The 139,236-nt window shown below is 50.5% G+C and overlaps 2 protein-coding genes across 2 annotated transcripts; one reads left to right on the plus strand and one right to left on the minus strand.

Moving 5' to 3' along the window:
* Positions 1-20,089: 20,089 nt before the first annotated feature.
* eif4ebp2 (eukaryotic translation initiation factor 4E binding protein 2) lies at positions 20,090-37,856 on the minus strand. The gene is made up of 3 exons (XM_038783017.1): positions 37,462-37,856; positions 23,108-23,296; positions 20,090-20,719 (listed from the first exon to the last, which is right to left on the minus strand). Exons 1-3 carry the CDS (start codon positions 37,592-37,594, stop codon positions 20,688-20,690), a joined length of 354 nt encoding a protein of 117 aa, XP_038638945.1. The 5' UTR covers positions 37,595-37,856; the 3' UTR covers positions 20,090-20,687.
* Positions 20,885-117,222, plus strand: LOC119956125. The gene is made up of 20 exons (XM_038783016.1): positions 20,885-20,926; positions 47,244-47,368; positions 51,579-51,719; positions 54,275-54,335; positions 54,627-54,786; positions 59,632-59,829; positions 61,931-62,062; positions 72,307-72,442; positions 73,771-73,844; positions 75,951-76,070; positions 77,432-77,597; positions 86,686-86,864; positions 88,162-88,360; positions 89,308-89,512; positions 97,831-98,004; positions 99,494-99,602; positions 102,865-103,013; positions 104,954-105,059; positions 108,835-108,933; positions 116,756-117,222. Exons 2-20 carry the CDS (start codon positions 47,248-47,250, stop codon positions 117,005-117,007), a joined length of 2,781 nt encoding a protein of 926 aa, XP_038638944.1. The 5' UTR covers positions 20,885-20,926; positions 47,244-47,247; the 3' UTR covers positions 117,008-117,222.
* The last annotated feature ends 22,014 nt before the right edge of the window (positions 117,223-139,236 follow it).

Below are 139,236 nucleotides of genomic sequence, written 5' to 3' on the forward strand. Positions count from 1 at the left end.
GAAACCTTGGAGGCAATAGCACCTCGGCAAGAGCCATAGTGATGGGTGATTGGATAGTTTGTGAAATCGATGGGCATTACTGTGGTCGCATATATGAATCCAGAATATTGCCAGGCTCAAGGATCTCCCTGAGTGATTGGAGAGCGCCCTGAGGGGCGAGGGTGAACAGCCAGCAGGCGTAGTCCACACCGATACCAGCGTCAGAGGGACAAGAGGGATGTGGTCCTTGCAGGTGGAACTCAGGGAGCTCGGCAGATTAGCAAACAGCACATCAAAAGGAGTAATCTCTGGAGTACTCCCAGTGCCAAGCACAAGTCAGTACAGAAATAGAAGCAGAAGACGGATTAATGCATGGCTGTGCAGGAAGGAGGTTTTTAGATTCTTCAGACATTGGGACAAGCTCGTGGGGAGATGCACAAACCAGAAGGGTTGCATCTGAACAGAGCTGCGACTGTGTCCCTTGCATAGATTTGCTGCCGATGTTGTGGAAGTTTTAAACTAACTCGACAGGGGGTTGGGAACAACGGGATAATATCAGAGAGGAATACCAGGGTGCATATAATACTTGGAGAGATAGGTAGCACTAGAACAGGAAATAGTTAAAATATTAACTATTAACTATTAACAAATATTCAAACATGAAACATTCAGAACTTATGTTGCACATTCACGATTGACAGTTAACCATTGAATCAAATGTATTTGATTCTAACCAAACCAATTAGAACGACATAGAGGTGTAGATAGATGCCTAAGAAAGTATCAGGAATACTGTGTATGACTACAAACGCAGAGTGTGATAAATAATAATAAGAAGAATCTTTATTAGTGTCACAAGTAGGCTTACATTAACACTGTACTGAAGTTACTGTGAAAAACCCCTAGTCGCCACACTCTGGCGCCTGGTCGGTACACAGAGGGAGAATTCAGAATGTCCAAATTACCTAACAAGCACATCTTTCGAGACTTGTTGGAGGAAACCGGAGCACCTGGAGGAAACCCACACAGACACAGGGAGAAAGTGCAAACTCCGCAGACAGTAACCCAATCTGGGAATCGAACCCGAGACCCTGGCGCTGTGAAGCAACAGTGCTAACCAAATAAGATTGGGGAGTTACAGGCTTGAATCACATTGGAAATATGATGCTGTGGCGATGAGAGACCTGGCTCAAGGAAGGGCAGGACTGGGTGTTAAATATCCCTGGGCACAAGGTGCTTAGACAAAACAGGCTAGGGGGAGAGGTGACGGTATTGATTAAGGAGAACATTTCAGCGATAGAGCGAATGTCCCAGAGGGGTCAAGGGCAGAATCTATTTAGCTAGAGCTTAAGGAAAAGAAATTTGCAATTACATTGCTTAGTCAGTGCAGTATATAGAGCACCAACTAGTGGGAGGGATGTAGTGGAACAAATTTGCAAGGAAATGGCAGAGAAGGGTAAAAGCTGAGTACTTACATTGGGGGACTTGTATCATATGGTTTAGGCTGACTATGGAAAAGGTCAATTGAACAATCCAGATTAAGAATAGTTATCTTGGGGGGGAAAGCCAACTTCAATGGGTCTACCATGCGGAATTAGTGAAATCTTGCGACACTAAAACTCATTAGAAATTGGAGTTAAACTTCTCGGATGCAAACAGAATCTTTATTGCCTCTATTTGATTACAATTGAGAAAAACTTAAATCTATTCTCAATACAGTCCGGCTAGCAAAAGGACAGAGTGGAAAAGTGAAAATATGAAAATAAGGATAGCGAGTAGTTAGATCAAAGTATAGAATGATCCAGGATAAAGATGGCCGTATGGACCATCATGTTTAAGGAGAACCGTATCAGAATTCAGGCATCTATCTACACCTCTATGTCGTCCGAATTGGTTTGGGTTAGAATCAAATATATTTGATTCGATGGTGAGCTGTCAATCCTTGATGTGCAACATAAGTTCTGAATGTTTAATGTTTGAATATTTCTGTATGTTATTTTTTTGAAATAATTTTTATTCAAATTTTTACAAAATAGTAATAACACCAAATTACATATTAACAACTGAGAAAAACCAAAGAGAACAACCCCCCCCCCCCCCCCCCGTAAATACAACACAGAAAAAATTGGTTAACGCTCGTCGTAAACAAAGAACATATGTACACATCCCTTCCACCCTAACCACCGAGACGACCCCCCCCCCCCCCCCCCCCCCCCCGGCTGCTGCTGGCCTCTTTCCCTATCGTTCTGCAAGGAAATCTAGAAAAGGGCAGCACAGTGGCACAGTGGTTAGCATTGCTGCCTATGGCGCTGAGGACCCGGGTTCGAATCCCGGCCCTGGGTCACTGTCCGTGTGGAGTTTTCACATTCTCCCCGTGTCTGCGTGGGTTTCACCCCCACAACCCAAAAGATGTGCAGGATAGGTGGATTGGCCGCCCTAAATTGCCCCTTAACTGGAAAAAATTGGGCACTCTAAATTTATTTTTTTTAAAAAGGAAATCTAGAAAAGGCTCCCACTGCCTGAAAAACCCCTGAACTGATCCCCTAAGGGCAAATTTCATCCTTTCCAATTTGATAAACCCCACCATATCATTGATTCAGGCCTCCACGCTTGGGGGCCTCACATCCTTCCACTGAAGAAGAATCCTCCGCCAGGCTACTAGGGACGCAAAGGCCAGAACACCGGCCTCTTTCGCCTCCTGCACTCCCGGCCCCTCTGCAACGCCGAATATCGCGAGCCATATTTGTGTATGTTTTGGAATGCGATTGCGTGCTTTTATCAAGACTGGTTTGTACTGATTTTCTGCTGACTTTGCTTTATCCACATTATGAACAATGGTGCTTTCATGTTGCTATGGTGCCTGCTTCAACCTTGATCTGATTACTGGTACAGCTCATTTCTTAATGTCAAACTGTCTTTGAAAATATGTTTATTAGAACATTAGCTTTTTCATCTTGCTTAGTGAACATGTTGTTTTAATCTCCAATTACTTTATGCATGTGTCAGGCTTTGTGTGTCTGTTGAAGCTGTGTGTTTTGTCGTGACCTGAGGTTATGTGTGCTGAAATCCCCATTTTAAAATGGGTATTAAAACTGGGGCTTAATAGTTACATTAAAATAGCCTTTTTACCTATCAGATCTATCAGGAAATAGTTGATTCTATCAATGGGGTGAGGACGGATCTGGGACGAATAACTTGGAACTAAAGGTTGGGGAGGAGAAAAGGTGGATCAACAACTGGCCGCCTTCAAAGAGGAGATGATTGGGACACAGTCGATGTATATTCCCTCGACAGAGCGCCCTGGATGGCAAAGAGATAGGAATTAAGATAAAGAAGAAAGTGTGTGCTTATGATAGATGTCAGGTAGAAAATAGGCTGAATCTAGAAAGTTAAGGGGGCGGTAAAGGAGCAAATAAGAGAAGCAAACAGCGAGTATAAGTAGAGACTGGCAGCTAACTTAAAAGGGTATCCCAAAGTCTTCCATGGGTATATAAATGGAGATGTCGGGCTGATAAGGACCAAAAAAGGGGATTTAAACCTGGAAGCTGGGAGCATGGCTGAGGCATTAAATTGATACTTTTCATCTGTCATTACCAAGGAGGATGCCTCCCAGGTCATGGTAAAAGAGCTGATTCAGATACGAGAAGGGCTTAAAATTGAAAAGGAAGGGACATTGTACAGATTCCCTGTAACAAAAGTTGTAGATGGATGAGATGCAGCCAAGGATAATGAGGGAAGAGAGGGTGGAAATTGCGGAGGCACTGACTACAATTTTCCAGTCTTCCTCAGACTTGGGGAGGTGCCAGAGGACTGGAGAATTAATTACAAATGTTGCCCATGTATTTGACAAAAAAGGAGCAAAAGGGCAGCACGGTGGCACAGTGGTTAGCACTACTGTCTCACGGCACTGTGGTCGCAGGTTCGATCCAGGTCACTGTCCGTGTAGAGTTTGCACATTCTCTCTGTGTTTGCACCCCTTCAACCCAAAGATGTGCAGGGTCGGTGGATTGGCCACGCTAAACTACCCCTTAATTGGAAAAAAATAATTCGGTACTCTAAATTTAAAAAAAAAGGAGTAAAGATAAGTCCAGCAACTACAGGCCAGTCAATTTAACTTTAGATTTGGGGAAACGTCTAGGAAATATAACTCAGGACAAAGTTAACAGGCATATGCGGGTTCGTTAAGGAAAACGTTAAGGCACGGATTGAACTAACTTGCTGGAGTTTGTTTGAAGAGGTGGCAGAGAGGGTTGATGAGGGTAATGCTGTAGATGTGGCATACACGGACTTGATATAGGACTTGAACAAGGCTTTCGATATAATGCCTCACAACAGACTGGTGAGCAAGTTAGAGGCCATGGAATATGAGGGAAAGTAACAACGTGGGCATGAAATTGGCTGAATGACAGGAAACAAGTGAGTAGTATGGTTTTTTGGGCTGGAGAAAGGTTGGTAATAGATGTCTCCCAGGGGTCAGCGTTGGCACCCTAGCCTTTTCTGAAATGTATTCATTTAAAAAAAATGTTTTCAACATTTTGTTCCAGTTAAGGGGCAATTTAACAGTGGCCATTCCACCTACCCTGCGCATCAGGTTGTGCGGGGGAGACCCACGCAGACATGGGGAGAATGTGCAAACTCCACACCGACAGTGACCCGGGGCCGGGATTGAACCTGGGCGCCGTGAGGCAGCAGTGCTAACCACTGCGCCACCCCTCTGATATATACTAATGATCCAGACCTTAATATATGCGACCCAATTTCAAAGCTTGCAGATGGTACAAAACTTGGAAGCATTGTGAGGAGGATTTTCCTCTTTTTTTTTGAAAATCTTTTTTATTGGCTTTTCTCATATTTATAAACAGTTGGTACTTATATACATGACATTTTTCTTGCCCGCGCTAATTTGCTTTATTTTTATGGAGAGGTTTGTTTTGTCCTTCAGTTGACCAACTGTACGTATATTTTGCTGCCCTCTGGATCCGTCTATGATACCCCCCTTACTCCTCCCCCCCCCCTCCCCCCATTGGTTTCAGCACCCCTCCTCTTCTTTACAAAAGGATGTAGACACGTCGATGGAATGGGCAGACAGGTGGCCGATGAAGTTCAATGTGCAGAACAGTGAAGTGACTCATTTTGGCCGAAAAAACATGACGAGACAATATAAAACAATTCTAAAGGGGCAGAGGGACCAGGGTGTATATGTGTACAAGTCACTAAAGGTGGGAGGAAAGTTTGAGAGACTAACTTATAAAACATAGAGTATTCGAGGCTTTATTAATAGGGGCATAGAGTACAAGGGCAGGAGGTTGTGTTGAAATTGTGTAAGAGGCTAAATCAGCCCCAGCTGCATTGTACCCAGTTCTGGAGGCCGCACTTTCGGAAGGATGTGAAGTCATTGGAGAGGATACAGAAAAAAACTGGTTGAGTAACGTCAGTTATGAAGGTCCATCGGAAAAGTTGGGACTGTTTTCCTTGGCGAGAAGGTGGCTAAGAGGAGATTTGATAGTGATGTTCAAAATCATGAGGGGTCTGGGCAGAGCAGACAGTAAGAAACTGTTCCCATTTGTGAACGGACAGAGAACCCGAGGGTACAGATTGAACGTATCTGGCAAAAGAGGCAAAAGTGATGTGAGGGAAAAACTCTTCCACGCAGCGAGTGGTTGGGGTCTGGAATGCGTTGCCTGAGAGTGACGTGGAGGCAGATTCAGTTGGAGCATTCAAAATGGAATTGGATTGTTATCTGAAAAGGAAGAATGTGCAGGGTTAGAGGGTGGGACGGCAGAGCTGTACTAAGTGAGTTGCTCCTTTCAAGGGCCAGTGCAGATACAATGGGCCAAATGGCCTTCTTCTGCACCAAACCAATTCATCTAATCAAAACCACCAAATCCCAGAATGACCAAATCCCAGAATGACCAAATCCCAGAATGACCAAATCCAGAGTCACCAAATCCCAGAATTACCAAATCCCAGAATGACCAAATCCCAGAATGACCAAATCCAGAGTCACCAAATCCCAGAATGACCAAATCCCAGAATGACCAAATCCCAGAATGACCAAATCCCAGGACCACCAAATCCAGAATCACCAAATCCAGAATCACCAAATCCCAGAATCACCAAATCCCAGAAGCAGCAATTTCCCGAAACAGTAAATATCTGATTCAGAAAATGAAAATATCACCATACTCCTGAATTCACAAATCCCACAATCAACAAACTTCAGAATCCAGATGATATTCAATGGAATTACCGTTGCTGAATCCTGGGCGTTCCCATTGACCAGAAGCTGAAATACTGTGGCTATAAGAGCAGAGGCTAGAAATCCTACAGCAAGTAACTCACCTCCTGACTCCCCAAAGCCTGTCCACCATCTACAAGGCACACGTCATCCACTTGCCTGGATGAGTGCAACTCCTACAATACTCAAGAAGCAGCCCACTTGATTGGCACCCCTTCCACAAACAATTCACACCCTCCACCTCTGACACACAGCGGCAGCCGTGTGTACCATCTGCAAGATGCACTGCAGGAACTCACCAAGGTTCCTTAGGCAGCACCTTCCAAACCCATGACCCCTACGTTCCAGGAGAACGAGGGCAGCAGATACACGGGGAGTTTCCCTCTGAGCCACTCACCATCCCAAGTTGGAAATATATCGGCCGTTCCTTCACTGTCGCTGGGTTAAAATCCTGGAACTCCCTAACAGCATAGCGGGTGTACCTACACCCACCTGCAGCGGTTCGAGAAGGCGGCTCCCCACTACCTTCTCAAGGGAAAATAGGGATGGGCAATAAATGCTAGGCTTGAGCCCACATCCCATCAACGAATACGTTTCAAAAAGTCAGTAAAATGGCTTCCACTTGATCCTGGTTGGATTGACTGGTACCTTCAGACTCAGTCAAGACCAGTGGGGTGGGGTTGGCACAGGTCCTGGTGATGGGTAACAACACTCAGGGTGCAACAACTGGCAAGGCAATCACATGTCACAAAGGACCCCAGTGATGCCATTGGCTGATGTGAGACAATCGCTGACATTCTGTAATGGGAAAAGCAGCTTATGAAGAGAGATGAGTTCATTGGCCCGTGCCTAGTCAATAAATAGGAAACAGCCCCCTGTGAACCACAACCCCTTGTTTCCATTGCCCACATCTTGAAGGTCCTGGAGACCTCGGGCCCAGCTTCCCATCCAGCCACCAACGCAAATAACCAGGTCGAGGATTCCCACCTACAAGCAGTCCCAACCTGACAGTCACAGCTGTAGCAGGTAGCAGCTGAGAGGAGAGGTGAGGGGTCAATTGGCAAGGCTGGTGTTCACTACCCGGCAGGGCTGGGAAGACGGGCACGCAGACTGGGATGAAAATGAAGAGTTCTACGAGGTGAGAGAGGACAGGTAAAACAGTAGGGACTCATCATTTTTCAACAGCTTCATAGCCAATAATGACTTTCATTTCCATCGCAGCCTTGATTGACCAGGTGAAAATTTCCGTACGCATTTTACTGAAGTGTGTGTTCAACAAGGAGCCACTTGAGGAGGTGTTTGGACTATGGCGCAAAGAGTGAGGTTTTCTGGAGCAGCTTAAAGGAAGAGGCAGACAGAGAGGTTGAGGGAGGAAAGTGGAGAGCTTGGAGCCTGCAACAACTAACAACGGCCAAACAATTAAAACCAGCAGAGGTCACCATCGGAGAAACACAGATTTTGCAATGGGTTGGAGGAGGTTACAGAGAGAAATGAATAGATATTAGACGGATGGACAGACAGATAGATAAATAGATAGCAAGAGAGATAGATAGAGAGAGAGAGAGAGAGAGCGATAGATAGATAGACGGAGAGATAGAGAAATAGATAGATAGATAGCAAGAGAGAGATAGATCGAGAGAGTTAGAGGGAGATAGAGAGAGAGAGATAGATGGATAGATAGGAAGAGAGATAGATAGAAAGAGATAGATAGATAGAGATATAGATAGAGATAGATAGAGAGCGAGATATAGATAGAGATAAAGAGAGAGAGAGAGAGATAGATAGATAGAAGAGATAAAGAGAGAGAGAGAGAGCGATAGATAGATAGATAGAGAGATAGAGATACAGAGATAGATAGAGATAGATAGAAAGAGAGAGATAGAGATACAGAGATAGAGATACAGAGATAGAGATACAGAGATAGAGATACAGAGATAGAGATACAGAGATAGATAGAAAGAGAGAGATAGAGATACAGAGATAGAGATACAGAGATAGAGATACAGAGATAGAGATACAGAGAGAGATAGAGATACAGAGATAGATAGAAAGAGAGAGATAGAGATACAGAGATAGAGATACAGAGATAGATAGAGATAGATAGAAAGAGAGAGACAGAGATAGATAGAGATACAGAGTTGGAGATACAGAGAAAGATAGAGATAGATAGAAAGAGAGAGATAGAGATACAGAGTTGGAGATACAGAGAAAGATAGAGATAGATAGAAAGAGAGATAGAGATACAGAGATAGAGATACAGAGAAAGATAGAGATAAATAGAGATACAGAGATAGATAGAAAGAGATAGAGATACAGAGAAAGATAGAGATAGATAGAAAGAGAGAGATAGAGGTACAGAGATAGATAGAGATAAATAGAAAGAGAGAGATAGAGATACAGAGATAGAGATACAGGGATAGAGATACAGAGATAGAGAGATAGAGATACAGAGATAGAGATACAGAGATAGAGATACAGAGATAGAGATACAGAGATAGAGATACAGAGATAGAGATACAGAGATACAGAGAGAGCGCGAGAGATACAGAGAGAGATCACGAGAGATACAGAGAGAGAGCGCGAGAGATACAGAGAGAGAGCGCAAGAGATACAGAGAGAGAGAGCGCGAGAGATAGAGAGAGAGCGCGAGATACAGAGAGAGAGCGCGAGAGATACAGAGAGAGAGCGCGAGAGATAGAGAGAGAGCGCGAGAGATACAGAGAGAGAGCACGAGAGATACAGAGCGCGAGAGATTCAGAGAGAGAGCGCGAGAGATACAGAGAGAGAGCGCAAGAGATACAGAGAGAGAGCGCGAGAGATACAGAGAGAGAGCGTGAGAGATACAGAGAGAGAGTGCGAGAGATAGAGAGAGAGCGAGAGATACAGAAAGAGAGCGCGAGAGATACAGAGCGAGAGAGATATAGAGCGAGAGCTATATAGAGAGAGAGAGAGAGATAGAGAGATAGATAGATAGATAAAAAGGATGGACAGACAGATAGATTTGAAAACCAGGATGAGAAGTTGAAGGTTCAGTGATAGTTTGAGCAGGATGTAGGCTGATGAGCACAGGGATAAAGCGGGCCGATGTGTGATTGGGATGCAGTCTGTAGAGTTTTGGATAAGGTGAAGTTCCCACAGAGGATTCGAGCTACACCAAAGCTCCTTCAGTCATTTGATTTGGGACCAGTGCCAGTGAGAACTCACAAGAGGGAGATGAGAGAAAGCATCTCTGTTGTACCGAACAGCAGCCGCCCACGTGTGACAGGCAAACCGTGTTGGCATCAATGGGAACTGTACTTGGTGCACACTCTATTGTTCCTGAGCTCAACGTACCTTTAAATGGATTGGTAATATTTACAAAACGTGTTCAGTGTTTGTCGGGCCTTAAACATGGCTAATGTTCCAGGTTTGACCCTGGTCAGATTCCATTAACCAGAATCAATATTTGGCAACTTCATGGCCTCCATTCAACTCAGGCGGGCAGGGCACCCTGGTAAAGGGTTGGGTGGGTCACTTTAGATCCACTGGTGGCGTCCAATGCTGCAAGTTTGTTCCCTGTAAAAACTACACGGAAGTTTCCACTGCAGCTTTAGAGTGTTTAGGGAAAAGAAGCAAAACGACAGGAGGTGGCACAGTGGTTAGCACTGCTGCCTCCCAGGGTTTGATTCCAGCCTCGGGTGACTGTGCAGAGTCTGCATGTTCTCCCCGTGTCTGCGTGGGATTCCTCCGGGTGCTCCGGTTTCCTTCAACGGTCCAAACATGTGCAGGTTAGGTAGGGCTAAGGGGATTGGGCGGGGGAGTGGGCCTAGATGGGGTACTCTTTCACAGAGTCAGTGCAGACTCGATGGACCAAATGGCCTCCTCCTGCACTGTCGGGATTCAATGATAACGAACATCTTCCATGTCCTCAAGATGTATTGTTGTTCTTTAGGGTTTTTGCCAAGGATGGTATCATGACCGGTACAGGCTTGGAGGGCCGAAGGGCCTGTTCCTTTGCTGCTTTGTGCTTTGTTCTTTGATCTCACAGCCAATGAAGTACTTTCCCAGCGTGGGCAGATTTGAATTTAGTGCTTGAAGCCCTGAATATTCCCCATAAATCCCTGTGCCTCATGTCCTTGAAGCCTACCCCTGAGCCCAAGCGATCAATCACCTTCTTCCTTATGTGACAGATAGCACGGTGTCACAGGAATGGTCTTCAAAGGTTAATAGCTACTGGTCTTCACAATAGATACTGGCAACATGGGGTGGCATCTAGGCTGCAATGCCAGCGAGAGGAGGCTCGGGCCGGAGGGGGGGCTGTTGCGGGGGCGGGGGGGGGGGGGGGGGGGGGGTCGGGGGCGCGGGACGCCCAGGTTAAGAGCCCCAGGTTGCTATCTTAGGGAGTTCTGCTCGGCTGTACGTGTGAGGATGAGTGAAGAGGATCAACAGTAAGCTTTTGTTTAACATTGCATTTTGAGGGGCAGCACGGTGGCGCAGTGGGTTAGCACTGCTGCCTCACGGCGCCGAGGTCCCAGGTTCGATCCCGGCTCTGGGTCACTGTCCGTGTGGAGTTCGCACATTCTCCCCGTGTTTGCGTGGGTTTCGCCTCCACAACACAAAGATGTGCAGGGTAGGTGGATTGGCCACGCTAAATTGCCCCTTAATTGGAAAAAATGAATTGGGTACTCTAAATTAATTTTGGAAAACATTGCATTTTGTTGCTGCCATGTTTAAAAAGACAAGCAACTGTTGTCACCTTGCTGAGTTCCTCACAGATTGTTTTGATTCCATTTTTATAATGTAGAGGGTGGGGGGATTGAACTCTGGTAACCACTATTCAACACTGGCCAGCCCCATCGGCAGTGGTCGTTGACACAAGCGGTGGGCATTGACACAGGCAGTGGGCATCGTCACAGGTGGGGGGCATTGACACAGGCGGGGGGCATTGACACAGGCAGGGCCATCGACACAGGCAGGGCCATCGACACAGGCAGGGCCATCGTCACAGGCAGGGGGCATTGACACAGGCAGTGGGCATTGACACAGGCAATGGGCATCATCACAGGCAGGGGGCATTGACACAGGCAGGGGGGCTTTGACACAGGCAGGGGGGCATTGACACAGGCGGGGGGCATCGACACAGGCAGGGCCATCGTCACAGGCAGGGGGCATTGACAGGCAATGGGCATCATCACAGGCAGGGGGCATTGACACAGGCAGGGGGCATTGACACAGGCAATGGGCATCATCACAGGCAGGGGCATCGACACAGGCAGTGGGCATCGTCACAAGCGGGGGCATCGACACAGGCAGTGGGCATCGTCACAAGCGGGGGCATCGACACAGGCGGGGGGCATTGACACAGGCAGTGGGCATCGACACAGGCGGGGGCATCATCACAGGCAGTGGGCATCGTCACAAGCGGGGGCATCGACACAGGCAGTGGGTATCATCACAAGCGGGGGGCATTGACACAGACGAGGGGGCATTGACACAGGTGGTGGGCATTGACACAGGCGAGGGAGCATTAACACAGGCAGTGGGCATCGTCACAGGTTGGGGGGGGGACATTGACACAGACAGTGGGCATTGACACAGACAGTGGGCATTGACACAGACAGTGGACGGGAACATGTGGACAGTGGATGAATTTTGGCAACAATGCCCTCTGCTGGTGGAGCCAGAAAATCTCGCCCACTTGTTTTCATCTAACAGCCTATTCGGCAGCAGAATGCTGGGAGACTATCCTTGCTCGTTCTCGAATCATGCCCGGGGATCGTTGGCACAGGGCAGACAGCGGCAGAGGGCGGCACAGTGGTTAGCACTGCTGCCTCACAGCAGCCAGGACCCGGGCTCGATCCCGGCCACGAGTCACTGTCCGTGTGGAGTTTGCACATTCTCCCCGTGTCTGCGTGGGATACACCCCCACAACCCAAAAGATGTGCAGAGTAGGTCGATTGGCCACGCTAAATTGCCCCTGAATTGGAAAAAAAAAAGAATCGAGTACTCTTAAAATTTATTTCTTTAAAATTTAGAGTATCCAATAATTTTTTCCACCGCCCGGGATTCACAGCACAGTAGGCAGCAATGCTAACCACGGCGCCATTTTTGAAAAAAGGGCAGATGGGACCTTACCTCCGACAGTGCAGCACGCCCTCAGCGTAGGCTTGAATATTGAGCCAGGTGCTGTGGAGTCTTGCGTCGAGGCCTTTCGTGCCTATTGGGTACCCACAGGGATGAGAACAGGTAATCTATCTCTCCAATTGCATTTTGTTTTGAGGTTTTAAGTTTCCTTCGAGATTCCGTCCACTTTGATGCAATATCTCTTGAAGCACTGCATTTCAAATTATCCCCCAGTTTGTTGGTTTAGTTTATTTGGTTCACGCAAAGCAGCACCACGAGAGGCCAGAGGACATCTCTTGCCTCTTTAAGAGCAGCACAGTAGCATGGTGGTTAGCATAAATGCTTCACAGCTCCAGGGTCCCAGGTTCGATTCCCGGCTGGGTCACTGTCTGTGTGGAGTCTGCACGTCCTCCCCGTGTGTGCGTGGGTTTCCTCCGGGTGCTCCGGTTTCCTCCCACAGTCCAAAGATGTGCGGGTTAGGTGGATTGGTCATGCTAAATTGCCCGTAGTGTCCTAAAAAGTAAGGCTAAGGGGGGGGTTGTTGGGTTATGGGTATAGGGTGGATACGTGGGTTTGAGTACGTGTTATGCTCGGCATAACATCGAGGGCCGAAGGGCCTGTTCTGTGCTGTACTGTTCTATCTCCAAGAATCCATCCTGCGGGAGTTGGTAAGCCAAGGCTTTACACTCCCGAGCCACAAACAGGAGTCAGGCAAACACTACTCCTTCCTGCAGCATCTGTGTCGACGTGGAGGAATCCATTGACACAAAAATAGGTGGGAATGCAAGTAGTGAGGATGACACAGGTTTGCAGGGCCTGTTCCTGTGCTGTACTGTTCTTTATTCGATGAGTCTAGAGGGATTTAGGCAGGTTAGGCGAGTGGGGGGAAACGTGGCAGGTGGAATCTCACGTGAAATTGTGAAGTGATGCACTTTAGTAGGAAGAATAAAGAAGCTGAATATTATTAAAATGGAGAAAGCTGCACCACAGAGAGATTTAGGGGTCTTCGGTCACAAAATGCTAGCATGCAAATTCAGCAGGTAACTGGAAGGCAAATGGAATGTTCACCTTTATTGCAAAGGGAGTGAAATATATAGTCCTAATAAAACTATACACTAGAGACACCACGGTTGGAATACTGTGAACAGTTTGGTCCCCCTATCGAAGGAAAGATATACAGACATGAAATGAAAATGGCTTGTTGTCACAAGTAGGCTTCAAATGAAGTTACTGCGAAAAGCCTCTAGTCGCCACATTCTGGCGCCTGTTCGGGGAGGCTGGTACGGGAATTGAACCGTGCTGCTGGCCTGCCTTGGTCTGCTTTAAAAGCCAGCGATTTAGCCCTGTGCTAAACAGCCCCAGTTGGAGGCAGTCGAGAGAAGGTTGATCCCGGGTGTGGAGGGATTTTCTTATGAGAGGTTGAGTAGGTTGGGCCGGTGCTCATTGGAGTTTAGAAGAATGAGAGGCGACCTTATTGAGACATATCGGATTCTCAGGGGGTTTGACAGGGTCGATGCTGAGAGGTTGTTTCCCCTTGTGGGAGAGTAGAGGACCAGAGGGCATCATCTCAGAGTGAGGGAGTCACCCATTTCAGACAGAGATGAGGGGGAATTTCTTCTCTCAGAGGGGAGTGAATCTGTGGAATTCTTTACCGCAGAGAGCTGTAGAGGCCGGGACGTTAAGTATGTTCAAGGCTGAGAGAGACAGATTGTTAATCAGTGAGGGAATCGGCGGTTATGGAGATAAGGCGGGAAAGTGCAGTCGAGGATTATCCCATGTTGAATAGCAGAGCAGACCCGATGGGCCAACTGCTGCTCCTTTGTCTGGTGGTCTTATATAGAACATAACAGTACAGACGGAGGCCATTCGGCCCATCGAGTCTGCACAAACCCATTTAAGCCCTCACCACCCTATCCCCTTAACCCAATCTAACCTTTTTGGTCACTAAGGGCAATTTATCATGGCCAATCCACCTAACCCACACGTCTTTGGACTGTGGGAGGGAACCGGAGCACCAGGAGGAAACCCACGCAGACACGGGGAGAACGTGAGACTCCACACAGACAGTGACCCAGCAAGGCGATCAGAAACTGTAATGGGGTGGGGGCAAAGGACGTCAGCAGTAACCGAGGCCCTCTAGCTGGAGGAAGCAAGCGGACTGACTTACCAGGCACTCCCCCACATTGCGACTGAAGTGTCTTTACCCCATCGCCCCTCATTCCGCCCATATCAGAACGAGTGATAATGTTAAAGCTGAGAGCTCATACTGACGGCTCAGTCCACACATTTTTCGCAGCACTGTGGACTGCTTTCGCCGGGCATTGCCCGCTGATCCATGCCGTGCCACCTCAGTTTTGTCCCCCCTAAAGACCCCCTCTTACGATAATCTTACCCAAGTTTCAAACATCCTCTATCATCTAGCTGTCTGCCCAAGGGGGCGTCAGGGCACATGGCATTCTATCCACTTATCCTACACACCAACCACGTCATCCAGCCCGAGGACATCGATAGCAGCTCCATGGATACTCTCGCCGAGGACAGATAACACCCCAGCGATGAGCGACCGAATTTGACTGGCGCAGGAACCTCCATTTTAAAAGCTGCCCTGATGGATCATTGGACGGTCGGGCAGTGCAGGATTCATAGGGAGGAGTTCCAGAGGCATCGTGCTGGGTGGGTCCATTACTGCTGGGAGAGGAGAACTGGGACACTATAACTGGCATCACTTGAGCTGTAATGTGCACACAAAATTAATCATTTAATGTCCTTGCAACTCGCCAAACGGCAAAGGAAACCTTTGCAGTGTGTAGTGGAGGGTCAGGATTGGCTGGCGCTAGCCTGCAGTCATGTAGCTTCTGAGTGGGGTTGTTCTCGAGTCACAATGCAGCACTGGTCCACATTTTCATAGAATTTACAGTGCAGAGAGGCCGTTCGGCCCATCAGGTCTGCACCGACCCTTGGAAAGAGTCCATGCCTCCATCCTAACCCAAGTAAGGGACACTAAGGGGGAAATTCATCATGGCCAATCCACCATAACTGCCACTGCTTTAGCACACTGGGCTAAATCGCTGGCTTTTAAAGCAGACCAAGGCAGGCCAGCAGCACGGTTCAATTCCCAAACCAGTCTCCCCGAACAGGCACCAGAATATGGAGACTAGGGGGCTGTTCACAGTAACTTCATTTGAAGCCTACTTGTGACAATAAGCGATTTTCATTTAATTTCATTTTTGGACTGAAAATGAAAACGAAATGAAAATTGCTTATTGTCACGAGGTACTGTGGGAGGCACAAGGTACTGTGGGAGGAAACCGGAGCACCCAGAGGAAACCCACGCAGACACGGGGAGAAAGTGTAAACTCCACACTGTCACCCGAGGCCGGAATTGAACCCCGGTTCCTGGTGCAGTGGGGCAGCAGTGCTAACCACTGTGCCGCTTCAAACAGGAAACAGTGAACGCTGTGGGAAGGTGGGGGAATGACAAACGTCCTTCCCCTTCACACCTTGGCAGAGTTACAAAGGGAACAATGGTGAGCATTGATTTACCCATGGCATTAAGTAACGGAGATTTGGGGGGAGGGAGGGGGGGGCAAAGAGAAGGCAATGTAATGAATGCCAGCCCACATTTACCCCACGGCGAGTTTACCAGAAAGGGGGGGGGAGCAGATACAGAATCTGGGAGGGGCACTTTGACTGCAAATTGGAATAGATTAAAATCTATTCAGTTGGAATAAAGGACAATGTGATCTGTGCAGACAAACATCCGTATGCTCGTGTGTACGGTCTGTGCAGGGGAGGGAGACAGCCCTGTGGCACTTCACAAACTGCACCGCTCAGGAACTCAGGAAGGCCCCAGGCCTGATACCATGTTCATCGGCAAGAGTTGGCCAACGTTGGCTTGATGTCCAAGGCAGCAGCAGGAGTCATGGGGCGGGATCTTCCGTCCCACCAGCCCCTTTTCCAGGCGCGCCCTCGCCGGCAGCGAGATCCCCCACTCTGGCAGCCGGTCAATGGGATTTCCCCATTGTGGCCATCTCACACCGTCGGGAAACCGGCGGAGCAGAGGATCCGCCGACGGAGAATCCATTGGCAGATGTTTTGGAGATGCGTGTGTTCTGTGCATACGTGCGATTGTCATCGACCCAGTCTTGAGGTGATGACATTGTTCAAACAGGTCGAAAAGGGGTGGGGATAGGCCTAACCCCAGGAAAGGGCTCCCTGCAAAATAAACATGAGGCGAGCACCATTTCTGTGTTTGGACCCAATTCTCAGACATTCAGAAAAGTCACGGAGCCAGGGGTCCTTCGTTGGCGCAAAATTCAAATGATCCACCAGCTATACTTGTGAACAAAAAAAAAAAATCATAGTTTGCCACACAATTTTTTTTGTTGGCCATTCGAGTTGAACTCCACCAGCCTCAAATCCCCCAAGCAGCTCACTTCATTAATTTGATCGGTGTATTGGTGACTTTTCGTACCAACGGTGCTTCACCACCACTCCCCCACCTCTCCCATCAAACTAAAAACGTCAACTTACTGGAGCACAGACAGAAGGGAAAATGATAGAAATACAGAGCTCGTCAATCAGTGTCTGCGAGAGAGAGAGAGGATAGGACGAACCTTCAGGTGCCAAAGTGGCATTTTCTCCCAGAGCGTGTAAATCCATCTGAGAAAGGAAGGCTTAAAACAAAAAGGTGTGTTGAATTGCACCGGGCTGAAACAGAGGCTGCAGGAGGGAAATCTCTGGTGGAGGATTAGCACTGGAACCTTCTACAATCAGAGTTCTAAAGCAGAGTTTCCTCACTTCAAGTGCTAGCTGCTCCCCGATAGATCTGCTGTGTTTCAGCCTGTTCCTTTCAAAAAAAAATCAAATGAAAATTGATGTTAAATGAGGGGAGTGACGACCAGCAACCCCCTACATGGATCATAGAATTTACAGCGCAAAAGGAGGCCATTCGGCCCATCGAGTCTGCAGCAGCCCTTCACCCCACACCTCCACCCTAACCCCAGGATAAATCCCCTGGGCCGGATGGGATTTATCCTAGGATTCTCTGGGAAGCTAGGGAGGAGATTGCTGAGCCTCTGGCTTTGATCTTTATGTCGTCATTGTCTACAGGAATAGTGCCAGAAGACTGGAGGATAACAAATGTTGTCCCCTTGTTCAAGAAGGGGAGTAGAGACAACCCCGGTAACTATAGATGAGTGAGCCTTACTTCTGTTGTGGGCAAAGTCTTGGAAAGGATTATAAGAGATAAGACTTGTAATCATCTAGAAAGGAATAATTTGATTTGCGATAGTCAACACGGTTTTGTGAAGGGTAGGTCATGCCTCACAAACCTTATTGAGTTCTTTGAGAAGGTGACCAAACAGGTGGATGAGGGTAAAGCGGTTGATGTGGTGTATATGGATTTCAGTAAAGCGTTTGATAAGGTTCCCCACGATAGGCTATTGCAGAAAATATGGAGGCATGGGATTGAGGGCGATTTAGCAGTTTGGATCAGAAATTGGCTAGCTGAAAGAAGGCAGAGGGTGGTGGTTGATGGGAAATGTTCAGCCTGGAGTTCAGTTACTAGTGGTGTACCGCAAAGATCTGTTTTGGGGCCACTGCTGTTTGTCATTTTTATAAATGATCTGGAGGAGGGCGTAGAAGGATAGTTGAGTAAATTTGCGGATTACATTAAAGTCGGTGGAGTTGTGGACAGTGCGGAAGGATGTTGCAGGTTACAGAGGGACATAGATAAACTGCAGAGCTGGGCTGAGAAGTGGCAAATGGAGTTTAATGCAGAAAAGTGTGAGGTGATTCATTTTGGAAGGAGTAACAGGAATACAGAGTACTCGGCTAATGGTAAGATTCATGGTAGTGTGGATGAGCAGAGAGATCTCGGTGTCCATGTCCATAGATCCCTGAAAGTTGCCACCCAGGTTGATAGGGTGGTGAAGAAGGCCTATGGTGTGATGGCCTTTATTGGTAGAGGGATTGAGTTTCGGAGCCATGAGGTCATATTGCAGCTGTACAAAACTCTGGTACGGCCGCATTTGGAGTATTGTGCGCAGTTCTGGTTACCACATTATAGGAAGGATGTGGAAGCATTGGAAAGGATACAGAGGAGATTTACCAAGATGTTGCCTGGTATGGAGGGAAGATCATATGAGGAAAGGCTGAGGGACTTGAGGCTGTTTTTGTTAGAGAGAAGAAGGTTAAGAGGTGACTTAATAGAGGCATACAAGATGATCAGAGGATTAGATAGGTTGGACAGTGAGAGCCTTTTTCCTCGGATGGTGATGGCTAGAACGAGGGGACATAGCTTTAAATTGAGGGAAGATAGATATAGGACAGATGTCAGAGGTAGATTCTTTACTCAGAGTAGTAGGGGTGTGGAATGCCCTGCCTGCAACAGTAGTGGACTCGCCAACATTAAGGGCATTTAAATGGTCATTGGATAGACATATGGACGATAAGGGAATAGTGTAGATGGGCTTTAGAGGGGTTTCACAGGTCGGCGCAACATCGAGGGCCGAAGGGCCTGTAATGTTCTAATGTAACCCCACCTAACCTTTTTGGACACTAAAGGGCAATTTAGCCTGGCCAATCCATCTAACCTACACATCTTTGAATGTGGGAGGAAACCGGAGCACCCGGAGGAAACCCACGCAGACTTAGGGGCAGCAGGGTAGCATGGTGGTTAGCATAAATGCTTCACAGCTCCAGGGTCTCAGGCTGGGTCACTGTCTGTGTGGAGTCTGCACATCCTCCCCGTGTGCGTGGGTTTCCTCCGGGTGCTCCGGTTTCCTCCCACAGTCCAAAGATGTGCGGGTTAGGTGGATTGGCCATGCTAAATTGCCCGTAGTGTCCTAATAAAAGTAAGGGGGGGGGGGGGGGTGTTGGGTTACGGGTACAGGGTGGATACGTGAGTTTGAGTAGGGTGATCATGGCTCGGCACAACATTGAGGGCCGAAGGGCCTGTTCTGTGCTGTACTGTTCTATGTTCTATGACTCCGCACAGACAGTGAGCCAAGCCGGGAATCGAACCTGGGACCCTGGAGCTGTGAAGCGACCATGCCAGCCCCTGTGCTAGCGTGCCGCCTGTACAGGCAACGTGAACGGGGAACGGCACCTTCCCAAGGGGGAGTTTCCGAGCCTCGGATACTGCTACCCGGGGCCAGGTTCCGGGTCGCTGGCCTGACTCGAAGAAGAATAATGAAACACTAAAAAAAAACTCACCAACCCAAACGCTGACCATGCAGGGAAAATGGTCGGCCAAATGGTTTGCGGAGAAGGGATATATCGCAATTTCCACACACTCTTCGGATCGGACCCGAGGCCGGGCAAGAGCGTGCAACCAACCCCAGTTCGAATAACTATGTATCTTATTATGCCCAGTAAATAAACAATAAGATGCGTCCCTGCCTTTCCATCGCTATCTGCAAGTCGTTAACAGTCAGCTGACCACGACGTGAAGGCAATATCACACAGCCCCTAACGCGATTGGCTATCGACCGTGGACTCTGCCAAGCACGTCCACCCAAAGCTCTGCCTACTCAGACGCGAGACACCTCAACCTGGACCTCACCAGGACCCGCACGGTTTCCTATTCACAGAAATAAAGCTCGTGGGACGCGCGTTCCCATCCTGCAGGTGAAGAGGACCGAGCGACGGAAGAGTCCAAGGCGATGTGGCACGTTCATTAGCAGGGCGCTAAATAAAACTTGGAAAAATAAAACTCACGGAACGTTTGCTTTCAAAACGAAATTTAAAAAACAAAACACCGGCAGCTTGGGAGTTCAATGGATTATAATTAAAAGAGTCAAGCAAGAAGCTTACAAACGGGGCTTTTGCAGGAATCAAAAACAGCTCTCCCAAAAAATTCTCCCCCAAAAATAAACAAGAGTACAATACCGCTCTGTGCCAAAAAACCCTTTCCAAAGCTCAATTTAAACATCATTCTCAGCTGTTATAATAACTGGGTTGGGTTTTGGGAACTGCTTCAATATTGCTTTGCGTACAAACAGATTAAAAAAGAATTTCCTTTCGTTCTTTAACAAAACTTTCACTTTCAAAAGAAAAAGGGCATTTCTCTCCACCCCTCCCCTCCCCAACCATTATTTTCAAGGATTTGGTGAAAAACTATGACCAACTTATTTTGTTACAAAAACATGATTTTAACGTCGTGCGACCAGAGTATGTGGCTTTGTTGCAGGGTTGATCTCTGGCCACAGGCACAACTTGTTGGCGTTTAACTCCCTCTTTTCTTCCATTTTTGATTTGCAGATTTCCGCGGGAGTTTGGGAACCGCTGCAAAGGCCCAGGGGGATTTGTCGAACCGCAAGCCAGGTCGTCGGGAAGTGGAGGCGGCAGCCAGCACACGGCGAGATTAGATGTCCATCTCAAACTGAGCATCCTCCCCTGGAAGAACAAAGAGAAGAAAGAGGCACCCGTCAATATCTCAGGGCACCGACTATCGCAAGTGAGATCCTCGGAGGCGGGTAGTCGAGTCGAGGTAGGCAGGAAGGGGAACTGGAGCTTAAGCAACGGATACAAATCGCACAGCCGGGTTGCACGCGTCACCGAGGGAAGGCAGCACAGTCAGGGGTGCGAGGCGTTGAAAGCGAGGTACTGCCAAGCCTCTCAGCTCCGCGGCCACTCTCCCAAACGGATTGCCCTCCCTGCCGCCAGCTTTACGAAAACAGATTCATTCGCGGCTGTTCTCTGGAGCTTCCCGTTCCCAAATTGGTCATAGATCATAGAACAGTACAGCACAGAACAGGCCCTTCGGCCCTCGATGTTGTGCCGAGCAATGATCACCCTACTTAAACCCACGTAACCCGTATACCCGTAACCCAACAATCCCCCCATTAACCTTACACTACTGGCAATTTATCATGGCCAATCCACCTAACCCGCACATCTTTGGACTGTGGGAGGAAACCGGAGCACCCGGAGGAAACCCACGCACACACGGGGAGGACGTGCAGACTCCGCACAGACAGTGACCCAGCCGGGAATCGAACCTGGGACCCTGGAGCTGTGAAGCATTGATGCTAACCACCATGCTACCGTGAGGCGTGTAACGTCAGGAAATGAGGCAGCCATTACACTTAAATTTAAAAAAAAGGTAGTTCATTGGTGTGCAGCAGATTGGGATGTCCTCTGGCCATGAAAGGTGCTACATAAATGCAAGTTTTTGTTTCAGCCCAGCAGTGCCATGTGACAGGGCTGACCTCACCCAATTTAGACTTAAGTTGGAAAAATTCGTAAAGGTTTGCATTTATTTATTTTTTTAAAAATATAAATTTAGAGTACCCAATTCATTTTTTCCAATTAAGGGGCAATTTAGCATGGCCAATCCACCTACCCTGCACATCTTTGGGTTGTGGGGGAAACCCACGCAGACACGGGGAGAATGTGCAAACTCCACACGGACAGTGACCCAGAGCCGGGGTCATCGGCGCCGTGATTTTTTAAAATATAAATTTGGAGTACCCAATTATATTTTTCCAATTAAGGGGCAATTCAGCATGGCCAATCCACCCAACCTGCACATCTTTGGGTTCTCAGCGGCGTAGGCAGCGATGCTAAAGTTTGCATTTATGTAGCAACTTGCACCTCCTCAGGACGCTTCGCAGCCAATTAAATACGAACGGCGGAGCCACAGGTGCCGGACTCCAGCCCAGAGGTGGTCAGGGTTGTAGTCTCACTTCAGAGATCCATGCACAGATTCTGGGCGGGCACTTTTCCAGGCGGCCCCACTGCCTATGTTCGCATCCACGTCGCAGCAGATGCGACAAATGCAGCCAGTTCCTCTCATTCCATCAGGAACGCACTTGGGAATGGCGAGATTATCGAACATCCAGCCTCTGGAATTCCCTCATCAAACGTCCCCGCATCTTGGGACTGCTCATCACTCACCTTCCAAATGGTTCAATCTCTCACCCGGCGACGGCGCTCCGGAGGATTCACAAACCTGCACACCTGCCTCTAATTATCGGCACACTGTCACCTATTTGGCAGATCGCTCAGCTTTATTAAAGCTGCCCCCCCCCCCCCAGGTTTCTCCAATCCCCATCCTCCCAGCTGCACCCAGCAATAATTGGTTCCCAGGGCTTCTCTGAGCCCTAGCTGACTGGGAGCTGCAAACTGATAAATTAAAACCAGAGAACCTTCTTAACGCTCCGCCCATCTCCACGACGATGTAACCTTTCAGGGTTCATTTTCAAACTAATCCAGCTCTAACTCCCTAAACAAAACATCTCAACCTGGACCGCACCTCTTGCCAGCAGCGTAGACATCACAGGCCGGATTCTCTGACCCTGAGGCTAAGTGTTGACGGCGTCGTAAACGGAGTCACGTTTTACGTCGGCGCCAACAGGGCCCCCCCCCCCCAGGAGGCCAGTACGGCACTGGAACGACCCGCGCCGCTGATACCGGCGTCAAATGGGCACCGCGGGTCGGCGCACGCGCACTGCGACAGTTGCGTTTGCACGCATGTGCGGTGGCTTCTCTGCGCCGGCCCCGACGCAACATGGCGTAGGGGCCCCCAGCCCAAGAGGCCAGGCCACAGTGGAGGACCCCCCCACGGGGGTCGGACCCCTCCCCCCCCGGCGGAGAATTCACCCGTACAAGCAGGGCGCAGGTGGTACGACTACACTAACCAGACCTGGGAACATGCCAACTGCACTGAACCTGGTCTGCTGTTATCACCCGCCTACTTCAACAGATAGGACTCCTCAGGAGTGAATTTCTTTTGCCGAAACTTCAATCCCTCGCAAAGGTTTAAATATCGCCAAATCTCACCGGTGGCCGACTTCCCCTCTCGATTGTTTTCGGCACAGTGGCCAGCGTCGTTCACCACTGCCTTGGGGTCATCTGCAGCGGCAGGCGTGGTTACGCCCGGGATGTGCGGGAGGTACCGAGGTGGGGTCTTGGCAATCGGGGAATGGCGGCACTCCATCAGGAACTTCCGATCGTAAATAATCCGGGTCCCTGAAAAACAAATGCAATAAACGTCACTCGGCTTCTCAAACCAAGCGTACAGACTGCTGTTTGAAGTCAGCACACACACAAATACTGCAAAGCCTCTTGATGCGCAATCAATAACTGCTGAAACGAGGATGTCGTCCGAATTGAAGGCTTTAATCCGACAAGATGTTTCCCCAGCAGCTCCGAGTACAGAAAAGGCAGGCTGCTGGGAAACACGGGCTCTTATACTCCGCCTCGCTGGGCAGAGCTACCTTACACTCTGACCAATGAAATACAAACCATTGGGCCAATGAGCAGCGAGCCTTCTCCACCAATGGTGGCTCAGCACTCCCAGGTACCGTACTACCTCTAGTCATACTACCACAGCCTCAATGACATCAGAACTTATTTGTTTATACTTTTTTAGAAGGAACGTTAAGATCTTGGTGGGGGGGGGGGGGGGGGAGGGGGGGGGGGGGGGGGGGGGGCACACGAGAATGGTACCAGCGATGATGGATTTATTTATTTATTTTTAAAATTTAGATTATCCAATTATTTTTTCCAATTAGGGGGGCAATTTAGAGTGGCCAATCCACCTACTCTGCACATTTTTGAGTTGTGGGGGCGAAACCACGCAGACACGGGGAGAATGTGCAAACTCCACACGGACAGTGACCCAGAGCCGGGATCGAACCTGGGATCTCAGCGCAGTGAGGCAGCTGTGCTAACCATTAGGCCACCGTGCTGCCCCGATGAGGGATATATAATAATAAAATAATCTTTATTAGTGTCACAAGTAGGCTTACATTAACACTGCAGTGAAGTTACTGTGGGCAGCATGGTAGCATTGTGGATAGCACAATCGCTTTACAGCTCCAGGGTCCCAGGTTCGATTCCGGCTTGGGTCACTATCTGTGCGGAGTCTGCACATCCTCCCCGTGTGTGCGTGGGTTTCCTCCGGGTGCTCCTGTTTCCTCCCACAGTCCAAAGATGTGCAGGTTAGGTGGATTGGCCATGATAAATTGCCCTTAGTGTTCAAAAATTGCCCTTAGTGTTGGGTGGGGTTGCTGGGTTATGGAGATGGGGTGGAGGTGTTGACCTTGGGTAGGGTGCTCTTTCCAGGAGCCGGTGCAGACTCGATGGGCCGAGTGGCCTCCTTCTGCACTGTAATTTTTTTTTAAAAAAGCAAGCCCCGAGTCGCCACATTCCGGCGCCTGTTCAGGTACACTGAGGGAGAATTCAGAATGTCCGACCCATCTAACAGCACGTCTTTCGGGACTTGGAGGAAACCGGAGCACCCGGAGGAAACCCACACAGACGCGGGGAGAACGTGCAGACTCCGCACAGACAGTGACCCAAGCCGGGAATCGAACCTGGGACCCTGGTGCTGTGAAGCAACTGTGCTATCCTGCCGCCCATTTAGTTCTGTCGAGCCACCTCAGGGATTACTCTCCTTGGGCCAGTGGAGATGACGGGAGAGGGTGGGCTGCAGAGTTATTGAAGCTTTTGGACAGGGTAGTCAGGCAGAAGGTTATTTTCGCTGGCGGGAATTTTGGAAGCACAGATTTGAGGCAATAAAAAGAGGATTATCGAATTGTTTCATGTGCCGATTTGATGGGATCTGGAATGCTGCAAGGATGGAGCAAGAAATTCACGAGGAATTTGGAGCCACAGCTGGAGTACTGTGTATCGTTCCCGTCGCCACACAATAGGAAGGATGTGATTGCATTTCACCAGAATGTTGCCTGGGCTGGAGTGTTTCAGTTATGGAGAGAGAGGCTGGTTAGGCCGGGGTTGTTTTCCTGAAAGCAGAGAAGGTCGAGGGGGACCTGAATGAGATGCGCAAAATTATGGGGTACATGGGTAGGCAGGAAGCGACATTTCCCCTTAGTAGAGGGGTCAATGACCGGGGAGCATAGCTTTAAGTTTAAAGGGCAGGAGATTAAGGGGATTGGAGTAAAATCGTTTTTCATCCAGAGGGTGGTGGGAGTCTGGAACTCGCTGCCTGAAAGGGTGGGAGAGGCGGGAACCCTCACAACATTTAAGAAGCATTTAGATGAGCACTTGAGGCGACAGAGCGTACAAGGCTATGGACCAAGAGCTGGGAAATGGGACTAGGATAGATTGGTGCTCGATGGTCGACACAGACAAGATGGGCCGAAGGGTCTCTTTCGGTGATACAAACCTCCATGACTAAACACTGGAGGGAAAAAAACAGCCAGGATATTGTGGGTGGGGCAAGAGCCAGAAGACTGGGACTAATTAGCGAAGACGTAACTGACCGAACGGCCTCTCCTGGGGTGCGTGATCCTACGATTCAATCCTTTCAGCAGGACACACCCAGTGACCTGTTTATTGTTCCTCCTCCTCAGCCCAAGGCCGAATATCAATGGTTTATGACAGCAGCACTGTTCAATGGAACCATTCTCACGGGTGGAGCTATGGTGACACTCGTCAGAAACATGCAAGAATCTTTGTTTTTAAAAAAACAAAATGTTTGCACAACTCAGGAAACTGTGCTTGCTTCACAGCTAACAAACATTTACCATCATTCAGTCACCCAGGAAATAAAACACCCACATTTGACCAAAACACACACTGCTTTCCGTTTCACCCATGTTATTTTTTTTTTAAGTGAGCTTAGAGCACCCAATTCTTAATTAAGGGGCAATTTAGCATGGTCAATCCACCTACCCTGCACATCTTTGGGTTGTGGGGGCGAGACCCACACACAGACGGGGAGAATGTGCAAACTCCACACGGGCAGCGACACGGGGCCAGGATCGAACCCGGGACCTCGGCACCGTGAGGCAGCAGGGCTAACCACTGCGCCACCCTTTCATCTACATTTTAAGCGTTCACAGGCACGCACCTGTTTTATTAGTCAGAAGTACAATTAGCCACATTGGGGTTTCCAAGTTGGCACAGGCGGCTGGTGACTAACACATCGGACGGCCCTGCTCTGTGGCCGCTTCAAACTAGGGATGACCCCTGCCTGGGCCCTTCCGCATGGCTCTGCATCACACTGGTACTAGAACGCAAGAAACAGGGACAGGAGTAGGCCATTCAGCCATTCGAGCCTGCTCCACCATTTAATAAGATCATGACCGATCTAACACTCGCTGAAGATCACTTTCCTGTTCTTAGCCCCTGTTTCCGCACCATCCAATCAGATCATGGCTCTGACCTAACTCCGTCGACCTGCATTCGTCCCATATCCCACGATAGCTTTGACTAACAAAAATATATCAATCCCAGGTTTAAAATTAACACCCGATTATCCAGGGCCCTTTGGATACCCAACCCCCTAATCTCCTCAGTCCCTCGATGCAGAAACATGACCTACAGTCCTTCCAGTTAGAGAGGTGGGCTTTAAGGAGCTCCTCCGCTGCAGAAACCCTCATTCAGGTCATTGTTACCTCAGGATTTGACTGTCCCAACACACCCCGGGCAGGTCTCCCGCTTTCTATCTTCCAGAGGTTTGAATATTTTTAAGGCAGAGGTAGATAGATTCTTGACGGGGGGGGGGGGGGGGGGGGGGGGGGGGTGAAAGGTTATCGGAGGTCGGCAGGAATGTGTGGTTGAGGTTACAATCAGATCGGCTGTCATCTTATTGAATGGCGGAGCTAGGCTGGACGGGGCCTGCTCCTGAATCGTATGTTCGGATGACATTTTGTCCTTGCTAAGTCTTCGCGCGATGATAAATTAGGAATGTTGGCCACATCACAGTGAGAGGTCACTCGGGAGGCTAATGCAATAGGAGTCAGCCTCCGATTGGACAAAATAATTGGCTTAAGGACAGAAAGCACGAGTCCATGTTCTGGCGATGAGCAGCCGGACCTGAAGCATTAACTCCCCGAGTGTGGAGTTTGCACATTCTCCCCCCCGTCTGCTTGGGTGTCACAACCCAAAGATGTGCAGGGGAGGTGGATTGGCCACGCTAAATTGCCCTGAATTGGAAAAAAAAGAATTGGGTACACTAAATTTAAAAAAACAAGTCTCTGCTTTCTCTCTCCTTACAGATCTCGCCACATTCAGCATCCTCAAGAGTTTTGCTTATTTTTTGAGTCCCAGTATATGCTTATTTTTCACACTAGAGGGCAGTAGACAGCGATGTTTCCCAGGAGTTCAGTGCTGGGATCGCTGCACTTTTGATCTTTGGAAGGCGGCAGGCTATATTGCGAGTGGTTAGCAAAGCAGACAAGCAGATTGAGTGACGATTTGATGGGGGGTGTAGAGGATTAAATGGGGGTCGACTACGGCAGCACAGTGGCTAGCACTGCTGCATCACGGTGCCGAGGACCCGGGTTCGATCCCGGCCCTGCGTCACTGTCCGTGTGGAGTTTGCACATTCTTCCTGTGTCTGCGTGGGTCTCACCCCCACAACCCAAAAATGTGCTGGTTAGGTGGATTGGCCACGCTAAATGGCCCCTTAATTGGGGAAAAAAAATAATAAATCCTGGAATTTCTCAGTGACCATGAAACTGTAGAAACCCATCTGGTTCACTAATGGTCCTTCAGGGAACGAAATCTGTCATCCTTACCCTGTCGGTAATGGGGTTGACTTTTTAAAACTGCCCTCCGAAATGGTCCCAGCAATCCACTCGGTTCAAGGGCAAACAGGGATGGGCTACCAGTGCTGGGCCCTGACAGCCACGCCCCCACATCCCCTGAAAGAATAAAATTAGCCAATTGCACAAAGGCTCAAGAACACAGATTGAAGTTCTGGCCAAGAGATGGATGGGGAATGTGGGAAAGACGCAGTGGGCGGTAACGACTTGCAACTCGCAACCCAGGAGGATGGTGGAAGCGGAAACGACCGATGATTTTATAAAAAATTGATGAGCCCTTGAGGGAAACTTTGGGGATTGGACTAAATGGCACGATAGTGAGATAGCATGGGCTTGAGGGGCCGAGCAGTCTCCTGCTGTGCTCCCCGAATGATTCCTCGACTCTACTGGGACCACAGCTGTCACTTTGAACTTCCTGTCGTCGTATGAAGCAAACCATTGGTTCTGGCTACTCACGTTCCGCGCAAGTGACGGCGCTCAATCGGCAAAGAGTTTGGAGCCGTTTCAGCCCAAAGAAGGTTCCAGAACCTCACGTCGAGACATAGGCACAACCCCCCCCCCAAACGCCCCACCCAATCGCCCACCTCAGCGCTGCCTGTTGCTGCGCTGGTAGAAAACGCTATGACTGGGAGAAATCCCTCCGGACTCGCCAGGGTCAAACCCTAAAACACATCAAAGGCAGACACACACACACACACTGCGTTGTTCAGACAGAAACTCCATTCTCCAACTACAACAAAGAGCTCTTGTCACACAGAACGGTCCCCGGGGCAAAGCTGAACACATCTAACGTCCTGCTATTTTTGTTAACTTCGACAATCTTATAAAGCAATCCAATTATTCTGGAAATAAAGACAGGATCAAACCGCGGGCCCAGCAGATTCGAATTTCCTTCTCTTTCCAACGTCGCGGCTCTCGTTTCTGGCTCTCAACCCCTCAGGTCTCCAATCACCCACCCACCCACTTGACAGTCGCATGATGATCAAAGCCCCCCACCCATCCCCACCCAGTTCGGTTTTCTCTGTCAACACTGGGCACAGTCAGTGTTTTACAACTCACAGTGTTTCTATTTGTAAAGAATAGAAATCTGGGCCTTCACAGATGGGCCCGCTCCCTATTCCTTGCGGAGCGCCCAGAATGAGGTTCATATCCTGGCAAATCCCAAAAGATGAGGCAGCGTTAATGCTGCCCAACACTTTATTTTTAAAAAAATTGTTAATGAACTTCTGCGTTGCTGAAATGGGCTCACGGGACCAATCAATCATTGACGGAGAGGCATTTATATAAACCCAAAAGGTCCGAGGTGGTTAAGCCAAAAGGAAAAGGCCGCAAAGCAGCATCAAGCACAAAGGTCGCAACCGGGACTCCCGATCACGCCAGTCCCAACGTGGGCCGGCTTTGAGGAGGCGATTTCTACAAGCTCCAACTGATGGGCCTCCGCCCATTAATCGGGGGAATCGTGTATTCAATGAGCTGCACGGGGAGACCAATCAGGCCGTCGCCGTGGGTTGCGTGAGGGTTACGGCAGTATCGAACAGGAGCCCCAACACCTGCTATCCATCTCCATTACTCCGCTTCACGTCAACTCCTCGCAGTTAGAACTTGGTTACAAATTCTACCTGACAGCAAAGGCCACAAGGAATATTCCTCAGTGGTGATGGGCCAGTGGCTCAGTTAGAGAAGGCAGTTGTGGAGATTGGTTCAGTAACAATCCTGCCGATCGAGGCGTTCCAGCCTTGGGGCATCTGAATATCTTGGGAAGAAATTTAGTCCCGGATTTCCCTGCTGACGTTCCAGCACCAACATCCGTTCTCGGAATAACGGGACACCTTACAGACTTGCTGTACCTGTGGTGTACAGGGAGAGTGGAGATATCTATTACAGCGAGTGTTTGACAGCAATTTCCACTCTTGCCTCATGACTCCCCAAAGATTGTCCACCATCGACAAGGCACAAGTCAGGAGTGTGATGGAATGCTCTCCACTTGCCTGGATGAGTGCAGCTCCAACAACACTCAAGAAGCTCCACACCATGCAGGACAAAGCAGCCCCGCTTGATTGGCACCCCATCCACAAACGTTCAAACCCTCCACCACTGACGCACAGTAGCAGCCGTGTACACCATCTGGAAGATGCACTGCAGGAACTCACCAAGGCTCCTTCGGCAGCTCCTTCCAAACCTGCGACCTCGAGGACAAGGGCAGCAGATACACGAGAACACCACCACCTGCAAGTTCCCCTCCCAGTCACTCGCCATCCTGACTTGGAAATACTTCGACCGTTCCTTCACTGTCACTGGGTGAAAACCCTGGATCTCCCTCCCTAACAGCACAGTGGGCCACTCAACACCACCTCAATAAGGGCAATTATGGATGGGCAATAAATGCTGGCCCAGCCAGCGACACCCACTCCCATGGAAGAATGAAGAACAACAGCTCTGGTACTAAAAATACATGCATCCCATCCATTGACTCCATCTACACCTCCCGCTGCCTGGGGAAAGCGGGCAGTATAATCAAAGACCCCCTCCCACCCGGCTTACTCACTCTCCCAACTTCTTCCATCGGGCAGGATATACAGAAGTCTGAGAACACGCACGAACAGACTCAAAAACAGCTTCTTCCCCACTGTTACCAGACTCCTAAACGACCCGCTTATGCACCGACCTCATTAACAATACACCCATGTATGCTTCATCCGATGCCAGTGCTTATGTAGTTACATTGTGTACCTTGTGTTGCCCTATTATGTATTTTCTTTTATTTCCTTTTCTTTTCATGTACTTAATGATCTGTTTGAGCTGCTCGCAGAAAAATACTTTTCACTGTACCTCGGTACACGTGACAGTCAATGAAACGAAATGAAATTCGCCTATTGTCACGAGTAGGCTTCAATGAAGTTACTGTGAAAAGCCCCTAGTTGCCACATTCCGGCGCCTGTTCGGGGAGGCTGGTACGGGAATTGAACCGTGCTGCTGGCCTGCCTTGGTCTGCTTTAAAAGCCAGCGATTTAGTCCTGTGCTAAACCATCCAATCCAATCAACGGCAGTCTTCAACGACTGACAAACAGCGATTTGCAAGAAAAACGTTTTGGTGGAATCGAATACTTTTGGAGGGCGGGGCGGAGCTGCACAAACCAATGGTATTTTTTTAAATTATAAATTTAGAGTATCCAATTCATTTTTTCCAATTAAGGGCCAATTTAGCGTGGGCAATCCACCTAGCCTGCACATTTTTGGGTTGTGGGGGCGAAACCCACGCAGACACGGGGAGAATGTGCAAACTCCACACGGACAGTGACCCAGAGCCGGATCGAACCCGAGACTACAGCGCCGCGAGGCAGCAGCGCTAACCACTGCGCTGCCCCACAAACCAATGATATCGGCAGGCTGCACCCAATCAAAACTAGTTGAAGAATAGGACTCGAGTCCATCAGAAACATTCTTGCAAACCAACGCTAAAGATTAAAATGAGGATTTTATAATTTGCGACAGTCCCTGTCCTAGGCAGTGAATTTATACCCAACCTGGGTTTGGGTTGACTTCACAATAAGACGCGGTTTAAAAAGCAAGACTCAAAAGGAGAAGGTGCCCGTAGATCAGAGAAATAGACAAAGGTGAGACTCGACTTTAAGGGTGAGTGACAGACAGGTTTGGGGTGGTGATGGGGGGGCGGGGGCAAGGCGATATTGTTTTTCAGCCAAGTTTCCATCAAAGCCTTGTTGTTGATCATACAAATGGCTCCAAATTAATGAAAATAACATCACGGGCAGCACGGTCGCATAGCGTTTAGCTGCCTCAGTACCAGGGACCCGGGAACAATTCCGGCCTGTCTGTGGAGTTTGCACTCCCCCCCCCCCCACCGTGTCTGCGTGGGTTTCCTCCGGGTGCTCCGGTTTCCTCCCACAGTCCAAAGATGTGCAGGTTAGTTGGATCGGCCGTGCTAAATTGCCCCTTAGTTTCCAGGGATATGTGGGTTAGGTGGGGTTTTTGGGGGAGGGGGGAGTAGACTTGGTTGGGGTGCTCTTTCGGAGGGTTGGTGCAGACTCGATGGGCCGAATGGCTCCTTTTACACTGTAGGGATTCTATGGATGATCAGGATATATATATATACACATAAACATTTTAGAGTCATACAGTTTTACAGCACAGAAAAAGGTCCCTCTGCCATCATATCTACGCCGGTCATCAAACACTGATCTATTCTAATTCTATTTTCCAGCACTTGCTCCGTATCCTTGTTTGCTTCTTAAATGTTGCAAGGGTTCCCGCCTCTACCGCCCTTCCAAGCATTTTCTGGGGCTTGACCAGCTTATTTTCACCACCATTGCTTGCAGATTTTTCTTCTTTGCCCGAGGGCGGAGGCTCGGCGGTGTGTACACATCAACTGGCTTCTCCAGAACTGAACAGCGGGGCGCTTTAGAGACTCGCCAAGGTTCGGAGGTTAAAGGCGTGGGCGGGGCCCTAGGATCGGCACAGGGGTGAAACGAGATTGTCAATCGTTAGGAGGCACTCGGCCAGGTTAGGAGGCACTCGGCCAGGTTAGGAGGCACTCGGCCAGGTTAGGAGGCACTCGGCCAGGTTAGGAGGCACTCGGCCAGGTTAGGAGGCACTCGGCCAGGTTAGGGTCGACAGCTCGGACAGTGGCTGCCACCCTCTGCCGTGATTCCCGCTCTGCAAAGGCAGCACGGGGCCCCCACATCGGGCACTGGAGGGCAGAGTGTGGCAGATCACTAGCCCCTGAGACAGCTCCCAGTGACAGTTCCTGCACACCATGTTTTTAAGCACTTTCTCTCATTATTGAGTCACACCAAAATTCCAATGTTCCCCGGGTTACTTTTAGCTGCAGCACTCCCTGGTATGAATGGAGGGTGGAATGTCATAGGAAGCCCCGCCCCCTCACAGGCAGAGCAGGAGGCCCCGCCCCCTCACAGGCAGAGCAGGAGGCCCTGCCCCCTCACAGGCAGAGCAGGAGGCCCTGCCCCCTCACAGGCAGAGCAGGAGGCCCTGCCCCCTCACAGGCAGAGCAGGAGGCCCCGCCCCCTCACAGGCAGAGCAGGAGGCCCTGCCCCCTCACAGGCAGAGCAGGAGGTGGCCCCGCCCCCTCACAGGCAGAGCAGGAGGTGGCCCCGCCCCCTCACAGGCAGAGCAGGTGGCCCCGCCCCCTCACAGGCAGAGCAGGTGGCCCCGCCCCCTCACAGGCAGAGCAGGTGGCCCCGCCCCCTCACAGGCAGAGCAGGTGGCCCCGCCCCCTCACAGGCAGAGCAGGTGGCCCCGCCCCCTCACAGGAAGAACAGGAGGAGGCCCCACCCCCCTCACAGGCAGAGCAGGAGGAGACCCCACCCCCCTCACAGGCAGAACAGGAGGAGGCCCCACCCCCCTCACAGGCAGAACAGGAGGAGGCCATTCCCCTCTCGACTGTTCGGCCATATCACTAATTGCGGCAGCACGGTGGCCTAGTGGTTAGCACAACTGCCTCACGGCGCTGAGGTCCCAGGTTCGATCCCGGCTCTGGGTCACTGTCCGTGTGGAGTTTGCACATTCTCCCCGTGTCTGCGTGGGTTTCGCCCCCACAACCCAAAAATGTGCAGAGCAGGTGGATTGGCCACGCTAAATTGCCCCTTAATTGGAAAAAATAATTGGGTAATCTAAATTTAAAAAAAAAAGACATATCGCTAATCTCATACCACAGCTCCACACCCCTTAATTCTCTTATCCGAGAAAAACCTCTTGGTCCTGATCAACAGTTCTTTGGGAGGTGGGGGCAGGGGGTTATACACTTGAAGCTTTCATGCTGTCTTCTTATTTTAAGGATTTGGAAACAGAAAATGGTAGAAATCTACAGCAAGATGATCGAAACCGAAAAGAAAAGAAAGTCAGATCAATGTTTGGGTGGGGGTGGTCCTTCATCTCATTAACCTTTCACCTCATTAACCTTTCACGTTGGCGGCACTCACTCTTTATTTGCAAGAAAGTAGAATTTACTTAAAACACCCAAATCGCCATTCGCAATTCAAGGTATCCCTGCGTTCCAGTGGACAGGGTTAGCTGTGATTGTGAGCTTCAAGGGGCCAGTTGGGTGACACACACCCTGCCAACACAATCATACCGCACTCTTCACAATCAGACCTCCCGAAGCGCTTTACCAAACTTTTTGAGGTCTAGTCACGGCTGTAACGTACGGCAGCCATTTTGTGAACAGGAAGTTCTCAGAACCAGGAGTGTGATGGTGACCGGATGATCTGTTTCTGCGATGTTGGCTGAGGCCAGGACACTGGAGGGAGGGAGTTTGGGGGGGGGGGGGGGGGTGTCTATTCCTTGTTGGAATCGTACCACGGAATCCACCACCGAAGACAGATGGGGCCTGATCTCCTCAGAAAACAAAAACCTGGAATTCCAACAGCACAGGAGCAGCCGGAGGGGAACCTGAACCCGGAACCTGGTCACTCAGAGACGGGGTTGTTATCCATGGCCACCAGGGGGGGGACAATTCCAGAACTCTCCCGTTTACAGGGTTCGGCACCCCTTACATTCCACTTTAAATAGATGAAAAGCGCAAAACATTTCGGAGTATAGGTCAGGGATGGCTCACTTAGAGACATGGGCCTATCGTAAGTTTGAACTGCAGCTATATCCAAAATTCCGCCAACGCCGAAAGATTGGGGCAGATATGGTGGGAACTTTAATCTCGAGACACCCTGTGGATGCAATTATTTTAACAGCTTGGCCCATTTCGCGAACAGATTCACATTCTTCTCCTCCCCCCCCCCCCCACCCGTCTTTTCACTAATACGCTCCGTTAAGCCACCCCCCCCCCCCCGCCCCATCAGGTCCCACACAAGGAATCTACCCACCCCCCCCCCCCCCCCCTCCCACCGATTCACAGAATCACATGTCTGATTTTCTCCCTCTCCCATGTACTGTGGGGGAGAATTCTCAATCCTGAGTATGGCTGCCCGTTCCGGACTAGGCAGTGTCAGGTAGGGAACGTCCGACGGGGGGGACGGGGGGGGGGGGGGGGGGGGGTGCAGTGCTTAATTCCAGCAGCCGAACCCAAATCCAACCTTCCCACACCAATGGTGCGCTAAGACAGACTTGTGTCTGTTTCCATAGCTAGTAATTCGCGGAACAGGTCGCAAGTCTGTTCCGGGCTGGTTTAGCACAGTGGGTTAAACAGCTGGCTTGTAATGCAGAACAAGGCCAGCAGCACGGTTCAATTCCTGTACCGGCCTCCCCGAACAGGCGCCGGAATGTGGCGACTAGGGGCTTTTCACAGTAACAATAAGCGATTATTATTACTAGTCTGTTGCCGGGGTCTTATAGCTGGAGGGGTCCCACTCCACCACGAGCGTGGCCAACCAGGAGTCTGACCACCGCTCTTACCACCAGCCACTGGCGTGTTTGGAAGGATTTTGTAGGTTGATACTCAACCCGTTTGGCCACGTTGTGAACGCACCTTCCTTGGCCGTCAAGTCCTGGGGTGGGACTCGAAGCTGGAGCTTCCGGCTCAGAGGCAGGGATGCTAGCCCACCTCCCCCACAGGGCCTCCCGAGCATTTGGAATTCATCACAAGTGGAACATTCCCACATGCTGCCGAATCCCCATCCGAGCCAAATCCTCCGCATCAGGGTGGCTTTGTAGCGGGAACGCGCAGTATACACTTCAAACCTGTGGGATTCGCTACCACAGAAAGTAGCTGAGGCCAAAACATTGTCTGTCTTCAAGGAGTGAAGTATAGCTCTTTGGGTGAAGGGGATCAAGGGATGTTGCGGTGGGGGAGGGAGGCGGGGGGGGGGGGGGGAAGGAGAGAGAGAAGCAGGAACAGGTTAATGAATTGGATGGTCAGCCATCATCATAATCAATGGCAGAGCAGGCTCGAGGGGCCGAATGGCCTCCTCCTGCTCCCAACCTTTCACAAGCAAGACTCACACGAGGACAAAGAGCGTCTCCTAGACACTGATAACACAGGGATCAGCCAAAGCTCTTAACCATTGGGTGCCCACTGGTCCCTAGGATGCCAGGATTGTCTACGAGGAGACTGGGTCTGTATTCATGTAATTTAGCAAAACTACATGAGGAGGGGGATCAAATTGGAACATATAAAATGGTGACAGGGCTGGACAAGACTGGATGCAGAGATGGTCTTTCCTCGGGGGGGGGGGGGGGGGGGGGGGGGGGGTGGATGATCTAGAGCAAGAGGTCACAGTCTCAGGATACGGGGCAAAACATTTAGGACTGAGAGGAGGAGAAACCTCTTCTAACCTGCACATCTTTGGACTGTGGGAAGAAACCGGAGCACCTGGAGCATACCTACGCACACACGGGGGGGCGGGACGTGCAAACTGCCACATAGTTACCCGAGGCCGGAATCGACCCGGGGTTCCCGACGCTGCGAGGAAGCAGTGCTAGCCGCTGCGCCACCCGTCCCTAACTGCCCCTGGCTTGCCAGGGCCATTTTAAGAGCCCAGTTAAGAGTCACCACATTGCTATGGATCCGGAGATACATGTAGGCCAGACTGGGGCAAGGATGGCAGATTTCCTGCCACCCCCCCCCCCCCCAGAACCCCCCCCCCCCCTTTAGGAGCCTTAATTCACTCGCTCATATTTGGTGAGAACAATTATTGAGCTGACTCGGAAAATCAGGGGGGGGGGGGGGGGGGGGATTTAAATTTACAGGGAGGCAAAACAGTAGTTTCTTTGCAGTTATTATTTTACAAGGCCCAGGCCCCCATTATTGGGTCCACCCCAGACAGACAAAGACAGCAACAACAAAAAAGATATAGAACCCAATCAATCATCTCTGGGTTTAAAACAAAAATGGACACAACTGCTGTGGGTGGGAGCATGGCAGACACTGGAGAGGCTGGAGAACAGAGTGGGAAAAGATCCCAACTCTCTCAAAGCAAGAGGAGGGAAGGGGGATTCATGTCTCAGCCGTCAGGCAACCTCTGCAAAAACAAAACCAGCATTGGCTTGTTAATCACGAGATTTCCCATTTGCAAACAAAACATTAAAGCCCGAGAGAGAGAGTCAATGCAAAGGAGAGAATTTACCAGCCACTGAAATTGAACCGATTTAAAAAGAAAGCCTGCCTCGATTTAAAAAAAAAAAATCGATTAATCGATGTCAAATGAAGGCAGTGATCTGGCCCAGTTGGGTCTGGACTCTGGCCCACTGGCTCTATTTTTGAAGCAGACTAAAAGTTAACCCCGCTCCCAGCAGCCAGAGACACGAGGTTTAGGAGCTGCTGTCTGTATCGGGGCAATTGGCAACATGGAAATGTAGCAATTCCGGGGCCGCTTGCAACCCGAGCAGGGGGTGGGGGGAGGGAAATGCAGATATTGCAACGAGGGTCAACGCTACCATGATCAATCTTTTTGCATTTGGGACAAAAGCCTTTCCTTCCAACCCTTCCGATGTTTAAATCCACCCCCCGGACCAGACACACACACAACACAAAAAAAGGAAAGCATCGAGGCCGCTCCTGTTAATTTCAATAGTGGGTGGGTTGATACATGAAATTGCACAAGGCGCTGTTGCAATCTTTGCTGGTTGGGGTTTTTTTGGGGGTTGGGGTTTTTTTTTTGGGGGGGGGGGTTCGAAAGTCTGCATTTGTCTTACCTCCCGGAGTGGTGGAGAAGAGGGTTCCCCCTGGGGTAGTGCAATAATCCAGAGGTAGCTGCGTTGTATCATTCAGGACGACCCTCCTGGTGGGAATCACTCGGCATTCGCTCGGCTGACAACTTGCAGACATCTTTAAAACAAAAAGAGGGAGAGGAGAGGGGGGGGGGGGGAATGCAAAATCTCTGCTCTCCAGAACGACCCCGCAAACAAAACAATAAATAAGTAAGGACGATTAAATTTTGGGATTAGGGGGACTGGGGGAGGAGGGGGTTGGGTGGGTGAAATTAAAAGCGCTCCTTGGCCGTCCTGTCTGCCTCTCTTCCAAACCCCAACAGCAACACTTCCACCCTCGCCCACCAGCGAGGCAGCACCTCCTGGATGACCCCTCCTTTCTGTGATGTCTGCTTGTTGGGGAGGGGGGGAAACACACACACACAACACCAAATCTCCGCTTGTGGTCAATGCTGTAAAGGCAGTGTGTGTGTGTGTGTTTGAGACCTTTAAAGGGACCTTCTTTCCCCATTAGCTTTCACAACCCTTTAGTTTATTAACATGCCATGCAATGTTGTTGGGGCTCCCTGGCTGTAAGAGCACGATCTGCCAATTGCATTCACTGAATCGCTTGTTTATTATATAATTTTTAAAGTCGTGCATTTTTATGGCGCCTGTCCCAGAAGGACCAACGCAAATTCAAAATTGTCAAAAGGTGCTGCCCTTGCCACCAGCACTACTGGGATTTTTTTTTTTTTTGCGTTGCTGGTTTAGCACAGTGGGCTAAATAGCTGGCACGGTAGCATGGTGGTTAGCATAAATGCTTCACAGCTCCAGGGTCCCAGGTTCGATTCCCGGCTGGGCCACTGTCTGTGCGGAGTCTGCACGTCCTCCCCGTGTGTGCGTGGGTTTCCTCCGGGTGCTCCGGTTTCCTCCCACAGTCCAAAGATGTGCGGGTTAGGTGGATTGGCTATGCTAAATTGCCTGTAGTGTCCTAAAAAGTAAGGTTAAGGGGGGTTGTTGGGTTACGGGTATAGGGTGGATACGTGGGTTTGAGTAGGGTGATCATGGCTCGGCACAACATCGAGGGCCGAAGGGCCTGTTCTGTGCTGTACTGTTCTATGTGATACAGAACAAGGCCAACAGCGCCGGTTCAATTCCTGTACCAGCCTCCCCAAATAGGTGCCCGAGTGTGGCGACTGGGAGCTTTTCACAGTAACTTCATTGTGACAATAAGCGATTATTATAATAATAATAATTATTAAATGTATTCTTTCGTGTGATCTTGGCACCGCTGGTAAGGTCAGCATTTGTTGCTCTTCCCTAATTGCCCCGGCAGGCGCCGTAGAATCCATCCAGCGCAGAAGGAGGCCATTCGGCCCATTGAGTGTGCAATGCCCCTCCGAAAAAGCACCCTACCTAGGCTCACTCCCCTACCTTATCCCCGTAACCCCACCTAACCGGTACATCTTTGGATCATGGGAGGAAACCGGAGCACCCGGAGGAAACCCACGCAGACACGGGGGAATGTGCAAACTCCAGACAGTCACCCAAGGCCAGAATTGAATCAGGGCCCCCTGGTGCTATGAGGCAACAGTGCTAACCACCGTGCCACCCTAGGTTCAATTACATTGTTGTGGGTCTGGACCAATGTTGGGAAACCTAGGCCAGTGAGTGATCCTCCTTCATCTCAGGGGGCCACAAGATTGAAATAGGGCTTGGTCACTAACAGTGACCCCTATGAGTAATATTAAATACATTTGATACAGGCTGAATATTTCATAAATTCTAGAAAATGCTTAATCATTTATATATGAATAGAACTGTCTTCAACTTTGAATGGTTAAAAACAAAATAAATATTGACAAAATAAATATATTTTAAAAAAAGACACGGATGGAAATCAGCGGAATGTGGTAACCCTGCGTGTGGGCAATAGTGATCATAATGTCTCGTGGGGCTGCACTCAGAACCCTGATGGGCCACATGTGGTCCCCAGAGCACAGGTTGCCCAGCACTGGTCTGGTGTCACCTGGAGGCCAGGTAGGGCCAGCAGGCTCCCCCTCTGTGTGAATTAGGTGTGTTTTTAAGGCAAGGATTATTCATTTCTGAAGCTAGCCTTTTCTTTTACAATTGTAGATTATTAATCCGCTGCTGTGGTGGGGTTTGAACCCTCAGAGAACCTCTGGATTACTCGTCCAGCGATGTTACCTACACACCGCTGTCTCCCCTCTCCATGTGTGTAAGACCAGTTCTACCAGGAGCAGCCATTCCAGCTTTTACTGCCTGTTGTGTTTGGTCCTTTATAATTCAGGAAGGAAATCACCAAACACTTCGACTTGTCCAAACCAGAATCTTTTATTGAGTCTCGTGTGATAAGATAGGAGTCTGATACAGAGCATGTTATCATGGAGTCTGCTAACTACTCCTCAGAACTTGCACCGAGCACTGACCATTCACATGTGTGTCTTATTACCCTCTCAATCTTCTTCTCAATCCTCGGGATGTGTCTCACAGGTCACGTGACCCTAGTATGGAGACCGCATGGGGGAGTGCTGCAACACTGCAGCTTGCCTTCATTGGCCGGGGCATTGAGTATAAGAATTGGCAAGTCATGTTGCAGCTGTATAAAACCTTAATTAGGCCACACTTGGAGTATAGTGTTCAATTCTGGTCGCCACACTACCAGAAGGATGTGGAGGCGTTAGAGAGGGTGCAGAAGAGATTTACCAGGATGTTGCCTGGTATGGAGGGTATTAGCTATGAGGAGCGGTTGAATAAAGTCGGTTTGTTCTCACTGGAACGACGGAGGTTGAGCGGCGACCTGATAGAGGTCTACAAAACTGATGGGCATAGACAGAGTGGATAGTCAGAGGCTTTTCCCCAGGCTAGAGGGGTCAATTACTAGGGGGCACAGGTTTAAGGTTCAAGGGTCAAGGTTTAGAGGCGATGTACGAGGCAAGTTTTTTACACAGAGGGTAGTGGGTGCCTGGATCTCGCTGCCGGAGGAGGTGGTGGAAGTAGGGACGATAGTGACATTTAAGGGGCATCTTGACAAATACATGAATAGGATGGGAATAGAGGGATGCGGACCCAGGAAGTGCAGAAGATTGTAGTTTAGTCGGGCAGCATGGTCGGCACGGGCTTGGAGGGCCGAAACGGCCTGTTCCTGTGCTGTACTTTTCTTTGTTCTTTGTTCTTTGAGAGAGCGGTAGCGTGGAGGGAGCGCTGCAGCACTGGGGGAGCACCGCAGTACTGGAGGAGCGCTACACTGCTGGCGACGTCATCTTTTGCATGAGTTAACAAACTGAGGCCCTATCTGCCCCTGCAGATGGGTGTAAGAGATCCCAATGCACTATTTTGAGGATCAACAGTTATCCCTGGTCTTCGGGACAATATTTATCCTCAATCAGTAATACAGAAACATATCCTAGGGTCATAATCATATTGCTGTCTGTAGGAATCTTGCTGTGTGTGAACTGTTGTCATGTTTCCTGTATTACAAGTGACTACACTTCAGAAAGCATTTCCTTGGCGTTAAGGTGCTTTGGGATGTCTGGTGGTTGAGAGAAGAGGGATATAAATGCCAGTCTGTCTTTTATTTATTTTTTGCTCCTTTATTGGTGATGCACCGTCAATTACCACAAAGACCAGAATAGTGGAACAATCGAGGCTTTATTGAGCAAGATGTTGGGCAGAAATCTCCCCCCCCCCCCCCAACCCGCCATGCCGGGTGGGAGAATCGCTGGGGCGCTGAGCCAGTCCCGCCGCACCGCCCCGACACCCGCACGCGATTCTCCCACCCCCCCCACCCCCCCCCCCACAACCGGCGCGGCGAGATTCACGGCTGGCCGCTGGGAGAATCGCCGCTCGCCGTTGGTAACGAGCAGCCTGCCCAACACAACAGGTTCCCGCCGACGCCGTCCACACCTGGTTGGTGCCGGCGGGAACAGCGCGGGAATGCTGGAGGGGGGGGGATTGCTGCACCGGGGGGGGGGCCTCAAAAGGGGTCTGGGGCCAGCCTCTCTGAATGAGGACCTCCTTTCCTCCGCCGCCCCTCAAGATCCATCCGATATTTCTTGCGGGGCGGCCGCGGGGAGGACAGCAACCGCGCATGAACGGATTGGCGCTGCCAACCTGCGCATGCGCGGGTGATGTCATTTACGCGGTGCCGCTTTTACGCAGCACCAAGGCCGGACGTGCGTAAATGACGCGGCGCTGCTCCTAGCCCCCAGGGAGTGGGAGAATAGGGGGCAGGGAGCGGTCTCCGACGCCGGAGTGAAACACTCCGGTTTTCACTCCGGCGTCGGGACTTAGTCTCCCGATGGGAGAATTGCGGCCGTTGTGCCTCCTGTAGCTGGAAGCAGAATGGCTGCAGCATCGGAGAGCACACACTTTTATACACTGCCTGGTGGGCGGAGCCAGCAGGCAGAGATACACCGTTGTACCCTTAATATATGGGCAGTGCCGTAATACATATAAAATGCCACTAGTGGTGACTAACACAATTGGCACCTTACTCTCCCACTTTTATCTTTAACCTTTTCCTGGATCACCTCAACAGGTGCCTGAATGAAATACTGAGTGTCGATTTCAATAGTAACCTCAGCTGCTTGTAAATTCTCGCTGTTTGGTCTCACTCACATTTGGGTCTAACATTATGATCTGAGGATCTCGGTGAGAAAGTGTTAGTTTTTTAAAAAAATATTTTTATTCTCCATTTTCACATTTTCTTCAGAATTTACACCCCACCAACAAACAGTAAATGGAAAACCAAGAAATCCCCTTTAGCACACAACCCCCACATACACACCCAAGCCCCAAAGAACCATCATTGCAAATGAAAGTTCCAACTTTTCCCTTGTCCAAATATATACAGCGTCGACTCATTTAGTACATACACCAACATACAGTGAAAAAAATAAAGTTACATGAGGCTACATCGGTACACGACCAATTCTCAATTCTGCCACAGTCCTTCTGCCTTCACAAACTCCTCCGCCTCTTCCGCCGTCACAAAATAAAAGTCCTTGGATTTGTAGGTCACCCTCAACTTAGCTGGATATACTATGCTGCACTGCACCTTGCTGATGTACAGTGCCTTCTTCACCCGGCTGAAGGCAGCCCGCCTCCTCGCCAGCTCCACAATAAAGTCCTGGTATATGCGTATACCAGCTCCAGCCCACTGCACCACCCGCCTCTGCTTTGCCCGGCACAGGACCTTCTCCTTCACGCTGTACCTACGGAAACACACAGTTACTACTCTTGGCGGCTGACTCGCCTTTGGTATCGGCCTCCACGACCAATGAGCCCGATCCAGTTCGTATCGGCAGGGATCGCCCCCCTCCCCCAATAGCTCTGCCAACATCATGGCAAAATACTCCATCAGCCTCGGGCCTTCCACCCCTTCGGGCAGACCCACAATCCTCTGATTCTGCCGCCTGGATCGGTTTTCCAGGTCTTCCATTTTGCCTCGCAGACCCTTGTTGGTCTCTATCACCTTCCGCAGCTTCTTCTTCAGCGAGGTGAGTTGATCACTGTGCTGCGATAATGCCTCTTCCACTTCCTTCAGTGTCTCACCTTGCTCCCGCACCTCCGCCACTGCGCTCGATCCCGCCGTCCTCACCGGGGCAATTGCCTCCTCCACCAGCACTTTCAATACCGCCCCCATCTCCTTCCTCATCGCCTCCATGTGCTTTGTGAACTGTTTTTCACGTTCCACAGCCATCACCGTGGTTATTTCTTCTGCTGTGAGCGATGCGGCCTTCCCGAATGCTCCAGCCTCCGCATTCCTTACAGTTCCTGCGCTGACTCACCGGCGGACTTCCATTATCCCCCTTTTTCACTGCCGTTGTTTTCCCAAACTTGGACATTTCTCCTTCCTGTGCTTTCTCACAGCCTTTACAGCCTCCGTTGCACCCCCGGGGCCGGGTGTTAAAACTCCGAAATTCCTATTCCCGAGCGGGAGCCCTCCAGTGTGACTCCCGCCCGCCGACACCGGAAGTCACCAGAAGTGTTGTTTTATTTACTCATGGGATGTGCGTGCTGTTGGAGAGGACTGCATTTACAGCCCATCCCTCGTTTAGAGGGCATTTAAAAGTCAACCACATTCCTGTGGGTCTGGAATTACATGTAGGCCTGACCGGGTTAGGATGGCAGATTTCCTTCCCTGAAGGAGCGTTCATGAACCAGATGGGTTCTTACAACATTCGGCAATGGTTTCATGGTCATCACTACACTTTTTAATCCCGGATTTCGATTGAATTCCAATTTCACCATCTGTGCTGGTGGGATTCGAACCCGGGAGCATTACCCCAGAGGATTACCTGTCCAGTGACAGTGCAGGGGTACGGGGAAAAGGCAGGGGAATGGGCACTAAACCATGATGCTCGTTTGGGGAGCTGGTGCAGACACGATGGGCTGAATGGCCTCCTTCTGCACCGCAACAATTCTGTGATCCTGTGATCTTCCGTTGGAGCGTGTGAAGATCTGGCATTGGTGAGCATGAGATGAAGCTGTACTCTGACACCTTTTACAATAATCAGACTGAAGGATAACGTTTCCCTCTTTCCATCTTCAGTTACTAAAGTCTGAAGTGAAGGCTTGTTAAGGGAGGTTGATAGGGCCCAGATCATATTCCAGTCGTTCTAATCCAGCCTCTGCCAATGAGACGATTGTGCAGTTGGCACCTCGACTTTCCCCTTCTCAATGGCTCCCAATTAACATTTCAACATCAGGATGTTCACAGATGCCTTATTGGAACGTAATGATATTCCTGGGACAACATCGGAGCAGCTGGCTTAATCCTCACCATTTGCAATGTCTCCAATAAAAGGCAGGAGTTAGAGGCCTCAAGTGTTGGGTTCTGTCCTCAAGTACAAATCAGCCATCGTTCCTGCTGCTGCTGATGGCCCACAATCCCCTACAGGGAGCTGGTAAGGACGGGGTGTCCCCTGTTAACAAAATAATTTGTGGCCTAGCCGCCTCACCATCATGACCAGCGTCTACAATGAGGGGGGTATTGTCGGGGTGGATGCGCAGAAGGTGTTTTTCTAGTTGGAGAATCTACAACTGGGGGCGGGGGGGGTTACTGTTAAAAAATACGGGGTCGCCCATTTAAGACGGAGATGGAGAGAATTGTTTTCTCTCAGACGGCTGTGGGTCTCTGGAACTCTCTTCCTCAAAAAGGGGTGGCAGCAGAGTCTTTGAACGTTCAGAGTTGGATGGATTCCTGAGAAGCAAGGAAGGGAGCGTTTATCAGGAGGAGATGGAAGGTAGAGTTGAGGTAATAATCAGACCCGCTGTGATCATTCATTCTATGAATTCTTTAATTGTGCTATCGAATTCCATCTGATTTATGCAGTCTATATTAAAATCCTTTGATTATTGCCGTACTTTTCTGTAAAGCTCCCATTGTTTCTTCCTTTGCATCTTACCGTGCCCTTACTGTTCGGGGGGCCTGTACACCACTCCCACGTGACCATTAGGGGCCGGTTTAGCACACTGGGCTACATCGCTGGCTTTTAAAGCAGACCAAGGCAGGCCAGCAGCACGGTTCGATTCCCGTACCAGGCTCCCCGAACAGGCGCTGGAATGTGGCGACTAGGGGCTTTTCATAGTAACTTCAACTTGTGACAATAAGCGATTTACAGTTTTCATTTTTTCATTTCCATTTCATTTCTCGTCTCCACACAAACCATTTCCATATCCCGAATTTAGGTCATTCCTCTCTAATGTACTAACACCATCGTTCATTGACAGAGCCACCCCCCCCCCCAACTTTTACCCAGCTTCCTAAATATAAAGTCGTCAATATTCAAATCTCAGTCTATATCATCCTGCTGCCATGTCTCTGTAATGGCTATCATTTTCGTGTTTATTTATTTCCATTTGACTGCCCAGTTCCAGAATCACAGAATCAGAATCACAGGATAATACAGCACAGAAGAGGCCCTTCAGCCCATCGAGTCTGCGCCGATGCATGAAAAACACCTGACTTGCCTCCCTAATCACATTTGCCAGCACCTGGTCTATAGCCTCGAATGTTTTACTTTTTAAAGGATGTGAGGCAACAGTACGGTTATGCACATGCAACCTCTCTCTCCAGCTCCCTCCAGCCAGTCTGCCCTCACATGACTCTAACATTCACTTATATAGTAGTGAGACACCTAGTGGTCAGTCAGTAAATTGCAACACAACCACGCTATCACTGTACCTTTGTTTTAAAAAAATTAATTTAGGGGATGTGGGCGTCGCTGGTTAGGCCAGCATTTATTACTCATCCCTAGTTGCCCTTCAGAAGGCGGTGGTGAGTTGCCTTCTTGAGCCACTGCAGTCCTTCAGCTGTAGGTACACCCACTGTGCTGTTAGGGAGGGAGTTCCAGGAGTTTGTCCCAGTGACAGTGAAGGAACGGTGATATAGGGGCTGGTTTAGCACAGTGGGCTAAACAGCTGGTTTGTAATGCAGAACAAGGCAGCAGCACGGTTCAATTCCCGTACTGGCCTCCCCGAACAGGCGCCGGAATGTGACGACTAGGGGCTTTTCACAGTAACTTAATTGAAGCCTACTTGTGACAATAAGCGATTATTATTATTATATTTCCAAGTCAGGATGGTGACATGGAGTAACATGGAGGGGAACCTCCAGGTGATGGGGTTCCCAGATATCTGCTGGTCTTGTCCTTCTAGATGGTAGCGGTCGTGCGTTTGAAAGGTGCTGTCTGAGGGACCTTGGTGAGTTCCTACAGTGAATCTTGTCGATGGTACACACGGCTGCCACTGTGTCGGTGGTGGAGGGTTTGAATGTATGTGGAAGGAGGAGCAATCAAGCGGACTGCTTTGTCCTGGATGGTATTGAGCTTTTTGAGTGTTGTTGGAGCTGAATTCATCCAGGCAAGTGGAGAGTATTCCATTGCACCCCTGACTTGTGCCTTGTAGATGGTGGACAGGCTTTGGGGGGGGGTGTCAGCAGGTGAGTTACTCTCCGCAGGATTCCCAGCCTTTGACCTGCCCTGGTAGCCACAGTATTAATGTAGCTGGGTCCAGTTCAGTTTCCGGTCAATGGTAACCCCCAGGATGTTGATTACAGAACATAGAACAGTACAGCACAGAACAGGCCCTTCGGCCCTCAATGTTGTGCTGAGCCTTGTCCAAAATCAAGATCTGGAGGATTCAGTGATGGTAATGCCATCAAATGTTTCTTGGAACTTCCCAGTGTCATTCCATTCATTAAATGCTTCCTTGGCACAGTATTCCTTCCAAAGTGTTACACCCCACACATTTCAGGGTTAAATTTCATCTACCACTTAACCGCCCATTTGACCATCCATGTATCCTGTAATCCAAGACACTCAACCTCACTGTTAACCATTCGGCCAATCTTTGTATCATCCGCATACTTACCTGTTTCAAATGCTACGTGCGTTCAGGGACAGAGAGCCTTTGGTTTTAGACTGGAATCACAGATTGGCTCAGCGGGCTCAGTTCATCCAGTTGTCTTCCCTAAAGGACATTGGTGGATGGTTGAGGGAGAGCAATCGGGTGGCTTTCAATCCGATGTTTCCTTGGCCAAGTTTGACCGGAAGTCACTGGCCTTCATGGAATCCACACCAAAATGTTGAGGGCCTCCCCGAGATATCTCTCTTCCTCAAACCCGATGATCAGGAATTTATTTTGATCTGTGGCGGGAATTCAGAAGTATTCAGTTCGCTGCAGAGCAATCTGGGAGATGCAAATTAAATCCCATCTTTCTCTTTCAATGTTCTAATCAATCCGTTTTGTTTCTTCAGTGAAATGGCTGCAGCATACGTCGAGGAGATTGAGGACAAGATTAGGAGAAAGGTTCTATCGAAAAGGATCCGGATTTCGGAGTATTTTGGAGATTACGACAAGTTACATTCTGATTATATCACACGTAAGTGAGAAAGACGTTGGGCGGGATTCTCCGCCACCCGGCGGGGTGGGCCGTAACGTCGGCGAGGAGTGGCGTGGACCACTCCGGCGTCGGGCCGCCCGTAAGGCGCGGAATCCTCCGCACCTTCAGGGGCTAGGCCGGCGCCGGCGGGCGCCGCACCATCTGGAGCGGAAGGGCTTGGCGCCACACCGACCAGCACGGCGCGATTCCGGCCCCCCGCTAAAACCCTGGCGCCGGAGAATTCGGCAGCTGACTATGGGGGGAGGGGTTTGGTGGTGGTCGAGTGACTTAACTGTTAATGTCACTCGGCAATTTATGGGAGGGTTCTGGAGGATAACTTGTCCACGTTGGGGATTAAGGCTAAGTGTGAGGAGGAGTTGGGGGCAGCATTGAAGGAGGGATTGTGGTGTGAGGTGCTGTGGAGGGTGAATTCCTCTGCCCCGTGTGCCAGGCTGGGGCAGATACAGCTGAAGGTGGAGTACAGGGCGTACCTGACGAAGTCGAGGATGAGCCGGTTGTTTGAGGTGGTTGAGGACATTTGTGAGCGGTGCGGGTGGGAGGGGGGGGGGGGGGGGGGGGCCTGCGAATCATGTACATATGTTCTGGTCCTGCCCAAAGTTGGAAAGGTTTCGGAGGTCAGTCATCAGCACAATCGCGGCGGTTTTATACGTAGATGTGGAGCCCGGTCCCCTGGAGGCCATATTCGGGGTGTCGGGCTGGCCGGAGTTGCAGACGGGTACGGGGGCAGATGTTTTAGCCTTCGCCTCGCTGATTGCTCGCAGGCAGGTCCTGTGCCTCGGCGTGGCGGGGGCGTGGCCGGGGGGGGGGGGGGGGGGGGGGGGGGGGTGGGGGGGGGGGGGGGGGAGAGACCTATTGGAGTTCTTAGCCATGGAGAAAGTGAAATTTGTCCGGCCGGGCGGAAGGGAGGGAGGGGGGCGGCCTGCGATTGATGGGTTCCAAAAGAATTGGGATTTGTTCATTCTGCTGGTTACTGTCCACTGTTCTGTAAAGCAAGGGGGGAGCAGGGAGGGATAGAGGGGGATGGGGAGCCATCTTGTGTAGTGGGGGCGTTCTGTGTTATTGTAAAATATTAAAAGTCACTCGACTCGTAATCCAGGGGCGCAGGTTAATGGTTCAAATCCCATCATCGCCAGTGGAATTTCAGCTGAATGAGTAAAATCTGAAATGGCGAACCAGCATCTGTCACCGATTGTTGTACAAATCCGTCTTGTTAACTAATGTCCTTCAGAGAAGGAAATCTGCCGTCCTTACCCGTCTGGCCTACATGTGACTCTACATGTGGTCTGGCCTACATGTGACTCCAAACCCACAGCAATGTGGTTGATTCTCAAATACCCTCTGAAATGGGCCGAACAAGCCACTCAGTTCAAGGGCAATTGGGGGTGGGCAACAAATGCTGGGCCTTGCCCATATCCGGTGAAAAAGATATTTAGTTGTCACTGAACCGCTTGTGTTCCTTTGGGCTGAGTAACAGATCAAGCAACAGGTCGAAAGTTAGCCCGCGGAGGGTCCGAGAATTGTACACGCGCATCCTCAGTACAAAGCTGGATTCCCACAAAACAGCCTCTTCTCGGTTTTTAAACACCCGTACGTACCCTGATCCATCTCCTCCTCTTCTCTCTCTCGAGGACAGATTCCTCAAGTAATAAGAATAAACTTTATTAGTGTCACAAGTAGGTTTACATTAACATGAAGTTACTGTGAAAAGCCCCTAGTCGCCACACTCCGGCGCCCGTTCGGGTACACAGAGGGAGAATTCAGAATGTCCAATTCACCTAACAAGCACACCTTTCGGGGCTTGTGGGAGGAAAACGGGGCACCCGGAGGAAACCCGCGCAGACACGGGGAGGACGTGCAGACTCCGCACAGACAGTCACCCAAGCCGGGAATCCAACATATAAGCCCACACATCCTCCGAGCTGGTCAGTGAGACGTTATAGACCCAATATGTTCTCTGTGCTTCCTCAGCTTGAATGTTTTGATCGCATCTTCAGATTTTTCCAGAGTTCCAGAATATTTTACTCGATTTGAAGATGGACAGTCAGATGTGGGTGCTTGGTTTTATAAAGACGGTCGATGTGATGAGAATTTTGCCACGGAGGGAGGGGCGATAGTTTGATATTTGTGCATTTCATTAATAATCACCTCTGATCATCTGACAACCAACTCAAAACCATTGAACTTTTCATCATCCCTTTCTCCTGCATGTGGTTGAATCGGCTTCTCCTTAACTGCGTCTATGTTGACAGGAATGTGGCCAGGATCTGAACATTGGAGCTGTGAAGAAAGGTCGGACAGGCTAGAGTTGCTCTTTTCAGTACAGAGGAGATTGAAGAGTGACTTGAATGAAGTGTACAGAATTATGTGGGGCCTAGAGAGAGCAGACAGCAAAAACCCGTTTCTCTAGCAGAGAGTTCAATTACCAAGGGGCACAGATTTAAGTGATTGGTAGAACGATTTAAAAAAAAATAATTTTTACGGGATGTGGACATGGTTGGTTCGGCCAGCATTTGTTCCCAACCCTAATTGCCCTTGTGAAGGTGGTGGTGAACTGCCTTCTTGAACTGCTACCATCCATGTGGTACACCCACTGTTTTTGTTGGGAGGGAGTTCCAGGGTTTTCACCCAGCGACAGCGAAGGAACGGCCGATATATTTCCCAGTCAGGGCGGTGAGTGACTTGGAGGGGAACCCCCAGATGGTGGGGTCCCCAGGTATCTGCTGCCCTTGTCCTTCTAGCTGGTAGTGGTCATGAGTTTGGAAGGTGTTGCCAAAGGAGCCTTGGTAAGTTCCTGAAGTGCCTCTTGTAGCTGGTACACACAGGTGCCACTGTGCGTTGGTGGTGGAGGGAGCGAATGCTTGTGCAAGGGGTAGCGATCAAGCGGGCTGCTTTGTCCTGGATGGGATTGAGCTTCTTGAAATGAAAATCGCTTATTGTCACAAGTAGGCTTCAAATGAAGTTACTGTGAAAAGCCCCTAGTCGCCTGTTCCCGCGCCTGTTCGGGGAGGCTGGTACGGGAATTGAACCGTGCTGCTGGGCCTGCCCTGGTCTGCTTTCAAAGCCAGCTATTTAGCCCTGTGCTAAACCAGCCCGAGTGTTGTTGGAGCTGCACTCATCAAGGCAAGTGGGGAGTATTCCATTAGACTCCTGACTTGTGCCTTGTAGATGATGCACAGGCTTTGGGGAGTCAGGAGGTGAGTTACTTGCCCCAGGATTCCCAGCCTCTGCTCTTGTAGCCGCAGTATTTATAAGGCTGGGTCCAGTTCAATTTCTGGTCAATGCTATCCCCCAGGATGTTGATAGAGGAGGGGGATTCAGCGATGGTTATGCCATTGAATGTCAAAGAGTGATGGTTAATTCCTGTCTTGTAGGAGATGGTCATTGCCTGGCACTTGTGTGGCGTGAACGTAACTTGCCACTTGTCAGCCCAAGTTGGGCAGCAGGGTAGCATGGTGGTTAGCATAAATGCTTCACAGCTCCAGGGTCCCAGGTTCGATTCCCGGTTGGGTCACTGTCTGTGTGTGGAGTCTGCATGTCCTCCCCCTGTGTGCGTGGGTTTCCTCCGGGTGCTCCGGTTTCCTCCCACAGTCCAAAGATGTGCAGGTTAGGTGGATTGGCCATGCTAAATTGCCCGTAGTGTCCTAATAAAAGTAAGGTTAAGGGCGGGGTTGTTGGGTTACGGGTATAGGGTGGATACGTGGGTTTGAGTATGGTGATCATGGCTCGGCACAACATTGAGGGCCGAAGGGCCTGTTCTGTGCTGTACTGTTCTATGTTCTATGTTCTAAGTCTGGATATTGTCCAGGTCTTGCTGCATTTGCATGTGGACTGCTCCAGTATCTGAGGATTCGCGAACGGTGCTGAACATTGTGCAGTCTTCAGCGAACATCCCCACACCTGACCTTATGTTGGAAGGAAGGTGATTGATGAAGCAGCTGAAGATGGTTGGGCCTAGATTAGAGGGGGCATGGGAAAAATATTGTTGGACCAACTAGTATCTCAGCTGAGAGCAACAGGCCTGGCGTAGGCCAGGATGGAAGTCGGGGTTGACTGGTGTCCATGATTTGGTGCCACCCTCACAGAAAGCTCGCAGAAGACTCCTCTGTGTAACTGTTGACGGAAAATTCATTTCCATCCGCGGTGAGCACGCGTAACATTCATTTTACCCCCTTTTTTTTTTGTCTTACAGGATCTCAGTTTCTACGATGCTTGGATCAAACTGTGGGGATCCATTTCAGCCAAGAGGAAATGAATTGCCTACTTAATAAATACGATTTAAAGTGCAATGGGACTGTCAACTACAAACACTTCATCAATGTCATTGAAAAACGTAGGTGAAGGGTCAACAGAGGCCAGGTGGTAGATGGGAGATCGGGGGGGGGGGGGGGGGGGGGGCTGGAAGAATTCCATAAAGTGGGATGGACGTCAGCTGAACCTCCTGAAGTAAAGCCCTGGACTTTGGGACTTCCTTGTTGGAACGCTCACTTATCCGCGCTCAAAGGAGCCGTTTGCCTTATTCCTTTGCATTTTGCAAAGTGGCAGGCGATAGCGTGGTACTCGCCTGTTTTGCCACATTTCGAGCATTTGGTTCTGATGGATTTGACCTGATGGTTTATTGTCATATGCTTATTAAAAGGTCCCATGCTGGGGAGGACGGAATCACAGATCCTGCAGTGGGGCAGCACGGTAGCATGGTGGTTAGCATAAATGCTTCACAGCTCCAGGGTCCCAGGTTCGGTTCCCGGCTGGGTCACTGTCTGTGCGGAGTCTGCACGTCCTCCCCGTGTGTGCGTGGGTTTCCTCCGGGTGCTCCGGTTTCCTCCCACAGTCCAAAGATGTGCGGGTTAGGTGGATTGGCCATGCTAAATTGCCCGTAGTGTCCTAAAAAGTAAGGTTAAGGGGGGGTTGTTGGGTTACGGTATAGGGTGGATACGTGGGTTTGCGTAGGGTGATCATGGCTCGGCACAACATGAAGGGCCGAAGGGCCTGTTCTGTGCTGTACTGTTCTATGTTCTATGTTAAACCTTCGTAGGCCCGAGCACCAATTGCAGGCCCAATTGTTCACTTGTCCACAGTTTTAAAAAAAAGATTATGAGGACCCAATTCTTTTTTCTTTTCCAATTAAGAGGCAATTTAGCGTGGCCAATCCACCTACCCTACACATCTTTGGGTTGTGGGGGTGAGACTCACGCAAACACGGGGAGAATGTGCAAACTCCACACGGACAGTGACCCGGGGCCGGGATCAAATCCAAGTCCACGGCGCCGTGAGGCAGCCGTGCTCTGTGCCACCGTGCCGCAGATCTTGGGCGAAATTCTCCGACCCCCAGCAGGGGGCGCCTAAAATCCCGCCCACGCCGTGGCAGAGATTCTCCGCCACCCAGGAAGTGGCGGGGGCGGGATTCTCGCCACTCCGATCGGAGAGCGGCCAGCCCCGCTGCCGGGGGCGCCGGTTTTTTGCGCCGGTCTTCTGGTGGCAACCGCTCCGGCGCGGGGCTGGCCCCCAAAGGTGGGGAGAATTCCCCGCTTTTGGGGAGGCGCGACCCCTGAGTGGTTGGCGCCACTCCCCTACACCGGGACCCTCCGTCACGCCGGGGAGGGGAGAATGCCGCCCCCGATTTGCAGTTTTAACAGTTCACCAAAATAGAAGAGGAGTTTAGTAAATTCCAGAACAAAAAAGGAAAACTTTATTTATACTGGAAGTAAATATCGCCCTGCAGTCTCTGAGCTTCTTTACCCATGGGGCTTCAATCTTACTCAACAAAGTCACACTTCAGATGAGTTGGATGTGCTCTGTTTTTAAGACAACCTGGATTAAAGGCATACTCTAAATGCTGAGCAGGCTGGCCTGACAATGGACTATCACTATTCCTTATTTTTTCCCAAGGGGCAATTTAGCGTGACCAATCCACCTAGCCTGCACATCTTTTGGGTTCTGGGGTTGAGACCCACGGGGAGAATGTGTAAACTCACCATGGACAGTGAACATAGAACATACAGTGCAGAAGGAGGCTATTCGGCCCATCGAGTCTGCACCGACCCACTTAAGCCCTCACTTCCACCCTATCCCCGTAACCCAATAACCCCTCCTAATCTTTTTGGACACTAAGGGCAATTTATCATGGCCAATCCACCTAACCTGCACGTCTTTGGACTGTGGGAGGAAACCGGAGCACCCGGAGGAAACCCACGCAGACACGGGGAGAACGTACAGACTCCGCACAGACAGTGACCCAGCGGGGAATCGAACCTGGGACCCTGGCGCTGTGAAGCCACAGTGCTACCGTGCTGACCCGGGGCCAGGATCGAACCCAGGTCCTCAGCGCCGTAAGGCAGCAGTGCTAACCACTGTGCCGCCCTTTGCTCCCCATTTGTGCTCAAAGACAATTAATGTCCATTAATGTTTCTTTCAACTTTAACAATATTATTGACAAAATATTAACATCCACTTCTTAATTATTCTACTTCCTTTCTTTAAAACTTATTTTCTCTGTACCCCTTCTAGTCCTCTCTCTCCTACAATGCAGAAAGAGGCCATTTGGCCATTTGTGTCTATACCGACCTTCCGAAAGAGCACGCCAGCCAGGCCCACTATCCCATCCCTTCCCTTAACCTATGGAGTAATTTAGCATGGCCAATCCACCTAACCTGCACATCTTTGGACTGTGGGAGGAAACCGGAGCACCCGGAGGAAACCCACGCAGACACGGGGAGAACGTGCAGACTCCGCACAGACAGTCACCTGAGGCTGGAATTGAACCCGGGACCCTGACGCTGTGAGGCAGCAGTGCTAATTACCGTGCCGCCCACGTATGGTGCCAATTTATAGGGTTTGAGATAAATGACGTTGTCCCTGCATTAATTCCATATCTATTTTATTCAATAGGTTTCGATCCCAATAGTGTGAAGGAAGATCCAAGTCTACAGGTAGTGGAAGCACCAACATTGTGAGTAGCCCCAGTCATTATTACAGCAATCACTCTTCCAGTGCGTATGATCTGCAATCCTTAATCCTGGATTAAATTGAACCACCACCCTTTCGCTTTGCAATCCCAAATGAAAGGGAGCCTGGACCAAATTCACGGCAATGGCCATGATGGAAGAGAGTTCAATCGTGGGCGCAAAGAAAAATTAATGCGTTTCTTTTTACAGCGAACGTGTTTCAATTTGAGCCCAAAACGGAATTCATAGAATCTAACTTTTGAAACTAATGCCCGATGGGGTTGTTATCTTTGCAGCCTTGGAGCGATCAACCCTGAAGATGACACAGGCACCATGAGGTGCGTTGAGACCCTCATGAAGCAGCTGTCCATCCATTATAAATACCACGGGACTGACATACTGCCGCCGTTTCGTGACTTAGACAAGCTCAACATTGGAACACTGACAGACAGTCAGGTAAGATGAACGGCTCCCCATCACCTCCGTTGGCTCCTGTCAGCCACCCAGGCCCCAGGGCCTGAAACTCCCGCTCTGAAGCCCCCGCACTCCGAGTCCTTGAGATGCTCTTCAAAACCCACCTGCAAGTTTAATATACCTATTCGGCCAATCTTTCTCTATTCCTGACAATGGGGCCACCATATTGCACCATTTAGGCAGGCATGGTTTCAGAAGAGCTCATTAACCTAAGCTGGATAGGAGCAATTGGATTCTGTTTTCTGCACTCTATCTCAACTCACTCTTGTTTAGTGAGTTAACAGCTGCTAATTTGGGGGCGGCACGGTTGCAGAGTGGTTAGCACTGCTGCCTCACAGCACAAGAGACTTGGGTCGATTCCGGCCTTGGGTGACTGTCTGTGTAGAGTTTGCACTTTCTCCCCCCCATGTCTGTGTGGGTTTCCTCCGGGTGCTCCGGTTTCCTCCCACAGTCCAAAGATGTGCACGTTAGGTGGATTGGCCATGATAAATTGCCCCGAGTGTCCAAATGATTACAAAGAACAAAGAACAAAGAAAATTACAGCACAGGAACAGGCCCTTCGGCCCTCCCAGCCTGCGCCGATCCAGATCCTTTATCTAAACCTGTCTCCTATTTTCCAAGGTCTACTTCCCTCTGTTCCCGCCCGTTCATATACCTGTCCAGATGCATCTTAAATGATGCTATCGTGCCCGCCTCTACCACCTCCGCTGGTAAAGCGTTGCAGGCACCCACCACCCTCTGCGTAAAAAACTTTCCACGCACGTCTCCCTTAAACTTTCCCCCTCGCACCTTGAAATCGTGACCCCTTGTAACTGACACCCCCACTCTTGGGAAAAGCTTGTTGCTATGGGTGGGTGGGTTTACAGGGTTTCGGTGATGGGGCTGGGGAGTGGGCATGGGAAGGGTGTTCTTTTGGAGGGTTGGGGGCAGACCCAATGGGCCGAATGGCCTCCTCTTGCACTGTCGGGATTCTATGGCTGAAAATTCTTCCAACGCACTGGCAGGTGGTAAGAATGGGAGAGGTTCTGAACCAACTTAGTAATGGAAGAACATTTGCGCCTTCACTACTCAGAGCTTTGGCCTACAACATGCATGTAAAAGTGCACGTTGCTATAGCAACACACTCCCGCCGCCACCATATTGCACCATTTAGGCAGGCATGGTTGCATGAATGGTGAACTTGCGAAAAAAAAAAACGAATCCGATATGAAACTAGGTCAAAGGTTACCAACGCTTATTTTAAAATAAACTCTCGTGCAGTTCTTTATTTTCAAATTCATTTTCTCGAGTTAAGGGGCAAGTTTAGCGCGGCCGATGCACCTACCCTGCACACCTTTGTGGGTTGTGGGGGGGGGGGTGAGACCCACGCAGGCACGGGGAGAATGTGCAAACTCCACACGGACGGTGACCCGGGGCCGGGATCGAACCCGGGGACCTCAGTGCTGTGAGGCAGCAGTGCTAACCACTGCGCCACCGTGACACCCCCCCCCCCCCCCCCCCCCCCCCAGTTTTATTTAATATATCCATGCTCCAAGACTGCAACCTTCTGGTAACAGCAGTGGCTCGGTGACACTGGATTGCCATGCCAACATATGTATATTCATTTACATTCATCCTGCGTGAAGAAAGTAAGATAATTATACGTAGCAAACCTGTGCCACTTAGTGCCATGCCAACCAATAAACTGAGCTGTGATTTGTTGTCAGTTCTAAACAGCATTTCAATTCCAGCACCATTAAAACACACCGTGATTCTCTGCCTAGTTGTCAGTGTGACATTATTTGAAGAGTGTAGGTCTTCTGTGTGGTCACTTTGGGTTTGTGAACTTTTATTGATCAGCTCCGTCAGGTTGTGGAATTAAACTGAGTCCTCATCGGCAAGAAGGTGGATGTGATTACCCGATACCATTGGCAGTTGAAAACCTCATCAAGAGAAAGAGCGTAGAGGAGAAAGATGGAGAGATGGGCTGAGGGGGGAATGAATTCATTCCATAGGCCTTGGCCTGATTATATTCTGGTGCTTGTGGTTTCGCTACCTGCCTGTTTTGGCAGACTTACTTTTACTTCATGAAGCAACTGTGCTTTACAAGGTGAGCAGTTTAATGCGTGCCGCATTGTGCTGGTTCAGCACAGCGGGCTAAACAGCTGGCTTGTAATGCAGAACAAGGCCAGCAGCGCGGGTTCAATTCCCGTACCATCTTCCCCGAACAGGTGCCGTAATGTGGCGACTAGGGGCTTTTCACAGTAACTTCATTGAGGCCTACTTGTGACAATAAGCGATTATTATTATTTTGTTCAGTTCAGTTGCATCGGATGATGTGCGTGAGTGTTGGGGCTATTTGAATCCAGCTTGTACATTATTCCATTGAATAGTGGGATGCATTCAGATCGCCGATTTATCGCTGGTACGGAGGCAGACTGGTTCAGTTCACCTACCGCAGAGAGCAAACCCAAACGAGGGTCAGCCGTGACCACGCTGAGGGCAGGATGGGCTTTGCATCAACCAAGTTACTCGCAAACTACAAAACCGAAACAGCCCCTTCGGCCGACCAGTCTCTGCTGGTGTTCATTTTCCACACAGCTGTTATCTCACCTGTTCCTCCATCTCTGATAAATTCATTTTCCTTTCCTTAAACCACCTACCTGCCCTTCACGCTTCATTCACCAACCCCAATAAGCATCTCTGGCTAGGCCCAGCTGTTTGTTGCCCATCCCTAATTGCCCTTCAGAAGGTGGTGGCAATTGCCTTCTTGAACCGCCGCAGTCCACATGGTGTAGGTACACCCACCGTGCTGTTTGGGAGGGAGTTCCAGGATCTTGACCCAGCGACAGTGAAGAAACGGCCGATATATTTCCCAGTCAGGATGGTGTGTGGCTCGGAGGGGTGGTATCTGCTTGTGGTAGTATGACTAGGGGTATTACGGTACCTTAGAAATGACCTGCTATTGGTGCAGAGGACTCGCTGCCCATTGGCCCGGGTAAGTCAGCCGATTGGCTGAGAGGTAGGTAGCTCCGCCTACAAGGCGGGATATAAGAACCCGTGCTTCCCGGCAGTCGGCCATTCTTCTGTACGTCTGCTGCCGGGCACACATCTTGTGCATTAAAGCCTATCGTTTGGATCTCATCTTTGTCTCGTGTCCAATTGATGGTGCATCACTGCTGATGTATCTATCTCAGGCCCAGTTACCTAACTCCCAGCATGTTGATGGTGGGGGATTCAGTGATGGCAATGCCCTTGAGCACTAGGGGGAAATATTTGGGTTCTCAGGGCAGCATGGTAGCACAGTGGTTAGCACTGCTGACTCACGCCACCAAGGTCCCAGGTTCGATCCCAAAGATGTGCAGGGTAGGTGGATTGGCTGCACTAAATTGCCCCTTAATTGGAAAAAATGAATTGGGTACTCTAAATTTAAAATATATATATATTTGGGTTCTCTTATTTGGATTTGGGTTTATTATCACGTGTACCGAGGTACAATGAAAAGTATTGTTCTGCGTACAGTCCAGACACATCGCTCCATACATGAAGAAACACATAGGGCATATGATAAATAGACAATGTAAATACATAGACAGAGGCACTGGGTGAAGCATACGGAGTGTAGTATTATTCAGTAGAGAAGATGCGAAGAGAGATCAGTTCAGTCCATAAGAGGGTCATTCAGGAGTCTGGTAACAGTGGGGAAGAAGCTGTTTTTGAGTCTGTTCGTGCGTGTTCTCAGACTTTTGTATCTCCTGCCCGATGGAAGAAGTTGGAAGAGAGAATAACCCGGGTGGGAGGGGTCTTTGATTATACTGCCCGTTTTCCCAAGGCAGACAAAGTCTTTTTTTTTAATTTAGAGTGCCCAATTCATTTTTTCCAATGAAGGGGCAATTTAGCATGGCCAATCCACCTACCCTGCACATCTTTGGGCTGTGGGAGCGAAACCATCGCAAACACGGGGAGAATGTGCAAACTCCACACGGACCCAGAGCCGGGATCGAACCTGGGACCTCGGCGCGTGAGGCAGCAGGGCTAACCCACTGCGCCACCGTGCTGTCCTGGTGTAGACAGAATCAATGGATGGGAGCCGTTTGGAGATGGTCAATACTTGCCTCTTCATGTGGTACAAATGTTAATTGATAATCATATGGCCAAAACATCCCACGAATTACTTTTGAAACCCACGGTTATGTGAAGAGGTCCAAGATGACCGTTCTGGTCGCCTCATTATAGGAAGGACGTGGAAGCTTTGGAACGGGTGCAGAGGAGATTTACCAGGATGTTGCCTGGTATGGAGGGAAAATCTTATGAGGAAAGGCTGATGGACTTGAGGTTGTTTTCGTTAGAGAGAAGAAGGTTAAGAGGTGACTTAATAGAGGCATACAAAATGATCAGAGGGTTAGATAGGGTGGACAGCGAGAGCCTTCTCCCGCGGATGGAGGTGGCTAGCACGAGGGGACATAGCCTTAAATTGAGGGGTAATAGATATAGGACAGAGGTCAGAGGTGGGTTTTTTACGCAAAGAGTGGTGAGGCCGTGGAATGCCCTACCTGCAACAGTAGTGAACTCGCCAACATTGAGGGCATTTAAAAGTTTATTGGATAAGCATATGGATGATAATGGGATAGGGTAGGTTAGATGGCCTTTAGTTTTTTTCCATGTCGGTGCAACATCGAGGGCCGAAGGGCCTGTACTGCGCTGTATCGTTCTATGTTCTATGTTCTATGTTCTATGCCGCGGTGCGACAGTACGACACCACTTTTTTTTTCATGTATTTGGTTGGCTTCCTAATGTAATCTAGCTATTAATATGCAACCTGAAACTTTTCTTCTGTTTCTCCTGCAGTTCCACCGCGCTATAATACGTCCTGTTGGTCTGACAGATGAGATGGTGTCAGTAATTGCCTCTCACTATGCAGTCCCAGAGAAGCCTGGTTTCATCAACTACCTTAACTTTTGCAACGACATTCTCGCTCGAATCAAAGCCCTGCAGACTGATCGTCCCAATAGGCCTCCGATTCCCTATGGCTACTGGCCGTACGAGGTACGTGGTATAGGGGAGGCAGTGGTATTGCAGTAATCCAAAGACCCAGAGTCACGATCGGGGAGAACCCAGGTTCAAATCCCACCAGGGCAGAAGGCGGAATTTGAATTCAATAAAAATCTGGAATTACGTCCATGAAAAATAATTAATTGTGTCCATGAAACCGTGTCGATTGTCGCAAAAACCCATCTGGTTCACTAATGTCCTTTAGGGAAGGAAATCTGCCGTCCTTACCCGGTCTGGCCTACATGTGACTCCAGACCCACAGCAATGCGGTTGACTCTTAAAATGCCGTCAGGGATGGGCAATCAATGGTGACCCAGCCAGCTACGCCCACATCCCGTGAACAAATATTAAAAAATTAAATAACGCAAAGGCTTGTGTTTGGCTTCAACATTTCATTGAGTTTTGATGACTTATGTTTCTGCGGTTGACACTCCCAAGTTCCCCACGAAGCCCGTCAGCATTGACAGGAATGGCTGAGAGGAGCTTACCATCAAGCGTTCAAAATGGCGACCAGCTGTCCATGAAGCGGCGCCTCCCTTTGAGTCGCAGAGACTGAACGATGTGAAATAAAGAATGGAAAGCAACTCTTTCTTTCTGAGTCCCTCATGTGGCCAAAGATCTGTGGGACGAGAATCAGTCACCATGGCCAGAAACCCGTGACCCCTGAGTAGATGTCATCCTCGAATCAAGGGGCGGCCGAGACTGGTGTCGACATGGATAGATAGAATTTACAGTGCAGAAGGAGGCCATTCGGCCCATCAAGTCTGCACCGGCTCTTGGAAAGAGCACCCTACCCAAGGTCAACACCTCCACCTTATCCCCATAACCCAGTAACCCCACCCAACACTAAGGGCAATTTTGGTCACTAAGGGCAATTTATCATGGTCAATCCACCTAACCTGCACATCTTTGGACTGTGGGAGGAAACCGGAGCACCCGGAGGAAACCCACGCACACACGGGGAGAACGTGCAGACTCCGCACAGACAGTGACCCAAGTCGGAATCGAACCTGGGATGCTGGAGCTGTGAAGCGATTGTGCTATCCACAATGCTACCGTGCTGCTTTTGTTGTCCGAATTTTGGCCGGAATTCTCTGGCCATTGGGGTTCTCTGTTCCCGCCGGTAGTGCAGGTTTCCCGGCGGCTTGGGATGGCTTCAATGGGAAATCCCATCGGCAGGCAGCGGGAGTACAGAATTCCTTCACCAGCGAACACCATGCCGGCGAGAAACACACGGTAGGGTACTGGATAATCCCGCCCTTTGGTGTTTGGGATTCAGTGTTTGAGTTCTGCCATTTCTCTGGGATTTTTGATGTTTGTTTCAACCGTTCTTCGGATAAAAATTCGGATTTTCCTCGGCTGCTTCCCACTTCTGTTCAGTTTTTAAAAGCGGGGGTAGTTTGGCCTCAAGATGTTTGATGGTTGTCACAGGGGATAATGGGTTATGTCGCATAGTCACCTCAGCAGCAAGGTCTGTGCCAGAAATCCGGGAAAAGAGGAGCTGGAATTGGGAGCCAGAATTCCCCGCCTGACTGAAATCTTAAAAAGATCTGATAGAATGCGAGCGTAGCTGAAGGTTTGTCAGAGTTAATCCAATCTGGTACCGGATTCTGGGGTGATTTATGGGGCGTGTGAATGGGCTTTAACCCGCGTCTAACATGTTGTTCCCTGATCTGAGGCACTTGTTAATATGTGGAGAGAGAAACACCCCCTCCACACCTTATCATTGGTGAAGGGATGGTGTTGAAGGCTTTTACTCTGTAGCTAATCTATGCTCATTTATCCTGACGACATTTAAGAAGCATTTCGAAGATTTTGAAATGCCGTAGCGTACACGGCTATGGACCGAGTGCTGGGAAATGGGATTAGAATAGATGGGCGCTTGAGGGCCAACACAGACAAGATGGGCTGAAGGGCCTCCTTCTGTGTGTAAAACTCTCTGAATCTACGACTAATACCTGCGATCCCTTGCAAACAGTAAAACGTTGCGCTGAAGTGAGCTTAGAACCGTCACCATAAAAACAAAGCTCAAAAATATACCAGCACTGGCAGTGAGTGAAGGCAGGGACTGACCAGATTGAGAATATATTTGCAGATCCCCAAAACGCCCGAGATCCTCGAGGTGTTTGACAAATTGCGGAGGACTGTTTTCCTGAGGGGCATCCGCACCTCCGAGTTCTTCAAGGATTATGACAAACTGCGGAGCGGCCTTATCACCGAAAGTCAGGTGAGCGAAGCACTTTGCGCAACGAAATCAAAGTTGTTAATAAGAGAAGAGCATGAGAAGCGGGAGCAACAGTCGGTCTTTTCCTATCTCGAGCCTCCTCTGCCAGTCAATAGGGTAATTAATGGCCGACCTTCTGTCTGAATTCCACTTCCCTGTCCAATCTTCCCTGCTCCCAGGTTGGGAGCTGGAGCGGTCCGGTGTGAATCACGCTGAGGTTTCCCCTACAGAGGGTGACAGTATCAGTGACATTGCTCTGGTAGTCATGGGTAATGGGCAGGTATGAGTGGCATTGGGAGGCCTTGTGGCGCAGTGGGATAGCGGCCCTGGGCGCGATTCTCTAAAATGGAACATAGCGAGCGTGTTTAGCCGCGTGTTCATCGCCGCTCACAGTGCCAAGAAACACATTGTTCAATGTGACTCGCGTTGTATAACGGGCCTGAACGGGGAACGCATGGCCGAGGAAGCGCATAGCCCTGTTTGGGGAGCTCCACTGGCCGGAACACCCAGCGTAGCGAGAGATCGGGACGCCATTTTAAAATGGCGCCCGATCTCCGAGGGCCCCGAAGCGACCCCTGATCTCCCCCCAGCCCGGATGCACTATGGAAGGATCCCCCCCGCCTCCCCCCCCTCCCCGCACCACACACAACCATACAGGACACCCCCCGAAAGACCGCGCATGCGCAAAAATGCCAGCTTGGCACCAACAACCTGGCACACCCATGCCAGCATGGCCAGTGTTCCAGGAATTTCCAGCGATGGAAACAGACAAAAGTCTGCCTTTTTTTTTAATAAACAATTTTATTGAGGTAGTTTTTGGCTTTATAACAGTTACAGACATCATCAGAAAGGAAGCAAAAAAGGCAAAAATGTGCAAACATCCACGTACTTTCAATACTTCCATCGTAACATATTGCACAAGCCCGCTCCCGACAAAAGTCTGCCTTGACGCACAACAAGGTGTGGGAAGAAAAAGAAGATGGTGGCATTGACCTCTACCAATTGGAGAATGTGGTCCATCTCCATTCTCTCCCCTATTTTGCCTGCTTTCCTTCCTTTCCTGTTGGGTGTGGGGTGTAGGGTGGTGACAGCCAGGGAGACAGGTTGGAGTTTCCAAGCTGACAGTGGCTTACGGAAAGAAATATGGGCAGGAAACGTGGCCTTCCCACATCCCTCTCTTCAATGCACGTTCCGCATCCTACAGCCATACTCCCATCATGTCTTACCGCTTTGACTTCCCAAGATCCTCTTCTCGTTCACTCTCATTCCAGTAACTGACCTTCCCTCCTCCTACCCCATGCCGATTAGGTCCACCTGCTCAACTCTTGTATCCTCCCCGTTACGCCTCCCAGTCGCTCCCCTCATCCTTAATCCTCCATATATTGTCCACTCATCTCCAACTGACGACAAGACAAAGGCCCCCTCAAGCTCACTTTTAACCTGCTCTTCCCTTCTCCCTTCCTTCCTGATTCACCGGGCAGGATTTTCCAGCCTTGACCGCCTCCGGGATCAACCGATCCTGCCGGAGGTCAAAGGACTTTTGGTTGGACTTCCGAATGTCCCACAGTGGGTCCCCCCCCCATGACTAGGCCGGAAAATTGATGGAAGTGTATACGATCCTGCACGGTCTTGACAAGATGGAGGTGGGAGGATGTTTCCCTCTTGTAGTTGAGTCCAGAACGAGGGGGGCACTGTTCTAAAATCAGGGGTCGAACTTTTATTTAAAAATATTTTTATTAGGATATTTGAAAATTTTTATAATAATAAGAACAATGACATAAACATGGTATAATAAACATTACCACCCCCGACCCAATCTTCACACACCCCAACCATAAACCAAACAATCCCCCCCACCCTCCCCCACCTTCGAGTCCCTCCACATTAGCAAGATCCGTCTCCGGGCTACCAGGGAGGCAAAGGCCAGGACGTCAGCCTCTTTCGCCCCCTGAACTTCCGGCTCTTCCGACACTCCAAAGATCACTACCTCCGGACTCGGCACCACCCGTGTTTTTAGCACCGTGGACATTGCCCTAGCAAAACTTTGCCAAAACTCTCCAAACATCGGGCATGCCCAAAACATGTGGACATGATTTGTGGGCTTCCCGCGCACCTCGTACACCTATCCTCTACCCCAAATAACTTACTCATCCTAGCCACTGTCATGTGTACCCAGTAGACTACCTTAAATTGTATCAGGCTAAGCCTGGCACATGATGAGGAGGTATTAACCCTGCTTAGGGCATCCGCCTATAGTCCCGTCTCCATCTCTCCTCCTAGTTCATCCTCCCACTTGCCCTTAAGCTCCTCCACCGGGGTTTCCTCCGCCTCCGAAAGCTCCTGGTAAATATCCGACACCTTCCCTTCTCCCACCCAGGGACTGGAGACGACTCTATCCTATATCCCCCGTGGCGGCAGCAGCGGGAAGGTCGGAACCTGTTTTCTCAGGAAGTCTCGCACCTGCAAATACCGAAACCCATTCCCTGCTGGCAATTCAAATTTATCCTCCAAGGCTGTCAAGCTGGGAAAGCTCCCATCTATAAATAGATCCTCCATCCTTCTAATTCCTGCCCTTTGCCATCTCCGGAACCCACCATCCAGCCTACTCGGTACAAACCGATGATTATTATAAATCCGGGTCTAAACTGATGCTCCCTCCACCCTCTTATATCTCCTCCACTGCCCCCAGATTCTCAGAGCCATCACCACCACCGGATTTGTGGAGTATCGGGCCGGCGAGAACGGAGGAGGTGCCGTTACCAGTGCCCGCAAGCTGGTGTCTTTACATCTCGCCGCCTCCATCCGCTCCCATGCCGCCCCCTCCCCCACTACCCACTTCCTGATCATGGCGATATTAGCCGCCCAGTAGTAATTGCAGAAGTTCGGCAGCGCCAACCCACCCTCCCCCCGACTGCCCTCCAACAATTCTTTCTTCACTTGCGGGGTTTTACCCGCCCACACAAAGCCCAAAATCACCTTATTTACCCGCTTGAAAAAGGCCTTTAGGATGAAGATGGGGAGGTACTGAAAGACAAACAGAAATCTGGGGAGGACCATCATTTTCACGGTCTGTACCCTCCCCGCCAGTGATAGTGGGAGCATGTCCCATCTCTTAAAGTCCCCTTCCATTTGTTCCACCAACCGGGATAGGTTTAACTTGTGCAGTGCCTCCCATTCACGGGCCACCTGGATTCCCAGGTACCGAAAGCTCCTCCCTACCATTCTAAGCAGCAGCTTTCCCAGTCTCTTCTCCTGTCCTCTTGCCTGGATCGCAAACATCTCACTTTTCCCCATGTTCAATTTATACCCCGAAAAATTGACAAATTCCCCCAGGATTTGCATTACTTCCCCCATCCCCTCCAACTGAAATATACATGAGCAGGTCATCTGCGTAAAGCGAGACCTGGTGCTCCACCCATCAACCCCCCCCCCCCCCCCCCCCCCCCCGAATCAGCCCTTTCCAGTTCCTAGAGGCTCTTAACGCCGTGGCCAATGGCTCTGTGGCCGGAGCAAACAGTAACGGGGAGAGGGGGCACCCTTGCCTCGTCCCTCAGTATAGTTCAAAATACCCCGACCTCAGCCAGTTCGTACGCACACTCGTTACTGGTGCCTGATAGAGAAACTGCACCCAGTCAATGAAGCCCTCACCAAATCCAAACCTTCCCAGCGCCTCCCACAGGTAATTCCACTCCACCCAATCAAAAGCATTCTCCACATCCATCGCTACCACCACCTCCGCCTCCTCTCCTCCTGCGGGCATCATAACAATATTCAAAAACCATCGAACATTGGCCTTGAGTTGCCTGCCCTTTACAAATCCCGTCTGGTCTTCCCCTATCACCCCGGGACACAGTCCTCTATCCTTGTGGCCAGTATGTTAGCCAGAAGTTTGGTGTCCACATTCAGTAGAGATATCAGCCTGTATCACCCGCATTGCTCCGGATCCTTCTCCCGTTTCAGGATCAATGAAATCGAGGCCTGTGACATTGTTGAGGGGAGGACTCCCTTCTCTCTTGCTTCATTAAATGTCCTCACCAGCAGTGGGCTCAATATCTCTGAAAACTTCTTATAGAATTCCATCGGGTAGCCGTCCGGCCCCGGGGCCTTGCCCGACTGCATGCCCTCCAGCCCCTTGATTATTTCCTCAATCTGAATTGGGGCTCCCAGCCCTTCCACCATACCCTCGGAAACCACAACTGATCCAAAAGTGCCTCATCCCCTCCACCCCAGCCGGGGGTTCCGATTCATATAATTTACTATAAAAGCCCTTAAACACCTCGTTCACTCCCGCTGGGTCCAGGACAGTATTCCCGCCTCTACTCTTTACTTTACCTATCTCCGTGCCCGCCTCCTTTTTCCTGAGCTGGTGCGCCAGAATTCTGCTTGCCTTTTCCCCGTACTCATAAATCACCCCCTTGCCTTCCTCAACTGTTCCATCGCTTTCCCTGTGGTCAACAGCCCAAACTCCGCCTGTAACCTCCGCCGCTCCCTCAGTAGCCCCGTGTCCGGGGCCTCCGAGTATCTCCTGTCCACCTGGAGTATCTCCTCCACTAACCTATCCCTCTCAGCCCTTTCCGCCTTTTCTCTGTGGGCCCGTATCGAGATTAATTCCTCTCTGACCACTGCCTTCAAAGCTTCCCAAACCATCGCTGCAGAGACCTCCCCCGGAATCATTTATTTCTAGGTAGTTCTGGATGGACTTGTTAACCTAGCAACCCCCCATCCAGTCTCCACAGCGGGCGTTGCCCTCTCTCCACACTAACCCGTAGATCCACCCAATGCGGGGCATGATCCGACACTGCGATTGCCGAGTACTCAGTATCCACCACCTTCGGTATTAGCTCCCTGCTCAGAACAATAAAGTCGATGCGAGAGTATACCTTGTGGACATGTGAAAAAAAGGAAAACTCCTTCGTCCTTGGCCGAGCAAACCTCCATGGGTCTACTCCCCCCATCTGTTCCATAAACCCCTTCAATTCCTTTGACGCAGCCGGCCTCCTCCCTGTCCTGGATTGTGAACGGTCCAATTCCGGATCAATGACTGTGTTAAAATCACCTCCCATAATCAGGTTATGTGACTCTAAGTCTGGGATCTTACCTAACACCCACCTTATAAATTCCACATCATCCCAATTTGGACCATATATGTTCAAGAGTACTACCCATTCCCCCTCCAGCTTCCCACTCACTATTATGTACCTACCCGCCTTGTCTAACACGATTCTCCCTGCCTCGAATGCCACTCGTTTGTTGATCAAGATCACTACCACCCTGGTCTTTGAGTCCAGCCCTGAGTGGAATACTTGGCTAACCCACCACTTTCTCAATCTTGTCTGGTCTGTAACCTTTAGGTGTGTCTCTTGTAGCATTGCCACGTCCGCCTTCAGCCCCCTCAAATGCACAAACACGCAAGCCCTCTCGACCGGCCCATTCAACCCTCTAATGTTCCATGTCATCAGCCTGGTCGGGGGGCTTACCGCCGCCACCCCCCTCCCCCCTGCCGACTAGCCAATGCCCTTTTTAGGCCAGCCTCTGGCTTGCGCCCTCCGCCTCCTCCAGCCCCCCCCTCGGGCATTCACCGTTCCCGACCTCCCATTTTCCCCCGAGTAACAGTTCCTCCCCTGTCAGCAAAGCAGCTCCCCCCTCTCCCTCCCCCCTAGCAACAACACTAGAAATCCAACCCCCCTAAGTCAAGCTCCAGCTTAACACCTGCTCACCCCCCACTGCGCTTCCGAGAGTCAGCTGACCCATGCTGACTTGATAGCGCCCGCCCCTGGCACCAAGCAGTCAGTCTCCCCATTGTTCTCTCCCCTCTCCCCCCACTTGAACAAACATATTAAGAACATCACATTCCCCAGTAAACAAACATCAGAAAAAACTGTGAAGAAACAGCCACTTTCACAACAAAAGCCCACCCAAAAACAGAACAAGCCCCAAAGACCCCCCCCCCCCTCTAACCAGCTCCCTGCAAGCCAAAGTTACCTTTAGCCATCCAAACAGCCCCTTATTACACATAACACTACTTATACTTACACAGCCCAGCACATCAAATCGCCGCCACAGTAATCTCCACCCTCTTTTCTTCAATAAAAGTGCATACTTCGTCTGGTGTTTCAAAGTAGAAGTCCTGTTCCTCATGTGTGACCCACAGACGGGCTGGGTACAACATCCCGAACTTCACCCTTTTCTTAAAGAGGGATGTTTTGCCCGATTGAACCCAGCTCGCCTCTTGGCCAAATCCGTGCAGGTCTTGATAAATGCGCAGCTCACAATTCTCCCATTTGCTGCTCCGTTCCTTCTTGGCCCACCGTGGAAAGTGTTCCTTGTCCAGGAATCGGTGAAAGCGTACCATCATCGCCCTCAGCGGCTCGTTCGCTCGGGGCTTCTTCGCGAGGGCTCTGTGCGGTCTGTCCACTTCCAGAGGCCGAGGGAACGCCTCAGCCCCAATCAACCTCTCCAGCATGTCCGTCACATAAGCCCTCGCATCCGATCCCTCACTGCCTTCAGGGAGGCCGACAATTCTAATATTCTGCCTCCTGGACCTGTTCTCCAGAACATAGAACATAGAACATTACAACGCAGTACAGGCCCTTCGGCCCTCGATGTTGCGCCGTCCTGTGAAACCCCTCCAAAGTCCCTCTACACTATTCCCTTATCGTCCATATGCCTATCCAATGACCATTTGAATGCGTTTAGTGTTGGCGAGTCCACTACTGTTGCAGACAGGGCATTCCACGCCCTTACTACTCTCTGAGTAAAGAACCTACCTCTGGCATGTCCTATATCTATCTCCCCTCAATTTAAAGCTATGTCCCCTCGTGCTGGACATCACCATCCGAGGAAAAAGGCTCTCACTGTCCACCCTATCTAATCCTCTGATCATTTTGTATGCCTCAATTAAGTCACCTCTTAACCTTCATCTCTCTAACGAAAACAGCCTCAAGTCCTTCAGCCTTTCCTCATAAGATCTTCCCTCCATACCTGGCAACATCCTGGTAAATCTCCTCTGCACCCTTTCCAATGCTTCCACGTCCTTCCTATAATGCGGCGACCAGAACTGCACGCAATACTCCAAATGCAACCGCACCAGAGTTTTGTACAACTGCAACATGCCCTCATGGCTCCGAAACTCAATCCCTCTACCGATAAAACAACCTTCTCAACCTGGGTGGCAACTTTCAGGGAACTATGGACATGGACACCGAGATCTCTCTGCTCATCCACACGACCAAGAATCTTACCATTAGCCCAGTACTCTGTCTTCCTGTTATTCCTTCCAAAATGAATCACCTCACACTTTTCTGCATTAATCTCCATTTGCCATCTGTCAGCCCAGCTCTGCTGCTTATCTATGTCACTCTGTAACTTGTAACATCCTTCTGCACTGTCCACAACTCCACCGACTTTAGTGTCATCTGCAAATTTACTCACCCAACCTTTTACGCCCTCCTCCAGCTCATTTATAAAAATGACAAACAGCAGTGGCCCCAAAACAGATCCTTGTAGTCCACCACTAGTAACTGGACACCAGTCAGAACATTTCCCATCAACCACCACCCTTTGTCTTCTATCAGCTAACCGATTTCTGATCCAAACTGCTAAATCCAGGTCCTCCAGCTTCTCCTGCAATCTTCTCTGGCGGTCGTTCATCATCTCCACCTTGGTCTCCAGCACGGTTATGTATTCCTCGTGCTCGGACACCTTTTTCTCTAACTCCTGGCTCTTCCGTGGGCCTTTTGATTCTGCACAACTTGATCAATCGAAGCCTTAATCGTGTCCTTCTTTGAAAAACTTCCCCAGCTGCTCCGTTGACCACTGTGCCGTCTCCCTGCGGGCTCTTGCTCTCCGCCATGCTTTCCCGCGGTACCAGCTCTGCTCGCGTCTCCCTTATAGGACTTTGTCTTCTCACACGGCCACTTCTGGTCCAATTCTCCGTACACCGGAGGGGGATTTCTCCTCACTCTTCACCGATTTATCCCATAAAATTTGGAAAAAACCGGGGGATAAAGGTCCAGAAGCCCAACACAGGCGGGAGCTATCAAACTGCTCCATGGCTGCCACCGGAAGTCCAGGGGTCGAACTTTTAGGTCAGAGATGAGGAGAATCTTTTTTTGTCTCAGAGGGTTGTCCAACTTTGGAACTCTGCCTCAGCAGGCGGTGGAGACGGGGGTCACTGAATAAGGTGGAGGTAGATAGATTCTTGTCAGGCAAGGGGATCAAAGGTTATCGGGGGTAATTGGGAATGTGGAATTCGAAACACAAGCCATGAACTTATTGAGTGCCGGAGCCAGCTCAAGGGGCCAAATGGCCGACTATTGCTCCTGTTTCATATGTTCATATTGTCTCTGTAATTATATCTGTTCCTCTTCACATCGTAGGCCTTGCCTTTTGAAGTTGTCCCTCCTCCATCAGCAACACTGACAATGAGAGAGGCTATGAACATATCCAAAATCCATCAGTTGTGTCATGTACTAAAAACACAACTGCGTTAAAATTTAACTTGTGCGGCGGCGAATTTAGACACTTTTGAAGGAGGACTGATTTTGGATCAAAGTTGAACTCCCAGCAGGGTCTGGGAGTCAAAGTCTTCCTTCCTATAAACTTGACTTTAAGGAAACAAAGACCTGAATTTATATGGGCTTATCCCAATCATCGAACATCCCAAAATGCTATGCAGCCAATATAGTACTTTTTAAAAATAAATTTAGACCACACAATTATGTTTTTCCAATTAAGGGGCAAATTAGCTTGGCCAATCCACCTATCCAACACATCTTTGGGTTGTGGGCGAAACCCACGCAGACACGGGGAAAATGTGCAAACTCCATATGGACAGTGACCCAGGGCCGGGATTGAACCTGGGACCTTGGCGCCGTGAGGCGGCAGTGCTAACCACTGCGCCACATTGTCACCCCATCAATACTTGTGTGGGTCACTGTCCGTGTGGAGTTTGCACATTCTCCCCGTGTCTGCTTGGGTTTCACCCCCCACAACCCAAAGATGTGCAGGCTAGGTGGATTGGCCACGCTAAATGGCCCCTTAATTGGAAAAAGCGAATTGGGTACTTTAATGTGGAGAAATAGCAGCCAATTTTCACACAGCAAACAGCAACGTGAGAATAACCAAATCTGGGTTTTGTGACGTCGACTGAGGGATAAATATTGGCCCCCGGGCACTGGGGAGAAATCCCTCGCTCTTCTTCAAAATAGTGCCCTGGGATCTTTCAGATCCGTCAGACCCTGAGATGGGGTCTCTGGTGTAAAAGACAGCACCTTCAACAGTGCAGCACTCCCTCAGTAGTCTTGCACTTGAAAGTCAGCCTTGATTTTGTCTGTAAGTCCAAGAACAGAGACTTGTACCTGGAACCTTGCAAGTCAGATCCAAAGGGTGGGATTTTCCCCTCGCCTCCCCTTCGTATCGTGACCTCGGTGCATCTTCCGCCATTTTGAAGTCCGCCGTGATTGTAATCCCAATAGCCCAATAAATCTATTTTGTAATGGAATAGCTCATTCTGAACGCACACTTGTGTGTAATAAATATCAACGCAAAGCTGCGAGTCACAACTGTCTTTTGATTGTCGTGTCCCTCAAAATATACGACTCGGTGACATCGGCTGGGATGTCTGTCGGTGCCTTAGTTCCATGAGAGATTTGGCGTAAAGGCACGAGAGTCCGTCGGCTTACTTACAGCATCAACAATTATAGACACGAATGTAAATAGAACATAGAGCATAGAACTCATAGAGCGTACTTACAGCGCAGTACGGGCCCTTCGGCCCTCGATGTTGCGCCGACCTGTGAAACCATCTGAAGCCTATCTGACCTACACTATTCCATTTTCATCCATATGTCTATCCAGTGACCACTTAAATGCCCTTAGATTTGGCGAGTCTACTACTGTTGCAGGCAGGGCGTTCCACACCCCTACTACTCTCTGAGTAAAGAAACTGCCTCTGACATCTGTCCTATATCTACCACCCCTCAATTTAAAGCTATGTCCCCTCGTGTTGGTCATCCCCATCCGAGGAAAAAGACTCTCACTGTCCACCATAGACGGAATGATGGAACCTTTCGTACATAAAAACTATCTATTGTCAAACAAAATGGAGAATCTGATGGGTAAATTGGATGGAAAAACTGTGGCTATTCCGACTATGTATGTCACTGAAATCAAAATGGCTGATGTAGTAGAACTTCCTTTACCGCAGGGCCATAATTGCGTGATTTATAATTCATTCCTTTCCACAGTTTAGGCGAGGTCTGTACCTGTCTGTTGGAAAGGAAGGTATCTTGTCAGAGCAAGACATCCAGACACTTCTCAAGTGCTTTGGCACCGCAGATTGCAAAGTTCGCTATCGTGATTTCTGCAATGTGATGGAACATGGTGAGTGGGACGTCTCCAATGGCGACGAGTTTGCATTCTAAATTCTACACGGTCTCTCCGAAGGATGGTGGCGCTCCTTGCTATCTCAATCAGCCTCGGTGTAAACCCGGGTCGAGAGCCTGCCTGTCCATTTTAAGACAATCCGTGCAGTCACATGATCACCCGCGGCCAATGTGACGGCTAGAAAGAGACAACCGGAACGGCCATTTTGACCTATTTAGCCAATCAGGATGCTGGAAAACATCACTGAATTGTAAAAGCCACGTGATCACACCACCCAAATGTGACCGTGGTGCACACCAAATTCTTTACTAGATAGGTGGATGAAATGTTGACAGCATTTCCTGTAAGGGGCCACCATGAAGGAAAATAAGTGCGCCCAAATCCCAGCAGCCCAAAGTGCCCTCGATCGAACTGAGACTTAATATTCCCTTCCAATTGGGATAAAGCCCCAAGTGGGGCACTGTGACAACAACAAAATGTCAGAGGGAACTGAACTAATTAATCTAAAGTATAATTCCCAGGGTAAGTCACGTACTCCAGCAGCTGTTTCTATAAAGGCACCTCATAATTATAAAAAGTCATTTTACAGGGAGTTAAAGAATTAGTTAATATTGACGAAAGGGAAAATGCTGGAAAATCTCAGCAGGTCTGGCAGCATCTGCATGGAGAGAAAAAAGCTCACGTTTCGAGTCCGATGACTCTTTGACAAAGCTTTGAAACGTTAGCTCTTTCCTCTCCCTACAGATGCTGCCAGACCTGCTGAGATTTTCCAGCATTTTATCTTTCGTTTCAGATTCCAGCATCCGCAGCCATTTGCTTTCATCCAGTAGTTAATGTTGGCAATGTTACTAATCATAAATACAAGGTAGCATTGTGGATAGCACAATCGCTTCACAGCTCCAGGGTCCCAGGTTCGATTCCGGCTTGGGTCACTGTCTGTGTGGAGTCTGCACATCCTCCGCGTGTGTGCATGGGTTTCCTCCGGGTGCTCCGGTTTCCTCCCACGGTCCAAAGATGGGCAGGTTAGGTGGATTGGCCATGATAAATTTCCCTTAGAGTCCAAAATTGCCCTTAGTGTTGGGTGGGGTTACTGGGTTATGGGGATAGGGTGGAGTTGTTGACCTTGGGTAGGGTGCTCTTTCCAAGAGCCGGTGCAGACTCGATGGGCCGAATGGCCTCCTTCTGCACTGTAAATTCTATGAAAAGCCAGATCTTTTTAAGAGACCAACAAGAGTCCTTTGGAGTTAACTGTACCTGGATGTATTTTTTCCCGTGTCGGTGTGTGGCACTGTTGAGTTTCTAACACAGAATATTTCCCTCCTCAGCGTACAACGTCCCTCACCTAGACAAATATCCCACAGCAGAGGTATGCCGACCACCGAGAGGAACCCTCTTCCAGGTGAGCTCTCGAATGTTAAGAATGTGTTTTTGGGTCACGAGTGAAGTCTGGAAAGTTTTATTTTTTAAATTTAGAGTACCCAATTGTTTTTTCCAATTAAGGGGGCAATTTAGCGCGGCCAATCCACCTACCCTGCACATCTCTTTGGGTTGTGGGGGGCGAAACCCACGCAGACACGGGGGAGAATGTGCAAACTCCACACGGACAGTGACCCAGGGCCGGGATCGAACCTGGGACCTCGGCGCCGTGAGGCAGCTGTGCTAACCACTGCGCCGCCGTGCTGGCCCGAAGTCTGGAAAGTTGAGTGGAGAGGTGGCACAGTCACTGCCAGATTAAGGTTGCACATCGCAATGGCAGACCGTGAAGTCACAGTGGGCCGAATGGCCTCCATCTGTTCCGTTATGACTCGAAGGATTGAATTCTGTTGGTGGCCATGGGGTCCTTCAAGCGGCCATTGCAGGGAACGGCCATTCAGTTATTGGCAGAGGCCGCCCTCTGAGAGATGGCAGCTCTGGCACAGGGAGAAGGAGAGGGCGCCACCATGTTGAGGCACCCTCGAAGGGCTAGTAAGAAATGAAGTTTAATGGGCCTGGCAAGTAGCTGGGCCTCAGTAACCGGACCCTCCTATTGGAGCCGTGGGGGGAACCATTGCTCCCTGGGTGCATCTTCGGTGGGGCGTGAAGTCTCCGGGAGGGAAAGGTCCTCCACCTTTCCCCGGGAAGACTGTGAGAGGCTATCCCACTGTACCTGATAGTCTCCCCAGGTGGCTTGGGACCATAGCAGCAGTAAAACCCCAGCATTGTGGGAAAACAAACGTCAATAGATCCGTTAATTGGCTGCTCCGCCTTCAAGCAGTGGGCGGCACTGTTTCCAATTCCCTTTTGAAAGTTACTATCGAATCCACTTCCACTACCCAATTCAGATGGCACATTCCAAATCACCGAGAGAAAAAATATTCTTCTCCTCCCCCGGCCATTTTGTCAATTATTTCCAAGTTGCTTCACCTGGATATTGGCCTTTCTCTCAGGCTGAACAGTCTCTGCCTATCTACCCTAGTAGGAAGTCTTACAACACCAGGTTAAAGTCCAACATATTTGTTTCAAACACTAGCTTTCGGAGCACAGCTCCTTCCTCGGGTGAAGGAGCAGTGCTCCGAAAGCTAGTGTTTGAAACAAACCTGTTGGGCTTTAACCTGGTGTTGTTAGACTTCTTACTGTGCTCGCCCCAGTCCAACGCCGGTATCTCCACATCGTATCTACTCTAGCGAACCTCCTGATGATTTTGAAATCTCCCCTGGATCCTCTCTGCTCCAAGGAGAACATTCCCAGCTTCTTCCGTCTCCCCAGGAAACTGAAACCGCCCCCCCCAACCCGCCCCGCCATCCTGGGAACCATTTTAGTCAATCCCCACTGTACCCTCTTCCAGACCTGGATTTCCATTCCAAAGCCTGGTGCCCGGAATTAGATACAGGAATTTAGCTGAGGTGTAACATAATAACTTGCAAAGGTTTAACATCAAGGGGATAGCACGCTGGAGTGGTCATGTGACAGAGTGGGTTAGCAACCCTGCCTCTGAGCCAGACGCTCGGGTGAGTTCAAGTCCCACCCCAGGACCTAACGGCCAAGGAAGGTACGCTTATTTTTAAGTTTTTTTTTCCCAATTAAGGGGCAATTTAGCGTGGCCAATCCACCTACCCTGCACATGTTTGGGTTGTGGGGGCGAGACCCACGCAGACACGGGGAGAATGTGCAAACTCCACACGGACAGTGACCCAGAGCCGGGATCGAACCGGGGACCTCGGCGCCGTGAGGCAGCAGTGCTAACCACTGTGCCAGCCCGGGAGGTGCATTCATAACGTGATCAAACCTGCAAATCCTTCCAAACACGCCAATGGCTGCCGGTAAGAGCGGGAGAGACTCCTGGTCAACCACACTCCATGTGGAGTGCACCCCCCTCAAGCTATAAGCCCCTGGCGACAGACTAGCAACCTGTTCCGGGAATTACTATCTATGTTAGCGCAACCACGAGGAGTGGGATGAGAATCGGAATGGAACGGGTATCACTCTGAGGCTGACTCACATTCTTTTGTTTTTCTCTGTCCCGCAGCTCGGGGGAAAGCTAACAGACTTAGAGGAACAACGCGTGAATGAAGTGCTCAGAGGGTTTTCAAAGCAAGTGGAGAAGAGACAATTGTTGGTGAATCCTTTCTTCAAAGATTTCGATGAGGTGAGCGTATACCACTTCGCTCGGAAATGCTTTCAGCGCTGTGAGCTTCCCCAGTGACTGCCTGAGATTCCATATCCCCTCATTGTACTAAATGCCCCCCCCCCCCCCATTCACCACCTCATCTCCAATCGATACGATTGAAGTCAATCCACGTTCTCATCATTGCTTCGTTCCAGGCTGGGGAACCATTACTGAACCTTCTCCAGGGCTGGTATATTCTTCTTAACTTGAGGTTAGACTTTCATATTCAACAGGCAGAACGTGGTGGAACATTCGCCGGGTGGCGAACAGAGAGGCTGAGCGTCTTGGGTTACAGGAAAATATAGACGGGACGGTCAAATGGGCAGAGAAGTGGCGGATGGAATTTAACCCTGAAAAGTGTGAGGTGAAACACTTTGGAAAGAGTAATTTGACGAGGAAGTATTCGATGAACGGCTGACGCTGGGAAGTTCTGAGGAACAAAGGGGCCTTGGAGTGTTTGTAAATAGATCTCTGAAGGCAGAAGGGCAGGTTAATAGGGTGGTGAAAAAGGCAGATGGGACACTTGTCTTTATCAGTCGAGGCATCGATTACAAAGGCAGGGAGGCCATGTTGGAGTTGTCTAGAACTTTGGTGAGGTCACTGTGTGCAATTCTGGTCGCCACATTGTTAGGAAGGATGTGATTGGACTGGAGGGGGTGCAGAGGAGATTCACCAGGATGTTGCCTGGGATGGAACATTTAAGAATAGAGATTGGATAGGCTTGGGTTGTTTTCACTGGAGCAGAGAAGACTGAGAGACGACCTGATCCAGGTGGACAAGATTATGAGGGATGTGGACAGGGTGGATAGGGAGCAGCTGTTCCCCTTAGTTGAAGAGTCAGTCACGAGGGGACACAAGTTCAAAGTGAGGGGCAGGAGGTTGAGGGAGGATTTGAGAAAAAACGTTTTTACCCTGAAGGTGGTGATGGTCTGGAATGCACTGCCTGGGAGGGTGGTAGAGGCAGGTTTGATTCACATCCTTTAAGAAGTACCTGGATGAACACTTGGCCCTTCATAACATTCAAGGCTATGGGCCAAGTGCTGGCAAATGGGATTAGGTGGGCAGGTCAGGTGTTTTCCAAGGCCGGAATTGAACCCGGGTCCCTGGCACTGTGAGGCAGCAGTGCTAACCACTGTGCCACCGCGCCGCCCCCGAATTCCAGCCATTTCCTGAGCTGCCTTTTCCTTCTGGTCTCCCTTCCAACCTGCAGTCTCAGTTAAAGATGGACGAGAGGCGAACTCAGGCCCCACCACAGCCCCCTACCCACCACAACCCCTCCCCTTCACCCCCAACTCCCGTAAGCTTCGGTAATTAATATCTGGATGCATTCAATTAAACAGAACGTGACGTACAGAAGACTCCTGACTAAGACACAGTTTGAGAGAGGATTGGATTACCTGGGTCTGAGCGTGGAGCCAATGGATTTCAAATTGCTCTGTAAACGATTTGAGGATCCGGTCACTGGAGAAATAAACTACGTCGCGTTCAGCCAAGCCATTGACAAAGGTAAGCGAGTCTCCGCTTGATTACTGCTCACCGAGGATCTCGGAGGAACCAGCCCAGGAAATGCAAAATGCCGCAGAGGCTGGAAATCTGACACAAAAACAGAAAATGCTGGAAAAAGGCAGCAGGACTCATTGAGTTCGAAGAGAGAGATCAGAACTGTAGACGGATCATTTAGATCCGAAACGTTAACTCGTGCTTCTGTCTCCAGCCTCAGACACTGCTGAGTCTGTCCAGCGTTTTCTGTTATTTATTGTGGGCAGCATAGTGGTTAGCACAATTGCTTCACAGCTCCAGGGTCCCTGGTTCGATTCCTGGCTTGGGTCGCTGTCTGTACGGAGTCTGCACGTTCTCCCCGTGTCTGCGTGGGTTTCCTCCGGGTGCTCCGGTTTCCTCCCACACTCCAAAGATGTGCAGGTTAGGTGGATTGGCCATGATGAATTGCCCTTCGTGTTGGGTGGGGTTACTGGGTTATGGGGATAAGGTGGGGATGTGGGCTTGGGTAGGGTGCTCTTTCCAAGAGCTGGTGCAGACTCGATGGGCCGAATGGCCGCCTTCTGCACTGTAAATTCTACGAAAAAAATTCCTTGACGAATCCTAGGCCGGAATACTCCGGCCGTTTGCCAGCGGGTGGATTCTCTGGTGCCACCGGCAGTGCCCCCGTCTGTGGGATTCCCGGCGGAGTGGGGCAGCTTCCATGGGAATTCCCATTGGCAGGAAGAGGAGAGAACCCCGCCACCAGCGAACCGCGCCCCACCTCCTGCCACTGAGAAACAGGCGGCTGGGAGGACCAGAGAATCCCCTCCCACATCGCTAAAACAGCACCTCCCAAAATTCATCACATGACTTTGTGCTTCAGTCATCGTGTGACCCCCGCCCCCACCTCTGCTCCAGAGGGGGGTGGAATTGTTGATCGGGGCGTGGGGGGGAGGGGAAAGATAAAGTGTTGTATGAACATTCGAATTCAGGGCAGGACTAGTCCCCTCGAGCCTGCTCTGCCATTCGATAGGATCGTGGCTCATATGATCGTAACCTCAACATCTTAATTGCACCTTTTGCAGCCACAAAGTCTGTCTGTCTTTTAAACCAGGATTTAAAAATAAAATACTGCAGCACATTTATAAACAGCCGAACCCAGACTTTTAAAAGCCTTACTGCATCAGATACATTCGGACAGCATGGTGGCACAGTGGTTAGCACTGCTTCCTCAACAGCGCCAGAGTCCCGGGTTCAATTCCAGCCCCGGGTGACTGCCTGTGTGTGGGGTTTGCACGTTCTCCCCGTGTGTGCGTGGGTTTCCTCCGGGCGCTCCGGTTTCCTCCCACAGTCCAAAAATGTGCAGGTTGGGTGAATTGGCCGTGCTAGATTGTCCAATATTTAGGTGGGGTTACGGGGCTAGGAGTGGGAGTTGGGCCTAGGTAGGGTGCTCCATTGGAGTAGGGGTCTGTTCATACACGACAGGCCAAATGGCCTCCTTCTGCACTGTAGGGATTCTATTATAGAATAGAACAGTACAGCACAGAACAGGCCCTTCGGCCCTCGATGTTGTGCTGAGCAATGATCACCCTACTCAAACCCATGTATCCACCCTATACCCGTAACCCAACAACCTCCCCCCCTTAACCTTACTTTTTAGGACACTACGGGCAATTTAGCATGGTTCTGTATATCAGGGGCTGGTTCAGCACAGTGGGCTAAACAGCTGGCTTGTAATGCAGAACAAGGCCAGCAGCGCGGGTTCAATTCCGGCCTCCCCGAACAGGCGCCGGAATGTGGCGACTGGGGGCTTTGCACAGTAACTGCATTGAAGCCTACTCGTGACAATAAGCGATTGTTATTATTATGTTACAATATATATACCAATTTCTTACATTCATCACACAGGCGTGTACACACAAACATACGGACACACAAATTAGGAGCAGGAGTAGGCCACTCGGCCCCTCGAGCCTGCTCCGCCGTTCAATAAGATCACGGCGGATCTGATTCTAACCTCAACCCCACGTTCCTGGCGACCCCGATAACCTTTCACCCCCCTTGTTACACGAGAATTTATTCAGCTCTGCCTTAAAAATACTCAAAGATTCTGCTTCCACTGCCTTTTGAGGAAGTGACTCACCCACCCTCCGAGAGAAAAATAATTCTCCTCGTCTCTTTCCTAAATGGGTGGCTGTTTTTAAACAGTGACTGCCCTAGTTCTAGATCCTCCCGCAAGAGGAAACATCCTCTCCACATCCAACCTGTCAGTACCCCTCCAGGTCTTATAGGTTTCGATCTTACCCTACTAAACTCTAGTGAATAGCACGGTAGCATGGTGGTTAGCATAAATGCTTCACAGCTCCAGGGTCCCAGGTTCGATTCCCGGCTGGGTCACTGTCTGTGCGGAGTCTGCACGTCCTCCCCGTGTGTGCGTGGGTTTCCTCCGGGTGCTCCGGTTTCCTCCCACAGTCCAAAGATGTGCGGGTTAGGTGGATTGGCCATGCTAAATTGCCCGTAGTGTCCTAAAAAAAGTAAGGTTAAGGGGGGGGGGGTTGTTGGGTTACGGGTATAGGGTGGATACGTGGGTTTGAGTAGGGTGATCATTGCTCGGCACAACATCGAGGGCCGAAGGGTCTGTGCTGTACTGTTCTATGTTCTCCAATCTTTCCTCAGAAGGCAACGGGTGGAACGGTGGCACAGTGGTTAGCACTGCTGCCTCTCAGTGCCAGGGTCCCGGGCTCGATTCCCGGCTTGGGTCACTGTCTGTGTCTGCGCGGGTTTCCTCCGGGTGCTCCGGTTTCCTCCCACAGTCCAAAGATGTGCAGGTTAACTGGATTGGCCGTGCTAAATTGCCCCTTAGTGTCCAATTGTTTCGGTGAGGTTACGGGGATGGGGTGGGGGTACTGGGCCTGGGTAGGGTGCTCTTTTCAGAGGGTGACTGCAGACTCGATGGGCTGAATGGCCTCCTTCTCCACTGTAAGGATTCTATTTTATTCTAACCCGCTCATCCCTGGTCTAACCGTCTGGGATGGTGTGAGTCCTCAGCCATAGGCAGGGGACGTGAAAAGACACAGTTTGTGTCATCACCCACTGGCTCCCAGAACTCGTAACTGAAGCATGATGAACATTCAGATATAGAACATCTGGACTGGCCTCTTATTCCAGAGAGGCTGCACAGTGGGTCCTTGCAGTACCTGCTCTTTCCCTCTAGAGTGTCTCGGTGAGCAGTAAATTCCACCAGTCCTGGTAGAACCTGGATTGACAGCCACATTAACTGGATCCCAGGGTTTCACGTGGGCAAGGGGAATGGGGCAACGTTTTTTGATCAGGCAATAGTCCCCAGTCAATAGTGAGCGATTCCTACCTCATTAACCCTATTTAGGGCAGCACGGTGGCCTAGTGGTTAGCACAACCGCCTCACGGCGCTGAGGTCCCAGGTTCGATCCCGGCTCTGGGTCACTGTCCGTGTGGAGTTTGCACATTCTCCCCGTGTCTGCGTGGGTTTCGCCCCCACAACCCAAAAAAAAAAATGTGCAGAGTAGGTGGATTGGCCACGCTACATAATGGGCCGTACACCATGGACCTGGTGTTGGGAGATTGGACAAGCTGAAAAAGGGAAGAAAATCCAGGGTTCCTGTTTGGCGGGGCGGGAGTTAAAGATGCTTGACTATACCCAGTGGAGTTTAGAATAATGAGACATATAAGATACTGCGGGAGTTTGACAGAGTGGGCGCTGGGAGAATGTTTCTAGGGGTCATAGACTCCCTACAGTGTAGAAGGAGGCCATTCAGCCCATCGAGTCTGCACCGACCCTCCGAAAGAGCACCCTCCCTAGGCCCACACCCCCCCACCCTATCCCCGTAATCCCACCTAACCTGCACAGCTTTGGACCGTGGGAGGAAACCAGAGCACCCGGAGGAAACCCACGCACGCACGCACGGGAAGAACGTGCAGACTCCGCAAAGTCACCCAAGGTCGAATCGAACCTGGGTCTCTGGCGCTGTGAGGCAGCAGTGCTAACCACTGTGCCACCTAATGTCAGCATTTGGGGTCCCCCATTTGAGATGATGACCAGGAATTTCTTCTTTAAGGGTTGTTAATCTTTGGAATCCCTCCCCCCCCCCCCCCCCCCCCCACCAGAGAGAAGTGGAGGCCGAGCCATTGACTATATTCAAGGCTCAGCGAGGTAGGTTTTTGAATGACAAAAGTCAAGTGTATTGAGGGAACAGGCGGGAAAATGAAGTTGAGGCCACAGTGAGATCAGCCATGATCTTATTGAATGGTGGAGCAGGCTCGAGGGGCTGAATGGTCCACTCCTGGTCCACTCCCACAACCCAAAGACGTGCAGGGTAGGTGGATTGGCCATGATAAATTGCCCTCAGTGACCAAAAAGGTTAGGAGGGGTTATTGGGTTATGGGGATAGGGTGGAAGTGAGGGCTGAAGTGGGTCGGTGCAGACTGGATGGGCCGAATGGCCTCCTTCTGCACTGTATGTTCTATGTTCCTGCTCCCATTTCTGACCATCTTATGGCTACATATTGCGGGGGCGGGGGGCGGAGAGAGAGACAAAAACTGTTTATAATTTCTTCAATCGCTTTTGCCTTTTTGGGTCGAAAGGTGATTGCCAAAACGTAGCAGGTGACACAGTAAAGGCGGAGGGGCTGTACCTGTGCAGCTCCTGAGCGAACCCCAGCTTGGTAGCTGTGCCAATCTGGAAGCGGTTCAGGGTCGAGTCGGTCTCTGTTTATCCCCACCTCCCCATTTACCCTCCATCTCCCCAGGGTGGCATTCCAGCAGACCGGGCAGGTGGCAGACGCAGTGAACCCGAGGGCAGAGCTGCTGCCATTACCACTGCTGGCAGTGCCACCTTGCTCTGCATGACCAGCTGCAGTCGCCCTCCCTGGTGGCACACTGCCACCTTCCCTCCTGACCCCGATTCTCTGCGGGTCGCGTAGCCGGAGGATCCCGTGCCTGGAAACGGGAATGTGCGAGCACGGCGGGGTGGGTGCGCTGTGCTGTTGTCCTGCCCAAGCTAGCTCCATTTCCCTTCCTCTTCTACCTCTGTCAAGGGCATCTCCATGGGGGCGACCCATTGTGCCAACAAAGTGAGCATTCCAGGGAATGGCACAAATCACAAAAAGAAAGGAAAAAAAATCCTGAACCCAAATGGGAAAAAAAAGCCTGAAAATATTATTTGAGGGAAGATTGGAGGCAGTTCAGAGGAGGTTCACTAGATTCCAGAGATGAGGGTTTGTCGTATGAGGAGAGATTGAGCAGTTTAGGCCGATACTCTCTCGAGTTTAGAATAATGAGGGGAGATCTAATTGAGGTGTACAAGATGCTAAAAGATATGGATAAAGTAGAAGTGGAGCTGATGCTTCCTCTTGTGGGGCATTCTGAAACGAGAGGCCATAACCTTAGAATAAGAGGCAGCAAATTTAAAACAGATTTGAGGAGAAACTACTTCTCCCAAAGGGTTGTGAATCTGTGGAATTCAAATGGGAAAAGAAAGCCTGAAAATATTATTTGAGGGAAGATTGGAGGCAGTTCAGAGGAGGTTCACTAGATTCCAGAGATGAGGGTTTGTCGTATGAGGAGAGATTGAGCAGTTTAGGCCGATACTCTCTCGAGTTTAGAATAATGAGGGGAGATCTAATTGAGGTGTACAAGATGCTAAAAGATATGGATAAAGTAGAAGTGGAGCTGATGCTTCCTCTTGTGGGGCATTCTGAAACGAGAGGCCATAACCTTAGAATAAGAGGCAGCAAATTTAAAACAGATTTGAGGAGAAACTACTTCTCCCAAAGGGTTGTGAATCTGTGGAATTCGCTACCCCAGAGAGCGGTGGATGCTGGGACAGTGAGTAAATTTAAGGAGGAATTAGACAGATTTTTAATTGCTAATGGAGTTGAAGGGTTATGGAGAATGGGCCGGACGGTGGAGTGGAGGCCAGGATGGGATCAGCCATGATCACATTGAGGGGGTTAGGCTCGGGGGGATAAATTGGCGACTCCCGCTCCTCGGTCATGTGTCCCAGGGGAGGAGATGCTCTGGCTGATTTTGCAATCCAGCTCTTGGCCTATAACATTGTAGGTAGCATTGCCCCAGATGAGGAACAAAGCAGCCATGATAGTATAGCGGAGCAGACCCAATGGGCCGAATGGCCTAATTCTGCTCCTATATATCTTATGTCTTAAGAGAGATCTTTCAGATCCACTTCCACCTCCATCATAGTGTCAGAAAGACTGGAAGCAAATACATAGATAGGCAAGGGGCAGTTAGCCGGGGGAACTGACACTTCAGCACCCCAATGATCGTGTTGTTATTGAAGTACTCTGCTTTTCAAAATGGCGCCGATGGCCCATGACCGCTTTCACGTGATGTTCTTATGAAGGAGTCTGCGTGATGATGTCTGGCTCGTAGGTCCAGAATGAGCGCACAAGTACTCATCCAGGCCTTCAGCGCGAGCCATGCCTGTCACAAGGTACAGGATAGAGGCCATATCAGCTTTCTCGAGCACTCTGCTGCCTGGATCACCCTCGGCTGAGCGAGGTATCATGGTTTGTATTTGTACAGAACCCAGTCAACAAGAGGGGACAATTCCTCCTATCACCTGAAGGCAAATGGAGGAAAGGACAGGGAAGCCACAGTATAGACAGTCCCTTTCTGCCTGGGCCCTACATGATTAGATTATTCCTGAATATATCAGTGATCTCAACAACACCTCCCCATTCACCAATAGTCCCACATTCCTGCCTTTTGCTCAATCGCTGTCCTTCCAATAACATAGGAATAAAAAAAACACCAGAAGCTTTATTTTTTCACGGGACATGAGCATCGATGGCAAGGCCTAGCATTTGTCATCTATTCTTAATTGTGATTGAAATGGGCCGCACGGTGGCGCAGTGGTTAGCACTGCTGCCTCACGGCGCCGAGGTCCCAGGTTCGATCCCGGCTCTGGGTCACTGTCCGTGTGGAGTTTGCACATTCTCCCCGTGTTTGCGTGGGTTTCGCCCCCACACCCCAAAAGATGTGCAGGTTAGGTGGATTGGCCACACTAAATTGCTCTTTAATTGGGAAAAAATGAATTGGGTGTTCTAAATTTATTAAAAAATTAAACAAAACTATATGAAAAAATTAAAAAAAAAATGAAAATCGCTTATTGTGACGAGTAGGCTTCAATGAAGTTACTGTGAAAAGCCCCTAGTCGCCATATTTCGGCGCCTGTTCGGGGCGGCTGGTACGGGAATCGAACCGTGCTGCTGGCCTGCCTTGGTCTGCTTTAAAAGCCAGCGATTTAGCCCAGTGAGCTAAATTGTGATTGAACTGAGTGGTTTCCTCGGCCGTTTCGGAGGGCTATTTAAGAGTCAGCCACATTGTTGTGGGGCTGGAGTGACAGACTGGGTGGGGAAGAGCATTGATGGAGCGGCCTAGGTAAGGTTGGAATGCTGTCATCCTGAGGGAGGGAGAGGGGATTTTTATGGGGATCAGGGGTTATGGGGAGAAGGCAGGAGAATGGGGATGAGAAACACATCCGCCATGATTGACTCGATGGGCCGAATGGCTTAATGCTGCTCCTGTGTCTTATGTTCCTCTGGGAACATGTTGGAGTTCCAGGGCACCGCTGCCTTTCTCCCTGAATGGTGACTCAGCATTCTGATGATAGGAACATGGGAGCAGGAGTAGGCCATTCAGCCCTTCGAGCCTGCTTCACCATTCATTAATGACTTTCACTAATCCCAGAGGATGAATGGATGGTTGATCTCAGTAGCTTGCGATTGCGGCATCCATCCCTCCAGTCGGGGTGTTAGTGAACTCTTCCAGAGAAGCCAGAGTGCAGAGGGAGGCCATTCGGCCCATCGAGTCTGCACAGGCCCTCCGAAAGAGCACCTGACCTAGGCCCACTCCACCACCCCATTCCTGTCTTCTTCCTCCACCTGAGGAAGGTAACTGCCTGGCGGGCACTAAACCCCCCGCGCCCCGTCCCCCCCGACCCCTAGCTGACCCCCTTTTTCCTGCGGGGCTGGTCGCCCACCCAACGGCAATCACTTATTCCACCTTTCCTGACCATTGGATGCGGGAGTGTGTCACTCAAAACGTCAGTGTGGTTACCGCCTCCCTTGTCCGCCACCCGGCCCGAGGTCAACCTTTGAGTTTAGATCATGCTGAGGGTCACTTCCTGGCACTTTCTAAACACTGACAGAGATAAGGGGAGAACACAACACGTCATCCTACCGACCAAGGAATGTCAACATTGCAGCCCGAACCATGTGTCCTTGTGGTTCCCAAGGACTGTTTGGAAGTCGAACTGTTTAGAAATTGCCTTTCAAGAGAGAGAATCAATGCCCCTGAGCTAATCTCATTAAATTTCCATACCACGCAGGAATGACCAGTTTATTAAAGACCCCCAATTTACCTCAGTCCCTGGCAATGCCCAACTTCTTCCCAAGGCTTCACGGGTGTCAGGAGGGCCTGTGACTGGATGGTTCTCCCCCCCCCCCCCCCCCCCCCCCACCCCCCCAGCCTCCCCAATCTATCCCCCACTTCCAGTCAGCTCTCTGGTCCACTGTAAGGTCGCCAACCATCCAGGTTAGGCCCTAGGGCCTCCAGAAATGGGCGATCAATCTCCAGGGCATTGCTGCCTGCATCCCTGGATAAAAATCACCGGGGCCTGAAAAAAAAAGGATGGATGACAATAGAATGCATCTGATCATCTCCCTTCACCAGGTGTTAAAGGTTCGATAGTCAACCATCGCCCAATTGGTCAATGAGCCATTTTGCCTTCCGATTGGCGGAGGAAGGCCGAGCATCACAGGAAGGGCCAACTATTGGTTGGGGCGCGAGCATGGGGGGGGTGGGCTCTCTTTACGCGGCCCTCTCATCTGTATCCCCAGGAGCACTTTGGTGGGGGTAGGTGGGGTGGGTGGGGGCGGGGACGGTGGTGGTGGAGACTGGATGGGACCGCCTCAAATCTGCCCAGGTGACGACCCCCCGATCCCCCCCCCCCCACCCCTCACCATTTGCCCTTTGAACTTGCGGACGGGTTCAGCAGGATAGGTGAAGCCCCACCCGCTCAGTGGTCAAAGGTCATTTTCTGTGGTCCCTCTCCCAGAATTCAGTGGGTTTACAGCGGATTCCTTTGAGCCCGAACCTCCAGCGGAAGACACGACGCCGAGTCAGGAGCAGCAGCAGATCGGATTCACACCGCCGGCAACGGCAGACGACAGTAACGTCGACCTGGGCGAACTGATGTCTCGAATGCGCCACCACGTTCTCGTCAACAGAGTCCGGGTGAGGGTTGCGGATTCTATCGCTCCTCGTTTTTACTCTCCTTTCTTGTTGTTTCTCCTGTTGGATTTCCCACCCCCCCCCCCCCCACACACCCCGCCCCACTCCCACCCAAAACCCACATTCCCACCCCCACACACCCCGGAGCGCACAGTCCCCCCCCGTCCCCCCCCCCCCCCCCACTTCCTAACCCTCACCCATCTGCTTGATGGGCACCCCATTCGCCACCTTAAACATTCACTCCCTTCACTGCCGACTCACAGTGTGTACCATCTGCGAGATGCACTGCAGAGACTCAACAAGGCTCCTTTGACGGCACCTTCCAAACCCATGACCACTACCGCCTCGAAGTTCGAGGGCAGCAGACACATGGGAACTCCGCCACCTCCAGCTTCCCCTCCCAGCCACCCTGACTCAGGATCATATCACCCATTCCTTCCCTGTCGCTGGGTCAAAGTCCCCCCCCTCAAAGGGCGTCATGTGGCGCACTGGGACTGCGGCGCTGAGGACCCGGGTTCGAATCCCGGCCCTGGGTCACTGTCCCTGTGGAGTTTGCACGTTCTCCCCGTGTCTGCGTGGGTTTCACCCCCCACAAACCAGAGATGTGCCGGGTAGGTGGACTGGCCGCGCTAAATTGCTCCTTAATTGGAAAAACAAAATAATTGTTTCTAAATAAAGAAAGAAAAATGCTCCCTAGCGACAATCTGGGTGTTCCCTACACCTCACGGACTGCATTGGTTAAAGAAGGTACCTCATCGCCGCCTTCCCAAGGGCCATTAGTGATGGGAATAAATGCTGGCCTCGCCCACACCCAAGAATGTAGAAACAAAACATACCCCCTTCGTCCCCCCCACCCCCCCCCCCCCCCCCCCCCCCCCCCCGCCCCCACCCTGCCACTGCCCCTACCACAACCTGCCCACTGGTATTCGGATGTGTGAGTGTTGGAGGGTGAACACATGGTGGTGATTGTAGATCTGAGTATATGCAATACAACTGAGCAAGCACTAGAGGGAGCACGGGAGAGCTATAAATACACCGGGACAGGAAGTGAGGACACACTTCACGGAAGGCAGAACTCATAGCAGGACACAGACACACAGGCAGGCAGCATTTGAGGTAGCCGTAAGTTAAGCTCTGAAGACAGAACAAATTCACAATAAAGCATCTTCTCCACCTTTGAGACCACGAGCTTTATTAAGACATGGTACCAGGGGTGGTACACACACACCGGGCAAACTGCTCCTCTACCCACCACACCCCCACTCTGCTGGTCTTAACTAAAATATATTTCCCTTTTCAGACCGTTGATTTCATTGAGGACTTTGATGCTTTACACAGTGGCCGAATAGCCATCCCGGTCTTCAGGAGGGCTCTGAGCATGATCGGGTTCAAGCCTGAGCTCAGTGACGCCCAATTCAGAGCTTTAGTGGAATGTTATGAAGATCCCACGATGCCTGGCCACGTCATCTGGACTAACTTCACCAAGGACATTGACTCAGGTACAGAATTCTGGGCAGGAGTGAGAGACATTCTGAGAAACACACACAGAAAATAGAAGCAGGAGGAGGACATTCGGCCCTTCCAGCCAGCTCCGCCATTCATTATGATCATGGCTGATCATCAAGTTCATACCCTGACCCCGCCTTCCCCCCCCTTATCCCTTGATCCCTTTAGCCCCAAGAGCTCTATCAAATTCCTTCTTGAAATTACACAATGTTTTGGCCTCAACTACTTTCTGTGGCAGTGAATTTCACAGATTCACCACTCTCTGGGTGAAGAAATTTCTCCTCACCTCAGTCCTAAAAGGTTTACCCCTTATCCTCAAACTATGACCCCTAGTTCTGGACTCCCCCACCATCGGGAACATTCTTTCTGAATCTACCCTGTCTAATCCTGTGAGAATTTTGTAAGTTTCTATGAGACCCCCCTCACTTTTCTGATCTCCAATGAATATAATCCCAACCCACTTAGTCTCTCCCCATCTAACAGTCCCGCCATCCCAGGAATCAGCCTGGTAAACCTTCGCTGCTCTCCCTCCATAGCAAGAACATCCTTCCTCAGATAAGGACACCAAAACTGCTCACAATACTCCAGGTGTGGCCTCACCAATGCCCTATACAATTGCAGTAAAACATCCCAATTCCTAAACTCAAATCCTCTCGCCATGATGGCCAACGTACCATTTGCCTTCTTTACTGCCGGCTGGACCTGCACGCTTACTTTCAGCGACTGATGTACGAGGACACTAAGATCTCGCAGTAACTGCAAGTGTCTTTGTAAAGATAATCTCTATGTAATCTTTGTTGTCTTGACTTTGCGATGCTCCCTGTGCCCTACCAGTCTGTCCTTGTCGGATGTCCGCTCTGGCATGGATATCTTGTAGAACCATCTCTTAATTTAAGGGTTGCCTCACTCCTATTTAAATAAACGTCAATTCTCTTCCCAGTGTTTACGCTTCCTGAATTGGAGAAGCAACCCAATGTGCAAGTCCCACCACTGGAGACTTACCAACTGCCCAAGGTTGGCACCGTGGACGCCGACATCTTGGACCCCACGGACCGTGCTCAATTCGAGTCACTGATTTGCCGTTTGAAGGAACGGATCATCCACAGGCATCTCGAGACGTACCCCGTGTTTCGAGATTTTGATAGGTATGTTGGTTATCATTTTCCTTAAAAAAAAGCTTATCGGTGGAATCCTTAAGTGAATATTAGGCTGGGTCTGAGGAATGGAGCAACAGGAGGAGGCCATTTAGCCTCTTGGGACTGTTTCCCTCATTCAACCAGATCATGGCTGACATAAGAGAGATTGGAGAGGTTGGGATTGTTCTCCTTGGAGAGGGGAAGGCTAAGAGGAGATTGAAGAGAGATGTGACACAAAATGGCGAGCGATATCACAAGTCCTATTTGCCAATCAGAGTACCTGACCATTTTGCCAGATGTCTCTTATAAGGGATTTAATTTGATGCCTTCTGGGGATCCATATAAAACACAGACATAGACATTCTTCTATCCATTAGTTCAGTCCCGTCTTCAAAAAAAATTCAATCAGTCGCCGGATGTCCCTTTTGCAGATCCATGGTGGGCCTTCCTGGTTGGCTGAAGGTCAATGATTATCAATCTTCCTCTTCCCGCTCCAGGTGGTGTGCTGAGGCAGACTTTTGTCCGTTCCCATAGCTAGTAATTACTGGAGCAGGTCGTTAGTTTGTCGCCAGGGGGCCAGTCCACATCGAGCGCGATTGACCAAGAGTCACTCCCGCTCTTACCGCCAACCATTGGCGGGCTTGGAAGGATTTTGTGGGCTGTTGCTCAACCTGCTGGGCCGCGTTATGAACGTCAAGTCAAGTCCTGGGGTGGGGCGTCAAGGCAGCGACGCTGCCCACTGCGCTACAAGACCTCCACGGTTATCAATGCCCTCGTTTAAGCAAATTGATCATGAACTCTGAAGCTCGAGCAGATCACGCACACCAGCCAGGGAATGGTGTGGTCTGCAGTCGATACACGGCACAGTGAGGTGATTGTCGACAGAATTGGGACCTCGACTGGGGAATTAAAACTATTTCAGTCCTGATTCCAGCCAATTCCGATGCTTCCGAATTCCCAGCAAGTGCGAATCTCCAACCTCTTGGACACAGTCCCCTCAGAGTTTGACACCCCGATCCCGCTTCTCACTAAGACACCCAGGCACATGGTCACCTTCACTTCCCTCTGCGCATACTCGGTGACACTCAGCTCTCGCCTCTGAATCAGATACCCAATTCCAAGCACTTGAGCTGACACTTCAGTGATGTGCGGGGGGGGGGGGGGGGGGGGGGGGGGGTGTTGGAGGGGGAAGGGGGGGGGGGGGTGTTGGAGGGGGAGGGGGAGAGTGCTGCATTGTTGGAGGTGTGTCTTTTTGTTCTCTTTTTGTCCGATGTCAAACTGAAACTCTTTCTCCCTCTCAGGTGACCTAAAGGACCCCATTGCGTGATTTCATAGAGCCTGATGTTATCCCCAGCGTCCTGGACAATATTTATCCCTCACCGACCATCACTACCAGGGCATTATCTCATTGTTGCTTGTGGGTCCCTGCTCAGCACTAATTGGCTGCGACGTTCCTGACATGGCAACAGTGACTACTTTTCAAAAGTAGTTTTCTGGTTATAAAGAAATTTGGGTGCTTCCAGGATTGAACCTCTGGCAAAGTTACCCCCCCCCCCCCCCAAAACCAAGCCAAGTGCTTGTAAAATGGGATCCTGCTTGGGAGGGGGGTCCTGCTTGGGAGGGGGTCCTGCTTGGGAGGGGGTCCTGCTTGGGAGGGGGTCCTGCTTGGGAGAGGGTCCTGCTTGGGAGAGGGTTCTGCTTGGGAGAGGGTTCTGCTTGGGAGAGGGTCCTGCTTGGGAGGGGGTCCTGCTTGGGAGAGGGTTCTGCTTGGGAGAGGGTCCTGCTTGGGAGAGGGGTCCTGCTTGGGAGAGGGTCCTGCTTGGGAGGGGGTCCTGCTTGGGAGAGGGTCCTGCTTGGGAGAGGGTCCTGCTTGGGAGAGGGTCCTGCTTGGGAGAGGGTCCTGCTTGGCAGGGGGTCCAGCTTGGGAGAGGGTCCTGCTTGGGAGGGGGTCCTGCTTGGGAGGGGGTCCTGCTTGGGAGAGGGCCCTGCTTGGGAGGGGGGTCCTGCTTGGGAGAGGGTTCTGCTTGGGTGGGGGGTCCTGCTTGGGAGAGGGTTCTGCTTGGGCGGAGGTCCTAATTAGGGGATCCACTTGGGAGGCGGTCCTGATTAGGAGGGGGTCCAGCTTGGGAGAGGGCCCTGATTGGGAGAGGGCCCTGATTGGGAAGGGGCCCTGATTGGGAAGGGGTCCTGATTGGGAAAGGGTCCTAATTGGGAGGGGCCCTGATTGGGAAAGGGCCCTGATTGGGAAGAGGCCCTGATTGGGAAGGGGTCCTGATTGGGAAAGGGTCCTAATTGGGAGGGGCCCTGATTGGGAAAGGGCCCTGATTGGGAAGGGGCCCTGATTGGGAGGGCGTCCTGATTGGGAAAGGTCCTGATTGGGAGGGTGTCCTGATTGGGAAGGGGTCCTGATTGGGAAAGGGTCCTGATTGGGAAAGGGCCCTGATTGGGAAGGGGCCCTGATTGGGAAGGGGTCCTGATTGGGGGGTCCTGATTGGGAAAGGGTCCTGATTGGGGGGTCCTGATTGGGAAGGGGTCCTGATTGAGAAAGGGTCCTGATTGGGAAGGGGTCCTGATTGAGAAAGGGTCCTGATTGGGAAGGGGTCCTGATTGCGAAAGGGTCCTGATTGGGGGGTCCTGATTGGGAAAGGGTCCTGATTGGGAAAGGGTCCTGATTGGGAAGGGGCCCTGATTGGGAAAGGGTCCTGATTGGGAAAGGGTCCTGATTGGGGGGTCCTGATTGGGAAAGGGTCCTGATTGGGAAAGGATCCTGATTGGGAGGGTGTCCTGATTGGGAAAGGGTCCTGATTGGGAAAGGGACCTGATTGGGAAAGGGTCCTGATTGGGAGGGTGTCCTGATTGGGAAAGGGTCCTGATTGGGAAAGGGACCTGATTGGGAAAGGGACCTGATTGGGAGGGTGTCCTGATTGGGAAAGGGTCCTGATTGGGAAAGGGACCTGATTGGGAAAGGGTCCTGATTGGGAAAGGGTCCTGATTGGGAAAGGGACCTGATTGGGAGGGTGTCCTGATTGGGAAAGGGTCCTGATTGGGAAAGGGACCTGATTGGGAAAGGGTCCTGATTGGGAGGGTGTCCTGATTGGGAAAGGGTCCTGATTGGGAAAGGGACCTGATTGGGAAAGGGTCCTGATTGGGAAAGGGTCCTGATTGGCAGGGTGTCCTGATTGGAAAAGGGTCCTGATTGGGAGGGCGTCCTGATTGGGAAAGGGTCCTGATTGGGAAGGGGTCCTGATTGGGAAGGCGTCCTGATTGAGAAAGGGTCCTGATTGAGAAAGGGTCCTGATTGGGAGGGCGTCCTGTTTGGGAAAGGGTCCTGATTGGGAGGGCGTCCTGATTGGGAAAGGGTCCTGATTGGGAAGGGGTCCTGATTGGGAAGGGGTCCTGATTGGGAAAGGGTCCTGATTGGGAAAGGGCTCTGATTGGGAAAGGGCCCTGATTGGGAAGGGGTCCTGATTGGGAGGGTGTCCTGATTGGGAAGGGGTCCTGATTGGGAAAGGGCCCTGATTGGGAAAGGGCCCTGATTGGGAAGGGGTCCTGATTGGGAGGGTGTCCTGATTGGGAAGGGGTCCTGATTGGGAAAGGGCCCTGATTGGGAAAGGGTCCTGATTGGGAAAGGGTCCTGATTGGGAAAGGGCCCTGATTGGGAAGGGGTCCTGATTGGGAAGGGGTCCTGATTGGGAAAGGGCCCTGATTGGGAAAGGGCCCTGATTGGGAAAGGGTCCTGATTGGGAAAGGGTCCTGATTGGGAAAGGGCCCTGATTGGGAAAGGGCCCTGATTGGGAAGGGGTCCTGATTGGGAAAGGGCCCTGATTGGGAAAGGGCCCTGATTGGGAAGGGGTCCTGATTGGGAAAGGGCCCTGATTGGGAAAGGGCCCTGATTGGGAAGGGGTCCTGATTGGGAAAGGGTCCTGATTGGGAAGGGGTCCTGATTGGGAAAGGGTCCTGCTTGGGAGAGGGTTCTGCTTGGGCGGGGGTCCTAATTAGGGGATCCACTTGGGAGGCGGTCCTGATTGGGAGGGGGTCCTGCTTTGGAGAGGGCCCTGATTAGGAGAGAGTCCTAATTAGTAGGGGATCCACTTGGAAGGGGGTGCTGCTGGGGAGGGGGTCCTAATTGGGAGGGGCCCTGATTGGGAAAGGGCCCTGATTGGGAAGGGGCCCTGATTGGGAAGGGTTCCTGATTGGGAAGGGGCCCTGATTGGGAAAGGGTCCTGATTGGGAAGGGGTCCTGATTGAGAAAGGGTCCTGATTGGGGGGTCCTGATTGGGAAAGGGTCCTGATTGGGAAAGGGTCCTGATTGGGAGGGCGTCCTGATTGGGAAAGGGTCCTGATTGGGAGGGCGTCCTGATTGGGAAAGGGTCCTGATTGGGAAGGGGTCCTGATTGGTAAGGGGTCCTGATTGAGAAAGGGTCCTGATTGGGGGGTCCTGATTGGGAAAGGGTCCTGATTGGGGGGGTCCTGATTGGGAAGGGGTCCTGATTGGGAAAGGGACCTGATTGGGAAAGGGTCCTGATTGGGAAAGGGTCCTGATTGGGAGGGCGTCCTGATTGGGAAAGGGTCCTGATTGGGAAGGGGTCCTGATTGGGAAAGGGTCCTGATTGGGAAAGGGATCTGATTGGGAAGGGGTCCTGATTGGGAAGGGGTCCTGATTGGGAAGGGGTCCTGATTGAGAAAGGGTCCTGATTGGGGGGTCCTGATTGGGAAAGGGTCCTGATTGGGGGGGTCCTGATTGGGAAGGGGTCCTGATTGGGAAAGGGACCTGATTGGGAAAGGGTCCTGATTGGGAAAGGGTCCTGATTGGGAAAGGGTCCTGATTGGGAGGGCGTCCTGATTGGGAAAGGGTCCTGATTGGGAGGGCGTCCTGATTGGGAAAGGGTCCTGATTGGGAGGGCGTCCTGATTGGGAGGGGGTCCTGATTGGGAAGGGGTCCTGATTGGGAAGGGGTCCTGATTGGGAAGGGGTCCTGATTGGGAAGGGGTCCTGATTGGGAAAGGGTCCTGATTGGGAAAGGGCCCTGATTGGGAAGGGGTCCTGATTGGGAAAGGGTCCTGATTGGGAAAGGGCCCTGATTGGGAAAGGGTCCTGATTGGGAAGGGGTCCTGATTGGGAAGGGGTCCTGATTGGGAAAGGGCCCTGATTGGGAAAAGGTCCTGATTGGGAAAGGGTCCTGATTGGGAAAGGGCCCTGATTGGGAAGGGGTCCTGATTGGGAAAGGGTCCTGATTGGGAAAGGGCCCTGATTGGGAAAAGGTCCTGATTGGGAAAGGGTCCTGATTGGGAAAAGGTCCTGATTGGGAAAGGGTCCTGATTGGGGGGGTCCTGATTGGGAAAGGGCCCTGATTGGGAAGGGGTCCTGATTGGGAAAGGGTCCTGATTGGGAAAGGGCCCTGATTGGGAAAGGGTCCTGATTGAGAAAGGGTCCTGATTGGGGGGTCCTGATTGGGAAAGGGTCCTGATTGGGAAAGGGTCCTGATTGGGGGGGTCCTGATTGGGGGGGTCCTGATTGGGACGGGGCCCTGATTGGGAAAGGGTCCTGATTGAGAAAGGGTCCTGATTGGGGGGTCCTGATTGGGACGGGGCCCTGATTGGGGGGGTCCTGATTGGGACGGGGCCCTGATTGGGGGGGTCCTGATTGGGGGGGTCCTGATTGGGAAAGGGTCCTGATTGGGAAAGGGTCCTGATTGGGGGGGTCCTGATTGGGACGGGGCCCTGATTGGGAAAGGGTCCTGATTGAGAAAGGGTCCTGATTGGGGGGTCCTGATTGGGAAAGGGTCCTGATTGGGGGGGTCCTGATTGGGACGGGGCCCTGATTGGGAGGGCGTCCTGATTGGGAAATGGTATCAAAATGTTACCATGGATTTGGCCACCTCACGTGATTATACTCATGCCAAAGCCAAGTGATAACTGGCGCCCACACTCAATTTGCACCGACATAGAGTCCACCCCCTTTAACCCACATGAGAGCACCTGGTTTCAAAGCAGCAGCATTGGACACAAGCCCGACCTCCCAGTCAGGTAAAGATGATCAACTTGAGGTGGAACGGAGGAGCCTGTCAAGCCTGCTCCACCATTCAATCAGATCACCAATCTTACTCCCACCTTCCTGCGCTACCCCTATTTAATAGTTCACGGGAAGCAAACGTAAACAACATTTATTTGACAATAATTATCTACATGAGCACCTTTAGAACCTCACCAGGTTCTAGCAGGGGACACCTCTTTTCTGCACCGCTGCTAATTAGATGGAAAAATGGCAGGTCGAGTTTGAAGTACAGCAAAGCAATATAACTGGTTCCACCAGCTCTGGAGGTTTATGCCACATCACCCCACCTTTCCACGGGAAAAACAATCATCGCCACACCGCATGTTCCTTGTAGGTTATTACACCCTTGATGTCATTAGTATTATTCCAGGCAGGAGGGGGGTTAATTTAAATCCCAATAATTCCACCTCCCTCCACCTGTCTGTAAACAGAAAGGTGTTTTTGATTTGCTTCCCCCTTTATAAACAATGACATATTTCCCAACGGCAGTTTTGGTGGTGTCGAACTTTCTAATCATAACCTTGCAGCAAACACGAAATAGGACGAACTCAAAGGGTTAGTTTATTTGCACACACTCGAACCACCAGAGGGTCGCCAAATCACCTCCGAAGCACTCCCAGTAAATGAGGGATAGAGAAAAGAAAGATTTACAGGGCAAAGACCACAGAGACAATAATTATTGTTTCAGATGGGTCCAGAGCCCAGAATCAAAGTCCACTGACGTATTCCTTCATGGAGGTGAGCAGGCTGAAGCCAATGGGGGAGGATTTTCTGCTGACGTTGACTTCATAAGGCAAGATACGCATGCGACGATGAATCAGTCTTGTAGGCGATGGTATAGAGGTTCCCGTAGAAACAGTGTAAATGGGGCCACTATTCAATCTGGCAGAACCTCTTTTCTGCACCGCTGCTAATTAGATGGAAAAATGACAGGTCGAGTTTGAAGTACAGCAAGGCAATATAACTGGTTCCATCAGCTGTGGGTTTATGCCACATCACCCCCACTGCTCCAGAATATCTTTGCCAAGGGATGCAACTTCCTTATCTGGGTTCCCGAGATGGTTGATTGTTCCAACCACTAAGAGTTGAAGCAAAGTTTGGGAACTTTGTCCCAGCAGATGAAGAAGCTCAGCTTGGCCAGTCCTAGCTTTTGGAATGCAGATGGCCTTTCATAGAATTTACAGTGCAGAAGGAGGCCATTCAGCCCATCGAGTCTGCACCGGCTCTTGGAAAGAGCACCCTACCGAAAGTCAATACCTCCACCCTATCCCCATAACCCAGCAACCCCACCCAACACTAAGGTCAATTTTGGACACTAAGGGGCAATTTATCATGGCCAATCCACCTAACCTGCGCATCTTTGGACTGTGGGAGGAAACCGGAGCACCCGGAGGAAACCCACGCACACACGGGGAGGATGTGCAGACTCCGCACAGACAGTGACCCAAGCCGAAATCGAACCTGGGACCCTGGAGCTGTGAAGCGATTGTGCTAACCACAATGCTACTGTGCTGCCATTCATAGTTCACTTTGAATTTGGTCTCTTAAGCCCCCAGATGATTCTTAGTGCATCTTCTGAGATAACGAGGTGTAAGTTTATTTGATACTGCCATGGTAGCTCCTTTGGTTCGGAGGGCCACAGACAGACATAGCCCCAGCCATTCCAAACGGCCTTTGTCCAGTTTTTTTTAAACTATAGAAATAGCCATGAGGACATCTAAAGAAATTTAAACTTTTTTAAAAAATGTACACGGTGAGACCTCGGAGAATCTAGACATGGGTCAATTTCTGTCTTGAGCATGCCCGATTAGAACTCCCCTTGGGTGGAGACTCCAAAGATTTACCACCCTCTGAGTAACAAAAATTCATAATAAGAAATGGAATTTTTTTTTGGATAGAATTTACAGTGCAGAAGGAGGCCATTCGGCCCATCGAGTCTGCACCGGCTCTTGGAAAGAGCACCCTACCCAAGGTCAACACCTCCACCCTATCCCCATAACCCAGTAACCCCACCCAACACTAAGGGCAATTTTGGACACTAAGGGCAATTTAGCACGGCCAATGGCGACAGTTACCGAATGGAGGAGTTTATGTTCAATTAAAGCCGCAACAGGAATAGGCCATTCGGCCTGTCCAGCAATATTCCATCATGGCTGGCCTAATTACTTTCTTGGCCAATAAACGGTACACGGTAAATTCAGGCTTCTGGGTGGCCACCTCGGGTATGCGCTGTAGATGGTTGAGTTCCGCTCTCGTCACTGTCACTTTTCTAGATATAAAAATAACCACGTGTTTCGGGCCCAGTTCCGCCGGTGCCTTTCCCAGCTCAACCTGCCGGCGGCCGACGAGGAGATGGACCTGCTGGAGAAAGTCTTCTCTGATGAACTGGGCTTCGACTACGTCAGGTTCCTGGAGCAGGTGGACCCACCGGAGAAGCCGGAGCAGATGTGAGTATGAGTGTTGCCCCCTTGCTGGATGCCATTAATGCACGGCTCCTGTCTGGATTGGCCGGCTAAGGTTTGACGCCCCCTTGCGATTGTTTTCATCCCCCCCCCTCCCCCCCAGGTTATGTCACCATGGACGTCACCAACATCCTGACATCTCAACTTAGCGGGTGTTCCCCCGTGGTTAGAATTTAGCACTTGCCGCGGGGATTTGCTAACCCCGGGGCTGCATTGTGCCCCCCCCCCCCCACCCTCCTTATTCAGGATGGTCACCCACCCCCCCCCCCAGAGGGTGCTGGCCAACAGGAAGTCCGGGAGCTCAGCAGCCCCATCAGATGTGGTGGTCACTGCCTATACAGCATCTGGAAGAAGGTAGTTCCGCACCAGGTGGAGCGGGGGCGGGGTGGGGGGGGGGGGGGGGGGGGGGGGGGGTGGGGGGGGGGGGGGTGTTGGGGGACGGGGGGCGGGGGGGGTAAGTGTGTGTGTTACCATTGCTTCAGAGGCACCCCATTTCCATTGGGGCTCCTTTGTTGGCCAAAGAGTGTCTGACTAGGAGGACCTCCAACCCTGGTCAGCTGAGAGCCTTCCATCGTTTACCTGGCGGGTGTTCCTGAAGGCCGAGCATCCACCCGCTGTTTGTACAACGCCAACGGTAACAGGGAGAAGCCTCCAGTTGACCATTTAAGTGGATTAATTGGCCTCTAGGCCGGAGTGGTCACTGCTGGCAAGGTGCCCTGCTGGCAAGGTGCCCTGCTGGCAGGAAGGCCATGGCAACTCCACCCTCCTCCTCTCAGCATTTTGCAGGTCAACCGTCAGCCTCGATAATGCAGATTGGGCAGCTATTTGGCAAGGGTAGGCATCATAACCTAGCCAAATCCTACCGTTGCTCAACAAACACTTTCCAACATGGTAATGGTCAAAGGATGGAACCCCGGTTGAATCGATTCCTCTCGTCAGTCTAAGGGTGGCTAAGTTCAATGTGACTGTAAATGTACTAACTCAGCGTAGATCAGGAGAGGGGTGGGAAAGGACACCATTGTTGCTGACCTATCTGGTATAACTGGTGACAAGCAAAGGCGTCCAAATGGGGGAGGATGGCTTGGCCGACCTGCCAAAGGTTGTCGCGAGGTCACGCAGGACAAGGAGAGACCATGTGACATGGCTAATGTCTGGCCATTGTCACAGGAGAGGTGACTGGGAGGTCACCTGAAGATCATTGCGTACCCTGACTCTCTACCGGTTGATGCCCCACACTTTACCCTTTGGTAACTGTCCGGCTGCTCATCTCCTATTCTGCATCTCCCCCCAGTCTTAGCCGGCTCACACTGTTGAATCCCGAGCCAAGGGAGTTGGATACTGGGCTGTGGTCATATGGAGTTGTGCCCGGTTCAGTTGGGCCTGAGAATCAGGGAGTTGGATGTGGGCTTGCGCTGGCCTATGAGCTGGTTGGATGTTTAGCACCCTTGACACTTTTGATTTGACTTCTGCACAGGTATAAGAAACTAACGAACGATATTCTCCTGCTGAAAGAGTCAAGGAAAAACCTTGAAATGGAGGCCACAACTGACATTAACTGCATCTTAGAAAAAATTAAAACCAAGGTGAGCATAGTTTATCGGAGTCCATTCCCAAACTCTCGAACAATAATCACATCGCAGCTGTTATACAGAGTACGTCATTTCTGGCCCATTGCAGCCTCCGTAGACCGAAGCTTTGCTGCCTATATCCTCCATCGTCCCTTTGCTTGCCGATGTACTTTGACTCCCAGTCTGGCAAGGCCACGATTTTGAAGTTCTCAGGCTTGTTCTCAAATCCCTCCATGGTGTCACGTTAAGCAGCCTCTGTAATCTCTTCCAGGCCCACAACCCTCTGAGATCTCGGTACTCCTCCAATTCGGGCCTTTTCTGGCCCTCCCTTTTAATCACCTCGCCATTGGTGGCCATGCCTTCAGCTGCCTGGGCCTTAAATTCCTTCCACTGAAGCACCCCTCCCTCCTCCTATAAGACGCTCCTTAAAACCAGCTTTGGCCACCTGCCCCAGTATCAGCGTCAGTGTTAAAGGCCCTATATAAATGCAGCAACGTGTTCCATCTACAAGGTTCACCATAGCAACTCAGCAAGACTCCTTCGACAGCACCTTCCAAACCACCTGGCAGGAATCATAAGGAACACTGCCATCCGCAGGTTCCCCTCCAATCCATTCACCATCCTGACTTGGAAATATATCGCCGACCCTTCACTGTCGCTGGGTCACACTCCTAGCAGCACTATGGGTGTACCTACACCAGTGTAATGTGAGAGTACCTTTAAGAAAGGATGCTTAAGAAATGTACCTTTAAGAAATGGGTGTTAAGAAATGTACCTTTAAGAAATGGGTGTTTAAGAAATGTACCTTTAAGAAATGAGTGTTTAAGAAATGTACCTTTAAGAAATGGGTGTTTACTACTGCAGTGATGTCAGAGAGTGGGTGGAGCTGGGCTGTCTGTCAGCTTTTTACTTTCATGTTAGGCTGTTTGCTGCAGGGTGCGTTTTAGTTTTGTTTTCGGTGTTGGAGCTGAAGCCAGACAGAGCAGGTGTACTGTTGATCTCTCTGCCATGAAAAGACTATCTCTTGATCATTTGGTAAATTCAGAATTATAAATGTTCTCAGTAGTGACTTTAACCTGATGTGCTTCTGGTAAAAGGTGTTTTAAGTCTTATGGATGTTAAAAGGAAAGCTTAAAGGATTACTTAGTGTTGTAGTCTTTGGGGGTTGTATTTGAATTGATGGTTGCTAAGATGTTCACTGTATGTTTTAAAAAGGTTAACTTGAGTTCATAGAATAAACATTGTTTTGCTTTAAACAATACTTTTCCATTTCTGCTGTACCACATCTGTAGAGTGGGCTGTGTGCTCCCCATACCGCAATCTATTAAAAGTTGTGGGTCAGGTGAACTCCATGCTACACTTTGGGGTTCTCTAAACCCTGGCCCATAACGCCAGGTGGACTGCAGCGGTTCACGAGAGTGACCCAACATCACCTTCTCAAGGGGCAATTAGAGTCGGGCAATAAATGCTGGTCTGGATAGGGACTCCCGCTTCCCATGAACAAATAATAAAACAAGCATCTTTTCACTTCTTCACATCATTCTGCAAGGAAAGTGTGCAAAGGTGCAGAAATGAGAGCTGGGGAGATGCAAACAGCCTCAAAGCCATGGCCCACTAACAACACTAGACATAGATGCAAACGCGTTTGAACTAGCAAGAACTTAATGCTGAGGAAAATGCAAGTTAGACCATCAGGATGAGTAGGTCTATGGCAGAGTCTGTGGGTTCAGCCTCAATACCAACCTGCCACTTGCTAGTTATGCTTCGGAGAACTATCAGATACTAATTTACTGGCCCTAAAGATTAATTATCCGACTGATACTTATCAAGACTGACACATAAGTTGTGAACATTTCGAACCGTATGGATATATATCCGAGAAAAGAGTCATTGATCTCAGGGTGGGGGAGCAATAATGTTGATGAGATGAATAACGACATTGGTCGTAGGGCTGAGGTCATGTCCATTCTTCCCATCACAACCAACAGATCATCTACCAACTTCCGATGCCTGAACTGCAAAGTGTAATATCCCGTGCTGAAATGCTAGGGGCGGGAGTCTCCCAACGGGAGACGAAGGGCGCGATTCTCCGCTCCCCAAGCCGGGTGGGAGAATTGCCTGGCACTGGCGCCCCCCCCCCGCGATTCTCCCACCCCCCGCTCGGAAGAATCGCCGCTCACCGCTTTTCACGGTGACCAGCGATTCTCCAACCCGGATGGGCCGAGCGGCCTGCCCTTCGCGACCATTTCACGATGGCGGCAACCACACATGGTCGCTGCCGTCGTGAAAACGGCGTGAGATGCCCGTTTGGGGCTTATGGGGGGGCCTGGTGGGGACTGAGCACCACGACTGTGCTCGGGAGGGGACAGGCCCGCGATCGGTGCCCACCGATCGTCGGGCCGGCGTCTCAATCGGACGCACTATTTCCCCTCCGCTGCCCCGCAAGATTAAGCACCACGTCTTGCGAGCCGGCTGAGGGGAAGACGGCCACCGCGCATGCGCGGCTGACGTCACATAGGCGCCGGCGGCCTCAGTGAAGTTGAAATCGGGGCTGGTTCACTTGAATAAGATTAAATACATTTAATACATGCCGAATATTTCATAGCCGGTTATAGAAAATGCTTAATCGTTCATATATTAATAGCACTGCCATCAACTTCAAATGGGAAAAGGGTGTGCAGAGGTTAGCACTGCTGCCTCACGGCGCCGAGGACCTGGGTTTGCTCCCGGCCCTGGGTCACTGTCCGTGTGGAGTTTGCACATTCTCCCCGTGTCTGCGTGGGTTTCACCCCCACAACCCAAAGATGTGCAGGGTAGGTGGATTGATCAGGCTAAAATGCCCCTTAATTGGAAAAAAATTAATGGGGTACGCGAAATTTATTATTTTTTAATTAAAAAAAAACTACAACTGGGAAAAACAAGATAAATATTTAAGCTTTAGATGCTGAGGGAGCGCACGGCTCTCACAGTCAATGTTGTGAGCAATCAGCACGCTGCTCACTTAACCCGTCCTCGATTTACGTGCAAATCACTTCAGTCATACCGGTAGGAAAAAAAACAACGTGGACAGAAATCAGTGGAATGTGGTAACCATGTGCCTCGGCAACGGTCAACAAAATGTCTCATGGGCCGCACTCAGGACCGAGATGGGCTGCAAGTGCCCCTGGGCCACAGGTTGACCACCACTGGTTTAAACTTTAGTGGTCCAGATGTGTGAGTGAGGAAACAGAAAGACAGATGTTTCCAGCTGCTCCTTACCTACATTGTGTTGGTTCAGGCATACAGAAAACCGGTTAAGATAGGCGACCATATGAAGGATTTCGACAAGCTGAATAGTGGGCGTATTCTAAAGAATAACTTCAGGAGGGCCCTTGACTTGGATGGTTTCGAGTTGCAACCTTCGGAGATGGCAATTCTCGAGAAAGCGTAAGTAGACACTGTAGACTTTCTGCTGAAGGTGACAGGGCGTCAACCTGATATCATTGAAGCCATTCCCTTTGGAATTCCTGCCTTAAAGCCATCTTTCTCTCTCCTTTAAGACAGTCCTAACTTTTGGGCCAAGCCTTTGCTCATCCTGCACCCCACTGTCACGCTCCCTCATACTGAATGGTTCCACTGTTCACACCAAGCTCACAGTGGTCCAGCATTCTCGCCATTCCGCTAAAAGATGTATTTAGCCTCGTGAACGGATCCCGTGTCGGCTAACTAGGCAGAACAGCAACGTTGGCACCAACCTTGTGTAGCTCAGGGTATCCCTGGAGTACTGGCCGATATTTGTCCCTCGATCAATATCACGAGGAATAGATTACCTGCTCATGCTGTCGGTGCGAGTTTACTGTGTGTAAATTGGCGACTGTGTTTCGTACATGGAACCGGAGCAGGCCATTCGGCCCATCGAGCCTACTCCGCCACTCAATTAGATCGGACCCAACCTACCTCATTTCCCCTTTCCCACACTACCCCCATTTCCTTTGATGTCATTTGTCCAGAAATCTCAATTTCTGTATGGGGTAGGTAATTCCAAAGATTCAGCACCCTCTGAGTGACGAAATTCATCCTGCGTCTTAAACGTTTTCTCCGCCTTATTCTGAGATTATGTCCCCTGGCTCTAAACTCAGTTGGGAGAAACATAGAATCAATTTGGTGCAGAAGGAGGCCATTGGGCCCATCGGGTCTGCACCGACCCTCCGAAAGAGCACAATACCTAGGCCCACTCTCCCCCCCCCCCCCCCTATCCCCTGTAACCCCACCTAACCTGCACATCTTTGGACTGAGGGAGGAAACCGGAGCACCCGGAGGAAACCCACGCAGACACGGGGAGAACGTGCAGACTCCGCACCGACAGCATGAGCAGGTAATCTATTCCTCGTGATATTGATTGAGGGACAAATATCGGCCAGTACTCCAGGGATACCCTGAACGTGCAGACTCCGCACAGACAGGCACCCAAGGCCGGAATTGAACCTGGGACCCTGGCGCAGTGAGGCAGCAGCGCTAACCACTGTGCCACCACGCCGCCCTGTCTACACTCACGCTGTCACACCCTGTAATAATTTTGTACGTGTTAATGTGATTCCCTCTCATTCTTCGAGACCCCAATTTCTTCAATCGCTCCTCATGGACAATCCCGCCATCCATGGCTTAATGTGAGACATCTTACTCCAGTGAAAGACTCTGAATAAAGTCCTTTATTTTGAAGGTAGGTCAGTGACAATGTTCCACACCACCAACTCATATAAATATGAGTGAATATTACAGGCCATCATCAGCATTATCCCATATTCACACTACTGCATGCATGTAACATTGGAAACTATTCTAAATATCATCCTGTATCACCAACTACAATAAATGACCCTACCACTGCCAACGTTACGGGCTCGACGATGCAGATTCACAATTTAGGAAACATTTGAGGTGTTTTTTCCAGCATTAATATGAAATGTGTGTACAATCTCCGACATTTCCGACAGGGCAGCACGGTAGCATGGTGGTTAGCATAAATGCTTCACAGCTCCAGGGTCCCAGGTTCAGTTCCCGGCTGGGTCACTGTCTGTGCGGAGTCTGCACGTCCTCCCAGTGTGTGCGTGGGTTTCCTCCGGGTGCTCCGGTTTCCTCCCACAGTCCAAAGATGTGCGGGTTAGGTGGATTGGCCATGCTAAATTGCCCGTAGTGTCCTAAAAAGTAAGGGGGGGGGGTGGGATTGTTGGGTTACGGGTATAGGGTGGATACGTGGGTTTGAGTAGGGTGATCATTGCTCGGCACAACATCGAGGGCCGAAGGGCCTGTTCTGTGCTGTACTGTTCTATGTTCTATGTTCTATTTCAATTTGCACTACTTACACTGCGCTATCATTGGCTTTCTAGGTATGAATCGTGTGGGAAACCAGACTACGTTGATTATAAGCAATTCATCGCTGAAATTGAATCCATATTTACCCTCGAGCATCTTGAGAAGTTCCCGCGAGCCGAGGTATGATCAGAGGCCTTAACAAATGTTCATTTCCATCTCTTATTGGTTTCATGTGAAACTCACATGAATCTTTCAAGCTGAAAGATTTATCTCGTTAGCGATTTACAGCAGAATTGTAAACACTCATGTGTGGAATTCGCAAAGGATATCTTGCTCTGGAATCTCCTCTGTTTCTTTGGGTTTGACATTATATAAGAGCCCTCAGGACTAGTTTCACTTTACTAAATGCAGCGTTTAACTCCAGTGTCTTTCTGATGAAGAGGAGGAAATTAGATCAGCCTGGGTTGCCCCTCATTTTATATAAGTGTTTGTGTGTCTCTTTATCTGTATGTATTGGTGTATGGCTATGTGTGTGTGTGTATGTCCGTGTCGATGTATGACTATGTGTGTTTGTGTGTCTGTGTATCAGTATATTGCTGTATGTGTGTATGTGTGCGTGTCTGTGTATGTGTGCATAATGGTGTATGGCTGTGTGTTTGTGTGTGCGTGTGTGTCTGTGTATGTGTGTGTGTCGGTGTATGGCTATGTGTGTGTGTCTGTGTATGTGTGTGTATTGGTGTATGGCTGTATGTTTGTGTGTGTGTGTGTCTGTGCATGTGTGTGTACAAGTGTATGACTATGTGTGTTTGTGGTTTGTGTGGCTGTATGTGTGTGTGTATTGGTGTATGGCTATGTGTGTGTGTGTGTGTGTGTCTGTGCATGTGTGTGTACAAGTGTATGACTATGTGTGTTTGTGGTTTGTGTGGCTGTGTGTGTGTACCTGTGTATGTGTGTGTGTCTGGGTATGTATGTGTGTATATTGGTGTATGGCTATGTCTGTATGTGTGTGTGTGTCTAGGTATATTTGTGTTTAGGTGCATGGCTAGCTGTGTGTGTATGTCAGTGAATGGCTATATGTGTGTGTGTGTGTCAGTGCATGGCTAGCGATGTGTGTTTGTGTCTGTGTATGCGTGTGTATCAGTGCGTGACCAAAGAGTCATCGGACTCGAAACGTTAGCTCTTTTCTCTCCCTACAGATGCTGCCAGACTTGCTGAGATTGTCCAGCATTTTCCCTTTCGTTTCAGTGCATGGCCATGTGTGTGTGTGTGTGTCAGTGTATGGCTATGTGTGGGCACTTGTGTGTCTGTATAAGCATGTGTATATATGTCTGTTTCTGTGTGTGTGTGTGAGACTGTATCCATGTGTGTTCAAGATTGCATATGTGTCTGTACAGTATCAGCATGCATTGTAAATGACAGGCTGTGGTCGGGACATTGACAGGGACAAGGAACCAGGAATTAGCAGAAAGGAGCAGCGATCAGAGCAGAGGCCAGAAAGTTATAAACAGCAAACATGCAAAAAACTGCAGAGTCTAGATTCAGGATAATGACAAAATTGACAACGAGTTTTTGAATTGTACATGCGTCTCTGCCCATAGAGTCAACAATAAGACTGGAGAACTGTCACATGGCACTGTGAAGTGACTGCATTAACAGAGACATGGCTCAAAGTCATTTCTGGTATTCCTGGTTATCAAGTACTTAAGAATGGTTCATAAGGGAAAAAAATGGATGTCAGAGATCGTGTGCGCCCATCAGGGCCACTGGAGAGTTAGTGGTTGACGCTAGTACTGCACCCGACCCGAGCTCTCAGATGGGGTTTCCAGCTTTCTGTGCCCAGCCCTTTCTGAATAAAGGGGCTGCATTTGCTATTTTTGAATCTAACAGGCCCTTCCCCGAATCTCGGGAATTTTGGAAAATTAAAACCAACTACTTCCCCAGCTGCTTCTTTTTAACCCTAGGATGAAGTCCATCAGGACCTGGGGACGTGTCAGTCTGCAGCTCCAATAATTTACTCACTATCACTTCCCTGGTGATTGTAATTTTCTTGATTATCCTCTCTCCCTTACATTTCCTGACTTACAGCTATTTCTGGGATGTTGCTTGCATCCTCTATAGTAAAGACCAAACCAAAGTGTTCAGTCGATCTGCCTTCTCGTTATTTTCCATAATTAATTTCCCAAACTCTCATTCTAGAGGACTTTGTTGACTCCTTCCTTTTATAACTAACTGTGGAAACTCTCACTATCAGTCTTTATGTTTCTAGCTAGCTTTCTTTCATACTCTAATTCCCCCCCCCCCCCCCTTATTAATCAAGTAGAACTCTCGCTCATACCCTCTTGATACAGAAAAAGATCCCATACATGAAACTCAGTCAAAGATTTTAAATCCCCTCATGGACAATCTATTCTAAAAACAAACATCTATTTAGTAACTACATCAAAGACAGCAAATCCTTTAATATCCTCTTTAAATTGCAATCAAAATGTGAACTCATCATCTCCCTGCACCCCCCACAGCTGATATATGTGCTTTTGAAACTCAGTCAAGCATTCATAATAACCTCAGTCAGAATAACAGCCCTTGGGAAATGCCAATAATTAACTCTGTGTAACTGTAGCATCAGATGGTAACTTTTCCCCTAATTTACACCAGATGGCCTGCCAATTAAAGCAGTCCAGCAGCCGATTTCTTTTTAAAAATCGACTGTATACTTCAGCTTTTTTATGTTGCTAAGGGTGTGGTGATTCACACATGATTTTGAATCATGACATTTAAACAGACTTTACCCTCCCTTCAAGGGCACTCCCTAAATTTGTGACTTCCACATTGCAGTTTAAGGCCCTTGAAACTATAATATTCTTGGTCTTGTGCTAACAAAGAATGTTTGCCGAGGGAAGGAAAATATAAATTTTATTGGAATGCATCGTACTGTGAGCTACATCTGGCCATGATTGTCATAAAGAGATCCCAGCTCCTCAAAAATACAGCCCAGTGTTTCAGGCTGATGATCATTCGATAAAACTGGAAAAATCTGGTCTTCAGAGTAACGATGAAAAATGCCAAAAAATAATGGAGATTAAAAATGGTAATCTGGGTAAAAGTTTATTTCAGTGATACGACTGGAACACAGGAAGGTGGAGGTCATGCAGGGAATATTCCTGGGCATGCTCCTTTGCAGGGAAAATATATTCACAGCTATTGTGCCCCAGATGACAACGGGAGGCGAAGGTAAAAATGAAACTGAAAAATAAGGTCAGGACAGATTTGCAAGAATACCAATTCTCAAAGGGAACAACAGGTTATACTGCACGAGAAGAGGGTGCTGATTGGTTGGCGAGTTGGTTCTGATCGGCAGAGGGTTTTGCCATTGAGAAAGCACCGGGGGACAGTTAACTGCCAAGGTTTTGTGTTTAATTTCAAACCAGGAAGGTCAACTCTGATTGGTCAGGGCATTGCAATGGGGAATGAAGCAGGGAATGGCTGAGCACCACCCCCCCCCTTTGTTTCATTGAGAAAGGAACAAACAATGCCCTCTTCTGTTAGCAAGGGACAGGGCTCCGGTGCATAAGTAGCTTCGACAACCCATAAGTGGGCCACATTGCGAATCCAACTGATAACCTTAAGCTGTCATTGTTATTCTTAGTACATCTCGGGATTGCTGAGCAAGTGTTGTCCAATCGCAGAGCCACATGTGACGTTGGACATTGTGTGTGTGTGGGGGGGGGGGGGGGGGGGGGAAACAATTTCCAGCCCCGCCCGCTGGCCGGATCTTCCGTTCCTGCTAAAGTCAATGGACTTTTGGCATATCCACCGCGGGCAGGAGCGGAAAATCCTGGCCTGCGTTCTGGGTTTTGCAGGCACGGGGTGGTTGTGGACGGTCAGTACTTTCGTTATTTGGTCAGCGCTTTGAATTTATTCGGAATGTTTGCTCACTGATGTTCCCACCCTACAGGTTACCCAGTACAAGCCACCTCCGGATTGGGAGCTGAACGTACTGTCTACGGAGGAGATCACGGTTTTGCAGAAGGCCGTGGCCAGGCTGGCAGAAACGGTACGCCTACCAGGAGGGATTTGATGATTGCTGAAAGGTAGCTGAGGTAGTGAGAGGTGGAGTATGCTGCTGGTAGTAGAACTGGACCAGCAGCGCAGGGGCCGGGTGTTCAAATCCCACCTCAAGGTGGATGATAGAATTGAATAAATTTCTTAATTTGTGGGCTGGGAACGGAAAAACAACATGGAGTCAGAAAGCCATAGAGTTTTACAGCACAAAAAGAGGCCCTACAGCCCATCGTGTCTGTACCGGCCATCAAGCCCCCATCTACTCTAATCCCATTTTCCTGCACTTGCTCCGTAGCCTTGTATGGCTAAGGTATTTCAATCGCTCATCTAAACGCTTCTTAAATGTTGTGAGGGTTCCCGCCCCTACCTTTTCCGGCAGCGAGTCCCAGATTCTCACCATCCTCTGGGTGAAAAATGTTTTCCTCAAATTCCCTCAGCCTCCTGCCCCCAAACTTAAATCTATCCCCCCTCGATTAAAGGGAAAGGTTTCTTCCTACCTACCCTATCTCTGTCCCTCATAATGTTGTCCACCTCGATCAGGTCCCCCCTCAGCCTTCTCTGCTCCAAAAGAAACAACCCCGGCCTAACTAGCCTCTCTTCCCAGCTGAAAGGCTCCAGACCAGGCAACATCCTGGTGAATCTCCTCTGCAGCCTCTCCAGTGCAAGGTTCCGAATTATCATAAAAAAACCAACACGCTCTCACTCTGGAAAGAAACCAACCACCCCTCCCCAATCCAGCTGACAAGAGTCTTCTATCTCACACCGCGTGGCCGGCTTTCAATGATCTTGATCCACCTGGGCAGCACGGTAGCACAGTGATCAGCACTGTGGCTTCACAGCGCCAGGGTCCCAGGTTCGATTCCCCGCTGGGTCACTGTCTGTGCGGAGTCTGCACGTTATCCCTGCGGTGATATGCATTACTGTAAATACACAAGGGGTTAATGTAAGTACAAGTAGACTAGCTAGACACTAGAGGGAGCACTAGAGATATGACACAAAGACACTCAACCAATAGGTCAGTAAGATAGGACACGACCAATGGGCATTCACGATACACGCAGAGGTGACACTACTACAGGAGGGCATTACACCAACACATATAAAAAAGGACGTAGCACACATGATCTTCCTCTTTCCAGTGGAGACACTCAGTGAGTACAGACACAGGGTTCATTCAACATCACACCCACCACGTGGATTGTAGCAGACTGGTTCATCAGTCTGAGTAGCTATAGAAGGATTAACAGTAGAGGCAAATCCGAGTAGGAGAATTGTAAATAGTTTAATAAACGTGTCGAAGTTATCACCACGTCTGCACCTTCCTTTGTCAGAGTGAACATCAAGGAAGCAGCTTATGCTACACCAGGAGCATAACAAGACACTCCCCGTGTGTGCGTGGGTTTCCTCCGGGTGCTTCGGTTTCCTCCCACAGTCCAAAGACGTGCAGGTTAGGTGGCTTGGCCATGGTAAATTGCTCTTAGTGACCCAAAAAAAAAGGTTAGGAGGGATGATTAGGTTACGGGCAGGGTGGAAGTGAGGGCTTAAGTGAGTCGGTGCACACTCGATGGGCCGAATGGCCTCCTTCTGCACTGTATGTTCTATTCTATTCTATTCCAAGCAAAAAAAAGAAAGAGCGAGTGAGCTGCAGCCATCTTGTGATGACAGGAAGCAGGATTCAAAATCTCAGGGAGGTTCCATTGCCAACTCCCAATCTTTAAAAAAAAATAATGCCTTCATGGGGCCTGGGCGTTGCTGGCATTTGTCGCCCATCCTAAATTGTTTGGCCATTTCAGAGGGTATCGCCGTGGGTTTGGAGTCAGGCCACGCCCCCTGGTGGCAGGAGCCAATCAAATTCATTGACGTCCTTTTGAGGCCCACTAAAGGAGGCTGACTGGGATTTTCTGTTGCCGGCCTCCAGGCTCCCTCAATTGGGCAGGGGCCCGGCCACCCAGCCTGTCCTCGACGCCCTGCAGCCTCTCCTGCCGAGTCACTCCCCCCCCCCCACCCTCCCTTCCGCCACATCCCTCTCCTCCATTTTGAAGCAACCTCACCATCGCTCCTTACTTTGAAGCTGGGCGGCCTCCAACTTCGAGAATTGACTAGTCCGAGGAGGGGTTAAAAAAAAGGGTGACTTCTTCCTACACATTGTGGGGGGGGGGGGGGGTTTCTGACCCACAATCGACCCTGCTGAAGGGGTTGAGAGACCTGCAGGAAAAGACCCCGCCTCTACAATGATTGACCAGACCTTCTACAGCTTTCTGAAACGTTTCGGTCCTCCCACGCTGCTGGAGGCTTGTCATATCTGACGGCACCCAAAATGTGACTCACCCAGGAATTCAGCCAAGCTGCTTTTCTTCAGTGTTGAGATGAATTGGCTGCAGATCACGGAATTCCTCTGCTCCCACCCCTGGTTAGACACAACCAGTTACGTTTCGCTAGAACTCCACTGAGGCTTGACTGGCAACTGTACCATTCTGGGCACCGCACCACAGAGAGAATTATAGTGACATGGGAAGGGGGTGCAGCATAGATTCACTGGCATTGCACCTGGGGGATAAGAGGGTTAAGTTGTGAGGGTCGATCAACTTGAATTATAGAAGATCAACAAGTGAGCTGTTTGAAGTATTTAAGATCATTAAAAGAGTTGATGGGGGCGAATCCTCTTCAATTCTCGGCCCGAAGGCCGATCTGACCCAGAGCCCCTCACCTCGGGCAAGAATTCAGGTCCTAAAATCCACTCCAGCCAGAATGAGGATCGAACTTTGAACTTGAGTTGGGTGCTCTTTCCAAGGGCCGGTGCTGACTTGATGGGCCGAATGGCCTCCTTCTGCACTGTAAATTCTACGGTCTATGTTGGCACCGATCAGATCCACACCAGCTGTCCCGCCCCCCCCCCTCAAACGATTGGAGATGTTGGAGCAACCTGCATGTTGTAGCCTGGAGCTCGGGGTAGTGATGATAGAAGATGCTCCAACATCTTTCATCATAAGACTGCCAGGAGTCTCTCCCACATTTACCACCTTCCATTGGTTTGTTTGGAAGAATTTTGTGAGTTGACACTCAATCGGTTCGGCTCCGTTATGAACGCACCTTTCTTGGCGGTCAAGGCCTGGGGTGGGACTCGAACCCGGAGCTTTTGGCTCAGAGACAGGGATGCCAACCCACTGGGCACATGGCCTCTCCTACGGGTAGGGAAAAGAGGAACTAGTCCCTAAATTGCAAGAGGATAGAGCGGGCATAACCTTAAAATCCGATAAACGGGAGCCATGTCAAGAACCACCTCTTGACAAAATGGACAGTGGAAATCTGGAACTCTCACCCAAAACATTATAGAATTATACATTTCCCACAGTGCACGAGGAGGCCATTTGGCCCATCAAGTGTGCATCAAGCCTCTGAAAGAGCATTCTGACTCGGCCCACTGCCCCACCCAATCCCTGTAACCCCCACCTAACCTACACATCCTTGAACACTAAGAGGCAATTTTAGCCTGGCCAATCTACCCAACCTGGACATCTTTGGGCTGCGGGAGGAAACCGGGGCACCCGGAGGAAACCCGCGCAGACACGGGGAAAAAGTGCAAACTCCACACAGCCAGTCACCCAAGGCCAGAATCGAACCCGGGTCCCTGGAGCAGTGCTAACCACTGTGCCACTGTGTCACCCCAACAACACTGAGGCTGGGGGGGGGGGGGGGGGGGGGGGGGGGGGGAGTGAGGGAGGGAGTCAATTGAAAATATATTGATAAACATCTTTCCTTTAAGATAAATTTAGTGCACCCCATTCCTCTTTTACAGTTAAGGGGCAGTTTAGCGTGGCCAATCCACCTACCCTGCACATCTTTGGGCTGTGGGGGCGAGACCCACGCAGACACGGGGAGAATGTACAAACTCCATATGGAAGTGGTCGGAGCCAGGATTGAACCCAGTTTCTTGGCGCCATCAGGCAGCAGTGCTAACCACTGGGCCACCGTCACCTGCCGCCCCACATTTAAAAAAAATATTTTATTGAGGGTATTTGAAATTTTTTATAACGGTAACATAAACAATGGCATCAACATGGTATAATAAACATTCCCCCCCCCCACCCAGCCCAATCTTCACGCACCTCAACCATACAACAACAAACCACCCCCACCCCCCTCTTTGGAATACTGCATCTGCTGACATTTTAATTTTCCCCGAGAAAGTCGACGAACGGCTGCCACCTCCGGGAGAACCCTAACATTGACCCTCTTAAGGCGGACTTTATTTTCTCGGGGCTGAGAAACCCAGCCATGTCACTAACCCAGGTCTCTACACCCGGGGGCTTCGAGACCTTCCACATTAATAAGATCCGTCTCCCCCATCCCCTCCAACGGGTCCGAAATGTACAAGAGCAGGTTATCTGCGTAGAGCGAGACCCGACTCATATAATTTATTGTAAAAGTCCTTAAACACCTCTTTCCACCCCACTGGGTCCAGGACAGTATTCCCGTCTCTACTCTTTACGTTACCTATCTCTGTGCCCGCCTCCTTTTTCCTGAGCTGGTGCGCCAACATTCTGCTTGCCTTTTCCCCGTACTCATAAATCACCCCCTTGCCTTCCTCAAATGTTCCATCGCTTTCCCTGTGGTCAACAGCCCAAACTCCGCCTGTAACCTCCGCTGCTCCCTCAGTAGCCCCGTGTCTGGGGCCTCCGAGTATCTCCTGTCCACCTGGAGCATCTCCTCCACGAACCTGTCCCTCTCAGCCCTTTCCGCCTTTTCTCTGTAGGCCCGTATTGAGATTAATTCCCCTCTGACCACTGCCTTCAAAGCTTCCCAAACCATCGCAGCAGAGACCTCCCCCGGAATCATTGTTTCCAGGTAGTTCTGGATGGACTTGTTAACCTAGCAAGCCCCCATCCAGTCTCCACAGTGGGCGTTGCCCTCTCTCCACACTAACCCGTAGATCCACCCAATGCGGGGCATGATCCGACACTGCGATTGCCGAGTACTCAGTATCCACCACCTTCGGTATTAGCTCCCTGATCAGAACAATAAAGTCGATGCGAGAGTATACCTTGTGGACATGTGAAAAAAAAGGAAAACTCCTTCGTCCTCAGCCGTGCAAACCTCCATGGGTCTACTCCCCCCATCTGTTCCATAAACCCCTTCAATTCCTTTGCCGCAGCGGCCTCCTCCCTGTCCTGGATTTTGACCGGTCCAATTCCGGATCAATGACTGTGTTGGTCCCCTCCCATGATCAGGTTATGTGACTCTAAGTCTGGGATCTTACCTAACACCCGCCTCATAAATTCCATGTCGTCCCAATTTGGAGCATATATGTTCACAAGCACCACTCACACCCCCTCCAGCTTCCCACTCACCATTATGTACCTACCCCCCTTATCTGACATGATTCTCCCTGCCTCGTTTGCTGATCAAGATCGCTACTCCCCTGGTCTTTGAGTCCAGTCCAGAGTGGAACACTTAGCTAACCCACCCCTTCCTCAATCTCGTCTGGTCTGTAACGTCTGTGTGTCTCTTGTAGCATTGCCACGTCCGCCTTTGGTTCCCTCAAATGCACGAAGACGCGAGCCCTCTTGACCGGCCCACTCAGTCCTCTCACATTCCATGTGATCAGCCTGGACGGGGGGGGCTTCCCCCTTTTGAGGCCAGCCTCGAGCCCGCGCCCTCCGCTTCCTCGAGTCCCCACTCGGGCTGTCACTGTTCCCGACCTCCCATTTGATCCCGAGGAACAGTTCCTCCCATGTCAGCAAATCAGCTCCCCCCCCCCCCCCCCCCCCCCCCCCACCTCCCAGCAACAACACTAGAAACCCAATCCCCCAAATCAAGCTCCAGCTTAACACCTGCTCACCCCCCACTGCGCTTCAGAGAGTCAGCTGACCCATGCTGACTTGATAGCTCCCACCCCTGGCAACAACCTCCCTATTGTACTCTCTTCTCTCCCCCCCCCCCCACATCAATAAAAATTTTAGAAGCATCACGTTCCCCAGTAAACAAACAACAGAAAACGCAGTGAAGAAAAAGTCAATTTAGAAAAATAGTCACCCAAAGAGCAGAACTAAATTCAAAGTCCATCCCCCCTCTAACAAGGCCCCTGCAAGCCAGATCAACCTTCAACCATCCACACAGCCCATTATCTCACATAGAGCTACTTAAATTTATAAAATCCTGTGCCGCAAATCGTCGCCACAGTACTTCTCCAAGACTTCAGTGCCTTTTAATTCGCCTCCAGCTTCATTTCTTTAATAAAGGTCCAAACTTCGTCTGGCGTTTCAAAGTAGAAGTCTCGTTCCTCGTGTGTGACCCACAGACGGGCATCCGGCATACAGCATCCCGAACTTCACCCTCTTCTTAAAGAGGGTCGTTCTTGCCCGATTGAATCCAGCTCGCCTCTTGGCTAAATCTGCTCCCGGGTCCTGATAGAGGCGCAACTCACAGTTCTCCCTCTTGCAAAACGTGTTCCTTGTCCATGAAACGGTGAAAACGTACCACCATGGCCCTCGGCGGCTCGTTCGCTCTGGGCTTCCTCGCGAGGGCTCTGTCCAATTCCAGGGGCCGAGGGAACACCCCAGCCCCCATCAACCTCTCCAACACGTACTTCAAATGGGCCCTCGCATCCGATCCCTCACTGCCTTCAGAGAGGCTAACAATTCTGAGATTCTGTCTCCTGGACCTATTCTCCAGGTCCTCCAGCTTCTCCTGCATTCTTTTCTGGCGGTCGTTCATCATCCCCACCTTGCTTTCCAGCACGGTCATATACTCCTCGTGCTCGGACAACTTTTGTTCGACCTCCTGGATCTCTCGTGGGTTTCCTGATTTTGAACCATTTGATCAATCAAAGCCTTAATCGGGTCCAGCGTGTCCTTCTTCAGCTTGGCGAAGCAATCCTCGAAAAACTTCACCAGCTGCTCCACCGACCACTGCGCCATCTCCCCGCGGGCTCTTGCTTTCCACCATTCTCTCCCACGTTACCAGCTCCACTTGCGTCTCCCTTATAGGACTTTGTCATCTCACACGGCCACTTCTGGTCCAATTCTCCATACACCGGAGGGGGATTTCTCCTTACTGTCTCACTCTTCACCGATTTATCCCATAAAATCCGGGGAAAAAAGGGGCAAAAAGTTCCAAAGGTCGGTTACAGGCCGGAGCTATCAAATGTGCGACCTGCTCCTCCATGGCCGCCACCGAAAGTCGTGCCGCTCCAAATTGTTAAACGAGAATATTAAAGGTTACGGAGCCTAAGTGGATTGGTGGATGGCCAAATAGATTGTAGAACGGATGAGAGGGGCTGAGTGGCCTACCCATGTTCCTACGTTCCTTGTGCAGTTTATATGGGGCCATCGGAAAACAAACCAAACGCTGGGATTCATCCCTGAAGCGTTCCTACTGCAAGCGACACAGGAGGAAAATCACAGGGTGGGGTCGTATGTGGATTTTTTCCCCCTCGTTATCTTTTTTGTTCATTGAAATATTGGAGATATGCTGGAGTGGGGTGCAGGGGCTGGTTTAGCTCGCTCAGCTAAATCGCTGGCTTTTAAAGCAGACCAAGCAGGCCAGCAGCACGGTTCGATTCCCGTACCAGCCTCCCCGGACAGGCGCCGGAATGTGGCGACTAGGGGCTTTTCACAGTAACTTCATTGAAGCCTACTTGTGACGATAAGTGATTTTCAGGGGAGGTTTTTTGACCGGGTTGGGGAAGGTGGGAACGGTGATTGACATGTGACCCGTTCCGGATACATGTCCAACTAGAGTTGCGCCCGGGATTTTCACCGCCACTCCCTCCGCTGCCCGAACGCGATTGAAGAATGAATGTTTCTCGTTGGCAGGTGAAGACGAGACAGCTCCAGCTCTTCCCGCTGTTCGAGGACTACGACCGGCTGAACATGGGCTGCGTCACACAGACGCAGTTCCACCGCGTGCTGCTGGAGCTGGAACTGGCAGCCCTGCTCAGCACGCAGGAGATCCGCGTCCTCTGCCAGCGGTTCCACCAGAACATCGGCCACCACCACGACGTCAACTACATTGCATTCTGCGACGCCGTCTACGACGCGGCCTGCATGGACAAGAGATTGCCCTAGGCAGCGGGCTCCCAGTGGGAACATCGAGCCACCCTCGCCAGGACCCTGTGGCCCCTCCATCTCCCGTGCCCCCATTGAGAACTGAACTGCTAAACCCGAGGACGAAATAGGAGAGCTCAACACAACGTTTAAGTGACACCCGCAGCTCCCAGAGTTTGTAGAAAAAAAGATATTTCGACTTTCGATCTTCCATAAAATTCGGCCATTCAATTTTCCTCGTGTCGTTATCGACTGGTATTTCACTTGAAATAATTGTTGTTATTTTGCTCTGCACTTTGAGATGAAACCTCTCCTCTCTAGGGTGTGCGTAAATGATCTCGGGCACTATTTCAATCGGACAATCTCCCGCTGCCCTGCCCGATATTCCTCAGGCAAAGTCACCACGGGATACAGATCATCTGGCGGTTCGCCTGGATGTGAATTGCGTTTTCCTGCATTGCAAGAGTGCCCTACGTTTAAAAAAAAATGAGGGCTTTAAAACATGCCGGTGATGTAAGAGATGCCTTACTGGTGTCTGAGACAGGATTCCGTAGGGATCTGTTCTGAACTGCAGGAAAGAGGGGGCCAGAGCAGCGAATGCCAACTCCTCAAACACACGCAGCAGCTCAGCGTTCCAAGAGTTTAACAAAATATATTTTTATTCTCCTCCTTTTTCACATTTTCTCCCAAATTTACACCCAACAATAATCAGTAACGAATGCAATGCCGATCCCCATATCAATACCAACAATCCCATTCTCTCACCAAACCCCCAAACATTAGCCCACATGTTAACATAAACAAATGACAAAAAGGAATCAGGAATCACCCATAGACGTTCCAAGGGGTTTAATGGTCTCACCAGGTCAGGAAGGCAAGAGGCCAGCTGTCCATTCTAAACGTACTTTACAATTTACAGTCATCTCCCGGGACCATGTTAAATTAGTTCAAGTGTTTACAATCGAAACCCAAGGTATGGTAGTGACCCCTCTACACCCAGTCCTCCAAATGCAAGAATGCAAGAATTAGGGCAGCATGGTAGCATGGTGGTTAGCATAAATGCTTCACAGCTCCAGGGTCCCAGGTTCGATTCCCGGCTGGGTCACTGTCTGTGCGGAGTCTGCACGTCCTCCCCGTGTGTGCGTGGGTTTCCTCCGGGTGCTCCGGTTTCCTCCCACAGTCCAAAGATGTGCGGGTTAGGTGGATTGGCCATGCTAAATTGCCCGTAGTGTCCTAAAAAGTAAGGTTAAGGGGGGGGGTTGTTGGGTTACGGGTATAGGGTGGATACGTGGGTTTGAGTGGGGTGATCATTGCTCGGCATAACATTGAGGGCCGAAGGGCCTGTTCTGTGCTGTACTGTTCTAAGTTCTAAATTCACTCGTAGTTAACACGTTCCAGAGTAACGTCTCTTTGCAAGTAACTGAACGCTTGTGCCAGAACTGGTGAGATATGGGGAAATGAGTGATCAATGAGTTGCCATCTGACGATAACAAAGAACAAAGAAATGTACAGCACAGGAACAGGCCCTTCGGCCCTCCAAGCCCGTGCCGACCATGCTGCCCGTCTAAACTAAAATCGTCTACACTTCCGGGGTCCGTATCCCTCTGTTCCCATCCTATTCATGTATTTGTCAAGATGCCCCTTAAACGTCACTATCGTCCCTGCTTCCACCACCTCCTCCGGCAGCGAGTTCCAGGCACCCACTACCCTCTGTGTAAAAAAACCTGCCTCGCACATCTCCTCTAAACCTTGCCCCTCGCATGTTAAACCTATGCCCCCTAGTATCAATGCAATGTCAATCTCCATCTCAATAACAACGATCCAAACCTCCCACCAAACCCCTACCCTGGGAAAAAGCCTCTGACTATCCACTCTGTCTATGCCCCTCATAATTTTGCAGACCTCTATCAGGTCGACCCTCAACCTCCTTCATTCCAGTGAGAGCAAATCAAGTTTATTCAACCACTCCTCATAGCTAATGCCCTCCATACCAGGAAACATCCTGGTAAATCCCTTCTGCGCCCTCTCTAAAGCCTCCACATCCTTCTGGTAGTGTGGCGACCAGAATTGAACACTATCCTCCAAGTGTGGCCGAACTAAGGTTCTATACAGCTGCAACATGACTTGCCAATTCTTATACTCAATGCCCCGGCCAATGAAGGCAAGCATGCCGTATGCCTTCTTGACTACCTTCTCCACCTGTGTTGCCCCTTTTAGTGCCCTGTGGACCTGTACACCTAGATCTGTCTGAATATCAATACTCTGGAAGGTTCTCCAATTAACTATATATTCCCTACCTGCATTAGACCTTCCAAAATGCATTACCTCACATTTGTCCGGACTAAACGCCATCTGCCATCTCTCAGCCAAAGTCTCCAAATGATCGAAATCCTGCTGTATCCTCTGACAGTCCTCATCGCTATCCGCAATTCCACCAACCTTTGTGTCGTCCGCAAACTTACTAATCAGACCAGTTACATTTTCCTCCAAATCATTTATATATACTACGAACAGCAACGGTCCCAGCACTGATCCCTGTGGGACACCACTAGTCACAGCCCTCCAATTAGAAAAGCACTCTTCCATTGCTACTCTCTGCCTTCCATGACCTAACCAGTTCTGTATCCATCTTGCCAGCTCACCTCTGATCCCCTGTTCTGTACCAGTCTGCCATGAGGGACCTTGTCAAAGGCCTTACTGAAGTCCATATAGGCAACATCCACTGCCCTACCTGCATCAATTATCTTTGTGACCTCCTCGAAAAATTCTATCAAGTTAGTGAGACACGATCTCCCCTTCACAAAATCGTGCTGCCTCTCGCTAATACGACCACTTGCTTCCAAATGGGAGTAGATCCTGTTTCGATGAATTCTCTCCAGTAATTTCCCTACCACTGATGTAAGGTTCACAGGCCTGTAGTTTCTTGGATTACCCTTGCTACCCTTCTTAAACAAAGGAACAACATTGGCTATTCTCCAGTCCTCTGGGATATCACCTGAAGACAGTGAGGATCCAAAGATATCTGTCAAGGCCTCAGCAAATTCCTCTCTTGCCTCCTTCAGTATTCTGGGGTTGATCCCATCAGGCCCTGGGGACTTATCCACCTTAATATTTTTCAAAACGCCCAACATCTCGTCTTTTTGGATTTCAGTGTGACCCAGGCTATCAACACACCCTTCTCCAGACTCAACATCCACCAATTCCTTCTCTTTGGTGAATACTGATGCAAAGTATTCATTTAGTACCTCGCCCAGTTCCCCTGGCTCCACACATAGATTCCCTCCCCTGTCCTTCAGTGGGCCAACCCTTTCCCTGACTACCCTCTTGCTTTTTATGTACATGTAAAAAACTGGGATTTTCCTTAACCCTATTTGCCAATGACTTTTTGTGACCCCTTTTAGCCCTCCTGACTCCTTCCTTAAGTTCCTTCCTACTTTCCTTATATTCCACACAGGCTTCGTCTGTTCCCAGCCTTCTAGCCCTGACAAATGCCTTCTTTTTCTTGTTGACGAGGCCTACAATATCTCTCGTTATCCAAGGATCGCAAAATTTGCCGTATTTATCCTTCTTACTCACAGGAACATGCCGGTCCTGAATTCTTTTCAACTGACATTTGAAAGCCTCCCACATGTCAGATGTTGATTTACCCTCAAACATCCGCCCCAATCTATGTGCTTCAGTTCCCGCCTAATATTGTTATAATTAGCCTTCCCCCAATTTAGCACATTCACCCCAGGACCACTCTTATCCTTGTCCACCAGCACCTTAAAACTTACTGAATTGTGGTCACTGTTCCCGAAATGCTCCCCGACTGAAACTTCTAACACCTGGCCGGGCTCATTCCCCAATACCAGGTCCAGTACAGCCCCTTCCCTAATTGGACTATCTACTTATTGTTTTAAGAAGTCCTCCTGGATGCTCCTTACAGACTCTGCTCCGTCCAAGCCCCGAGCACTAAGTGAGTCCCAGTCAATATTGGGGAAGTTAAAGTCTCCCATCACAACAACCCTGTTGCTTTTACTCCTTTCCAAAATCTGTCTACCTATCTGTTCCTCTCTCTCCCGCTGGCTGTTGGGAGGCCTGTTGTAAACACCCAACATTGTGACTGCACCCTTCTTATTCCTGATCTCTACCCATATTGCCTCGCCACCCTCTGAGGTGGAATGGCTACAGCACACAATGAGACGGGTAAGCCCATGTGTCCATTCTGGCCCTCTGCAGGAGCAACCCGTCACGTCCAACTCCCCCGAATGACCTTCCCCCGTGAAAACCTCCTCCAAACAAACTAAACACACCTCGGCACTGTGGAGGATCCGAGTGAGGGAGCTGTCCACTGGTTAGAGTGCAACGTTGGCTCAACTTCAAACCAGGCCAGACAGTGTTAGCTTTACTGCAATTACTCTGCCTAAATCACAGAATTGTTAGGGCGCAGAAGGAGGCCATTCGGCCCATCGTGTCAGCACCGGCTCTCCAAACGAGTATTATGACTCAGTGCCATTCCCCTGACTTTATCCCAAACCCCTGCTCATTGTTTCTCTTCAAATAATGAAAATTAAATTCACTTATTGTCACAATTAGGCTTCAATGAAGTTACTGTGAAAAGCCCCTAGTCACCACATTGCAGCACCTGTTCGGGTAGGCTACTACGGGAATTGAACCCACGCTGCTGGCCTGCCTTGGTTTGCTTTAAAAGCCAGCTATTTAGCCCAGTGTGCTAAACCAGCCCCTACCTAAGGCCCTCTTGATCGCCTCGATTGAACCTGCCTCCACCACACTTCCAGGCCGCGCATCCCAGACCCAAACCACTTTTCCCCTCACATCACATCTGCTTCTTTCGCAAATCAATTGTATCTGTGCCCTCTCGTTCTTGATCCTCTTTCTAGTAGAAAGAGTTTAAGACCATAAGACGCAGTGGCATATGTTCGACTCCGCCATTCAATGAGATCATGACTGATTTGATATAATCCAAAGATGTTCTTGTTAGGCAGATTGGCCATGCTAAATTGCACTTAGTGTCCAAAAAGGTTGGGTGGGGTTATTGGGTTACGGGGATAGGGTGGAGGTGTGATCTTGGGTGGGATGCTCTTTCCAGGGGCCGGTGCAGACTCGATGGGCCGGGTGGCCTCCTTCTGTACTGTAAATTCTATGATTCTATGATTCTAATCCTCAATTCCACTTTCCCGCCTTATCCCCATAACCCTCGATTCCCTCACTGATTAACAATCTGTCTCTCTCAGCTTTGAACATACTTAACGACCCGGCCTCTACAGCTCTCTGCGGTAAAGAATTCCTCAGATTCACTCCCCTCTGAGAGAAGAAATTCCTCCTCATCTCTGTCTGAAATGGGTCCTTACTCTGAGATGATGCCCTCTGGTCCTAGACTCTCCCACAAAGGGAATCAACCTCTCAGCATCGACCCTGTCAAACCCCCTGAGAATCCGATATGTCTCAATAAGGTCGCCTCTCATTCTTCTAAACTCCAATGAGCACAGGCCCAACCTACTCAACCTCTCCTCTTACAAAAATCCCTCCATACCCGGGATCGACCTCGTGAACCTTCTCTGGACTGCCTCCAATGCCAGTCTATCTTTCCTTAGATAAGGAGACCTTTCTGAGGTAAATTGACAGCAGGGAACGAGTATAGGGCTCCTCCCGTCTCACCCACGTCACCCTTTCGGGGAAGGTTCGACATGCACCTGTGTGTGGAGCAACGACCTGAGAATTGCTCTTTCATCAGAATGAGTCATACTTGGGTTTCATGGGCTGGTTTGAGTTGGAAATGAATCAATTGGAGTCACCTCCCCTTCGGCAGACCTCCTAATACAATGATGGAGCAGTGAATAGACTTTATATAAACCAGCAGCAAAAATGGACAATTAGTGAGTTATTATTTCAGTCCCAGGTATGTGTGATGGCAGGATATTAAAATGCAGCGAGCTCGCAAAATAAAGCAGACAAGAGCTGAACACTTTGCTTTTGACTGATGATTACACTGTTGGCGGTTGCATATTTACCGATACTGTGGAATGATTGCTGATAAGTTGTGTAAATAGTGACCAGCTGGATATTTGGAAGCCACTTGTCCTTTGTGTTGTGCGATGATAAAATGTAAGCAACTGAGGAAGGCCGTTCAGCCCTTCTGAGTTCATTCTAGCCAGTGCGGCCCTTACATAGAATTTACAGTGCAGAAGGAGGCCATTTGGCCCATCAAACCTGGACCCGCCCTCTGAAAGAGCACCCTCCCTAAGCCCACTCTTCGGCCCCATCCCCATAACCCCACCCAACCTGCACATCTTTGGACACTAAGGACGGCCAACCCACCTAACCCGCACATCTTTAGACTGTGGGAGGAAACCGGAGCACCCGGAGGAAAGCCACGCAGACACGGGGAGAACATGCAAACTCAACACAGCCACTCGAGGTCGAAATTGCACCCGGGTCCCTGGAGCTGCGAGGCAGCTGTGCTAATCACTGCGTCACCATGCCACCCTTCCAAGAAGAGCAAACTGTTCCAAGATGGCGCCGGGGCGAGGTGACTCTCTGCGAGCTCTCCCCAACAGATCCACTTTTTACTTAACTTATACTCGTTCTAATCTTTTCCCTTTTCTTCCCATGTACTTAATGATCTGTTGAGCTGCTCGCAGAAAAATACTTTTCACTGTACCTCAGTACGGTAGCATTGTGGATTGCACAATCGCTTCACAGCTCCAGGGTCCCAGGTTCGATTCCGGCTTGGGTCACTGTCTGTGCGGAGTCTGCACATCCTCCCCGTGTGTGCGTGGGTTTCCTCCGGGTGCTCCGGTTTCCTCCCACAGTCTAAAAAGATGTGCAGGTTAGGTGGATTGGCCATGATAAATTGCCCTTAAGTGTCCAAAATTGCCCTTAGTGTTGGGTGAGGTTACTGAGTTATGGGGGTAGGGTGGAGGTGTTAACCTTGGGTAAGGTGCTTTCCAGGAGCTGGTGCAGACTCAATGGGCCGAACAGCCTCCTTCTGCACTGTAAATTCTATGATGCACGTGACAATAAACAAATCCAATCCAATCCAATCCAATTCACCCGTTGACCATTCTGAATGTTCCTTCCATTAACGATCGCTCTGCGTAAACTTGCCGATAGTCCGCTGCATCAAGTCGCCAAGCTTATTCCAGACCTCTCTCTCGTCGTGTCCCCAGCCACTGAGAAGGACAAGAGCATCAATGTTGCAACGGCTCTCCCAAGGTCTTCTGCTATTTTGCATGCCATCTTGATTTGGTGGCACCATTGGCAGCTCAATATCCTGGAATCAACTTCACACTTGTGACAATAAAAAATTATTATAATTATTACTAAATCTGCTCTCTCATTCCTCACCTTCCTCCACTGGAGACAGTTTCTGCAGGCAATGCTTAATAGCCTGGTAAGAATTTCTTAATGGTAAGAATTTTTGATGAGGTAACGGAGGTTTGATGAAGGTTGATGTATCTGGATTTCCAAAGGGCATTTGAGAAAATGCCACATAGGCTTTGTCAGCAAGGTTGTAACCTATGGGACGAAAGGACTGAGGCACCATGGATAAGAAGTTGGCCAAGTGACAGGGAAGAGGGAATAGGAGTGAAGGGTTATTTTTCAGGTTAGAATCATAGAAGTTACAGTGCAGAAGGAGGCTATTCAGCCCATCGAGTCTGCACCAGCCCTTGGAAAGAGCACCCTACTTAATTCCGCGAATCCACCCTATCCCCGTAACCCAGTAACCCCACCTAACCTCTTGGACACTGAGGGCAATTTATCGTGGCCAATCCACTTCACCTGCACGTCTTTGGACTGTGGGAGGAAACTGGAGCACCCGGAGGAAACACACGCGGATTGGACAAAGGTCTCCACCAGGGCCCTCCAGGAGCCGGTGCTCATACCCCTGCATTTCTTTTTTTAACATACATTTGGAGTACCCAATTCATTTTTTCCAATGAAGGGGCAATCCACCTACCCTGCACATCTTTGGGTTGTGGGGGTGAAACCCACACAGACACGGGGAGAATGCGCAAACTCCACACGGACAGTGACCCAGGGCCAGGATCGATCCTCAACGCCGTGAGGCAGCAGTGCGTCACTGTGCCGCCCAGGATCCCTGCATTTCTTGAAAAATATCAATGACCTGGAAAGATCTCTGGCTGAAGGAAGTTGTTGGAAGGTGGCTGGGCAAGTTGGTTTTCATAGAATAAAATTTACAGTGCAGAAGGAGGCCATTCGGCCCATCGAGTCTGCACCGGCTCTTGGAAAGAGCACCCTACTCAAGGTCAACACCTCCACCCTATCCCCATAACCCAGTAACCCCACCCAACACTAAGGGCAATTTTGGACACTAAGGGGCAATTTAGCATGGCCAATCCACCTAACCTGCACATCTTTGGACTGTGGGAGGAAACCGGAGCACCCGGAGGAAACCCACGCACACACGGGGAGGATGTGCAGACTCCGCACAGACAGTGACCCAAGCCGGAATCGAACCTGGGACCCTGCGTCACATGGGTTTGGGGGCTTTATAAATGGGGCAGGTTGAGAAGGTTAAGAGAAGGTTGAGAGGAGGTTTGAGAGGAGTGTGGAAAATCATGAAGGATCTAGCCATCCCAATAATTACATGGTAACATCTTTGGGTTGTTGGGGTGAGACCCATGCAGGGGAGAGTGTGTGATCTCCACACGGGCTGTAACCCGGGGCAGGGATCGATCTTGGGTCCCTGGTGCCATTTGGAAACAGATAATTATACGATGTACGACATAGTATTTGAAGAAAAGACTCCAGAGATTATTTGCTTCCTCTCCCCAAACAAAACAACATTTTGAAAAGATTGATTAAATTCATGACCTTTTGGCCTGTCCTGAAGCTGCGATTGAATCGGTACCTCCAATGGAGCAGCCTTTTCGATTGATTTACTAATTGATGTCCAATTAATATAGTTAGAACTCTACATGGCACATTACAAACTCTTATCACAGTTTGTTCCCACTGCTGATTCAATAGCAACGACAGGAAATCCCTTTACAAAAAATGTTCTTCGCATGGCTCCAGTGATTCCATCTCACTGGTGTGCTGCATCCAGTAATTAATAAATATTTTTTTAAAAAGTGGTGCAATACTAAATAAAAACATCTTTGCCCAATTTTACCAGCTGGTAGCCTGCCACTACTTGCTCTTTAATTCTTTGCTGGGTATACAGAGCTTGAGAACTGACAGCAAGGGGCAGACATGCTGTTAACGTAGGGCTCCTCATCAGAGCAGAATTGCAAGAATACTAAATCTCAAAGGTGCAACTAAAAATCAGCACGGCAGCATAGTGGTTAGCACAATTGCTTCACAGCTCCAGGGCCCCGGGTTCGATTCCCAGTTGGGTCACCGTCTGTGCGGAGTCTGCGCGTTCTCCCCCGTGTCTGCGTGGGCTTTCTCCGGGTGCTCCGGTTTCCTCCCACAGTCCAAAGATGTGCAGGTCGGGTGGATTGGCCGTGCTAAATTGTCCCTTAGTGTCCAAAAAAGGTTAAGTGGGGATTACTGGGTTACGGGGATACGTGGGCTTTGTAAGGGCCAGTGCTGACTCGACGGGCCGAATGGCCTCCTTCTGCACTGTACATTCTATGATTCTATGACACTGGATGGAGAGAAGGAATGACGGAGAGCCGATGGGCGGCGATGGCAAAGGAAGCAATAGTGACATGAGGATTCACGCTGTGGATGGTTGGTTTCCGGAATACACTGACTGGTGGTGTGGTGGAGGAAGATTCAGCCACGGCATTCCAAAGTTAACTGGAAAAGCCAGCGAGAAAAGGGGCTGCAGGGTGGGGGGAGTGGAATTGGCAGAGTCTGTCTTGCTAGCACAAACGCAATGGGCTGAGCGGTCCCCGCCTGTACTCTGACCATTCCGTGCTTCAGGGCTTTTGCCTGAAACGTTAGCGCAAACTCGCTCTCTCCCCCCCACCCCACACACAGACCCTGACTAACCTGCTGAGTGTTTTGTTTTTAAAAACATTTTCACTGGTAGTCTCCAGATTTACAGAGTAGCAGCTCAGGTGTATCTGGTTTTACAAATAAAGTTGTTTCTTGTTCACAACGATTTTCACCTGTGGTCCCTCCCATCTGTCTACCTTCCCCCCCCCCCTTCCCCCCACCTCCCCCCTCACCACCCCCCTTCCTTCATTGGTCGCTTAGTTTCCCTCTTGGTGTTGCCTTCTGCCCTGGGTGACACATAGGGGCTGGTTTAGCACACCGGGCTAAATCGCTGGCTTTGAAAGCAGACCAAGGCAGGCCAGCAGCCCGGTTCAATTCCCGTACCAGCCTCCCCGAACAGGCGCCGGAATGCGGCGACTAGGGGCTTTTCGCAGTTACTTCATTTGAAGCCCATTCGTGACAAGAGGCGATTTTCATTTTTCCATACTGCGTTCCGCTTCTTTCTGTTGGGGGTTTGGAGTTTTTATTGTTGGTCGGGGGAGGGGGGGTGCTGAATGGCCCCCCCTCCCCTCATCCCCTTCTCCCCACGCTTCGTTCTGTGATTCCCTTGGATTGTCTTCCCCCCCTCGCCCCTTTCCCTTGTGTGCGTCTTCCCTTGTCTTCCTCCCTCCCTTTCTGCTGCACGCCCCCCCCCCCCCCCCCCCCCCCCCCCCCCCCACACCCCCCACCCCGCACTCTTCCCAGTCGCTATTGGCCCCGAACAGGCCTTGGAACAGGCTGATGAATGGCCCCTTCATGGAAACCCTCGACCGACCCTCGGGCGGCGTACCTGATCTGCTGAGTGTTTCCGGCACCTTCGGCACTTTTTCTACAAAAGCAAACCCAACGCAGGGCGGAGACAGATGCTCGATGTGTGGAACAGGCGGAACTGGCTCGCAAATAGAACACAAACAGGGAGGCAACTGAATTACAGGGAACCTGTGTCCTCCTGTACTGCGTCACGGAATACTGGGACGGTTACGGTGCAGGAAGTGGCCATTCAGCCCACTATCCCCATGCCAGCTCATTGGTAATGCTATCCAATTTACCTCACTCCCCTCCTCTTCCCGAATTGCCCTGCGATATTTTTTACCTCAGGAATTTAACTCTTTTAAAAGTTCCCAGCCTTTTTACTAATCTTCCTGCCGTCTGTTTTTCGGCCGTGCGCCGTCCGCTGGCGGTGGGATTCTACCTTCCCGCCTCTCGCCTTTGGGATTTCCCCTTGTGACCACCCCACGCCTCCGGGAAATCCGCTGGCGGGGGTGCGCTTCCGCGGGAAAATTGGACGTCGACGACCAGACTATTGCGGCCAGTTTCTCCTCATTTCGTCTCTCAGGACCGTTCAAAGTTTTGAACACCTCCATCAAACCTCTTCTGAACCTACCCTGCTCCAAGGAAAACAATCTCAATGTCTCCAGTCTCTCCGAGTAACCGAAGCCCCTCGGCGCCATTGCCGCCATGATTCAATATGAGGTAAGAGCTGGCAACCAGAGCTAATTGGATAGCACTATTAAAGAGCTGGCCGAGGAACAATGGGCCGAGTGGCCTCCTGTGGTTCCATTTGAATCACCAGAGTAGGGGAAAGGGATCAATTGGAAAGCTCTTTGAGTGAACTGGCCCAAGCCATGATGGGCTGAATGGTCTCCTTCTGTGTTGTACAGCTCTATGAAGAGAGTCCCATATTCAGCATGGTGGCGGCACGGTGGCGCAGTGGTTAGCACTGCTGCCTCACAGCGGCAGAGATCCCGGTTCAATTCCCGGCCTTGGGTCACTGTTCATGTACATCCTCCCCGTGTCTGCGTGGGTTTCCTCCGGGTGAGCCGGTTTCCTCCCACAGTCCAACCACGTGCAGGTTAGGTTGATTGGCCATGATAAATTGCCCCTTTAGTGCCCAGGGATCTGCAGTTTGGGTTACAGGGATAGGGTGGGGTGGACTGGGGAATGGACATGGGTAGAGCACTCTGTCTAAGGGTCGGAGCAGATCCAATGGGCTGAATGGCCTCCTTCTGCACTGCAGGGATCCTGAGTAAAGCCTGGTCCAAGTTGAGTTTCAACTGGGCCCGGGATAAGAGAAGCACAGTTGTTCGATGTTCCCAAGGTAGAGCAGACGACCCAGCCCCTGAATGAAAAATGAAATGAAAATCGCTTATTGCCACGAGTAGGCTTCAATGAAGTTACTGCGAAAAGCCCCTAGTCGCCACATTCCGGCGCGGCTGGTACAGGAATCGAACCGTGCTGCTGGCCTGCTTGGTCTGCTTTGAAAGCCAGCGATTTAGCCCAGTGAGCTAAACCAGGCCCTGCAGTGAATGCCATGGGGTGTGGGGGAATTGGTGAAGGAATGGGGGGGATTGGTGAAGGAATGGGCCGAGGAGGGATCTTTCCCACCAACTGGGGTGCCGAGGAGGCATGTCCCGAGGGACAGTCAAGTGGAAACCGACTCGGGGAGGCCTGGCCAAATCCACTCCAATCCGCGGCCAGCTGGGAAAATAGAGGGAAATAAAATTTCCTGGATTAAGGGTTGTCAGAAGTGCAGCTGTACAGTTCCGTATTTACCAAGGGAGTTGTCAAAACTGGCCAGAGGCAAGGTAAAGAATGTGCGATCACCTTGGAGTGTTTGACGTGCCTTAGTGAGAGAGTACAGCATTAAACATGAGCTATTTCCACAAGCAAGCTAACTCAGGAGGGAACTTAACCCTCAGGTGAACACTGCTCCATGTCCAGGATCCAGTTCCGCCTCCACTAAGAATCTCATTACCAACCAGGGATGTAAAACAGGATTAAATGGAGACAGTTGCCGAGAAAAATAAATATTGACTCAGCCAGGTTGGATGCTGCTTCTGTGGAAGTGGGAGAATATACTGGAATATTCTCACATTACAGCCACATTGCAGTCTGGCCAGAATGTGGCTCAAAGGTGAGGAGGTGTAGGGTGGGCCGCATTGTGGGTGTCACTGCGGTGAGGGTCAGGGGCTTCCAGAGTCACTCCAGTGAGGGGTGACTTGATTGAAGCGCGTAGGACCCTGAATGGTCTCGACAAGGTGGACGTGGATGTTTCCCCTTGTGGGTCAGGCCCTTTTCGGGCAGAGAGAATTCCTTTCTCCCAGAGGCTGGCGCGACTTTGGAACTCGCCGCCTGGGAGGGCGACGGAAGAGTCAGAGCGTCACCGAATATTTTTAAGGTGGAGGCAGGTGGATCCTGCGGCAAAGGTTGCCGGGGATAGATGGGAATGTAGAACCTGAAACGCAGACAGATGAAGCCATGTTGGTAACGAATGGCAGAGCAGGCTCGAGGCCCACCCCTGCTCCTATTCCGTCTCTATGGAATGCAGGGCGGAGGAGACAAGGGGAGGCTTCAGGACGCAGCTCCGAGTAGGGTTGCCAACTGTGATGGGACATATTCCTGGAGGATTCATCACCCATAACTCCAGCCATCAGTTGGCCAACAAATCCATTCCTTGTGACACACTGCCTTCTTACGCCAATTGGAAATCAAAAACGTCTCATAAACCTTTGACCAAACAGTCTGGTTTTCCTCCAATTCAATATTTTGATACCTGGTAAAATGTTCACAGGAAATAACCCCCAAATATACTTGGGCGGCATTCTCCCGTCCCCCGTAGCCAATTTCGCAATCGCCGGTCGGGCTGTGAATCCCTCCCGACGGCCCAAATCGTTTGATGCCGGTTTTGAATCTTCCGCCCCCTCCAACAAGGCACCATCGCGTCGCGGCGTTAGCGGGTCGTCAGAAGGCCCTCACCCGGTGCTCCGCCCCCCCCCCCCCCCCCCCCCCCCCCCCGATAGGCCGAGTTCCCGACTGCGCGGTTGACCCGTGTGGTCTCAGAGGTCGTGAACCCGGGGCTTGGCGGCCGGGGACCGTGTCCAGCGGCGCCACAGTCGGGCGGGAGCCGCGCTGCTGGCCGGGGGCGGGGGGAGGAGAGGGGGGGGGGGGACTTCCACAAGGGCTGGGGGGACTGGTGAGGGGTGGCCAGGTCGGGTCCGTGCACGACCGGCGTCATGTTTTACGGTGTGACGGCTACAGGTCACCGCCGTGCGCATGCGCAGCCACGGACCAGGGCATTCCCCAGCTGTTTATATCGTGGGATGTACAGCTCCAGCTGTGCATCGTCCATTGCGTCTCTCACAATAATCTGAGGAGTGAAACTATGGAACAGGTTGATGCTGGGCTGACTGACAAAGCATGTCGTACAAAGGCCGCGCAATCTCTTGCCTCGGACTCCAAGGATTGTTTTTGCCTCTCGCCGCAGATAACCGAAGGCCTCCAGGTTTTTGAGAGCCTTGACAGGAACACAAAGCTCCTTTTCGCCGATTCCAAAGGTCAGCCCCAGAGATGTGCCGCCAATTCCTGAACGATTAATGTTTATCCTGTTCCCTTTGCTTGGCCTGGCACGGCAGCTTAGGCCCCAGGGATGTCGAGAGAGGAGGGCCCTCCTCACGCCAGCGCAGACGGGTGGGGCAGTGTTTATTTACCGATGTTTGAGAAATGACAAAGCTCACAAGAGGCGTGGCCCCCACATCAGCATTCCACGTTCTGATTTGGACGTGTTCCTGCAGACAGAATAAGTTGTTATTATAACGTCCCATAAAGGCACTGACAGAGCCCTTTCCACGAGAATGTTTTATCTTTATTTATTCATGGGATGTGGGCGTCGCTGGCAAGGTCCAGCTTTTAAAAAATAAATTTAGAATGCCCAATTCATTTTTTTCCAATGAAGGGGCAATTTAGCGTGACCAATCCACCCACCCTGCACATCTTTTGGGTTGTGGGGGCGAAACCCACGCAGACACGGGGAGAATGGGCAAACTCCACACGGACAGTGACACAGAGCCGGGATCGAGCCTGGGACCTTGGCGCCGTGAGGCAGCAGGGCTAACCCACTGCGCCACCCTGCTGGCCCAAGGTCCAGCATTTATTCTCATCCCCAATTGCCTTTGAGCTGAGTGGCTTTCTGGGGCCGTTTCATGGGGTCAGTTAAGGGTCAACCACATCGCTGTGTGGGTCTGGAGTCACATGTAGTCCAGACCGGGTAAGGACGGCAGATTTCCTTCCCTAAAGGGCATTAGTGAACCAGATGGGGTTTGACGACAATCGGTGCTACTTGTCACGATCCACCACGATTGTCGGAATTTTAAATTCTGGATTTTATTAACTGAGTTTCAATTCCAGCCAGTGCCGTGGTTGGATTTGAACCCACGCCCCAGAAAATTAGCCCGGGCATCTCCCCCCCCGGTGGCATTCACGCCACCCTGGACACCCCATCCTGGGCTACTGTGAGGAAATATGCGGCATTTCCTCTCTGGCTTCTCCCAATGTGAAGTGCATGCGGTGGAGGTGGGATGGTGGGATGGAGCTCCGCAGTGGGAGTGGGTTGGTGGGATGGAGCTCCGCATTGGGAGTGGGTTGGTGGGATGGAGCTCCGCAGTGGGAGTGGGTTGGTGGGATGGAGCTCCGCAGTGGGAGTGGGTTGGTGGGATGGAGCTCCGCAGTGGGAATGGGTTGGTGGGTTGGAGCTCCGCAGTGGGAGTGGGTTGGTGGGATGGAGCTCCGCAGTGGGGGTGGGTTGGTGGGATGGAGCTCCGCAGTGGGGGTGGGTTGGTGGGATGGAACTCCGCAGTGGGAGTGGGTTGGAGTTCCGCAGTGGGAGTGGGTTGGTGGGTTGGAGCTCCGCAGTGGGAGTGGGTTGGTGGGATGGAGCTCCGCAGTGGGAATGGGTTGGAGCTCCGCAGTGGGAGTGGGTTGGTGGGTTGGAGCTCCGCAGTGGGAGTGGGTTGGTGGGATGGAGCTCCGCAGTGGGAATGGGTTGGTGGGATGGAGCTCCGCAATGGGAGTGGGTTGGTGGGATGGAGGTCCGCAGCGGGAGTGGGTTGGTGGGATGGAGCTCCGCAGTGGGAGTGGGTTGGAGTTCCGCAGTGGGAGTGGGATGGTGGGATGGAGCTCCGCAGTGGGAATGGGTTGGTGGGTTGGAGCTCCGCAGTGGGAGTGGGTTGGAGCTCCGCAGTGGGAGTGGGTTGGTGGGATGGAGCTCCGCAGTGGGAATGGGTTGGTGGGATGGAGCTCCGCAATGGGAGTGGGTTGGTGGGATGGAGGTCCGCAGCGGGAGTGGGTTGGAGCTCCGCAGTGGGAATGGGTTGGTGGGATGGAGCTCCGCAGTGGGAGTGGGTTGGTGGGATGGAGCTCCGCAGTGGGAGTGGGTTGGAGCTCCGCAGTGGGAATGGGTTGGTGGGATGGAGCTCCGCAGTGGGAGTGGGTTGGTGGGATGGAGCTCCGCAGTGGCGCCCATCACAATAGCTATCCAATGCAACGCCACTGCAACAAGCTACTGAACAGTGGCACTATGCTCATGGGGCCATACCTCACAAAAATAAGCACATATCTGATCAAATTCGAGGGAAGGGAACCGTCAGAATTTTACTGATACCTTCATTCTCAATCAACGCGTTCGATGCTCTCGTCCAATTTTCTCTCCCTTTCTGCTCCCTTGTTTGGAAGTAGCAAGCTCATTGTGGGTCATCGTGTCTTGAAGAAGCCAGCAGCAAGGGGAACAATGGTTTATTGAACTATGTACAATACTCGGCCCACAGATCAACTCTCTCCCTTGTTTCGACAATCAACAACTCCGGGCCCTGCTTGGGCCGGCTCTGAGTGCAGTCTTTAACGAGCTCCAGCTGGGTGGCCTCCGCCCCCTCCCGGGGGAAGCTCCACGGGTCCCACAGGGAGATCGACAATCGTTTCCCCCGTGGACCTGGTGAGGGTTATGACAATGTCGTGTACAGAGGTTGCCCTTTTCACTCAGCTTTCACCATGAACCTTGACGTGGAGAATTGGCAGACTGTGCAACTATGCCAAGGCATCGCACGTCTGTCCACTCCAAGCCCGGCGCCCTTTGAGATGGAAACAGAAAGCGTTGAAAAGACGTTTCGAGTTCATATGACTTTTCTTGGGAACTGAAAAGTCATCCGGACTCCAAATGTTAACCGTGGACGGGCATTTTGCCTCTTTTCCGCCGGCAGGAACATCCACGGTTTCCGGCACTTTCTGCCTCTATTTCAGACCTCCAGCATCTGCAATATTTTGCTTTTATTGGTGCCCTTCAAACTTGGTTGGAAACGGACTTTGATGTGACATATTCAACCTTGTTTGCTTTTCTTCCTATTGTTATGAGCGGGGCGACTGGGCTTGACGTCAACTCAATATTTGAGTTCCGTGCCACGAATTGCTGAATTCTGAAGAGCTGTGTTTAGGTGGGAGGGGTGTTACCACGGTAACTGCCGAGTCTCTCAGGCATAAGTCAGCAAACAGGCGCACTGATGTATGTTTAAAGTTGTGCTGAGGGATCTCTCCATTGCAAATTCAACACGTCAAAACGTCGCATGAAATATGTCACGTTTGTCAAACTGGAATTCACATTGACTTCCAGGGCATTTGCACAGCTTTAATAATATTCTTTATTGGCACAAGTAGGCTGACATTAACACTGCAAAGAAGTTACTGTGAAAAGCCCCCAGTCGCCGCACTCCGGCCCCTGTTCAGGTACACTGAGGGAGAATTCAGAATGTCCGATTCACCTCACGAGCACGTCACTCGGGACTTGTGAGAGGAAACCGGAGCACCCGGAGGAAACCCACACAGACACGGGGAGAACGTGCAGACTCCGCACAGACAGTGATCCAAGCGGGAAGCGAACCCGGGACCCTGGCGATGTGAAGCAACAGTGCTAACCACTGTGCTTCCATGCCGCTGTCGGACAAGATGCTAAGTCCCCAGCCATTCCCCACCCCCCCCCACTTTGTCTCATAACCTCATAGGGCGGCATGGTGGCACAGTGGTTAGCGCTGCTGCCTCATTCAGGCCCTGGGGCGGCTGTGTGGAGTTTGCACTTACTCCCCGCGTCTGCGTGGGTTTCCTCCAGGTGCTCCGGTTTACTCCCACAGTCCAAAGATGTACAGGCTCGGTGGATTGTCCATGATCAATTGCAACTTAGTGTCTAAAGACGTGCAGGTTCGGTGGGGTAACGGGGACAGGGAGTGGGTCTGGGTAGGGGGCTCTTTCAGAGGGTGGGTGTGGACTGCATGGGCCAAATGGACACCTCCTGCTCTGTAGAAAATGGTGCTATTGCTTCTGCATCATCAAAGTATTAGCACACCCTTTGGTAGGAGAGTTACCTGTTGTAGCATACAATATTGTTACAATAACACGTAAGAAGTACTTAGGTGTGGCCTTGAGATGCCAACGTGTACAAGGCTCTGGGCCAAGTGCTGGGAAATGGGATTAGAATAGTCGGGTGCTTGTTTTTGATTGCCGCAGGTGCGATGGGCCGAATGGCCTTTTCTGTGCTGTAAGACTTTATGACCCTATGACAAAAGGAAGCACAGCATCTTGAAGGACAACTTTGCAAAGTTTCTCAGTTTTAATATCTCATAAAAATTCTTTCATTTGTGAATGTTTCCGCTTATGCTGTGGGAGGCCAATGCTCAAGCTCTTACTCCAGGTAGACTCCCAAGGGCCAATAATCCGACTTCCCAATCGCAGGAGGGTGCCTTCTCCTTGGGGATGCATGTCGGCCTGTCAGCCCAAGTCTCGGGCTCATTTGGAATGATTGAGCGCAGGGTGAAGTCCATTACTGGTCGACAATAGCGAGCATGAGCCTCAATCCCGGCTGATTGCAGCATTGCGGACTTCCAACGTCAGCCGCCCTTGCGGCCTTACCCAGGGAGGGGAATGTCCAATTCTTGTCATGGGCGGAACAGCCTGAATAGAGGTGATTAAACACCCCGGGGAACACAACAGCGATCTTTCTTGTGGCACCCTGCAACTTATTAGGGTTAGACAATGAAAGGCGAAGCTCGGTATTGAACTCTCTGTCGCTGCCCCAGAGAGGCTAACACAGTGATGGGCAACCTGGGCCAGTGAGTGGGCTGATGAGAGGCCTTCCCTCATTTCACTGGGCCGCAAGATTGAAATGGGACTTGTTCACTCGGCATAACCCCGGGAATAAGATTAAATACATTTAATACACGACGAATATTTCATAATGAGTTCTAGAAAATGTTTAATCGTTCGTATATTAATAGAACCGTCATCAACTTCAAGTGGTAAAAACAAAATATATATGCACACTTTGGACGCAGACGGAGCGCACGGCTCTCGCAGTCAGAGTTGTGAGTAATCAGTGCTTGTCCTCGATTTGCGTGCGAATCACTTCAGTCATACCAGTAGGAAAAAAACGACACGGATGGAAGTCAGCGGAATGTGGGAACGGAAAACCTCACGGTGTTGCACACGAGGCGCGTGGGCAAGAGTCGGCAAAATGTTTCCTGGGCCCCACTCAGAAACCAGATGGGCCGCAGGCTGGCCACCACTGGAATAACAGCAACAATCTCCAGGGCTGGAATATTCTCAACGTGTTCCAGAGGTTTGTGAGGAGTTTGTATTCCCTGGAGCGTGGGAGGTGGACGATGGATCTCCTCAGAGTTTTTTTTAAAGGGTTGAAGAGATTTGGTTGGGGAAGATAATGGAAGAACTGTTTTCTCTGATGGGGATTGAGGGCACGTTCTCTTAAAATTAGTGCTGCCTGATGGGAGTTTTCTAATGGTGCCTCGCATGCAACACCGTGAGGTTTCACCCTCCCACCTCCCTCTTGTGATCTCCCAAAATTTATGGTGACTTCTGCCTCCTGAGATGAAAGTTGTCCTCCACCAGTCTCCACCAGTGGAGTGGTGTAACGACAACGATCTCTCCCACAATGCCGGCCAAACTAAATAGCTGGTCATTGACTTCAGGTAGCAAAGTACTGTGCACACCCCTGTCAGCATCAACGGGGCTGAGGTGGAGATGGTTAGCAGTTTCAAATTCCTAGGGGTGCACATCTCCAAAAATCTGTCCTGGTCCACTCACGTGGACGCTATCACCAAGAAAGCACAACAGCGCCTATACTTCCTCAGGAAACTAAGGAAATTCGGCATGTCCACATTAACCCTTACCAACTTTTACAGATGCACTATAGAAAGCATCCTATCGGGCTGCATCATAGCCCGGTATGGCAACTGCTCGGCCCAGGACCGCAAGGAACTTCAGAGAGTCGTGAATACCGCCCAGTCCATCACACAAACCTGCCTCCCATCCATGGACTCCATCTACACCTCCCGCTGCCGGGGGAAAGCGGGCAGCATAATCAAGGATCCCTCCCACCCAGCTTACTCACTTTTCCAACTTCTTCCATCGGGCAGGAGATACAGAAGTCTGAGAACACGCACAAACAGACTCAAAAACAGCTTCTTCCCCACTGTCACCAGACTCCTAAATGACCCTCTTATGGACTGACCTCATTAACACTACACCCTGTATGCTTCAACCGATGCCGGTGCTTATGTAGTTACACTGTATATCTTGTGTTGCCCTATTAAGTATTTTCTTTTATTCCCTTTTCTTCCCATGTACTTAATGATCTGTTGAGCTGCTCGCAGAAAAATACTTTTCACTGTACCTCGGTACACGTGACAATAAACAAATCCAATCCAATCTCTCGCCTTGGAGTTAAAGTAACAAAGGTATCTCGACAGAGGTGGAACTATTCAAGAACTCAGGAGCAAACGTTCTCTTTTGAAACAAAGAAATTTCCCTGCCAAGCAGGTACCTCGGGGTACTTTATCCCTTTAATCACATGTTTATTTGATGTTTTCAGTTGCCTTTGCAATTCTGTTCCCTTTGTCGCCATATTCTTTTCAGAGGTCTGCCTTTGCATTTGTCCAATGGTTTGTTAATTTAATGGTTTGCCCAAAATACCATTAAAATGGCAGGCTTTGGAATTGGAATTTAAGTTTATGTTCCCCCTATGAATGGTACACGTATCCCTCAACAATTCTTAAAATAGATTATCTGTCCTATATTGTTGTCTGCGGGATCTTGCTGTGTACAAATTGACCACTGTTTTTCCTTATAGTAACTACAAAACAAGTCTTCTGAGTATGTGCAAGGCCTTTAATTACTTTTTGATATCCTTAGAGAAGGCAGTCCGACTGCCAGTATGATGGCAAAGTGCTTACCCACTGGGCTAGTATTTTCGAAGCCGGGTTGAATGGTTTGGGGGCGTGAGTTTGAATCCCACCAAAGCAGATGTGGAAATCAAGTTCAGTTGGCTAAATAATTGGAGAATAAAGCCTCGCGTCGGTAACGGTGATGACGAAACTACTGGATTGTTGACGCCCTTTGGCGAGGGAAATCTGCCACCCTCACCAGGCCTCGCCTACATGTGACTCCAGTCTCCGAGCTGCCCTGCTGAAAGTTCTCTCCAAGCCTCTCACCATCTTGAACCATATCGGCCGTCCCTTCACTGTGGCCAGGTCAAAATCCTGGATCTTGCTCCCTAACAGCACGGTGGGTGGACCTACACCACATACACTCGGCGGTTCAAGAAGGCAGTTCACCACCACCTTCTACAGGGTAATTAGGGAGGGGCATGCCCACATTATATGAATTAAGTGGCAGAGCGGAAGAGAATTTGCCAACGGTACAGGGGAAAGTGTGAGAAGGAAAGGACCTTTCTTCAGGCAAAGTGGAAAGGGCGATGTGTTCATGTCCCTGTGACTGAGACAGTTTATCCCTTTGGCCTTGTTCATATTTGACATCTGAGTCCGCATTTCACTTGCAATGCAAAATCTCAAGTTGGATTCCAGGGGTGACAGTCATTGATCTACGCAGACACAAGCACTGTCAAAGGCTAAAAACTTCATACAGTCACAGAATTTACAGAGCAGAAGGAGGCCATTCAGCCCATCGATTCTGCACCGGCCCTTCGAAACAGCATCCTATTTAATCCCACGCCTCCACCCTATCCCCGTAACCCAGCAACCCCTTTTTGGACACCAAAGGACAATTCAGCACGTCCAATCCACCCCTGCACGTCTGTGGTGAATGTGTAACCCCTATAATTCACACTGTACATTACTGTGTCCCTGTGGGCTCCGTCTGTGAGCCGTTGTGCGGCTCTGCCCATAGCGGGAGATGAGGAGCATGTACAGGGCTCCGCCCCCTACAGGAAGTATAAGTGCTGCGGTCCTGTGAGTCCGCCTCCAGTTCAGCACGGTCACAGGCAGGCTCAGTTATCAGCCGATTAAAGCCACAGTTTACTCCAACTCGTGTCTCTGGTTGAATGGATGGTCGCATCAACGTCTTTGGACTCTGGGAGGAAACCGGAGCACCCGGAGGAAACGCACACAGACACGAGGAGAAAGTGCAAACTCCACAAAGACAGTCACCCGAGGCCGGAATTTAACCCGGGT

The sequence above is a fragment of the Scyliorhinus canicula genome, chromosome 22 (genome assembly GCF_902713615.1).
Source record: "Scyliorhinus canicula chromosome 22, sScyCan1.1, whole genome shotgun sequence".
In the NCBI taxonomy this organism is placed as follows: domain Eukaryota; kingdom Metazoa; phylum Chordata; class Chondrichthyes; order Carcharhiniformes; family Scyliorhinidae; genus Scyliorhinus; species Scyliorhinus canicula.

What these genes read in the sequence shown, in the direction of transcription:
- eif4ebp2 (XM_038783017.1), bottom strand. Translation starts at nt 37,594, where the DNA reads ATGTCTGCAAGTTGTCAGCCGAGCGAATGCCGAGTGATTCCCACCAGG. An exon ending in CTTCTCCACCACTCCGGGAG is followed by an intron (nt 23,297 to 37,461) that starts GTAAGACAAATG and finishes TTTGTTTTTCAG; the next exon opens with GGACCCGGATTATTTACGAT. An exon ending in AGAGGGGAAGTCGGCCACCG is followed by an intron (nt 20,720 to 23,107) that starts GTGAGATTTGGC and finishes TTGTTCTTCCAG; the next exon opens with GGGAGGATGCTCAGTTTGAG.
- LOC119956125 (XM_038783016.1), top strand. Translation starts at nt 47,248, where the DNA reads ATGGCTGCAGCATACGTCGAGGAGATTGAGGACAAGATTAGGAGAAAG. An exon ending in GAACACTGACAGACAGTCAG is followed by an intron (nt 54,787 to 59,631) that starts GTAAGATGAACG and finishes TTTCTCCTGCAG; the next exon opens with TTCCACCGCGCTATAATACG. An exon ending in TGGCCAGGCTGGCAGAAACG is followed by an intron (nt 108,934 to 116,755) that starts GTACGCCTACCA and finishes TCTCGTTGGCAG; the next exon opens with GTGAAGACGAGACAGCTCCA.